At 39.8% G+C, this 144,179-nt stretch overlaps 1 protein-coding gene and 1 pseudogene across 2 annotated transcripts; both read right to left on the bottom strand.

The window, feature by feature from the left end:
- Positions 1-68,087: 68,087 nt before the first annotated feature.
- Positions 68,088-136,836, bottom strand: VAMP7 (vesicle associated membrane protein 7). 2 transcript variants are annotated; one of them, XM_012746956.2, is made up of 8 exons: positions 136,697-136,836; positions 129,615-129,769; positions 121,402-121,459; positions 118,643-118,780; positions 116,282-116,372; positions 99,827-99,894; positions 71,845-71,937; positions 68,088-69,967 (listed from the first exon to the last, which is right to left on the bottom strand). In XM_012746956.2, exons 2-8 carry the CDS (start codon positions 129,758-129,760, stop codon positions 69,899-69,901), a joined length of 663 nt encoding a protein of 220 aa, XP_012602410.2. In that variant the 5' UTR covers positions 129,761-129,769; positions 136,697-136,836; the 3' UTR covers positions 68,088-69,898. The 2 variants fall into 2 exon arrangements, with proteins under 2 accessions (XP_012602410.2, XP_012602411.2); XM_012746957.3 differs by lacking the exons at positions 121,402-121,459; positions 129,615-129,769; positions 136,697-136,836 and adding an exon at positions 119,660-119,980.
- Positions 133,277-133,502, bottom strand: LOC142866177 (uncharacterized; annotated as a pseudogene).
- Positions 136,837-144,179: the final 7,343 nt, after the last annotated feature.

Below are 144,179 nucleotides of genomic sequence, written 5' to 3'. Positions count from 1 at the left end.
TTGCTTGGGGTATTTTTGATAAAGGCCATTTTTACTGGAGGTAAGTGATATCTCATTGCAGTTTTGCTTCACATTTCCCGGATGATTAGAGATGTTGAGCATGTTTTCATATACATGTTGGCCAATATTCTGTCTTCTTTTGAAAAATTTCTGTTCATGTCCTTTTCCCATTATATGATAGGGTTATTTGATTTTTCCTTGCTGGTTTTCCTGAGTTCTAAATAGATTCTAGTTATCGGCCCTTTATCGGATCTGTAGTTTGCGAAAATTTTCTCCCATTCTGTGAGTTGTCTGTTTGCTCTCTTGACAGTTTTTTTGGATGTGCAGAAGCTTTTTAATTTGATCAGGTACAATTTATATATTTTTGTTGCTGCTGTGATTGCCTTTGGGGACTTCTTCATAAACTCTTTGCCCAGGCCAATGTCTAGGAGAGTGTTTCCAACTTTTTCCTCTAGAATTCTAATAGTTTCATCCCTTAGGCTTAAGTCTGTTATCCAGCGTGAGTTGATTTGTGTGAGAGATGAAAGGTGTGGATCCTGCATCAGCCTTCTATAAGTGGCTATCCATTTTTCCCAGCCCCATTTATTGAGTAAGGATTATTTTCCCCAGTGTATATTTTTGTCTGCTTTGTCAAAGATTAGATGGCTATATGAGGGTGGTTTTATATCTGGATTCTCTGCTCTGTTCCACTGGTCAATGTTCCTGTTCTTGTGCCAGTCACAAGATGTTTTAATGACTATAGCCTTGTAGTATAGTTTGAAGTCTGGTAAATTGACATGTCCTATTTTGATTTTATTGCCTAGGATTGATTTTGATATGTGGGGTCACCTCAGGTTCCATACAAACCCTAAAATTATGTTTTCTGTATCTGTGAAAAATGATGATGGTAATTTAATAGGGATTGCACTGACTCTGTAGGTCACTTTAGGTAGTGTAAACATTTTAACAATGTTGACTCTGCCAACCCATGAACATGGTATGTTCTTCCACCTGTTTACATCCTCTGCTATTTCCTTCTTCAGCATTTCATAGTTCTCCCTCTAGAGATCTTTTACCTCCTTAGTTAAATATATTCCTAGTAATTTATTTTCTTTATTGCTTTTTAAATGTAATTTAGTGTTTTATTTGGTTCTCCCTTTGACTCTTGTTGTCATATATGAATGCCTCTGATTTCTGTGTATTGATGTTGTATTATGAGACTTTACTAAATTCATTTATCAATTCAAGGAGTCTCTTGGTTGAATCCTTGGGGTTTTCTAGGTATGATATCATATCATCATCAAAGGAGTGAGAGTTTGATCTCTTTGGGCTCCATTTGGAGCCCCTTAATTCCTCTCTCTTGTCTAATTGCTACAGCTAGGAATTCCAGCACTACGTTGAATAAAAGTGGAGATAGTGGGCAACCTTGTTTGGTTACAGGTCTAAGTGGGAATGCTTTCATTTTTTTTTTTTCCATTCAGTATGATGTTGGCTGTGGGTTTGTAGTATATGGATTGTATCATTTTAGGTATGCTCCCTTTTTGCCTATTTTCTTAAGTGTTGTTATCATAAAAGGGTATTGAATTTTGTCAAATGCTTTTTCCGCATCTATTGAAAGGATCATATGGTCTTTGTTTTTGCTTCTCTTTGTATGGTGAATTACATTTATAGATTTGCATATGTTGAACCATCCCTGTATCCCTGGGATGAAGCCCACTTGGTTGTGATGGATTATTTTCTTGACAAGTACCTGAATTAAATTGGCTAGGATTTTGTTGAGAGTTTTTGCATCTATATTCATAAGGGATATTGATCTGTAGTATTATTTTTTTGTTGCATCCTTTCCTGGTTTTGGTATCAGGGTTATGTTGGCTTCATAAAATGTGTTGGGTTGGGTTCCATCCTTCTTGATGTTGTGGAATAATTTCCACTGGATATCATCAGTTCTTCTTTGTAGGTGTGGTAAAATTCGAGTGTGAGACCATCTCGCCAGGGACTTTTCTTTATAGGAAGGTTTTATTAATGTTTCAATTTCAACACTTGATATCGTTACATTCAGGAATTCTATTTCCTCCTGCTGAGCCTAGGAAGGCTGTGTGTTTCTAAAAATTTTTCCATTTTCTCCACATTTTCCAGTTTGTGTTCATAAAGGTTTCTGTAGTATTCATAGATGATATCTTGTATTTCTGTGGCATCAGTTGTAATTTATCCTTTTTTGCTCCTGATGAAGCTTATTAAAGATTTTTCTGTTCTGCTTTTCATTAGTCTAGCCTAAGGCATGTCAATTTTGTTTATTTTTTCAAAGAAGCAACTTTTTGTTTTATTAGTCTTCCGTATAGTGTTTTTGTTGTCAATTTCATTTAGTTCTGATATGATATTAAATATTTCACTTCTTCTGCTGGGTTTGGTGTCGGTCTGTTCTTCTTTTTCCAGGTCTTTGAGTTGATTCATTAGGTTTCCTATTTGTAATCTTCTCGACTTTTGGATATAGACATTTATGGAAATAAATTTTCCTCTCAGGACTGCTTTAACTGTGTCCCACAGATTTTGATAACTTTTGTCTCCTTTGTCATTTAGTTCAAAGAATCTTTTGATTTACATCTTGATATCCTCATTTATGAAGTAATCATACAGCAAAATGTTGTTTAGTTTCCACGACTTTGTGTAGAAGTGAGAGTTTCTGTAAGGGTCGATTTCTACTTTTATTACACTGTGATCTGAAAAGATACATGGTATAGTTTCTATTTTTTAAAAGTTTTTGAGACATGCTTTGTGTTCTAGTGTATAGTCAATCTTAGAGAATGTCCCACGAGCTGATGTGAAGAACATCTGTTCAGTGGTTTTTGGATACAATGTCCCGTAAATGTCAGTCAGGCCCATTTGTTGTAGAGTTCTGTTTAAGTCCATTATTTCTTCGTTAATTTTCTGTTTGTAGGATCTGTCCTTTGCTTTCAGTGGGTTGTTGAAGTCTCTGGCTATTATGGTGTTGTTTATCAATTTGTTTAGACCAAGTAGAGTTTATTTTATGAATCTGGGTGCATCAAAATTGGGTACATACATATTTAGAATTGTTATGTCTTCTTGTTGCACCGTACCCTTCACCATTGTATAGTGATCCTCTTTGTCTTTCATTACTTTTGCTGATTTAAAGACTAAGATATACAATCAAAACTGCCACAACCGCCTGGTGGGTGTGGAGGTCGGTGGGGAAGCAAGACATTCTCCTGTGGGTCTGATCACACTTCACTCACTGGCCAGGCAGGCACAGCCGTCCCACGCTCTATTCTCTATTGTTTTTCTTGCACTCTCCATATTTTGTGATCCCATCTCCCCTTCACCTTTCTTTCCCTGTTTTGTGTGTCCCACGCTGATTCTCTGCCAATTCACAATGCTGTCTTGTGGGGAAGTGATTCACTCATGTGTAGCAGACCAAGATCCATGCCTGTATCTCTGGGAGCAGGAATCCAGGAGGGCACCTTTACTCCACTACTTTTGTCTCTCAGATGTGTACTTTTAACAAAGTAATAGTACAATTACTCATAGTCATTCTTCAGTAATGGAAGAAGATTGGTTCTTGCACTACTTTCATCACCAACATCCCAGAATCCTCATGTCCTGTTGAGAGTCCTGTGCAACCTGTGAATTTGAAAAGTTTGTATACTTAGAATTCTTTGTATACTTAGAATTCTCATCCTCCAAATGCTACATTTTGGATACTTAGAATTCTCGTCCTCCAAATGCTACATTTTTGGATCCTTTTTAGGTTGTGGAATCAAAACCCTCCAATATAGAGAGATCCAAATGTATCTATTTTTTAAAATGTGTTGGCTAAAACAGGACCCACACCTTTCACCTCTCACAAAAACCAACTCACGCTGGATAACAGACTTAAACCTAAGATATGAAACTATTAGAACTCTAGAGGAAAAAGTTGGAAACACTCTCCTAGACATCGGCCTGGGCAAAGAGTTTATGAAGAAGTCCCCAAAGGCAATCACAGCAGCAACAAAAATAAATAAATGGGACATGATCAAACTACAAAGCTTCTGCACAGCCAAAGAAATAGTCATGAAAGTAAACAGACAGCCTACAGAATGGGAGAAAATTTTTGCATCCTATGCATCCGATAAGGGACTGATAACTAGAATATACTTAGAACTCACGAAAATTAGGAAGAAAAAAATCAAATAACCCCATTAAAAAGTGGGCAAAGGACTTGAACAGAAATTTTTCTAAAGAAGACAGAAGAATGGCCAACAAACATATGAAGAAATGCTCAACATCTCTAATCATCAGGGAAATGCAAATCAAAACCACAATGAGATATCACTTAACCCCAGTGAGAATGGCCTTTATCAAAAAATCTCCAAACAATAAATGCTGGCGTGGTTGCGGAGAGAGAGGAACACTCCTACACTGCTGGTGGGACTTCAAACTAGTTCAACCTCTGTGGAAAGCAATATGGAGATACCTTAAAGCGATCCAAGTGAATCTACCATTTGATCCAGCAATCCCATTGCTGGGCATCTACCCAAATGATCCAGTGACACTCTACAAAAAAGACACCTGCACTCGAATGTTTATAGCAGCACAATTCATAATTGCAAGGCTGTGGAAACAGCCCAAGTGCCCATCAATCAAAGAATGGATTAATAAAATGTGGTATATGTACACCATGGAGTACTATTCAGCTCTAAGAAACAACGGTGATATAGCACACCTTATATTTTCCTGGTTAGAGCTGGAACCCATACTACTAAGTGAAGTATCCCAAGAATGGAAAAACAAGCACCAGATATATTCTCCAGCAAACTGGTATTAACTGAGTAGCACCTAAGTAGACACATAGGTGCTACAGTAATAGGGTATTGGGCAGGTGGGAGGGGGGAGGGGGGCGGGTATATACATACATAGTGAGTGAGATGTGCACGATCTGGGGGATGGTCATGATGGAGACTCAGACTTTTGGGGGGAGGGGGGGAATGGGCATTTATTGAAACCTTAAAATCTGTACCCCCATAATATGCCAAAATAAAAAAAAAAAATGTGTATATAGCTGGAACCAAAGTGTTCAAATCTATGTAGTTTAAAGGTCAACTGTACAATACATTGAAGGTATTATACACCACAACCAAGACGCCTTTATCCAAGAAAATCAAGAATGGTTCAACATGCTAAAGTTATCTATGTAATATATCATATTAACAGAATGAAGGAAAAATATCACATCATCATATCAATTCTTAGAGAAGGAGCTTTAAACAAAATCCAACACCATTTTATTATCTAAAAATCTAAGAAGCTAGGAATAGAATGCAATTTTATCAACAAATTAAAGCGCATTTATGCAAAACACACAACAAACCGCATCTCAGTGGTGAGTACCGAGAGCTTTACTGCTAAGATAAGGAACAAGGCAAACACGCTCACTTTCACTTCTGCATTCAACATTATACTGCAGAACAAATCTGGAAGAATCACATTACATGATGTCAAATTATACTACAAGGCTAGAGTAACAAAAACGGCATAGTATTGGTATAAATGTAGAGACACAGACAAGAGAACAAAACAGAGAACATAGAAATAAATCCATCTACCTACCACCAACTGATTTTTTTTTGGTTTCTTTATTTTATTTTTTTATTGATACATAATAATTGTACATATTTATGTGGCACATGGTGATGTTTCAATACATATAATGTATAGTGGTCAGATCACGATAATCAGCATATCCATCATCTTAAACATTTATCATTTCTTTGTTCTGGGAACATTCAGTATCCTTCTTCTAGCTATTTGAAACTACACAACACATTATATAGTCTTATATAATGTAACTATATTCACCTATAGTCATCCTACAATGCTATAGAACACTAGAACTTATTCCTTCTATCTGGTTGTAAATTTTGTATCATTTAGTAAATCTTTCCCTATTCTCTCTTTCTCTCTACACTTCTCAGCCTCTAGTCTCTTCTGTTCTACTTTTAATTTTCATGAGATCAACTTTTCTTTAGTTTCCATACATGAGTGAGAACTTGCAGGGTTTAACTTTCTGTCCCTATTTCGCTTATATTGACTTCCAGTTCTATGCATGTTGCCACGAATGACAGGATTTCTTTCTTTTTATGGCCGAATGGTATTCCATTGTGTACATATGCCACATTTTTCTTTCTCCATTTGTTGCTAGACAATTGGGTTGATTCCATATATTTGCTATTTTGTGAATAGTGCTGGAATAAACATGGGGTACAGAATTCTCTTCAATACACTGATTTCGTTTCCTTTGGGTAAATGCCCATAGTGGGATTCCTGGATCATGTGGATGTTTTTTTCTTTTTTTTTTTTTTTGGCATATTATAGGGGTACAGATTTTAAGGTTTCAATAAATGCCCATTTCCCCCCTCCCCCCAAAAGTCTGAGTCTCCATCATGACCATCCCCCAGATGGTGCACATCTCACTCATTATGTATGTATATACCCGCCCCCCGCCCCCCTCCCGCCTGCCCAATACCCTATTACTGTAGCACCTATGTGTCCACTTAGGTGCTACTCAGTTAATACCAGTTTGCTGGAGAATATATATGGTGCTTGTTTTTCCATTCTTGGGATACTTCACTTAGAGGTATGGGTTCCAGCTCTAACCAGGAAAATATAAGAAGTGCTATAGCACCAATATTACTTAGAGCTGAATAGTACTCCATGGTATACATATACCACATTTTATTAATCCATTCTTGGATTGATGGGCACTTGGGCTGTTTCCACAGCCTTGCAATTATGAATTGTGCTGCTATAAACATTCGAGCGCAGGTGTCTTTTTTGTAGCGTGTCATTGGATCTTTTGGGTAGATGCCCAGCAATGGGATTGCTGGATCAAATGGTAGATTCACTTGGATCGCTTTAAGGTATCTCCATATTGCTTTCCACAGAGGTTGAACTAGTCTGCAGCCCCACCAGCAGTATAGGAGTGTTCCTCTCTCTACGCAACCACGCCAGCATTTATTGTTTGGAGATTTTTTGATAAAGGCCATTCCACTGGGGTTAAGTGATATCTCATTGTGGTTTTGATTTGCATTTCCCTGATGATTAGAGATGTTGAGCATTTCTTCATATGTTTGTTGGCCATTCTTCTGTCTTCTTTAGAAAAATTTCTGTTCAAGTCCTTTGCCCACTTTTTAGTGGGGTTATTTGATTTTTTTCTTCCTAATTTTCATGAGTTCTAAGTATATTCTAGTTATCAGTCCCTTATCGGATGCATAGGATGCAAAAATTTTCTCCCATTCTGTAGGTTGTCTGTTTACTTTCATGACTATTTCTTTGGCTGTGCAGAAGCTTTGTAGTTTGATCATGTCCCATTTTTTTATTTTTGTTGCTGCTGTGATTGCCTTTGGGGACTTCTTCATAAACTCTTTGCCCAGGCCAATGTCTAGGAGAGTGTTTCCAACTTTTTCCTCTAGAGTTCTAATAGTTTCATACCTTAGGTTTAAGTCTGTTATCCAGCGTGAGTTGGTTTTTGTGAGAGGTGAAAGGTGTGGGTCCTGTTTTAACCTTCTACAGGTGGCTATCCAGTTTTCCCAGTACCATTTATTGAAGAGGGATTCTTTTCCCCAGCGTATGTTTTTGTCTGCTTTGTCAAAGATGAGATGGCTATATGAGGATGGTTTTATATCAGGATTCTCACATCTGTTCCACTGGTCAATATTCCTGTTTTTGTGCCAATACCATATTGTTTTAATTACTACAGCTTTGTAGTATAGTTTGATATCTGGCATATTAATGCCTCCCATTATGTTTTTGTTGCCTAGAATTGCTCTTGATATTCGGGGTCTTCTTTCGTTCCATACGAAGTGTAAAATTATATTTTCTATATCTGTGAAGAATGCTGATGGGATTTTCATAGGTATTGCATTGAATCTGTAGATCAGTTTGGGTAGTATAGACATTTTGATGATATTGAGTCTGCCGATCCACGAGCATGGTATGGATTTCCATCTGTTTACATCCTCTGCTATTTCCTTCCTCAGTGTTTCATGGTTCTCCCTGTAGAGGACTTTTACCTCCTTGGTCAAGTATATTCCTAGGTACTTTAATTTCCTTGTTGCTATTGTGAAGGGAATTGAGTCTTTGATTTGGTTCTCAATTAGATTGTTGTTGGCGTATATGAATGCATTTGATTTCTTTGTATTGATTTTGTATCCTGAGACTTTACTAAATTCATTGATCAGTTCCAGGAGTTTCTTGGTTGAATCCTTGGGGTTTTCTAGATACAATATCATATCATCAGCAAACAGCGAAAGTTTGATCTCTTCTGCCCCTATTTGGATACCTTTGATTCCATTTTCCTGTCTGATTGCTATAGCCAAGTCTTCCAGCACTATGTTGAACAGAAGTGGAGATAGTGGGCAGCCTTGTCTGGTTCCAGTTCTAAGTGGGAATGATTTCAATCTTTCCCCATTCAGTATGATGTTGGCTATGGGTCTGTCATATATGGCTTGTATCATTTTTAGGTATGTCCCTTCTATGCCTATTTTCTTAAGTGTTCGTATCATGAAAGGGTGTTGAATTTTGCCAAAGCTTTTTCTGCATCTATTGAAAGAATCATGTGGTCTTTGTTTTTGCTTCTGTTTATGTGGTGAATTGCATTTATAGATTTACGTATGTTGAACCATCCCTGCATTCCTGGGATGAAGCCCACTCGGTCGTGGTGGATTATTTTTTTGATAAGTGTCTGGATTCGGTTAGCTAAGATTTTGTTGAAAATTTTTGCATCTATATTCATTAAGGATATTGTTCTGTAGTTTTCTTTTTTTGTTGCATCCTTTCCTGGTTTTGGTATCAGAGTAATATTCGCTTCATAAAACGTGTCGGGAGGTTTCCGTTCTTCTCGATGTTGTGGAATAGTTTCTGCAAGATAGGTACTAGTTCTTCTTTGTAAGTATGGTAAAATTCAGGTGTGAAGCCATCTGGACCGGGACTTTTCTTTTTAGGGAGATTTTTAATTGCTGTTTCTATTTCAGCTGTTGAGATTGGTCTGTTCAGGGAATCTATTTCTTCCTGGTTGAGCCTAGGGAGGCTGTGTGTTTCTAGAAAATTGTCCATTTCCTCCACATTTTCCAGTTTGTGTGCATAAAGATTTTTGTAGTATTCATAAATTGTATCTTGTATCTCTTTGCGATCAGTTGTGATATCTTCTTTTTTATTCCAGAGGGAGCTTATTAGAGATTTCTCTTAACTGCTTTTCGTTAGCTTAGCCAATATGTGTCAATTTTGTTTATTTTTTCAAAGAACCAACTTTTTGTTTTATTAATCTCCTGAATAGTTTCCCTGTTTTCAATTTCGTTTAGTTCTGATTTGATCTTGTTGATTTCACTTCTTCTGCTGGGTTTGGGGTTGTTCTGTTCTTCTTTTTCTTGCTCTTTGAGTCGTTTCATTAGAATGTCTATTTGTGATCTTCTTGTCTTTTGGTTATAGGCATTTATGGAGATAAACTTTCCTCTCAGAACTGCTTTAGCTGTGTCCCAGAGGAGTTGATAACTTGTCTCTCCATTGTCATTTTCATCATAGAACTTTTTTATTTCCGTCTTGATTTCTTCATTTACGAAGTAATCATTTAGTAGGAGGTTGTTTAATTTCCAGGTTTTTTTGTAGAAATGTGAGTTTCTGCTAGGGTTGATTTCTAGTTTTATTCCACTGTGATCTGAGAAGGTACATGGTATGATTTCTATTTTTTTAAATTTCTTGAGATTTTCTTTGTGTCCTAGAATATGGTCAATCTTAGAGAATGTCCCGTGAGCTGATGAGAAGAACGTATATTCAATGGATTTGGGGTAGAATGTTCTGTAGATGTCTGTCAGACCCAATTGTTCTAGAGTTTTGTTTAAGTCCATTATTTCTTTATTAATTTTCTGTTTGGAGGATCTGTCTCGTGCCGTCAGTGGGGTGTTGAAATCTCTGGCGATTATGGAGTTGCTATTAATCCATTTGCTTAGCTACAGTAAGGTTTCCTTTTTGAATCTGGGTGCACCTATGTTGGATGCATATATATTTAAAATTGTTATCTCTTCTTGTTGGACTGTGCCCTTCACCATTATATAATGACCCTCTTTGTCTTTTACTACTTTTGTTGGTTTAAAAACTGAATCGTCTGAAATTAGAACTGCCACACCAGCCTTCTTTTGGCTTCTATTTGCTTGGAATATTGATCTCCACCCTTTTATTTTTAGTCTATATGCATCCTTGCAGGTTAGTTGTGTTTCCTGCATACAGCATATATTTGTCCTGTATTTTCTTATCCATTCAGCCAGCCTATGTCTCTTGAGTGGAGAGTTTAAGCCATTCACATTTATTGAGAGAACTGATAGGTAAGGTGGATTACTGATTATTCTGTTGGGTTGGATGTTGTTGCTATGACTTCTGTCTTGAGCCATTGTAATATCTGGCCTTTAATATCTTTGAGTTTTGGTTGTTTTTATATTCGTGGGTTATTATTATGATGTTCTGTGCATAACGCTGTTTTAAGTACTTCTTGTAGGGCTGGTCTTGTCTTGGTGAATTCTCTGAGCCTTTGCTTGTGTGAGAATGATTTTATTCCTCCTTCATATATGAAACTTAGTTTTGCAGGGAATAATAGTCTAGGCTGGGCATTGTTTTGTTTCAAAAGAGTGAGAATGGGGCCCCAGTCTCTCCTTGCTTGTAAAGTCTCATTAGAGAAGTCTGATGTTATTCGAATTGGCTTTCCCTTGTATGTTACTTGCTTCTTTTGTCTTATAGCTCTTAGAAGGGCCTCTTTAGTTGATACTTTGGTTAGTCTGATGACTGCATGTCGTGACGTCTTCCTGTTTGCATTGAATCTCCCAGGGGTCCTCTGAGCTTCTTGAACTTGTATATCAAGATTTTGAGCAAGGCCTGGGAAATTTTCCTCTATTATATCTTCAAACAGCTTGTCCAACCCTTGAGTGTTGTCTTCTTCCCCTTCTTGTAACCCTATGACCCTCACATTAGGTTTCTTCACATAATCCCACAGCTCTTGTAGGCTTTGCTCTTTTCTCTTGTTTCTCTGCTCTATTTCTGTGACTGATTTATTTAATTGGTGGGTGTTATCTTCAAGCTTCTTTCTTCTGTTTCTTCTACCCTGTTCTTGAGACTTTCCACTGTATTTTGTAGTTCCTTGAATTGGATCTTCATTTCCAGGAGTTCGGTTACACTTTTCTTCATTGTGTCTATTTCTTTTCCCATATCCTGGAGACTTTTTGTGGTTTGTGTTGGTTATTGAGTTGTTGTTGCAGCTGGGTGAGTGTTCTTATGTTCCACATACGAAATTCCTCTTCTGTCATATTGGTTGCCTGATTTTGGTTGGTGTCCGTTTCTAGGGGGCTGGTGTTCCTCTTTGGGGGTGTGTTTTCCGTTTGGTTCTTCATATTTCCTGAGTTCTTTCGCTGATTTCTTCCCATGTCGATCAGTTGTTGTTTCTTTCCTTAGATTATTGTTTGGGTATTCACACACCTTGTTTAGTTTCTGAGGCATTAGGTGGTGTCTGTGGGTGAAATTGGATCACTCCCTGTATATTGAGTCAGTGGGTGCCGTGGAAAGGCTGTGCAAGATGCCGTCCCTGTCAGTAGGTGGCGTTGGCTTGGAGGAACAGGCTATGGTGTTGATTTTGTGTCCTGTTATCAGCTCTCATTGTGGGCGGAGCTGGGTTGGGTAAGCCTGCCCTCAGGCCGTTAGCAGGGGTCAAAGTTCTGATCTCTGCTTCCAGGGAAAGCTGTCAGGGTGGGGCTGGAATGGTCCTACTCAGCCAGAAAGTCTGTGTGTGGGGGAGGGGCTGTCTGAGACCCGCAGTCTGGAGCGGGCCTCGCTTCTTTCCACCCTCCCTAAATCCGCAGCTACTCCTGGGCCTCTGCCAGCAGGCCAGACCACAAGCCACCAGGCTTCCCCGGACTGTGATGCTGGCGGGGAGGTTCCCTGCACAGGAACGCCACCACGTTTGGGAGCACAGCCTCCTCTTGGGAGGAGGGTTGCCCTCTAGGACACAGATCCACCCCTGGAGGCACACACACCTCAGTAGGCTGTTCACCTATAACCCTTCTGTGCCCCGGGCAATGCTAGCCCTCGGTGCAGGGGATCTGGTCTGCAGGTCCGACCTCTGGGTCCCAGAATTCAAACTGTATCCCCACCAGGGAGAGGATTTCCGGTCCCAATTCACCCACAGGGAGCCCAAGCTGGGTCTATGTCTCTCAGCCTCTGAGTTGGCACCATTCTCCTGGGAACTAGGTGCCAGCAGCACCTGGGAGGGCGGGCGGGTAGGGAGCTCACAGTCTGAGTTCCCCTGAGTCAGGTGTAGGGTCCCAATCGGGAAGGTCTCGTTCCCTGGAGGTGCCTCTGGCTGGTGGCTGTATTGTCTCTCTGGGCAGCCGCGGGTAGGGTCGGCGGAGGGGAGGAGGAGGCAATATCGCGCCTGCCGCACGGCTCGGGTCTGTGCACACGGAGGTTCCCGGAGGAAGTTGGGAACCTGGTGCCACGTCTGCTATAGGCTCACCGATGGCATGTGGCGGCAGTCTCTGGGCTGGTGTCTGCAGGTCTCTCCACCCGCTGGGGAGCCCACCAGCAGTCCCGAATGCAAGGGAGGGGAAACAGCAAATCCACCTACCCTTCCCGCTGGTGTCCGGGCTGCTCCGGTGGTGTCAGCCTCCAGTTCTCCTCTGCAGCCTCCTCCCGTGGAGTCTCCCGGTGTCTCAGGTACCCCTCCTTCCAGCCCTTGTCCGTTGTATGCTCGTCTTCTTGCTTCTTTCCTCTAATTTCTGCTAGAATCTGTCTTTTCTGCAGAGACCTCTGTCTAGCGGTGTTATTCATCCGCCACCTTGCTCCGCTGTACCAACTGATTTTTGACAAGAAGACAACGTACACTGAGGAAAGGAAGCCCTATTCTATAAATATTGCTGGGAAATGCATAGCCACATGCAGAAGAATGAAAATGTATCCCTCTCTCACCATATACAAAAATCAATTCAAGACAAAGACTTAAATGAAAAGCATGAAACCATAAAAATTCTAGAAAAAAGTAGGAAAAATGTTTTAGACATCAGGCTAGACAAAGAATTTATGACTAAGACCCCGAAGACAAATACAGCAGCAACAAAAATAAATAAATGGGACTTAATTAGAAAATTTTTGCACAGCAAAGGAAATAATCAACAGAGTAAATGGACAACCTACAGATGGGAGAAAATATTCAAAACTATACATCTCAGAAAGGACTGATATCCAGAACCTACAAAGAACTCAAATTAGAAAGAAAGAAAGAAAAAAAAGAAAGAAAGAAAGAGAGAGAGAAAAAGAAGAAAGAAGAAAGAAGAAAGAAAGAAAGAAAGAAAGAAAGAAAGAAAGAAAGAAAGAAAGAAAGAAAGAAAGAAAGAAAGAAAGAAAGACCCTCATCAAAAAGTGGGCAGAAGACCAGAAGTTCTTGGAAAGAAGATAGACAAATGGCCAAAAAACATATGAAAAACTGCTGAACATCACTAATCATCAGGAAAATGCAAATTAAAACTACCATAAGATACCACCTTACCCCAATCAGAATAGCCATTATTAAAAAGTCAAAAAATATTAGATGCTGCCTCAGATGCACAGAGAAAGGAATGCTGATACACTGGTGGGACTGCAAATTAGTAGAACCTCTATGGAAAACAGCATGAAGAGTCCTCAAAGAAACAAATGTAGACCTACCATTCAATCCAGCAATATCACTCCTGGGTATCTACCCAAAGGAAATTAAGTCATTTTATTCTGCACTCAAATGTTTGTCACTGCACAATTCACAATTGCAAAGATGTGGAATTAACCTAAGTGCCCTTCAATTCATGAGAGGACAAAAATGTGTGTGTGTATAATATATTATATATATATATGTGTGTGTGTATATATATGTATGTATATATATATATATATATATATATATATATATATATATATATACACAATGAACTACTATTCAGCCATAAAAAGAAATGAAATATGAACCTAAGCAAGAGTGAGACTCAGTCTCTAAAAAGAAAAATAGAAAAATTATTCAGGCATGGTGGCATGCCCCTCTAGTACCAGCTACTCAGGAGACTGAGACAGCAGGATCACTTGAGCCAAGGAGTCTGAGGTTGCAATGAACTATGATCATACCACTGCCTTCTATCCGAGGAAACAGAGCAAGACCCTATCTCCAAAAAAAAAAAAAGGATTGAAGTAATGTCATTTGCATTTGCAGAAATGTACAGGGAACTGGACACCATTATCCTAAGTGAACTATCTCAGGAATGGGAAACCAAAAACCATATATTCTCACTAATAAGTTGGAGCTACTAGATGGATACACAGAGGCACAAAGCAATATAAAGGACATGAAAAACCTAGAAGTGGGGAGAGAGGGAAAGTTGTTGTAAGATAAAAACTTACCCACAATTAACACTATTCTGGTGATGGGCACACCCAAACCCCTGACTTCAGCATTATACAAGACATCCATGTAACAAAAACACTTGTACCGGCCGGGCGCGGTGGCTCAAGCCTGTAATCCTAGCACTCTGGGAGGCCGAGGCGGGCGGATTGCTCGAGGTCAGGAGTTCGAAACCGGCCTGAGCAAGAGCAAGACCCCGTCTCTACTGTAATAAATAGAAATAAATTAATTGGCCAACCAATATATATATATAAAATTAGCCGAGGGTGGTGGCGCATGCCTGTAGTCCCAGCTACTCGGGAGGCTGAGGCAGAAGGATTGCTTGAGCCCAGGAGTTTGAGGTTGCTGTGAGCTAGGCTGACGCCACGGCACTCACTCTAGCCTGTGCAACAAAGCGAGACTCTGTCTCAAAAAACAAAACAAAACAAAACAAAACAAAACAAAACAAAACACTTGTAACCCATTAATTAGTATTTTGAAATAAAAATATAACATTGTATTGAAAGATCTATGCAGCAAATTAGATAAGTACAGGAAATAAAAGAAATCCATATGTGAAAGGAAAGTAAAATTATTCAAAGATTCCAAATCACATAATCTTAAATATAGAAAATCCTAAGGAATTCAAAAAAATATTTGATCTAGCAAACAAATACAGTTAAGTCACAGAACACTATATCAATACAGATAGCTCTACGTTATTTCTGTACACTAGTAATTAACAACCTTGAAATAAAATTAAGAAAAGAATTACATTTGAATAACATCAACAACAACAATCCAGTTAAGAAAAAAGTTAACTAATGAGCAACCCTGTATGTGGAAAATTACAAAATATTACTGAAAAAAATTAAAGAAAATCTACATAAATGTAAAGACACTCCATGTACATAGACTTGGACTTAATATGATTGAAGATGGCTATACTACACAAAGTGATCACAAACTCAATGCAATTCCTACAAAAATCCCAAAAGGCCTTTGACATAAATAGGAGAACTGATCCTCACAGTCAAATGGAATTTCAAGAGAACACAAATAACCAAAACCTTCTTGAAAAGGAAAGACACATTTGGAGGTTCATACTTCCCAATTATAAATCATAAATTTTATGGCAAAGCAACAGCAATCAAAACAGGATGACACTGTCATGAAGGTACATATATAGATCAATGACATTGAACTGAGAGTCCAGAAATAAATCCATACCTTTATGGTCAATTGATTGTGGACAAGGGCTGAGGTCATTAAATTCAACAAGTGATATTATACAACTATCCACATGCACAGGAATGAAACCATACCCTTACATCACACCACACAGAAAAATTTAACTCAGAATGGTTAAAAAGCTTAAATGTAAGAGGTATAAATATGAACTCTAGGAGAAAACATGGAGATAAACCTTAATAACACTGGATTTAACAATGTTTTCTTAGAACTGATGCCATAAGCACAGCAAGTAAAGAAAAAATTTCCCCAAACTTAAAAACTGTTGGGAATCCCAACATGCCACCAAGAAAATAAGATGACAACCCAGAGGCGAGTTAATATCTGATGAAGGTGACTTATCCAGAATATATAACTAACTTTTAAGACTCAACAGCAAAATGACAAACAACACAAGTAGAAAATGGACAAACACCTTAAAATACACACTGCACATAAAAAGAAAAGCAAATGTCCACCAAGCACATGAGAAGATACTACATATTATTAGTTATTATGGAAAATAAAATTCCAACCACAATGACATACTCACTCACACACACTACAAAGGCTACTCTTAAAAAGAAAATTACAGACTAATATCCCTTATGAATATGCATGCAAACATTTTCAACAAAATCCTAGCTAACTTAACCCAGATGCTTATCAAGAAAATAATCCATCATGACCAAGTTGGATTCATCCCAGGGATGCAGGGATGGTTCAACATACGCAAATCTATAAATGTAATTCACCACACAAACAAAAGCAAAACAAAGACCATATGATACTTTCAATAGATGCAGAAAAAGCTTGTGAAAAAATTCAACATCCTTTCATGATAAGAACACTTAATAAAACAGGCATAGAAGGGACATATCTAAAAATGATACAAGCCACATATGACAGACCCATAACCAACATCATACTGAATGGGGAAAAATTGAAAGCATTCCCACTTAGAACTAAAACCAGGCAAGGTTGCCCACTATCTCCTCTTTTATTCAACATAGTGCTGGAAGTACTGGCCATAGCAATCAGACATGAAAGTGGAATAAAAGGTATCCAAAGTGGGGCAGAAGAGATCAAACTTTCACTGTTTGCTTATGGTATGATAATACATTTAGAAAATCCCAAGGATTCAACCAAGAGACTCCTGGAATTGATAAATGAATTTAGTAAAGTCTCAGGATACAAAATCAATACACAGAAATCAGAGGCATTCATATACGCCAACAACAATCAAATTGAGAACCAAATCAAAGACTCAATACCCTTCACAATAGCAACAAAGAAAATAAAGTACCTAGGAATATACTTAAAAAAGGAGGTAAAAGACCTCTATAGGGAGAACTATCAAATGCTGAAGAAGGAAATAGCAGAGGATGTAAACAGATGGAAATCTGTACCATGCTCATGGATCGGAAGATTCAACATTGTTAAAATGTCTGTACTACCCAAACTGATCTACAGATTCAATGCAATACCTATTAAAATCCCATCATCATTCTTCACAGATACAGAAAAAAATATTTCACACTTCATTTGGAACCAGAGAAGACCCCGCATATCAAAAGCAATTCTAGGCAATAAAAACAAAATGGGAGGCATCAATATGCCAAATTTCAAGCTATACTACAAAGCTGTGCTATTAAATGAATTTGGTATTGGCACAAATATAGGAATATTGACCAGTGGAACAGATCTGAGAACCCTGATATAAAATCATCCTCATATAGCCATCTAATCCACGACAAAGCAGACAAAAACATACACTGGGAAAAAGAATTCCTATTCAATAAATAGTGCTGAGAAAACTGGATAGCCACATGTAGAAGGCTGAAGCAGGATCCACACCTTTCGTCTCTTACAAAAATCAACTCACACTGGGTAACAGACTTAAACTTAACATATGAAACTACTAGAATTCTAGAGGAAAATTTTGGAAACACTCTTATAGACATTAGCCTAGGAAAAGAATTTATGAAAAAGATCCCAAAGGCAATCACAGCAGCAACAAAAATAAATAAATGTGACCTGATCAAACTAAGAAGCTTCTGCACAGCCAAAGAAACAGTCATGAAAGCAAACAGACAACTCACAGAATGGGAGAAAATTTTTGCATCCTACACATCTGATAAGGGGCTGATATCTAGAATCTACTTAGAACTCATGAAAATCAGCAAGAAAAAATCAAACAACCCTATCAAAAAGTGGGCAAAGTACATGAACAGAAACTTTTCTAAAGAAGACAGAATAATGGCTAACAAACATATAAAAAAATGCTCAACATCTCTAATCATCAGGCAAATGCAAATCAAACCACAATAGGATATCATTTATCTCCAGTAAGAATGGCCTTCAGCAAAAAGTCCCAAAACAATAGATGTTGGTGTGGATGTGGAGAGATAGGAACACTCCTACACTGCTGGTGGGACTGCAGACTAGTTCAACCTCTGTGGAAAGCAATTTGGAGATACCTTAAAGCGATACAAGTGGAACTACCATTTGATCCAGCAATCCCATTACTGGGCATCTACCCAAAAGATGAAATGACACTCTACAAAAAAGACACCTGCATTTGAATGTTTATGGCAGCACAATTCATAATTGCAAAGCTGTGGAAACAACCCAAGTGCCCATAACTTCATGAGTGGATTAACAAAATGTGCTATATGTATGCCATGGAGTACTATTCAGCTCTAAGAAACAATGGTGATATAGAACATCTTGCATTTTCCTGGATAGAGCTGAAACCCATAGTACTAAGTGATGGATCCCAAGAATGGAAAAACAAGCACCACATAAACTTACCAGAGAATTGGTATTAAATGATCAGCACCTAAGTGGACCCATAGGAATTACATTAAATGGGCATTGGGCAGGTGGGAGGTGGCTATATACGTACATAATGAATGAGATGTGCACCATCTGGGGGATGGTCATACTTGAAACTCAGACTTGTGGAGGGAGGCGGGCAAGGGCATTATTTGAAACCTTAAAATTTGTACCCCCATAACATGCTAAAATAAAAAAAAAATTAAAAATATGTATTGGCAAGGATGCAGAAAAACTGGACACCCTTAAACACTGCTTGTAGAAATATAAAATGGTACAGCTTGTGTGTTAAATAGTTTAATGTTTCCTCAAAAATTTACAAGTAGAATTAGCATGGTTCAACAATTCCTTTCCAAGGTATATACCCCAAAGATTAGAAAACAAGTGTTCAAACAAGGACTTGTACATGAATATTTATAGCAGCTCTGTTCACAGTAGCCAAAAGGTGCAAACAACCCAAATGTCCATCAACGGATGGGTAAGCAAAATTAGGCATATCATAACCTGATATATTATCTAGCCATAAAAAAGAAAGAGAAAAGTAAAATGGAGCAGCTGCTAAGGAAAACAATATGGCAGTGCCTCAAAACTTAAGCATGGAATTAATTTACGACACAGTGATTCAACTTCTGGGTATATACTTAAAAGAAATGAAAGTAGGGACTTGAACACCTATGTTCATGGCAGCACTATTCACGATGCCAAAAGGTGGAAGTAACACATGTGTCACCGACAGATGAGTAGATAAATAAAATGTGGTCCATCCATACAATGAACTATTCAGCCTTAAAAATGAGGAAATTCTGACATATCTAACAACATGGATGAACCTTGAGTCATTATGCTAAATGAAACAACCCAAGCACACAAGGACAAATACAGTATTCTCTACTTATGAGGTACCTAGAGTCATTTATAGGGTCTGTGGGGAGAGGAAATAGGAAGTTGGTGTTTAAGGAGTACAGAGCTTTACTTAGGGCAGATGAAAGAAATTCTATAGATGGACGGTGATGATGGTTACAGAACAATGGGCAAGTGGTTAAGGCCACTGAACTGTGTACCTAAAAATGGTTAAAATGGTGAATGCTGTATGTATTTAATCATACAGAAAAAAGGAATGAAGTACTGATGTATATTACAACATGGATGAATCTTGAAAATGTCCTAGGTGAAAGAAACCAGGAACAAAAGGCCACACATTTATATGAGTTCATTTATGTAAAATGTCCAGAGCAGGCAAATCCACAGAGATGAAAAGTAGATTAGTGGTTGCCAGGGGCTTGGAGGACAGGGGAAGGAAAGTAACTTTTTACTGGGTTCTGAGTTTCCTTTGGAGGTAAAAAAAAAAAAAAAAAGGATCTGGAACTATTAATAAATAGATGGTTGCACAACACTGCCAATGTATCACATTCCATTGAATTATATATTTACAAATGGTTAAAATGGTGACATTTTAAAAGGTGCTCTGAAATATTTATATACATTGTGATAATATGGACTAGGACTTTATCTCTTAACTATATCAATTGGTGATGTAAACAGAAGTGTTTAAACCTGAAATACCTTGCACTGGTGTGAACACATACACGCACACACACAGCTATAGAATACAGCAAGGTAATATGCGGTTCAGTAAATTCTTATGAAATTTCCATGATCAGCTCAGCCATTTGCCTTTCATTTGGTAGTGCGATTTGATTTTTCTTTACTAATTATGCCAAATATGAACTCTGTTTTTAGCTACTATTTCCTTGGTTTATACATAAATTGAAGGTGATTCTCACAGATGATATACCAAATAATATTTTTTTGTGTGTTTTGAAAAATCACATTAGGAACATTTCTACTGTTAGATATCACAAACTGTTGTTACTCAGCTGGAAAAGCCTTCAAAAATTTGCTCAAGGTGTCCACTGGGTGGATGGGTTGAGAGAACCTGAATAAAAATCCTGAGACACCAAAAGCCTGCTGTGTACCTGAAAGTGAGAACAGAGCACACTGCAGGCAGTTGGCATAGACTACATGGGAGAGGGCAACAGGCAGGAGCACTCAAGGTCTGGAGGCCATAGTCAGTCTTGTGGTCTTTTCCCAAGGCAGGGGGAAACCATTGACAAAGTTACAAATCAAGAGAGTGATATGAGATTTGTGTCTGTAAAGTGTTTTGCCATTATCAGGTTGAGATCTCCAGTGGGGGTGGGGATCTGTGCTGCTCCTGGTGGCCTGCACCAAGAGAGCACAACATAAACAGAGGGTGTTCCTACTGAGAATACAGGGTCTGCATCTGTTCCAGAGGAAACACTGGGCAGACCCACCTTGGAGTCATCTCTGCTCTTTAGATCTGCCAAGGCTGGGAAACTGAGGAACAGTCTCAGAAACAGTTCTTAAAAAAAGAAAACTGGAACTAAAGGGAAAAACACATTTTTCTCCCAGTTAAGGAAGGCAGTGCAGTGGGCCTAGTGGATTGGACTGTCAGGGAGAAACATGTAGTTCCTGATTTGGGGGCCAATGGTGGTCACCTGGGAGAGTGCTGCTGCTGTCAAACACATGGCAAAACACATGGGAGTACTTTGTGTGGAGTAGCAAATCTCACACAACAATCATGCTGGGGACTCTGAAATCAGGACAAAAAAGTACTTTGTGCTGTGATTGCACATTCCCTGGAAGTGTGAAATTACAGGAAGGAAACTACTTTTGTAAACAACCATGTCAATACCCTGTCAGCAAAGCAGAGACGACAACAAACTTCCCCACAGAAGCTGACCCACGTCCAATTCAGGACAGCAGTGCAACCAAGTGCCCAAGTAAGAGCTTGATGTAACATCAATGTGTAGAGACTACTGAATGGACATCACACCTGTGCTTGCCACATCCTCAGTGTGGGGGGACTCAGTGTGGTGTAAACTGTGGGTTTTGCATTTCTAACTTTACACAAGGAACCCCAGCTGGGTGTGTGAGGATCAGCTGTCCCTCAGCAGGTGGCTGCAGACAGGAAGGCAGTGTCCCCCAGGCTGGAGCAAGAAAAGTCACACTCACCATCTGGGCCTCAGGTCTATGGACAGGAAGGTCTCATTTGCTGGAACCTTACGTCTGTGGACAGGATGGCCTCAGTCAGTCTTGGGGCCTCAAGTCTGCAGACAGGAAGGTTGCATTCACCCTCCGGGCCTCAGGTCTGCAGACAAGAAGGTTTCACCCGCCATCTGTGCCTCAAGTCTGGGGACAGGAAGGACTCACTCCCTCTCAGGGCCTATGGTCTATGGACAGGAAGGTCTCACACGCTGTCTGGGCCTCAGGTCTGGGGACAGGAAGGCCTCACTCCCCCTCAGGGCCTATGGTCTATGGATAAGAAGGTCTCACACGCTGTGTGGGCCTCAGGTCTGGGGACAGGAAGGTCTCACCCACCACCTGTGCCTCAGGTCTATGGACAGGAAGGCGGTGCCCTCGGGGCTGGGACAGGAAGGTGGCACTCACCATCACCTCAGGTCTCGGGACAGAAAGGCCACACTGGCCATTGCCTCAGGTCTGTGGGCAGGAAGGTCACACTTGCTGTCATGTCCTAGGCTGTCCACAGGGAGGCAACACACAAGGGGCTACACTAACATGGCGACAGCATCCTCTCACACGTGGTGGAACGCCATGGGGCAGGACAGGCAGTCTGCCCCCTGCCAGCTGCCACGGGCACTGCAGCCCTGGGCGCTCACAGGGCAGTGGTGGCGTGTGCCCCCTCCTGGCTGTGCTGTGTAAACAGTTAAATTCGGACTTCAGCGTATTCAGAGCCAGGATATGGAAATTCAAACTGAGATGGGTGCACTGTCCTGTGTCTTTTAGAAAAATGGTGAGGGAAGGAAAAATTAAGTGGAAAGCATAGAGAATGAAATAAGTGTAGATATAAACTTTACAACTGACCTCAAAATTTATTCAAATCATCCTTAGAATTAAGTTGCAATGCAAAACTATAAAGATTCTAGGAAAAAACAAAGAAGAAAATTTATATGGCCTTGGATTTGGTGATGAGTTTTTAACACATGACAAAAATTCTGATACACAACAGAAAAGAAAACAATAACATGGCTGTTATAACATTAAAAATTTATACTCTGTGGAAGATTGAGCTCAGAAAATAAAAAGACAAGCCACAGAATGGTAAGAAATATTTGCAAAATACATATCAGAGGAACAATTCACATTCAAAATATAAAAAGAACTCTTAAAACTAAACAATAAGAAGACAAAAAAAAAACAATTAAAAATGGGTACAGATCTGAATAGACACCTCACCAAAGATACATAAATGGCAAATAATCATATAAAAAGATGCTCAACATCATATGTAATTAGGGAATAGCACATTACAACAATAATGAGATACCACAGCACAACTGATAGAATTACCAAACTCTAAAAAAAAAGGACAAACCATTTCCGGAGGAAAGACAGAAACTCTCATTCATTTGCCGGTAGACTGCATAATGGTACAGTCACTTTGGAAGACAGTGTACAAGACTAGAGAATATGCCACCCCAAGATATACCTATTTTTTTTTTGTTGTTATTGTTTTCGACAGGGTCTCCATCACCCAGGCTGGAGTGCAGTGGCATGATTGTAGCTCACTGCCACCTTGAACTCCCATGCTGGAACGATCCTCAGCCTCCCAAGTAGCTGGGACTACAGGCATGCACGACCACCACCAACAATTTATTTTGGTAGTATGGGTTCTCACTATATTGACTAGGCTAGTCTTCAACTCATGGCCTCAAAGGAGCCTCCCACCTTAGCCTTCCAAAATGTTGAGATTACAGGCATGAGCCACCATGCCCAGCCAAGCATAAGGATTATGTTTAGAAACTACAGAGACAGGAGAAGCTCTGAAAACAGGGTAGAAGTTACCCTTTTGTAAGGGAAATTTGCATCTATAAAGGAAACCTACCTCCATTTGTAAAGGCGTCTCCCCCATAGCAAGAAAGTAAGGATAACTAAATCATGAGAAATGCTTATTAATGCAGAAGGAACCACTGATATCTGGACAACAAACCTTACTCTTCTTTACCTTGCTTTTACTGGTTACATTCCCACTACTGACCCTTACAACACCCATTCTTTCTTTCTTGCAGGTGAAGATATATGTAACCTTGAACACAAAGCCACTGCTTGGAGATTTATTCATTTTTCCTGGGTATTTCCCATGCATATATAAAGAAAAAATTATTAAATTATACTTGTTAAAGCCTGGTAATGTAAACCAAAATAAAATCCTTAGCCCCATGACAACTGAATGAACTTCCTTTTAGCCAAGGAAACCTCAGAAAACCTTTAAAACTCAGTTCCAGGAATTTTGATACAATTGACCAGAATTAATTTTTTAACCACTTTGGTACCACGCTCACCAGCTGTGAAACCTTGCCCACAGCCGGCAATCATAGTCTGCAGAATAGTTTGTGCTGTTCATTGATGATGAATCCGTGTTGCTCTTGTGTGACGAGGAAAAATTTAAATCACTGAAAGCTTCTTTTACTTTATAAGCAGCTTTAATTGTAATGTAAATCAGAATAGGTTACATATACATATATGTTGTCATTATGTTATTTTTATTTATTTATTTTAATAATTTTTCCTTTTATTTCCTCATGTTATGGGGGTACAAATATTCTTAGGGTTACATATATTGCCCCTGCCACACCTCCTCCATCCCACCATGTCAGAGCTTCAAGCGTGTACAACCCCCAGGTGGTGTGCACTACACCCATTATGTAAGTATACACCCTTCCCATTCACCCCCCTCCCACCTGCCCACCTCCCGATAACAGGGTATTTTTTAGACATTTTGGTTGCATTGGATATCTTTGGCTCTCCCTAAAAATGGTTTGAGGTAATCCCTTCCCCCCCCCACAATGCTTGCCACATCCCTAAGATGTGGGTCTCCCCCACGAATCCCTGATGAACACTACCACTATTTGAGCACCATAGTTTTGATCAGTCAGTACCAATTTGATGGCGAGTAGATGTGGATCCCTTTTCCAGATCTTGTGTTGCCTCACTTTGTATAACGGGCTTAAGCTTAATCTAGGATAGCATAAATGGTGCTAGCTCACTGTCATTTATTAGAATTGAGTAATATTCCATTGTGAGCATATACCACATTTTAGTTATCCACTCATGAATTGACGGGCACTCGGGTTGTTTCCATGACCATGCAATAGTGAATTGTGCTGCCATAAACATTCGGGTGCAGATGGCTTTATAATAGAATGTCTTATGTTCATTTTGGTAGATGCCCAACAATGCTATTGCTGGGTCAAATGATATTTCTATTTCTAGCTGTTTGAGATATCTCCAAATTTTTTTCCATAAAGTTTACACTAATTTGCAGTCCTACCAGCAGTGTAAGAGTGTTCCTGTCTCTCCAAATCCTCGCCAGCATTTGTTGTTTTGGGATTTTTTGATACAGGCCATTCTCACTGGGGTTAGGTGGTATCTCATTGTGGGTTTGATTTGCATTTATCTGATGATTAGAGATGTTGAGCATTTTTAATATGTTTTCAGGCCATTATTCTGTATTCTTTGGAGAAGTTTCTGTTCATTTCCATTGCCCATTTCTTGATGGGGTTGTTTGAATTTTTTCTTGTTTATTCTTTTAAGTTCTAGATAGATTCTTGTTATTAGACCTTTATCAGAAGTGTAGAGAGCCAATAGTTTCTCCCACTCTGTGGGTTGTATATTTACCCTAATGATAGTTTCCTTGGCTGTGCAGAAACTTCTTAATTTGATCAGATCCCATTTGTTTATTTTTGATGCAGCAGTGATTGCCTTGGGGGTCTTCCTCAAAAATTCTTTGCCTAGATCAATATATCATAGGGTTTTCCCAACATCTTCTAGAATTCTTTAAGGTTTCATGCCTTAGGTTTAAGTCTGTCATCCATCTTAAATGAATTTTTGTGAGAGGTGAGAGGATGGGATCCTGATTCGCTCTTCTGCATGTTGCTAACCAGTTTACCCAGCACCATTTATTGAAGAGAGAATCTTTTCCCCATTGTACATTTTTGTCTGCTTTATCAAAGATTAAGTTACCATATACTCATGGTTTCATCTCTGATATCACAGATCTATTCTGGGTATTGATGCTTCTGTTCTTGTGCCAGTACCAGGCTGATTTGACTATTATTGCTTTATAGTACAGTTTGAAGTCAGGAAGACTGATGCCTCCTAGTTTGTTCTTTTTACTTAAGACTGCTTTGGACCCTGGGAGACTCCTCGGGAGGAGGCTGCGGAGGAGAACTGGAGGCTGAGACCACCGGAGCAGCCCGGAGACCAGCGGCAAGGGTAGGTGGATCTGCTTTTTCCCCTCCCCTGCATTCGGGACTGCTGGTGGGCTCCCCAGCGGGTGGAGAGACCTGCGGACATCAGCCCAGAGACTGCCGCCGCCTGCCAACGGTGAGCCTGTAGCAGACGTGGCACCAGGTTCCCAACTTCCTCCGGGCACCTCCGTGTGCACGGAGAGCCGCGCGGCAGGCGCCATATTGCCTCCTCCCCCCCTCCGCCGACCCTACCTGCGGCTGCCCAGAGAGACAATACAGCCACCAGCCGGAGGCACCTCCAGAGAACGGGACCTTCCCGTTTGGGACCCCGCCCGCCCTCCCAGGTGCTGCTGGCACCGTGTTCCCAGGAAAACGGTGCCGACTCAGAGGCTGAGAGACATAGACCCAGCTTGGGCTCCCTGTGGGTGAATTAGGACCGGAAATCCTCTCCCTGGTGGGAATACAGTTTGAACTCTGGGACCCAGAGGTCGGACCTGCAGACCAGATCCCCTGCACCGAGGGCTAGCATTGCCCGGGGCACAGAAGGGTTATACGTGAACAGCCTACTGAGGTCTGTGTGCCTCCAGGGGCGGATCGGCATCCTAGAGGGCAACCCGCCTCACAGGAGGAGGCCGGTCGCCCAACCCAGGTGGCGTTCCTGTGCAGGGAACCTCCCCGCCGGCATCACAGTCCGGGGAGGCCTGGTGGCTTGTGGTCTGGCCTGCTGGCAGAGGCCCAGGAGTAGCTGCGGAGTTGGGGAGGGTGGAAAGAAGAGAGGCCTGCTGCAGACTGTGGGTCTCAGACAGCCCCACCCCCACAACCAGACTTTCTGGCTGAGCGGGACCATTCCAGCCCCGCCCTGACAGCAGAGAACAGAACTTTGACCCCTGCTGACGGCCTGAGGGCAGGCTTACCCAACCCAGCTCCGCCCAGAACGAGAGCTGATAACAGGAATCAAAATCAACACCATAGCCTGTTCCTCCAAGCAAACGCCACCTACTGACAGGGACGGCATCTTGCACAGCCTTTCCACGGCACCCACTGACTCAATATACAGGGAGTGGTCCAATTTCACCCACAGGCACCACCTAACGCCTCAGAAACTAAACAAGGTGTGTGAATACCCAAACAATAACCTAAGGAAAGAAACAACAACTGATCGACATGGGAAGAAATCAGCGAAAGAACTCAAGAAATATGAAGAACCAAACGGAAAACACAACCCCAAAGAGGAGAACCAGCCCCCTAGAAACGGACACCGACCAAAATCAGGCAACCAATATGACAGAAGAGGAATTTCGTATGTGGAACATAAGAACACTCACCCAGCTGCAACAACAACTCAACAACCAACACCAAGAAACCACAAAAAGTCTCCAGGATATGAGAAAAGAAATAGACACATTGAAGAAAAGTGTAACCGAACTCCTGGAAATGAAGAATCAATTCAAGGAACTACAAAATACAGTGGAAAGTCTCAAGAACAGGGTAGATGAAGCAGAAGAAAGAATCTCAGAGCTTGAAGATAACACCCTCCAATTAAATAAATCAGTCACAGAAATAGAGCAGAGAAACAAGAGAAAAGAGCAAAGTCTACAAGAGCTGTGGGATTATGTGAAAAAACCTAACGTGAGGGTCATAGGTTTAGCCGAAGGGGAGGAAGACAACACTCAAGGGCTGGACAAGCTTTTTGAAGACATAATAGAGGAAATTTTCCCAGGCCTTGCTCAAAATCTCGATATACAAGTTCAAGAAGCCCAGAGGACCCCTGGGAGATTCAATGCAAACAGGAAGACGTCACGTCATGCAGTCATCAGACTGACCAAAGTATCAACTAAAGAGGCCCTTCTAAGAGCTGTAAGACAAAAGAAGCAAGTGACATACAAGGGAAAGCCAATTCGAATAACATCAGACTTCTCTAATGAGACTTTACAAGCAAGGAGAGACTGGGGCCCCATTCTCACTCTTTTGAAACAAAACAATGCCCAGCCTAGAATATTATTCCCTGCAAAACTAAGCTTCATATATGAAGGAGAAATAAAAACATTCTCAGACAAGCAAAGACTCAGAGAATTCACCAAGACAAGACCAGCCCTACAAGAAGTACTTAAAACAGCGTTATGCACGGAACATCATAATAATAATCCACGGATATAAAAACAACCAAAACCCAAAGATATTAAATGCCAGATATTACAAAGGCTCAAGACAGAAATCATAGCAACAACATCCAGCCCAACAGAATGATCAGTAATCTACCTTACCTATCAGTTCTCTCAATAAATGTGAATGGCTTAAACTCTCCACTCAAGAGACATAGGCTGGCTGAATGGATAAGAAAATACAGGCCAAGTATATGCTGTCTTCAGGAAACACACTTAACCTGCAAGGATGCACATACACTAAAAATAAAAGGGTGGAGATCAATATTCCAAGCAAATAGAAGCCAAAAGAAGGCTGGTGTGGCAGTTCTAATTTCAGACGATTTAGTTTTTAAACCAACAAAAGTAGTAAAAGACAAAGAGGGTCATTATATAATGGTGAAGGGCACAGTCCAACAAGAAGAGATAACAATTTTAAATATATATGCACCCAACTTAGGTGCACCCAGATTCATAAAGCAAACCTTACTGGAGCTAAGCAAATGGATTAATAGCAACTCCATAATCGCCGGGGATTTCAACACCCCACTGACGGCACGAGACAGATCCTCCAAACAGAAAATTAATAAAGAAATAATGGACTTAAACAAAACTCTAGAACAATTGGGTCTGACAGACATCTACAGAACATTCTACCCAAAATCCACTGAATATACGTTCTTCTCATCAGCTCACGGGACATTCTCTAAGATTGACCATATCCTAGGACACAAAGAAAATCTCAAGAAATTTAAAAAAATAGAAATCATACCATGTACCTTCTCAGATCACAGTGGAATAAAACTAGAAATCAACCCTAACAGAAACTCACATTTCTACACAAAAACGTGGAAATTAAACAACCTCCTACTAAATGATTACTTCGTAAATGAAGAAATCAAGACGGAAATAAAAAACTTCTATGAAGAAAACGACAATGGAGAGACAAGTTATCAACTCCTCTGGGACACAGCTAAAGCAGTTCTGAGAGGAAAGTTTATCTCCATAAATGCCTATAACCAAAAGGCAAGAAGATCACAAATAGACAATCTAATGAAACGACTCAAAGAGCTAGAAAAAGAAGAACAGACCAACCCCAAACCCAGCAGAAGAAGTGAAATCAACAAGATCAAATCAGAACTAAACGAAATTGAAAACAGGAAAGCTATTCAGGAGATTAATAAAACAAAAAGTTGGTTCTTTGAAAAAATAAACAAGATTGACACGCCGTTGGCTAAGCTAACGAAAAGCAGAAAAGAGAAATCTCTAATAAGCTCCATCAGGAATAAAAAAGGAGATATCACAACTGATCCCAAAGAGATACAAGATACAATTTATGAATACTACAAAAATCTTTATGCACACAAACTGGAAAATGTGGAGGAAATGGACAAATTTCTAGAAACACACAGCCTCCCTAGGCTCAACCAGGAAGAAATAGATTCCCTGAACAGACCAATCTCAACAGCTGAAATAGAAACAGCAATTAAAAAACTCCCTAAAAAGAAAAGTCCCGGTCCAGATGGCTTCACATCTGAATTTTACCATAATTACAAAGAAGAACTAGTACCTATCTTGCAGAAACTATTCCACAACATCGAGAAGAACGGAAACCTCCCCGACACCTTTTATGAAGCGAATATTACTCTGATACCAAAACCAGGAAAGGATGCAACAAAAAAAGAAAACTACAGACCAATATCCCTAATGAATATAGATGCAAAAATTTTCAACAAAATCTTAGCTAACCGAATCCAGACACTTATCAAAAAAATAATCCACCACGACCAAGTGGGCTTCATCCCAGGGATGCAGGGATGGTTCAACATACGTAAATCTATAAATGCAATTCACCACATAAACAGAAGCAAAAACAAAGACCACATGATCCTTTCAATAGATGCAGAAAAAGCTTTTGACAAAATTCAACATCCTTTCATGATACGAACACTTAAGAAAATAGGCATAGAAGGGACATACCTAAAAATGATACAAGCCATATATGACAGACCCATAGCCAACATCATACTGAATGGGGAAAGATTGAAATCATTCCCACTTAGAACTGGAACCAGACAAGGCTGCCCACTATCTCCACTTCTGTTCAACATAGTGCTGGAAGTCTTGGCTACAGCAATCAGACAGGAAAATGGAATCAAAGGTATCCAAATAGGGGCAGAAGAGATCAAACTTTCACTGTTTGCTGATGATATGATATTGTATCTAGAAAACCCCAAGGATTCAACCAAGAAACTCCTGGAACTGATCAATGAATTTAGTAAAGTCTCAGGATACAAAATTAATACACAGAAATCAGAGGCATTCATATACGCCAACAACAATCTAATTGAGAACCAAATCAAAGACTCAATTCCCTTCACAATAGCAACAAAGAAATTAAAGTACCTAGGAATATATTTAACCAAAGAGGTAAAAGACCTCTACAGGGAGAACTATGAAACACTGAGGAAGGAAATAGCAGAGGATGTAAACAGATGGAAATCCATACCATGCTCGTGGATCGGCAGACTCAATATCATCAAAATATCTATACTACCCAAACTGATCTACAGATTCAATGCAATACCTATTAAAATCCCATCAGCATTCTTCACAGATATAGAAAAAATAATTTTACGCTTCGTATGGAACCAAAGAAGACCCCGAATATCAAGAGCAATTCTAGGCAACAAAAACAAAATGGGAGGCATTAATATGCCAGATATCAAACTATACTACAAAGCTGTAGTAATTAAAACAATATGGTATTGGCACAAAAACAGGAATATTGACCAGTGGAACAGATGTGAGAATCCTGATATAAAACCATCCTCATATAGCCATCTCATCTTTGACAAAGCAGACAAAAACATACGCTGGGGAAAAGAATCCCTCTTCAATAAATGGTGCTGGGAAAACTGGATAGCCACCTGTAGAAGGCTAAAACAGGACCCACACCTTTCACCTCTCACAAAAACCAACTCACGCTGGATAACAGACTTAAACCTAAGATATGAAACTATTAGAACTCTAGAGGAAAAAGTTGGAAACACTCTCCTAGACATCGGCCTGGGCAAAGAGTTTATGAAGAAGTCCCCAAAGGCAATCACAGCAGCAACAAAAATAAATAAATGGGACATGATCAAACTACAAAGCTTCTGCACAGCCAAAGAAATAGTCATGAAAGTAAACAGACAACCTACAGAATGGGAGAAAATTTTTGCATCCTATGCATCCGATAAGGGACTGATAACTAGAATATACTTAGAACTCACGAAAATTAGGAAGAAAAAATCAAATAACCCCATTAAAAAGTGGGCAAAGGACTTGAACAGAAATTTTTCTAAAGAAGACAGAAGAATGGCCAACAAACATATGAAGAAATGCTCAACATCTCTAATCATCAGGGAAATCCAAATCAAAACCACAATGAGATATCACTTAACCCCAGTGAGAATGGCCTTTATCAAAAAATCTCCAAACAATAAATGCTGGCGTGGTTGCGGAGAGAGAGGAACACTCCTACACTGCTGGTGGGACTGCAAACTAGTTCAACCTCTGTGGAAAGCAATATGGAGATACCTTAAAGCGATACAAGTGAATCTACCGTTTGATCCAGCAATCCCATTGCTGGGCATCTACCCAAATGATCCAGTGACACTCTACAAAAAAGACACCTGCACTCGAATGTTTATAGCAGCACAATTCATAATTGCAAGGCTGTGGAAACAGCCCAAGTGCCCATCAATCAAAGAATGGATTAATAAAATGTGGTATATGTACACCATGGAGTACTATTCAGCTCTAAGAAACAATGGTGATATAGCACACCTTATATTTTCCTGGTTAGAGCTGGAACCCATACTACTAAGTGAAGTATCCCAAGAATGGAAAAACAAGCACCAGATATATTCTCCAGCAAACTGGTATTAACTGAGTAGCACCTAAGTGGACACTTAGGTGCTACAGTAATAGGGTATTGGGCAGGTGGGAGGGGGGAGGGGGGCGGGTATATACATACATAGTGAGTGAGATGTGCACCATCTGGGGGATGGTCATGATGGAGACTCAGACTTTTGGGGGGAGGGGGGAAATGGGCATTTATTGAAACCTTAAAATCTGTACCCCCATAATATACCAAAATAAAAAAAATAATTAAAAAAAAAAAAAAAAAAGACTGCTTTGGCTATACGTGGTTTTCTCTGGTTCCATACAAAGTGAAGAATTATTTTTTCTCTTTCTTTTAAGAATGCTGGTGGTATTTTGATGGGGATTTCATTGATTCTGTAGATCACCTTAGGTAATATTGACATTTTAACAATATTGATTCTACCAATCCACAAACAAGGCAGATTTTTCCATCTTTTTAAATCATGTGCAATTTCCTTTCTTTAGCGTTTCATAGTTCTCCTTGTATAAATCTTTCGTATCTCTCATTAAGTATACTCCTAGATATTTAATTTTCATAGGAGCTATAGTAATGCTATTGCGTTTTTGATGTGACTTTCCACTTGATGATTCTTGGCATATATTAATGCTTCTGATTTGTGTATATTGATTTTATAACTTGAAACTTTACCGAATTCATTTATCAAATCTAGGAGTCTCTTGGATGAATCCATGGGGTTTTCTAGGTATAATATCATACCATTGGTGAAGAGTGAGAGTTTGATCTCATCTGCCCCCACTTGGATGCCCTTAATAGCCTTCTCTTGCCTAATTGCTATGGATAGGACTTTGAGCACTATGTTGAATAGGAGAGGAGATAGTGGGCATCCTAGTCTAGTTCCAGTTCGAAGTGGGAATGATTTCAATTTTTCCCCATTTAAAATGATATTAGCAGTAGGTTTGTCATAGATGGATTTGATAAATTTAAGTTATGAGCCATCTATGCCTCTTTTCTTAAGAGTTTTAATCATAAAGCCATGTTGGACTTTGTCAAATGCGTTTTGTGCATGTATTGACAGAATTATATGGTCTTTGTTCTTTATTTTATTTATGAAGTGAATCGCATTTATAGAATTGCGTATGTTGAACCAGCCCTGCATACCTGGAATAAAGCCCACTTGGTCATGGTGAATTATTTTTTTAATGTGTTGCTGAATTCTATTTGCTAAAATTTTATTTAGGATTTTGCATCTCTATTCATAAGGGATATTGGCCTGTAATTTTCTTTTTTGTTGCATCCTTTCCTGGCTTTGGTATCAAGGTGATATTGGGTTTGTAGAATGAGTTAGGAAGGATAAAATCTTTCTCAATGGTGTGGAATAGTTTCTGTAGTATAGGTATCAGTTCATCTTTGTATGTTTTGTAGAACTCTGAAGTGTACCCATCTGGTCTGGGACTTGTCCGTTTGGGGAGGTTTTTAATTACTGCTTCAATTTCTGAGCTTGAGATTGGTCTGTTCAAGAATTTTGTTACCTCCTGGGTGAACTTATGGAGGTTGTATGAATCAAGAATTCTATAAATTTTATTTTCATTCTGTAGTTTTTGAACATATATATTTGTATAGTAGTCAAACATAATGTATTGTATTTCTGTGGAGTCTTTTGTAATCTCTCCTTTTTCATTTCTTATTGAGTTTATTAGAGTCCTTTCCCTTTGAGTTCTTGTGAACCTTTCCAGAGGGCCGTGAATTTTGTTGATCTTTTCGAAAAATCAGCTTCTGGTTTTGTTGATCTTCCATATAATTCTCTTGTTCTCCATATCATTTAGTTGAGCTTTGATCTTAGATATTTCTTTTCTTCTACTAGGATTGGAATTGTTTTGTTCTTTTTCCAATTCCTTGAGTCTATTCATTAGGTTGTCGGTATCTAATCTTTCTGTTTTTTGGATGTGAACATTTATTTCTATTAGTTTTCTTCACAGATATGCTTTTGCTGTATCTCACAGGTTTTGGTATGATGTGGCTCCATTGTCATTTTGTTCAAAGAAACACTTGATTTCCTTCTGAATTTCTTCCTTGACCTAATAGTTATTCAATAGTAGATTGTTTATTTTCCATGACTTAGTGATGCGGTGCAAAGTTCTGTAAGAATTGAACTCTAATTTTATACCACTATGGTCAGAGAATACACATGGTATTATTTTTATTTTCTTGAATTTTTGGAGATCTGCTTTGTGGCCTAGTATGTGATCAATTTGGGAGGATCCATGGGCTGCTGAGAAGAATATAATTTCAACTTTATTTGGGTAGAATGTTCTGTAGAGATCTGTCAGATCTTTTTGGTCAATAACTTTGTTTAGGTCCCTTGTTTATTTTCTTAATTTCTGTTTGGAGGATCTATCCAGTTCCTTTAGTGGTGTGTTGAAGCCCCCTGCTATTATGGTAGTATTGTTTAAAGTGGTATTTAGCTCAGACAAGATTTGCTTTATGTAATTTGGTACTCCTGCATTGGGTCCATAAATATTAAGAATTGTTAGATCTTCTTGCTGGATTTTCCCTTTCACCATTATAAAGTGGCCATCTTTATCCATTTTTACTTTTGCTACTTTAAAACTAATGTTTTCTGCAAGTAATATAGCTACCCCTGCTTTCTTTTGACCTCCATTTGCCTGGATGATAGTTTTCCATCCCTTGAACTTCAGCCAGGTGGCATCTTTATGGTTTAGATGTGTTTCCTGTAGACAGCAAATACTAGGCTTGTGGAATTTTATCCACTCTGCCAGCCTATGTCTCTTCAGAGGACAGTTTAAACGATTCACATTTATTGAGAGGATTGAAATTGGGGTAAGATTTTCATTCATATTGATGGGTGAAGTCCTGTTGCTTTGACTTAGAGATTGAGCCATCCTGAAGTTCGAGGTCTGGACTTCAATTCTTTGATGATTTTATTTTGAGGAGTGTCTATTGTCCTGTTTACTGTGGAAGGGAGGTCTGAGAATTTCCTCTAGGGCTGGTCTGGACTTTGCAAATTTCATCAATGATTACTTGTTTGAGAAGGATTTTATTTCACCCTCAATGATTAAACTTAATTTTGCTGGATAAAGAATTCTAGGTTGGGCTTTATTCTGTTTTAGAAGATTAAGGATAGGCACCCACTCCCTCCTGGCTTGTAAAGTTTCAGATGAGAAGTCTGCGGTTAGTCTGATAGGCTTTCCTTTATAGGTGATTTGTTGTTTTCACCTTGCTGTATGGAGGATTGCTTCTTTCACATTAACTTTGGTCAGCTTAATAACCACATGATGAGGCAATTGCCTATTCACGTTGAGTCTCCTGGCAGTTCTGTGCGCTTCTTGTATTTCAGTATCACAATTTCTAGTCAGGCTCGGCATATTTTCCTCCAGTATGCCATAAAATAAGTTTCCAACTCTTTTGAATGTTCCTCTTCCCCCTTCTGGAATTACGATCAATCTGAGATTCGACTTTTTTACAAAATCTCACACTTTCTCTAAGCTTTGGTCTTGTCTCTTGTTTCTGTGCTCCCTTTCTTCCTCTGATTTGTTTAGTGTGTAGGCATAATCTTCAAGCTCTGAGATTCTTTCCTCTGCATGATCTATCCTGTTTTTGAGGCTTTCCCCTGTATTATGGAGTTCCTTGAATGTTTCATTCATTGCCAGAATTTCTGCTTGGTTTCTCTGATTGCTTCGATGTCTTTGGAGAATTTTTCATTCATTTCCTGGATTGTTCTTTGGTTTTTCTATGTTGAGATTCTATTTTCTCTTCAATTCCATTGAGCTTTCTAACAATCCTTGTTCAGAATTCATCCTCTGTTAGTTTAATCATATCATGTAAATTGGTGTCAGTTGGTGGAGAATGAGTATTTTCTTTTGGAGGTGAATTTTCTCTTTGATCCTTCATGATTCCTGGTGTCTTTCGCTGGTTCTTCCTCATCTGGATACTTTGTTGAGGACCAGAGGTGCTGGGACTCGATTATGAGTTGTGTTCTGGGGTTCCAAAGGAATGATCCTTGGAGGACATGGGGAATATGTACTCTGGTCCTGTATCGTCTAAGAGGAGTTTGAGCCTGTTGGTTTGTTTTGACCTGATTTGTTCACCTTCTGTCTACAGAGTTTAGTGGCTTTGGGCCCCTTGTTTAGACACCCATGGGATCATTCACTCTAGTGAGATGGAGACTGGTTTCCACCACTCGGTTGAATTGGGAGGCACTGTATTAGGCTCTGTGTTTACTTTTTCTTTTGTTATCTGTGGTTTGTGAGAAGGAGTCGGTTATCCCTGTATCTCATAATCTTTGTATTGCGCTCTAAGCCTCCAAATAGGTTAGATGGGTATCTCAGTCTTAAACGAATGTCTTTGCACTCCCAAGGGTTCCTGGAGTCCTTAGGAATAGTAGCCTCCTTTCTAACTCTGCCTTGCTAATACAGGCTCTGCTCTCTGGGCACAGATCGTAAATGGGTGAATGCAGCAAGAAACCACCCAGTTTCAATCTTGGGAGACAGTCACCAAACAAAACATCGCTCTCCCCTTTCCGCCCCTTTATACTTAGCTTCCCAGGCCACTAGCCGGGTTAGGGCAGAGGGGAGGTCTGAGATCACTTCTAGGGCAGGCCTCCACAGCGTTACCAAGCTTGGGGTGGCAGTGTCGCACCCTGCCAGTGCTGACACAGAGGGTGCCCTGTTCGGCAGAAGACTGGGTTGGGTTTGGCAGGCTGGTTTCAAATGTCTGTTGCACTCCCTAGATCCCCCACTTGAGAGACCCTGTAGTTTATGTGTTGGGATCTGTCCTCTGTCTTCCCAGCGCCAGCCAAAGCCTCAACAGTATCCAGAGGTCAAGCCACCTTTAAGGTAGAGTAACCTTTCCTGGTCCTGGAAGTATCCTGAGGTGGAATGCCAGATTTGGCACTCATTTCCGTGTTCCAGAGAGGTGGCTGCTGGGTTCTGAACCTGTAGGTTCAGCACCTGCGCCTGCTTCAGCAGAGTGCTGGGAGTTTAAAAAGTAGCCTTCTTCAGAAGCCATATTATATCAGCCGTTTTGGGGTAGAGAGGATGCCTGAGCCCCCATTATACCTGGCCCTCCGTAGCATTTCCAAGCTATGGCATAGCAGCAGCGGTGCTGGGAAGCGGGTGCTGGGTTCGGACCCTCCTCCACCCACTACTGCTTCAGTGGAGCACTGGGAGTTCAAAAAGTTGCCTTATCCAGAAGTCCGATCAGTTCAGCCAGTTTAGGGTAGAGGGGATACCTGTAAAATGCTTCCAGCATGGCCCTCCGTAGTGTCTCCAAGCTACAGAGCAGCACAGTGGTGCTGGGAAGTGGCTTCTGAGTTCAGAACCTCCCCCACCCGCAACTGCTTTAGCGGAGCGCTGGGAGTCCAAAAGGTTGCCATCTCCAGAAGTCCGATCAGTTAAGCCAGTTTAGAGTATAGGGGATGCCTGAAAAACTCTTCCAGAGCCAGCCTCCACAGCGTTTCCAAGCTACGGAGCAGCACAGTGCTGCTGGGAAGCAGTTGTTGGGATTGGACCCTCCTCCACCCGCTACTGCTTTAGTGGAGCGCTAGGATTTCATAAAGTTGCCTGCTTCAGAAGCCCGGTCAGTTCAGCCGGTTTAGGGTAGAGGGGATGCCTGAAAAACCCTTACAGCACAGCCCCCTTCAGCGTTTCCATGCTATGGGGCAGCATGGTGGTGCTGGGAAGTGGCTGCTGTGTTCAGAACCTCCCCCACCCGCTGCTGCTTCAGCGGAGTGCTGGGAGTTCAAAACAGTGGCCTTTTCCAGAAGCCCAGTCAGTTCAGCCGGTTTAGGGTAGAGGGGATGCCTGAAAAATGCTTACAGCATGGCCCTCCACAGCGTTTCCAAGCCACGGGGTGGGGCAGCGGTGCTGGGAAGCGGCTGCTGTGTTTGGGCCCTTCTCCACCCGCTACTGCTGCAGCGAAGTGCCGTGGAGAATTCAAAATGCTTCCTGCTCCAGACTCCACTCCAAACTGCTCGTCTGCATGCGTTACCACCTCCCACCAACTTCAAGCACTTCCCCACCTGCATGGGTGTGGGACTTGGTGGGGGAGGGATCCTCTCCCTGTGCAGGGCAGAAGCAATGCCTCTTCTGGCCAGCCCGTGGAGTGGCACACTCGCAGACATGCTCACTCCCTATTGTATATTTCCTACTCCCCAGGTTATGTGGAAGATTTTTCAGTTCACCTTTGATTATTGTCTACGTTTTCCACATCCCACTGTCTCCCTGCAGTCTTACAAAGCTGATCCAGAGTAGGTGCAGATCACTGTCTGTGGTTGTCTGCCTTCTTCACTTTTGTCATTACATTATTTTTAAATGCTCACAATTTTATTTTGATAAATGAAAAATTAGAAAAGTCATATCACGGCTGTCAGCTAAAGTCACTGTGCATGTTCATCTGTGGCTATCGACTATAGTCGACGCTGGTACCGAAGTGGTTAAAAAGCAACCAGAGGGGGCGGAGCAAGATGGCGGACGAATAACACTGCCAGACAGAGCATCTCTGCAAAAAAGACAGATTCTAGCAGAAATTAGAGGAAAGAAGCAAGAAGAAGAGCATATAGCGGACAAGGGCCGGAAGGAACGGTACCTGAGACCCCGGGAGACTCCATGGGAAGAGGCTGCAGAGGAGAACTGGACGCTGAGACCACCAGAGCAGCCCGGAGACCAGCGGCAAGGGTAGGTGGATTTGCTGTTTCCCCTCCCCTGCATTTGGGACTGCTGGTGGGCTCCCCAGCGGGTGAAGAGACCTGCGGACACCAGCCCAGAGACCGCCGATGCCTGACAATGGTGAGCCTATAGCAGACGTGGCACCAGGTTCCCAACTTCCTCCGGGCACCTCCGTGTGCACAGACCCGAGACGTGCGGCAGGCGCCATATTGCCTCCTCCTCTCCTCCGCCGACCCTACCCGCGGCTGCCCAGAGAAACAATACAACCACCAGCCGGAGGCACCTCCAGGGAACAGGACCTTCCCGATTGGGACCCTACACCTGACTCCTGGGCACTAAGACTGTGAGCTCCCTACCCGCCTGCCCTCCCAGGTGCTGCTGGCACCTAGTTCCCAGGAAAACGGTCCCGACTCAGAGGATGAGAGACATAGACCCAGCTTGGGCTCCCTGTGGGTGAATTGGGACCGGAAATCCTCTCCCTGGTGGGGATACAGTTTGAACTCTGGGACCCAGAGGTCGGACCAGCAGACAAGATCCCCTGCACCGAGGGCTAGCATTGCCCGGGGCACAGAAGGGTTATAGGTGAACAGCCTACTGAGGTGTGTGTGCCTCCAGGGGCAGATCTGCATCCTAGAGGGCAACCCTCCTCCCAGGAGGAGGCCATGCGCCCAACCCAGGTGGCGTTCCTGTGCAGGGAACCTCCCCGCCGGCATCACAGTCCAGGGAGGCCTGGTGGCTTGTGGTCTGGCCTGCTGGCAGAGGCCGAGGAGTAGCTGCGGACTTGGGGAGGGTGGAAAGAAGTGAGGCCCGCTCCAGACTGCGGGTCTCAGACAGCCCCATCCCCACACACAGACTTTCTGGCTGAGCAGGACCATTCCAGCCCCACCCTGACAGCTTTCCCTGGAAGCAGAGAACAGAACTTTGACCCCTGCTAAAGCCTGAGGGCAGGCTTACCCAACCCAGCTCCGCCCAGAATGAGAGCTGATAACAAGATACAAAATCAACACCATAGCCTGCTCCTCCAAGCAAACGCCACCGACTGACAGGGACGGCATCTTGCACAGCCTTTCCACGGCACCCACTGACCCAATATACAGGGAGTGATCCAATTTCACCCACAGACACCACCTAAGGCCTCAGAAACTAAACAAGGTGTGTGAATACCCAAACAATAACCTAAGGAAAGAAACAACAACTGATCGACATGGGAAGAAATCAGCGAAATAACTCAGGAAATATGAAGAACCAAACGGAAAACACAACCCCAAAGAGGAGCACCAGCCCCCTAGAAACGGACACCAACCAAAATCAGGCAACCAATATGACAGAAGAGGAATTTTGTATGTGGAACATAAGAACACTCACCCAGCTGCAACAACAACTCAATAACCAACACCAAGAAACCACAAAAAGTCTCCAGGATATGGGAAAAGAAATAGACACGATGAATAAAAGTGTAACCGAACTCCTGGAAATGAAGAATCAATTTAAGGAACTACAAAATACAGTGGAAAGTCTCAAGAACAAGGTAGATCAAACAGAAGAAAGAATCTCAGAGCTTGAAGATAACACCCTCCAATTAAATAAATCAGTCACAGAAATAGAGCAGAGAAACAAGAGAAAAGAGCAAAGCCTACAAGAGCTGTGGGATTATGTGAAGAAACCTAATGTGAGGGTCATAGGGTTACAAGAAGGGGAAGAAGACAACACTCAAGGGTTGGACAAGCTGTTTGAAGATATAATAGAGGAAAATTTCCCAGGCCTTGCTCAAAATCTTGATATACAAGTTCAAGAAGATCAGAGGACCCCTGGGAGATTCAACGCAAACAGGAAGACATCACGACATGCAGTCATCAGACTAACCAAAGTATCAACTAAAGAGGCCCTTCTAAGAGCTGTAAGACAAAAGAAGCAAGTAACATACAAGGGAAAGCCAATTCGAATAACATCAGACTTCTCTAATGAGACTTTACAAGCAAGGAGAGACTGGGGCCCCATTCTCACTCTTTTGAAACAAAACAATGCCCAGCCTAGAATATTATTCCCTGCAAAACTAAGCTTCGTATATGAAGGAGAAATAAAAACATTCTCAGACAAGCAAAGGCTCAGAGAATTCACCAAGACAAGACCAGCCCTACAAGAAGTACTTAAAACAGCGTTATGCACGGAATATCATAATAATAACACATGAATATAAAAACAACCAAAACCCAAAGATATTAAAGGCCAGGGATTACATTGGCTCAAGACAGAAATCATAGCAACAACATCCAACCCAACAGAATGATCAGTAATCTACCTTACCTATCAGTTCTCTCAATAAATGTGAATGGCTTAAACTCTCCACTCAAGAGACATAGGCTGGCTGAATGGATAAGAAAATACAGGCCAAGTATATGCTGTCTTCAGGAAACACATCTAACATGCAAGGATGCATATAGACTAAAAATAAAAGGGTGGAGATCAATACTCCAAGCAAATAGAAGCCAAAAGAAGGCTGGTGTGGCAGTTCTAATTTCAGACGATTTAGTTTTTAAACCAACAAAAGTAGTAAAAGACAAAGAGGGTCATTATATAATGCTGAAGGGCACAGTCCAACAAGAAGAGATAACAATTTTAAATATATATGCACCCAACTTAGGTGCACCCAGATTCATAAAGCAAACCTTACTGGAGCTAAGCAAATGGATTAATAGCAACTCCATAATTGCCGGAGATTTCAACACCCCACTGACGGCACGAGACAGATCCTCCAAACAGAAAATTAATAAAGAAATAATGGACTTAAACAAAACTCTAGAACAATTGGGTCTGACAGACATCTACAGAACATTCTACCCAAAATCCACTGAATATACGTTCTTCTCATCAGCTCACGGGACATTCTCTAAGATTGACCATATCCTAGGACACAAAGAAAATCTCAAGAAATTTAAAAAAATAGAAATCATACCATGGACCTTCTCAGATCACAGTGGAATAAAACTAGAAATCAACCCTAGCAGAAACTCACATTTCTACACAAAAACGTGGAAATTAAACAACCTCCTACTAAATGATTACTTTGTAAATGAAGAAATCAAGACGGAAATAAAAAAGTTCTATGAAGAAAACGACAATGGAGAGACAAGTTATCAACTCCTCTGGGACGCAGATAAAGCAGTTCTGAGAGGAAAGTTTATCTCCATCAATGCCTATAACCAAAAGACACGAAGATCACAAATAGACAATCTAATGAAATGACTCAAAGAGCTAGAAAAAGAAAAGACCAACCCCAAACCCAGAGAAGAAGTGAAATCAACAAGATCAAATCAGAACTAAACGAAATTGAAAACAGGAAAGCTATTCAGGAGATTAATAAAACAAAAAGTTGGTTCTTTGAAAAAATAAACAAAATTGACACACCATTGGCTAAGCTAACGAAAAGCAGAAAAGAGAAATCTCTAATAAGCTCCATCAGGAATAAAAAAGGAGATATCACAACTGATCCCAAAGAGATACAAGATACAATTTATGAATACTACAAAAATCTTTATGCACACAAACTGGAAAATGTGGAGGAAATGGACAAATTTCTAGAAACACACAACTTCCCTAGGCTCAACCAGGAATTAATAGATTCCCTGAACAGACCAATCTCGACAGCTGAAATAGAAACAGCAATTAAAAATCTCCCTAAAAAGAAAAGTCCCGTTCCAGGTGGCTTCACACCTGAATTTTACCATACTTACAAAGAAGAACTAGTACCTATCTTGCAGAAACTTTTCCACAACATCAAGAAGAACGGAAACCTCCCCGACACCTTTTATGAAGCGAATATTACTCGGATACCAAAACCAGGAAATGATGCAACAGAAAAAGAAAACTACAGACCAATATCCCTAATGAATATATACACAAAAATTTTCAACAAAATCTTAGCTAACCGAATCCAGACACTTATCAAAAAAATAATCCACCACGACCAAGTGGGCTTCATCCCAGGGATGCAGGGATGGTTCAACATACGTAAATCTATAAATGCAATTCAGCACATAAACAGAAGCAAAAACAAAGACCACATGATTCTTTCAATAGATGCAGAAAAAGCTTTTGACAAAATTCAACACCCTTTCATGATACGAACACTTAAGAAAATAGGCATAGAAGGGACATACCTAAAAATGATACAAGCCATATATGACAGACCCATACCCAACATCATACTGAATGGGGAAAGATTGAAATCATTCCCACTTAGATCTGGAACCAGACAAGGCTGCCCACTATCTCCACTTTTGTTCAACATAGTACTGGAAGTCTTGGCTACAGCAATCAGACAGGAAAATGGAATCAAAGGTATCCAAATAGGGGCAGAAGAGATCAAACTTTCACTGTTTGCTGATGATATGATATTGTATCTGGAAAACCCCAACGATTCAAACAAGAAACTCCTGGAACTGATCAATGAATTTAGTAAAGTCTCAGGATACAAAATCAATACACAGAAATCAGAGGCATTCATATACGCCAACAACAATCTAATTGAGAACCAAATCAAAACTCAATTCCCTTCACAATAGCAACAAAGAAATTAAAGTACCTAGGAATATACTTAACCAAGGACGTAAAAGACCTCTACAGGGAGAACTATGAAACACTGAGGAAAGAAATAGCAGAGGATGTAAAAAGATGGAAATCCATAGCATGCTCGTGGATCGGCAGACTCAATATCATCAAAATGTCTATACTACCCAAACTGATCTACAGATTCAATGCAATACCTATTAAAATCCCATCAGCATTCTTCACAGATATAGAAAAAATAATTTTATGCTTCGTATGGAACCAAAGAAGACCCCGAATATCAAGAGAAATTCTAGGCAACAAAAACAAAATGGGAGGCATTAATATGCCAGATATCAAACTATACTACAAAGCTGTAGTAATTAAAACAATATGGTATTGCCACAAAAATAGGAATATTGACCAGTGGAACATATCTGAGAATCCTGATATTAAACCATCCTCATATAGCCATCTCATCTTTGACAAAGCAGACAAAAACATATGCTGGGGAAAAGAATCCCTCTTCAATAAATGGTACTGGGAAAACTGGATAGCCACCTGTAGAAGGTTAAAACAGGACCCACACCTTTCATCTCTCACAAAAACCAACTTACGCTGGATAACAGACTTAAACCTAAGATATGAAACTATTAGAACTCTAGAGGAAAAAGTTGGAAACACTCTCCTCGACATTGGCCTGGGCAAAGAGTTTATGAAGAATTCCCCAAAGGCAACCAGAGCAGCAACAAAAATAAATAAATGGGACATGATCAAACTAAAAAGCTTCTGCACAGCCAAAGAAATAGTCATGAAAGTAAACAGACAACCTACAGAATGGGAGAAAATTTTTGCATCCTATGCATCCGATAAGGGACTGATAACTAGAATATACTTAGAACTCACGAAAATTAGGAAGAAAAAAATCAAATAACCCCACTAAAAAGTGGGCAAAGGACTTGAACAGAAATTTTTCTAAAGAAGGTAGAAGAATGGCCAACAAACATATGAAGAAATGCTCAACATCTCTAATCATCAGGGAAATGCATATCAAAACCACAATGAGATATCACTTAACCCCAGTGAGAATGGCCTTTATCAAAAAATCTCCAAACAATAAATGCTGGCGTGGTTGCGGAGAGAGAGGAACACTCCTACACTGCTGGTGGGACTGCAAACTAGTTCAACCTCTGTGGAAAGCAATATGGAGATACCTTAAAGCGATACAAGTGAATCTACCATTTGATCCAGCAATCCCATTGCTGGGCATCTACCCAAATGATCCAGTGACACTCTACAAAAAAGACACCTGCACTCGAATGTTTATAGCAGCACAATTCATAATTGCAATGCTGTGTAAACAGCCCAAGTGCCCATCAATCCAAGAATGGATTAATAAAATGTGGTATATGTATACCATGGAGTACTATTCAGCTCTAAGAAATAATGGTGATATAGCACATCTTATATTTTCCTGGTTAGAGCTGGAACCCATACTACTAAGTGAAGTATCCCAAGAATGGAAAAACAAGCACCAGATATATTCTCCAGCAAACTGGTATTAACTGAGTAGCACCTAAGTGGACACATAGGTACTACAGTAATAGGGTATTGGCAGGTGAGAGGGGGGAGGTGGGCGGGTATATACATACATAATGAGTGAGATGTGCACCATCTGGGGGATGGTCATGATGGAGACTCAGACCTTTGGGGGGAGGGGGGAAATGGGCATTTATTGAAACCTTAAAATCTGTACCCCCATAATATGCCGAAATAAAAAATAAATAAACAAATTAAAAAAAGAAGCAACCAGTGTTCCTAAGACTAAAAACACAGATTCTTTGTCACAATAAGATACTAAATTATTAACAGGCCCCAACCCTTAATCCTAACCTGAACTCAAACCCAAACCCGAACTCAAATCTTAACCCTGACTATTGACTCCTGTCCCCTGACTTCTAACCTCTGACTACTGACTTCTAATGTCCCATCCCTAACTGTTGTCTAACTTAATTCTAACTGTACTACAAAGTTAAACCCATACCCAAATTTGAATTTTACTCTGATCTTATTTTCAAGTGTTTTGGAACCATAATTCACATTTTCACCTGATCCCCAATTCTTTTCCTTTTCCCCTATTTTTAACTTCTCCCTAATGTAACCCTGAATCAAACATTACTTTTTAACACTCTTTCTAACCCTTCATTGCCTTTCTTTCATAGTTTAACACTTTTTCCCACCCTCATCTTAATACCTCATCCCAAATAAAGTCTCAACTCCCTATATAGACATTACCTCATTCTCCCTGACTCTATCTCTAACTTCTCATCTCTAAACCTACCCCAGACTCTTCAGCCTCCTGAAACCTTGCCAAATCTCAACCCCAACCTAAGGAGGGTTTACCCTGCCTGATCCTGCCAAGTATTTGCCTGGATCTTCACCCCATTCTCTACATGAATCCACACTTGAATTGGAAACAGGACCCAACCACAACTTACAGAAGTTCCTATGTTCTTTTGAGCCCTCCTGGCAGTGTACCCTCCAGACCACATGGCACAGATGACACGCTGTTCTCACACCCTTGCACACAGCAACAGCAGCATGGGGGGGTTTGTTTTTTGAATGTTTTGCTAAATATTTAATCCAAGTATTTTGCTTCATACAAAATGTCACTGTAGAAACAATAGCAGAATTCAAAGTTTGGCTGAAAAATAGTACTCAGGCAGCAAACTAGTCAATCACACAATTTTTTTTAAAGTAAGTCCCAGTTGTGTTGCATGGTTGGGATGACTTTTTTAACACCGTTCTTAGATATAAAGTTTTGCAACAAAACTTTGATTAATATCATATATAATTAAAAATTAACAAATGAATACATTGTATCAAAAGTACAAAGATATACACAGACTCATATATATGTACATATTTTACATGCACACATAACTTGTTCAAACTGTAGCCACTGCTTGACTGGTTTCAGATGCATTTCAAATTTGGCAACTCACTATGAGATTTCAGGGGAAACATGAAACCTTGATAAAAGAAAGTACAGATACAAAACCCAAAGTCAGGAAAACAAGACATAATATCTCCTCTCTCTCTTCCATGTAATGTTTATCACTTGCAATGCCTAGAAGATTCCAGACAAGCTAGCTAGGCTGTGGGGGTCTAGAAAAGAAGATACTGGACCAAATATGGCCCAGGGAAATGACCGTGGTTCTGCACAGAATGGATACACTGGATGCCCAAGATCATATGTGCCAGAGGTGAGGGGAATGAGAGACATCACATCAGTATCAAGAGACATGTCCTTCTGCTTTGCAGCATGAGCACAGCCATCACATGCACAGTCCAAGATTCCTATTTAATTTTGTTCTATTGGAATAAAATACTTTATTACCTTTAAAGTTTCAGAGTTCTGTGCCTTCACATAAGGAAATTCAATAAAAAGGTTTGGTCACAATCATGCTGAAAGCCGAGACCAAGTGGTGCTCTTGTGTCTCTTATTTCTATTAAATGTGTGTCTATTGCTGCATAGCCCCCATGGGTCAATTAAATCCACTCACTGAACACACCACCACATATACCACATCTCCTGTGAGCACAGACACATGCACAAACACATCACACACAGTTTCTTTGAGAAGAATCATGGGGTAGAGGCCAAGAATCCAACAAAGAGATCAACAAATTTCAAAACATGGAGGACACACCATAATCAGCTTGTCTAAATGCTGTCTTTCTTCATAACACAGGGGGTCTCCCAGTGCTTGGTGCATATTGGACAGTGCTTGGTGCACATATGGTTTCCCCCTTTATAGAGTGGCCATGAGGTTAGATTTCATCTTGCTGCCTGCTGCAGTAACAGTGTTGGGCCCAACCTCAGCTGTGGAAGCTGAGTTTCTCCTCCATCAATTGCCTGCTCTGAGTTTCAGCCAGGTCTCCCTCCCGCCTGTCCTGCTGCCCCACATCCCACCCCCGAGTCCAGTGTTTCCCTCTTCCCTATAAGCCTGTCCCTCTCTTCAGGCTTATGTAAAAAGAGACTCATTTCACACACAACAGAGATTATGCTCTACTTGGTAGGCACCCATCCCTGAGAATCACATACATAACAATTGAAAACACCTCACGCAAGCACACAGTCCGCCGCTCTGAGCTTCTCCAGGAAATCTTCCCTTCAGGAGAGGGAGAAGCCAATGGTTGCTGTGTTTACAACCATAGTGTCCTGCTGCATCTTGTATCAGGTTCTCCACTGACATCAGCTTTCTGCCCAGTTTCTGTTTTAAAACATTTTCACAAAACCCACCCGTCGCAGTTCCCAAGGCCTCTCTCACATCACAATGCCCAGGAGCCTGGTGCATGAGGGCTTGGAGGTCAGGCACCTGGTTAAGAGCAGCAGGGGCCCAGATCATCTGCAGGGCCACCTGGACTGGACAAAGTCTATGCAGGAGCATCTCCTCACACAGGTCACAAAAACATATAATGAGAAGTTGACGTCTTTCTACAGGTTTGATTTTTTAGAGTTATGTTAATGTTTTCTTCCCATTTTTCTGATATTAGATTTTTTCTAAATAAGGATAGAAGAGACAAAACAATGAACAATGTTGTGATTAAAACCAAGACTGACAGCAGGAACACTTTCCAAATATGGTCCTTGTTGGGGTTGACAGTGTTTGGGCAAGGACAGAAGCATCTCAGTGTGCTTCTAGTGAACATTTGCCGTTCAAATATATAGAACAGCAAGAAAGTGTGTGTCTGTTGGTGCTCAACAGGACTATACAGGGCCCCAGCTAGGTTCTGAGGCCTTGCCCTGCTCACCATTGACTCCTCCCAGAAGAGTTGCCACAATTTGGGGCATGCTCTGCTCCCTAGACCACAAGTATGGACAAAGGGTGCCACTTCAAGATTGAGAGCTACTACAAAAGGGCCAAACACCTGTACTGGATGCTAGAGTCCAAGACACAGGATATAAACTTGCTGGGGAATTCTCAGCAACAATAGGAACTTAGAGTTAAAGATCTGAGGTATGGTGTAAGACACAGGATAGCAGCACATTAGGTGTAGAGAGAGCCATATCCTTTGAGAAAGGCTATTATAAATCCATCAAGTGCAAAAGAGGATGGTGAGAGGGTATAATCAGCACAGAGAGGAAAGGACAACCCACACTAGGGCTGTCATGCAGTGTGGAAATGACCTTAACCTTAAAGTTTAAAACCTAAACCTAACCCTAAACATAACCCTAACCCATAACAGTAACCCTAACCCTAAACTCTGACACCCAAACCTAACCTTAATCACAACTCTAACACTAAAATCAACTGTAACCACAAACGCTAACCCTAACCCTTAAATCTAACCCTAACCCCTAACCCTTAACCTCAACTCTAACCCTAATCCCAACCCTAACCCCGACCCCCTAACCCTAACCCTATCTACAACGACAACTCTAACCATAACTCCTAACCCTATCCCTAACTACAACCACAACTCTAACCATAACTCCTAACCCTAATCCTAAACCTAACCCTAACCCTCTTTCCAAGGGGACTCCACCCCCAAAAAACCTTAAAACTGAGTTCTCAGCCATGACAATATAGGAGGTGTAAAAGACAATTACACATGTGCATTTTCTTTTTGTAAATATTCATGACTCCTATAACTTACTAAATGTGTATATTTAGCTACCCCACTGAGTATAAAATTCTATTCCGTTTTATCTTTCCCTTGAAACATGTGGTCCTAGCTTGTGGCAGTAACAGTGTTTCTCAGTCAGAATGGCCACCGTAGATTGAGAACCTTTCACAAGAAATAAAGATCTTCTTTTTTCCAAAGTATAAACCTCATGTTTTGTTATTTTTAGTTAACAACTCTAATCTTACCCCTAAACCCTAAAATTAAGCCTCAATCAGAGCACATACACAGGCCAGGATATGAACTCTGATCCAAACATGAACCATATCTCAACTCCAATTCCACCCCTAACCCTTGCCATAAACCTCAATCTTTAACTCAGACCCAAATCCTGTACCCTAAACCCAAACCCAAACTCTGAATTCCAAACAGACCATGACTTGAACCTTGACTCTTACATCAACCTTAAATCCTTAACCAGAATTGAACACAAACTCAGTTTAAACCCGTAATTTAACTTGATCCAAAACCTAAACTTTAAACCCAAGCTCAAACCTGAAGTCAAACAGTAAAGCTGAACCAAAATCCTAGTCCAAACTCCTAAACTTTAAAACTGAATTTAAGTGAGGACTCAAACCCGTATGTAAACCCAAACCATACCAAGCCCAAACCAAAACCCAACTCCAATTACAACAGTAACTGTAACCCTAATCCTACCTTAATGTTTACCCCAGGGTAAACATTAACCCTGAACTCCAACCCAAACCCCAAACCCTTAACAGTTAACCACTTCGGTACGAGCGTCGACTACAGTCGATAGCCACAGATGAATGCGCACAGCCAAGCATGGAATTTAGCTGACAGCCATGATATGAAGGTGCACAAAAGCTTTTACTTTTACAGTTTTTATCTCTGCAGTTACAGTGTGTACGTTCAGCTAATAAGTTACTACGAATCTGTGACCTTTTAACAAGTCCTTAATAGGAGTTATTATAGTTATTTTCCTAAAGCTGCCTGTAAAGTAAAACAAGCTTTCAGTGCTTTAACCACTTTGGTACCAGCGTTGATTATAGTCAATAGCCACAGATGAACGCGCACAGCAACTTTAGCCGACAGCCATGATATGAAGGTGCACAGCTGAGCATCGACTTTAGCCGACAGCGTGATATGACTTTTCTAATTTTTCATTTATCAAAATAAAAGTGTGAACATTTAAAAATAACGTAATGAAAACATATATGTATATGTTGCCTATTCTGGTTTACATTACAAGTAAAGCTGCCTGTAAAGTAAAACAAGCTTTCAGTGCTTTAAAGCTTTCCTCACCACACAAGAGCAAAATGGATTCATCGTCAATGAACAGCACAAACTATACTGTGGACTATGAGTGCTGGCTGTGGGCAAGGTTTCATGGCCAGTGAGCACTGTACCAAAGTAGTTAAACTGACATATGAGCCTGTGCCTCTAGGTACGTGGCTCCTCTCTTGTGTTCATGGCTCCTACCTCTGAACCTGAGACTCCTTATCTGGGCCTGAATCTCAAGCCTCTGCTTATGGTCATGTGACTTAGCCTTCTGTTTCCTGGACTTCACCATCTGGGTCCAGGCCCTTTACTCTAGCTCCAGGGCTGTGCTGCCTGGGCACAGGCATTTTAGTATCTGCCTCTTGGCCAGCAGTGCCACTCTTTGGTCCCAAGTCACCTCTGCCCTCTAAACTCAGGATCCATCCTCAGCACTCTTAGCTCTACCATCCTCTGGGCTAATGGCTCTGCTCTCTGTCACTGTGTACTTGGCTCTCTGGTCTCTGAACTGGAATTCTAAACTTGAACCAGCACATTAACTGGAACCCCTACACACTGAAACTAGGCATGACCAAGAGTTCAAGATCAAGTCCAAACACAAACTCCAATCTAACCCAAACCTGAACTCCACACAAAGCTCAGAACACTATTCTTAAATGTGAACCAGAACTGTACTTGAATCCCTTACACCCTAAAAATAAGTCCTAGAACCACAACTGAAATCTCAACCTGACCACCAACCCAAACCCCAAATTCATTCCAACCCTAACCCTAAGCCAAACTAAAAACCAAACAGTGAACATGAGTCAGAACCTGACCCTAAACATTTGAACCCTAAAGCCGAGCCCAAGGAAGAGCCCAAGCCTGAACCATAATTCAAGTCCATACTCAGACTAATGCTGACCCCAACCCCAACCCAATGGCAACCCTAATCCAACCACAACAATAATACAAAACAGCCCTAACCCAACCAAAGTCCAAGTTCTAGTCAAAACCACCACCAGCTCCAACACCAATAGCAACCCAACCCAAGCCCTACCCTCGGCTATGTACAAACCTGAGCATGAACCCAAATGTTACACCAACATGAACATGGACAACAACCTGGACCAAAACAGCAACCTTAAACTTTAAAATCATACTTAACTCCCACCCAGTTCTCACATATAAACACTAAAGACAAACCCAAAGGACAATACATACCTGAACCCTAAACTACAAAACCTACTCAAACCCAAAGACAAACTCTGAAAAAAAAACCTGAACCTGAACTCTAACCCTAAAATTTAATCTTAACCCTAAACCTGAACTCTAAACCTGAACAATAACTGAAAACATTAAACCTTAAAACCAAGCCACACCCTGACCTCAACCTAGCCCCTCAAAGAAAACCACAACATGAATCCAAATCTTGAACTGGCACCTTTATCCTAAACCCAAATCCCACACATAACCTGAACACTAAACCTGACCACTAACTTCAATATGAAACTCAAACATTTAAACTAAGCCTGAGGAAATACCCAGGCTGAGGCATCATAACCCGATCCCATTTAAAACCCTGACCTGATCATTTACCTAGACCCTGATCCCAACACTAACCTTGACCTTAAGCCGTTACACAGTCCCAAACTCAAACTTAGGCTCAACAGCAGCCCAAGTACCATCCCCAGCCAGGTCACCAATCTAGTCTGAGCAGAGCACTAGTCCAAACTTGAGTCCATGTTGGAAAACCAAACTCTAACCTTAACAACACCTCAAGCCCAACTACAACCACAAATTAGAACCAACACTGTCCACAGGCCAAACACCTAAACTCAAACCTGAACTCAACTTGACCTCTGCATCCAAACCATATCCAAACCTGAACCTGTACTCTTACTCCAACTGTGCACTCAATACCTGACCCATGTGCCAAATCCCACATGGAGCTAAACAGAAGCCCTAACTTGAACTCATACCCAAACAGAAAACCCTAAAAATAAAGGAAAGCCAGAGTCTGAGCCCAAGCCCAAGTCCAAGCCAGAAACCCAATCTAAATCTAAACTCAAAACATGACTCAAACCCTTAACTAAACCCTAATACTAACTCTAATCTGCAACCAAACCCCAAACAAATCTGTTCCTAGACTCTGACATGGAATGAGACTGAGATTCTAGCCTAAAATTTAAAACCAAACCTGAGTAAAAGCTCAAGCACAAACATGAATTGAAATCCCAATCCATATCCAAACCAGAATGCTGTCCCCAGCCCAGACACCAACCTGGATGCTAATCCCACCACAACCACAATCCCAGCCTGACTCTAGGTCCAGACCTCATTCCAGACATAACACCAGTCTGGATTGAGCCTAAATCCTAGCCTTAGTTCAACCCCAACACTGGATACAAATACAGTCCCTCATTTCAACCCTGACCTAAACTCCAAACTAAACCCCAAACCCTACTGCCACAACTCCAATCATACCTATACTTGTACAACTCTAAATCCATACCCAACTCCAACACAGACTCTAAATGTAAACCCTAATCCTTAAACCCAAACCCTAAATTGTAAATCTGAACTCAAACCTGAACCCAAAACACTAAACTCCAAAACCAAGCCAGAGCCTGAACCTGAACCTGTAAATCCTAAATCCAAATCAGAACCTAAACTGGAATCTAACCCCAGCCTAATCCCAATGTCAGCCCTAGCCCCAGACCCAACCCCAAGCTAGTGTGAAACAGGTTCACTGTGCACTGGTTACCAACTTGTATGAGTAAAACCTACACACACACACACACACACACACACACACACACACACACACACAATTACATGAAGCAAGTTTAGTACCTACAGATAGACAGCAAGGGACAACAGAAAACTAGGATTTATTGTGATGAGTCCTAAGGCCCAAAAAAGCTGCCCAGGGTAGATGGAATCTCATCTACACATGCCCTACTTGCACTGCAGCTACAGGACCCTGGGAAACAGTCTTCCCTGAGATTTATATCCTGGGGGACCCAGGAACCGATGATCTAAAGCACTGTAGCACATCCTGTCCTGAGTGAGGGGCACTGAAACAGAGCCAGGGTGTTCTGGCCATCTCTTCCTTATCTCACTCAGGATGTTGCATTCCCAGCATATTCTAAAATTATTCTTGAGAACTACAAACGAGAAAGGAGAGGGAGCTGGAATGGTCCAAGGTCACCTGGAGAACTATCCTGCACCTAGCCTTATACCAAGGTAAGGATTCAAAGCAAAAACTCATATGAAGGAGAAATAAATACATTCTCAGATAAGCAAAGTCTCAGAGAATTCACCAAGACAAGAACAGCCATACAAGAAGTACTCAACACAGTGATACCCATGAAACACCATAATAAAAACTCACAAATATAAAAAAAATCAAAACCCAAAGATTAAAGGCCAGATAATACAATGGCTCAAGAGAGAAATCAAAGCAACAACAGCCAACCCAACAGAATGAACAGTAATCTACCTTACCTATCAATTCTCTCAATAAATGTGAACGACATAAACTCTCCACTCAAGAGACATAGGCTGGCTGAATGGATAAGAAAATACAGGCCAGGTATATGCTGTCTTCAGGAAACACATCTAACCTGCAAGGATGCATATAGACTAAAAGTAAAAGGGTAGAGATCAGTATTCCAAGCAAGTGGAAGCCAAAAGAAAGCTGGTGTGGCAGTTCTAATTTCAGACGATTTACTTTTTAAACCAACAAAAGTAGTGAAAGACAAAGAGGGTCATTATATAATGGTGAAGGGCACAGTTAAACAAGAAAAGATAACAATTTTAAACATATATGCACCCAACTTACGTGCCCCAGATTCACAAAGCAAACCTTACTGGATCTAAGCAAATGGATTAACAGAAACTCCATAATCACCAGAGATTTCAACACCCTACTGATAGCACAAGACAGATCCTCCAAACAGAAAATTAATAAAGAAATAATGGACTTAAACAAAACCCTGGAACAATTGGGTCTGACAGACATCTACAGGACATTCTACCCAAAATCCACTGAATATACGTTCTTCTAATCAGCTAACGGGAGATTCTCTAATATTGATCATATTCTAGGACACAAAGTAAATCTCAAGAAATTTAAAAAAATAGAAATCATACCATGTATCTTCTCATATCACAGTGGAATAAAAGTAGAAATCTACCCTAACAGAAACTCACATTTCTACACAAAAACACGGAAATTAAACAAACTCCTACTAAATGATTACTTCATACGTGAAGAAATCAAGATGGAAATAAAAAAATTCTATGAAGAAAATGACAATGGAGGGTGGAGAAAGATGGCGGATGAATAACACCGCCAGAGAGTGACTCTGAAGAAAATACAGATTCTAGCAGAAATTAGAAAAAATAAGCAAGAAGACGAGCATACAGCGGACGAGGGCCACAAGGAGGGGTACCTGAGACCCTGGGAGACTCAATGGGAGGAGGCTGCAGAGGAGAACTGGAGGCTGAGACCAATGGAGCAGCCCGGAGACAAGAGGCAAGTGTAGGTTGATTTGCTGTTTCCCCTCCCCTGTATTTGGGACTACTGGAGGGCTCCCCAGCGGGTGGAGAGACCTGGGGACACCAGCCCAGACACGGCTGCCGCCAGCCAGCAGTGAGCCTGTAGCAGACGTGGCACCAGGTTCCCAACTTCCTCCGGGCACCTCCGTGTGCACAGACCCGAGCCGTGCAGCAGGCACCATATGGCCTCCTCCTCCCCTCCGCCAACCCTACCCGCGGCTGCCCAGAGAGACAATACAGCCACCAGCCAGAGGCACCTCCAGGGAACAGGACCTTCCCTTTTGGGACCATACAGCTGACTAAGGGGAACTTAGACTGTGAGCTCCCTAACCGCCAGCTCTCCCAGGTGCTGCTGGCACCGTGTTCCCAGGAGAACGGTGCCAACTCAGAGGCTGAGAGACATAGACCCAGCTTGGGCTCCCTGTGGGTGAATTGGGACCGGAAATCCTCTCCCTGGTGGGGATACAATTTGAACTCTGGGACCCAGAGGTCGGACCTGCAGACCAGAACCCCTGCACTGAGGGATAGCATTGCCTGGGGCACAGAAGGGTTATACGTGAACAGCCTACTGAGGTGTGTGTGCCTCCAGGGGCAGATCGGCATCCTAGAGGGCAACTCTCCTCCCAGGAGGAGGCCGTGCGCCCAGCCCAGGTGGCGTTCCTGTGCAGGGAACCTCCCCGCCGGAATCACAGTCTGAGGAGGCCTGGTGGCGTGTGGTCTGGCCTGCTGGCAGAGGCCCAGGAGTAGCTGCAGAGTTGTGAAGGGTAGAAAGAAGCTAGGCCCGCTCCAGACTGCGGGTCTCAGACAGCCCCAACCCCACACCCAGACTTTCTGGCTGAGCAGGACCATTCCAGCCCCACCCTGACAGCTTTTCGTGGAGGCAGAGAACAGAACTTTGACCCCTGCTTACTGCCTGAGGGCAGGCTTACCCAACCCAGCTCCGCCCAGAACAAGAGCTGACAACAGGACACAAAATCAACAGCATAGCCTGTTCTGCCAATCAAAGGCCACCTACTGACAGGGACGGCATCTTGCACAGCCTTTCCACGGCACCCACTGACTCAATATACAGGGAGTGATCCAATCTCACCCACAGACACCACCTAACGCCTCAGAAACTAAACAAGGTGTGTGAATACCCAAACAATAACCTAAGGAAAGAAACAACAACTGATCGACATGGGAAGAAATCAGTGAAAGAACTCAGGAAATATGAAGAACCAAACGGAAAACACAACCTCAAAGAGGAGCACCAGCCCCCTAGAAACGGACACCAACCAAAATCAGGCAACCAATATGACAGAAGAGGAGTTTATGAAGAAGTCTCCAAAGGCAATCACAGCAGCAACAAAAATAAATAAATGGGACATGATCAAACTACAAAGCTTCTGCACAGCCAAAGAAAGAGTCATGAAAGTAAACAGACAACCTACAGAATGGGAGAAAATGTTTGCATCCTACGCATCTGATAAGGAGCTGATAACTAGTATATACTTAGAACTCACGAAATCAGGAAGAAAAAATCAAATAACCCCATTAAAAAGTGGGCAAAGGACTTGAACATAAACATTTCTAAAGAAGACAGAAGAATGGCCAACAAACATATGAAGAAATGCTCAACATCTCTAATCATCAGGGAAATGCAAATCAAAACCACAATGAGATATCACTTAACTCCAGTGAGAATGGCCTTTATCAAAAAATCTCCAAACAATAAATGCTGGCGTGGTTGCGGAGAGAGAGGAACACTCCTACACTGCTGGTGGGACTACAAACTAGTTCAACCTCTGTGGAAAGCAATATGGAGATACCTTAAAGCGATACAAGTGAATCTACCATTTGATCCAGCAATCCCATTGCTGGGCATCTACCCAAAAGATCCAATGACAATCTACAAAAAAGACACCTGAACACGAATGTTTATAGCAGCACAATTCATAATTGCAAGGCTGTGGAAACAGCCCAAGTGCCCATCAATCCAAGAATGGATTAATAAAATGTGGTATACATATACCATGGAGTACTATTCAGCTCTAAGAAACAATGGTGACATAGCACATCTTTTATTTTCCTGGTTAGAGCTGGAACCCATACTATTAAGTGAAGTTTCCCAAGAATGGAAAAACAAGCACCACATATACTCACCAGCAAATTGGTATTAACTGAACAGCACCTAAGTGGTCACATAGGTACTACAGTAATAGGTCATTGGGCAGGTTGGAGGGGGGAGGGTGAGGGGGGCGGGTATATACATATATTATGAGTGAGATGTGCACCATCTGGGGGATGGTCATGATGGAGACTCAGACTTGTGGCAGGAGGGGGGGAAATGGGCATTTATTGAATCCTTAAAATCTGTACCCCCATAATATGCCGAAATAAAATAAATAAACAAATAAAAGCTTAAAAAAAAAAAGAAAGTTAAGAGTATTCCTCTTATCACCTGGTGCCTTCTTTCCAGACCTTTACTTCCTGGTTTGTCACACATTTATGTAAGCTTGAATACTACATTAAACATCTTGTTTCTATATTACTGATCTTGGCTTTGTTTTCATCACCTAATTCAAACTGATACTCTGGTCAACCACAGCCACCACCCCATTTATTATTCTTGAGGAGATGGAGCTATGAGAAACAGACTTCTTTCTAATGTAGAACACTGTTTTAGTGTCTAGGGCTGCTATTATTGTTGTTACATTCATTTGCAGCCAGATATCCTGGGAAGCAACCCAATCTTTGTCTATCGCCAGCCCAGGAAAGGCAGGTACCAGCATGGTCAAACAAGGAGGAACCATTACCTAATGCAAGCAACGACCATTCTTTTCTTAACAAAACATCCGGATTATGACATTATTTGTCCTTGGGGCCAAGGGTTTGAAGAAAAATAGCTGGTGTCATTTGTTCCTTTGTTCATAACAAACAAATAAATAATCATCCCTTTTTTTTTCTCTGTGATTGTTTAGAGAATACATACTTCAGTTGAAACCTGGATGAGGCCCACGGAGAACTTAGGCTGCGTTTAAGCTACTCTATCTGTACAAAAACATACTCTACAATATCTGACTTTAGACATCTTAGGTTCAGAGGCCACAGTGACTATTCTGTTATGGCCAACTATCTTTTTTTATTTCAGCATATTGTGGGGGTACAGATTTTAAGGTTTCAATAAATGCCCATTTCCCCCCCTCCACATAAAACTGAGTCTCCAGCATGACCATCCCAGAGATGGTGCACATCTCACTCATTATATATGTATATACCCGCCCCCCTCCACCTTCCCACCTGGCCAATACCCTATTACTGTAGTACCTATGTGACCACTAAGGTGCTGTTCCGTTAATACTAATTTGCTGGTGAGTATATGTGGTGCTTGTTTTTCCATTCTTGGGAAACTTCACTTAATAGTTTGGGTTCCAGCTCTAACCAGGAAAATATAAGATGTGCTATGTCACCATTGTTTCTTAGAGCTGAATAGTACTCCATGGTACACATATACCACATTTTATTAATCCATTCTTGGATTGATGGGCACTTGGGCTGTTTCCACAGCCTTGCAATTATGAATTGTGCTGCTATAAACATTCGAGTTCAGGTGTCTTTTTTGTAGATTGTCATTGGATCTTTTGGGTAGATGCCCAGCAATGGGATTGCTGGATCAAATGGTAGATTCACTTGTATCGTTTTAAGGTATCTCCATATTGCTTTCCACAGAGGTTGAACTAGTTTGCAGTCCCACCAGCAGTGTAGAAGTGTTCCTCTCTCTCCGCATCCAAGCCAACATTTGTTATTTGGAGACTTTTTGATAAAGGCCATTCTCACTGGAGTTAAGTGATATCTCATTGTGGTTTTGATATGCATTTCCCTGATGATTAGAGATGTTGAGCATTTCTTCATATGTTTGTTGGCCATTCTTCTGTCTTCTTTAGAAAAGTTTATGTTCAAGTCCTTTGCCCACTTTTTAATAGGGTTATTTGATTTTTTCTTCCTGATTTTCGTGAGTTCTAAGTATATTCTAGTTATCAGTTCATTATCGGATGCATAGGATGCAAACATTTTCACCCATTCTGTAGGTTGTCTGTTTACTTTCGTGACTATTTCCTTGGCTGTGCAGAAGCTTTTTAGTTTGATCATGTCCCATTTATTTATTTTTGTTGCTGCTTTGATTGCCTTTGTGGACTTCTTCATAAACTCTTTACCTAGGCCGATGTCTAGGAGAGTGTTTCCAACTTTTTACTCTAGAATTCTAATAGTTTAATACCTTTGGTTTAAGTCTGTTATCCAGCATGAGTTGATTTTTGTGAGAGGTGAAAGGTGTGGGTCCTGTTTTAACCTTCTACAGGTGGCTATCTAGTTTTCCGAGCACCTTTTATTGAAAAGGGATTATTTTCCCCAGTGTATGTTGTTGTCTGCTTTGTCAAAGATTAGATGGCTATATGAGGATGGTTTTATATCAGGATTCTCCTATCTGTTCCACTGGTCAATATTACTATTTTTGTGCCAATACCATAGTGATTTAATTACTACAACTTTGTAGTATAGCTTGATATCTGGCATATAAATGCCTCCCATTTTGTTTCTGTTGCCTAGAATTGCTTTTGATATTCAGTGTTTTCTTTGGTTCCATCCGAAGCGTAAAATTATTTTTTCTATATCTGTGAAGAATGCTGATAGGACTTTAATAGGTATTGCTTTGAATCTGTAGATCAGTTTGGGTAGTATAGACATTTTGATGATGTTGAGTCTGCCGATCCACGAGCATGGTATGGATTTCCATCTGTTTACATCCTCTGCTATTTCCTTCCTCAGTGTTTCATAGTTCTCCCTGTAGAGGTCTTTTACCTCCTTGGTTAAGTATATACCCATGTATTTAATTTATTTGTTGCTAATGTGGAAGAACTTCAGTCTTTGATTTGGTTCTCGATTTGATTTTTGTTGGCGTATATGAATGCCTCTCATTTCTGTGTATTGATTTTGTATCCTGAGACTTTAATAAATTCATTGGTCAGTTCCAGGAGTTTCTTGGTCGAATCTTTGGGATTTTTTTTTTTTTTTGAGACAGAGTCTCGCTTTGTTGTCCAGGCTAGAGTGAGTGCCGTGGCGTCAGCCTAGCTCACAGCAACCTCAAACTCCTGGGCTCAAGCAATCCTGCTGCCTCAGCCTCCCAAGTAGCTGGGACTACAGGCATGTGCCACCATGCCCGGCTAATTTTTTATATATATATCAGTTGGCCAATTAATTTCTTTCTATTTATAGTAGAGACAGGGTCTTGCTCTTGCTCAGGCTGGTTTTGAACTCCTGACTTTGAGCAATCCGCCCGCCTCGGCCTCCCAAGAGCTAGGATTACAGGCGTGAGCCACCGCGCCCGGCAATCTTTGGGATTTTCTACATATCATATCATATAATAAGCAAACAGTGAAAGTTTGATCTCTTCTGCCCCTATTTGGATACCTTTGATTTCATTTTCCTGTCTGATTGCTGTAGCCAAGACTTCCAGCACTATATTGAAGACAAGTGGAGATAGTGGGCAGCCTTGTCTGGTTCCAGTTCTAAGTGGGAATGCGTTCAATTTTTCCCCATTCAGCATGATGTTGGCTATGGGTCTGTCATATACGGCTTGTTTCATTTTGTGGTATGTCTCTTCTATGCCTATTTTCTTAAGTGTTCGTATCTTGAAAGGGTGGTGAATTTTGTCAAAAGCTTTTTCTGCATCTATTGAAAGAATTATGTGGTCTTTGTTTTTGCTTCTCTTTATGTGGTGAATTGCATTTATAGATTTACGTATGTTGAACCATCCCTGCATCCGTGGAATGAAGCCCACTTGGTCGTGATGGATTATTTTTTTGATAAGCGTCTGGATTCGTTTAGCTATGATTTTTTTGAAAATTTTTGCATGTATATTCATTAGGCATATTGGTCTGTAGTTTTCTATTTTTGTTGCATCCTTTCCTGGTTTTGGTGTCAGAGTAATATTCGCTTCATAAAAGGTGAGGGGAGGTTTCCATTCTTCTCCATGTTGTGGAATATTTTCTGCAAGATAGGTGCTAGTTCTTCTTTGTAAGTGTGGTAAAATTTGGGTGTGAAACCATCTGGACTGGGACTTTTTTTTTAGGGAGATTTTTAATTGCTGTTTCTATTTCAGCTGTTGAGATTGGTCTGTTCAGGGAATCTATTTCTTCCTGGTTGAGCCTAGGGAGGCTGTGTGTTTCTAGAAATGTGTCCATTTCCTCCACATTTTCCAGTTTGTGTGCATAAAGATTTTTGTAGTATTCATAAATTATATCTTGTATCTCTTTGGGATCAGTTGTGATACCTCCTTTTTGGTTCCTGATGGAGCTTATTAGAGATTTCTCTTTTCTGCTTTTCATAAGGTTAGCCAATGGTGTGTCAATTTTGTTTATTTTTTCAAAGAACCAACTTTTTATTTAATTAATCTCCTGAATAGCTTCCCTGTTTTCCATTTCGTTTAGTTCTGATTTTATCTTTTTGATTTCACTTCTTCTGCTGGGTTCTGGGTTGGTCTGTTCTTCTTTTTCCAGCTCTTTGAGTCGTTTCATTAGAATGTCTATTTGTGATCTTTTTGTCTTTTGGTTATAGGCATTTATGGAGATAAACTTTCCTCTCAGAACTGCTTTAGCTGTGTCCTAGAGGATTTGATAACTTGTCTCTCCATTGTCGTTTTCTCCATAGAAGTTTATTATTTCCATCTTGATTTCTTCATTTATGAAGTAATCAATTAGTGGGAGGTTGTTTAATTTCCACGTTTTTGTGTAGAAATGTGAGTTTCTCTTAGGGTTGATTTCTACTTTTATTCCACTGTGATCTGAGAAGGTACATAGTATGATTTCTATTTTTTATATTACTTGAGATTTACTTTATGGCCTAGGATATGGTCAATCTTAGAGAATCTCCCGTGACTTGATCAGAAGAACGTATATTCAGTGGATTTTGGGTAGAATGTCCTCTAGATGTCAGTCAGGCCCAATTGTTCCAGGGTTTTGTTTATGTTCATTATTTCTTTATTAATTTTCTGTTTGGGGGATCTGTCTTTTGCCATCAGTGGGTTCTTGAACTCTGGTGATTATGGAGTTGCTATTAATCCATATGCTTAGATCCAGTAAGGTTTGCTGTATGAAACTGGGTGCACCTAAGTTGGGTGTATATATGTTGAAAATTGTTATCTCTTCTTGTTGAACTGTGCCCTTCACCATTATATAATGACTCTCTTTGTCTTTCACTACTTTTGTTGGTTTAAAAACTAAATCGTCTGAAATTAGAACTGCCACGCCAGCCTTCTTTTGGCTTCCACTTGCTTGGAATACTAATCTCCACCCTTTTACTTTTAGTCTATATGCATCCTTGCAGGTTAGATGTGTTTCCTGAAGACAGCATATAGTTGGCCTGTATTTTCTTATCCATTCAGCCAATCTATGTCTCTTGAGTGGAGAGTTTAAGCTGTTCACGTTTATTGAGAAAACTGATAGGTAATGTAGATTACTGTTCATTCTGTTGGGTTGGATGTTGTTGCTTTGATTTCTCTCTTGAGCCATAGCGATATCTGGCCTTTAATCTTTGAGTGTTGGTTTTTTTTTTTTTTTTTTTTATATTCGTGAGTTTCTATTACAGTGTTCCATGTGTAACACTGTTTTGAGTACTTCTTGTAGGGCTGGTCTTGTCTTGATGAATTCTCTGTGGCTTTGCTTGTCTGGGAATGTCTTTATTTCTCCTTCATATATGAAGCTTAGTTTTGCAGGGAATAAGATTCTAGGCTGGGCATTGTTTTGTTTCAGAAGAGTGAGAATGGGGCCCCAGTCTCTCTTTGCATGTAAAGTCTCATTAGAGAAGTCCGGTGTTATTCCTATTGGCTTTCCCTTGTAGGTTACTTGCTTCTTTCTTCCTACAGCTCTTATAAGGGCATCTTTAGTTGATATTTTTGTCAGTCTCATGACTGCATGACATGACGTCTTCCGGTTTGCATTGAATCTCCCAGTGGTCCTCTGAGCTTCTTGAACTTGTATATCGAGATTTTGAGCAAGGCCTGGGAAATTTTCTTCTATTATATCTTCAAATAGCTTGTCCAACCCTTGAGTGTTGTTTTCTTCCGCTTCTGGTAATCCTATGACCTTTACATTAGGCTTCTTCCCATAATCCCACATCTCTTGTAGTCTTTGGTCTTTTCTCTTATTTCTCTGCTCTATTTCTGTGACTGATTTATTTAATTGGAAGGTGTTATCTTCAATTTCTGAGATTCTTTCTTCTGTTTGATCTACCCTGTTCTTGAGACTTTCCACAGTATTTTGTAATTCCCTGAGTTGATTCTTCATCTCCAGGACTTTGGTTAAAGTTTTCTTCACTGTGTCGATCTGTTTAGTGAACCTTTGCTCCATATCCTGGAGGCCTTTTGTGGTTTCTTTGTGTTGGTTATTGAGTTGTTGTTGCAGGTCGGTGAGTGTTCTTATGATCCACATTTGAAATTCCTCTTCTGTCATTTTAGTTTCCAGGTTTTGGTTGTTGTCTCTTTCTAAGGGCCTGGTGCTCCTCTTTGGGGGTGTGTTTTCCGTTTGTTTCTTCATATTTCCGGAGTTCCTTCGCTGATTTCTTCCCATTTTGCTCCATTGTTGTTTCTTTCCTTTAGATTTTCGTTTGGGTATTCACACATCTTGTTTAGTTTCTGAGGCAGTAGGTGGATTTGCTGTCTGGCGGTAGCCGTCGCTGGGGTGGTGTCTGCCGGTCTCTTACCCGCTGGGGAGCCAGCAGTCCGAGATGTGGAGGGGAAACAGCCAGTTACCCTACCCTTCCTGCTGGTCTCTGGGCTGCTCTGGCTGCCTCCTGTCTTCTGTCTCCTTAATTACACAGGTGGAGATAGATGGAAGGAACGGGAGCAGTTCCTATCTCAACTCCACCCCCAAGGCGGGGCTAGAGACTTTGGAACCAAAGGCCCAGCCCTAAGTCACCAGAGTGTGAGGGTCTTAACGTCTCTCTGACTTGTATTCACCAAAAGCTGCTTCCTACTAGGCTCAGCCCTGCCCAGGCAAACTCCAGGGTCTGGACACCGAACGCAGAAGACCTGTGCAGATAGAGACTGGCCTGAAGCTGGCAGGCCCGTAGCCAATCCCACGGAACCCCCTCTTCTGTCCCTTTAATTGCACAGGTGGAGATAAGCGGTAATAATGGGAACAGTTCCTATCTCAGCTCTGCCCCCAAGGCGGGGACAGAGACTTTGGAGCCCAAGGCTCAGCCACAAGACACTGGAGCGTGATGGACATAAAGTCTCTCTGCCTTATAGCCACTAAGGGCAGTCTCCCACGAGGCTCAGCCCTGCCCAGGTGGGCTCCACTCTCTGGACACATAGCGCAGGAGACCTGTGCAGGGAGAGACTGACCGGAGGCAGGCAGGCAGTCAATGGAACCCACCTATCCCTGCCTTTTGTCTCTTTAATTACCCAGGTGGAGATAAGCGGCAGGAATGAGAACAGTTCCTATCTCATCTCCACCCCCAAGGCGGGGGCAGAGACTTTGGACCCGAAGGCTCAGCCACAAGACATGGGACGGTGGTAGACATAAAGTCTCTCTGCCTTATAGTCGCTAAGGGCAGCCTCCTTCGATGGTAGGCCCTGCCCAGGCGGGCTCTGCACTCTGGACACAGAGTGAGGGAGACCTGTGCAGTGAGAAATTGTCCTGAAGCCAGATCTACCAGGCCCCATGTTCTGTCTCTTTAATTCCACAGGTGGAGATAAGCGGCAGGGGAGCAGTTTCTATCTCGTCTCCACCCCCAAGGCGGGGATACAAACTTTTTAGCCAAAGGCCTAGCCCCAAATCCCCAGATGTGGGGGTTGTAAAATATCTCTGCCTTATAATCCCTGACGGCTTCCTCCTGCAAAGCCCAGCTCTGCCCAGGCGGGCTCCACACTCTGGGCACAGCACGCGGGAGACCTGTGCAGGGAGAGACTGACCAAAAGAAGGCAGGCTGGCAGGCAGTAAATGGGACCCACCTATCCCTGCCTTTTGTCTCTTTAATTACCCAGGTGGAGATAACCGGCAGGAATGAGAACAGTTTCTTTCTCAGCTCCGCCCCCAAGGCTGGGACAGAGACTTTGGAGCCCAGGGCGGGGCTCCGGGTCTCAGGAGAGTGTGGAACGCAATTTTTCTCTGCCTTAAATCTGCCAAAGGCAATTTCCCCTGTAGCACTGCCCCGTCCAGGCAAGGTCCACTCTCTGAGCACAGAGTCAGTGCCACTTGTGCAGCAAGTGACGGTTCAATATCAAATTGGTGGAGCAGTGGCGCGTACCAGCGCTTTCTCTGCACCTCCTCTCCAAACCCTGAGCCCAAGTCAGCGCTGGAATGGCGAGTCAGCGCCAGAATGCAGGGGTGGGAGCGGTGCCAGAGGTGCAGAGGGAGGGGGGTCCTAATGGATCGAGGAGTCTAACTTTGCGCACTCTGACCTCTCAGTGCTATCCCAAACCTCCTCTATATACAAAGTCAAAGCCTCCTTCTGTGTAAACTCCCCTTAACCTTGACCTGGGTGTGTTCTGCAGGGAGATGCCCGAGTGGGCTCTGGTTCCTGCTGCGCGGAGAACGGTTGCTGTGCGCAGACCCTCCCCCACCTTAAACTGCGGCAACTATGTGCTCTGGCGAACTCAGCGTGTTCCCTGCTCTAGTCTCTTCTCCACACGGCTTAGTCCCGCGCTGCCACTTCTCATCAACTTCAGGCACCTCACGGCCTATGTGAAAGTGGAGCTCAGTGTAGGAGGGGGTGTTTCCCTCTGAGCTTCTTGAACTTGTATGTCGAGATTTTGAGCAAGGCCTGGGAAATTTTCCTCTATTATGTCTTCAAACAGCTTGTCCAACCCTTGAGTGTTATCTTCTTCCCCTTCTGGTAACCCTGTGACCCTCACATTAGGTTTCTTCACATAATCCCTCATCTCTTGTAGGCTTTGCTCTTTTCTCTTGTTTCTCTGAACTATCTCTGTGATGGTTTTATTTAGTTGGAGGGTGTTATCTTGAAGCTCTGAGATTCTTTCTTCTGTTTGATCTACCTTGTTCTTGAGACTTTTCACTGTATTTTGTAATTCCCTGAATTGATTCTTCATTTCCAGGAGTTCGGTTAAACTTTTCTTCATTGTGTCTATTTCTTTAGTGAACTTTTCGTCTAGGTCCTGGAGGCTTTTGTGGTTTCTTTGTGTTGGTTATTGAGTTGTTGTTGCAGCTGGGTGAGTGTTCTTATGATCCACATACAAAATTCCTCTTCTGTCATTTTGGTTGCCTGATTTGGGTTGGTGTCCATTTCTAGGGGGCTGGTGCTCCTCTTTGGGGGTGTGTTTTCCGTTTGGTTCTTCATATTTCCTGAGTTCCTCCGCTGATTTCTTCCCATGTCCATCAGTTGTTGTTTCTTTCCTTTAGGTTTTTGTTTGGGTATTCATATGCCTTGTTTAGTTTCTGAGCCGTTAGGTGGTATCTGTGGGTGAGAGTCGACCACTTCCTGTATAATGAGTCAGTGGGTGCCGTGAAAAGGCTGTGCAGGATGCCGTCCTTGTCAGTAGGTGCTGCTTGCTTGGAGGAACAGGCTATGCTGTTGTTTTTGTGTCCTGTTATTAGCTCTTGTTCTGGGAGGAGATGGGTTGGATAAGCCTTCCCTCAGGCACCACAAATGCTGTTAGCAGGGGTCAAGGTTCTGTTCTCTGCTTCCAGGAAAAGCTGTCAGGATGGGGCTGGAATGGCCCCGCTCAACCAGAAAGTCTGCTTGTGGGGGTGGGGCTGTTTGAGACCCACAGTCTGGAGCGGGCCTCACTTCTTTCCATCCTCCCCAACTCTGCAGCTACTCCTTGACCTCTGCCGTCAGGCCAGACCACACGCCACCAGGCCTCCTCGGATTGTTATGCTGGTGGGGAGGTTCCCTGTGCAGAAATGCCACCTTGGCTGGGCGTATGGCCTCCTTTTGGGAGGAGGGTTGGCCTCTAGGACGCTGTTCTGCCCCTGAAGGCACACATACCTCAGTAGGCTTTTCACATATATCCCTTCGGTGCCCCGGGCAATGCTAGACCTTGGTGCACGGGATCTGGTCTGCAGGTCTGACCTCTGGGTCCCAGAGTTTAAATTGTATCCCCGCCAGGGAGAGGCGTTCCGGTCCCAATTCACCCACAGGGAGCCCAAGCTGGGTCTATGTGTCTCAGCCTCTGAGTCAGCACCGTTCTCCTGGGAACACCGTGCCAGCAGCACCTGGGAGGGCGGTCGGGTAGGGAGCTCACAGTCTGAGTTCCCCGGAGTCAGCTGTAGGGTCCCAAAAGGGAAGGTCTCGTTCCCTGGAGGTACCTCAGGCTGGTGGCTGTATTGTCTGTCTGGGCAGCTGCGGGTAGTGTCGGCGGAGAGGACAAGGAGGCAATATGGCGCCTGCCGCGAGGCTCGGGTCTGTGCACACGGAGGTTCCTGGAGGAAGTTGGGAGCCTGGTGTCGTGTCAGCTACAGGCTCACCGCTAGCTGGCGGTGGCCGTCTCTGGGCTGGTGTCCGCAGGTCTCTCCACCCACTGGGGATCCCACCAGCAGTCCCGAATGCAGGGGAGGGGAAAGGTGACTTTTCCACCTACCCTTCCCGCTGGTCTCTGGGCTGCTCCGGTGGTCTCAGCTTCCAGTTCTCCTCGGCAGCCTCCTCCCGTGGAGTCTTCCAGGGTCTCAGGTATCCCTCCTTCTAGCCCTCATCTGCTTTATGCTCGTCTCTTGCTTCTTTTTTCTAATTTCTGCTAGAATCTGTCTTTTCTGCAAAGACACTCTTTCTGGCGGTGTTTCTCGTCCGCAATCTTGATCCTCCCCTCCATGGCCAACTTTTTGTATATTTTATCTATGGCCCTCTTTTTCTTTTTTTCTGTTTAGATAAGTCTGTTTGCAATCATGAATTATTCTTTCCTACCCTGTTATCCCTTTCTTTGAAGCATCTCTTTCACAACTAGTCATTTAACTTTAAGTAGAAAGATTTTTCAGTATTGTGCTAAATTAGATGACAATCCCTGGGGTTCTTTTTTTGTTTTGACTATATCATGGGCTCAGGATGATACTTGTAGAGGCTATGTGATCATTTCAGGATCTTTCATTAGTTTCAGCATGATATATATATATATATATGGCATTTCATAATGTATCCAGGTGTCTCTCTGAATTTCTATTTCTCCCATACCTGAGATCGTCACAACATTTGTGTTCAAGAGCCTTATATAATGTTTGGTTGACGTAGAAAGAAGAGCTGTTTAAAATCATAACCATGTCTGAATTTTTGGTATCATGAAGTGGAGTGAAGTGGAGCAATGGTGGGATGATATCAAATGTTGAGTAGTTCAAGTAGGGCTGGTATATATGCTCTTTTGTCTTATATAGGTGCCTTTTCCTTTTCTTACAGCCCATATATTTTTTAAAGTTCTTTTTTGTCTTTTGGTTTTGAAGAAATTCTATACACTTGGGCCTATGCTATTGACTGTTACTAAAATGCTCCAGGTACCACTTAATATATTTTCAGCAAAAGTAAAATACTTTTGTTTTGTACACTGTGGTAAAATGTCATCAGAAGAAATTAGATCCCAAGAAGAACTTCTAAAACAAGCCATTCATTGAATTACTCTTACATTTTATTAATGTCTTCAGTTGTGCATCATTTAAAATGAGACGTGTGCTTTAAAAAGCATTCTTATACATATAGACCAAGGAACAGTTAAGTAATTGATCCCTAAAACATGCACATCAATTTTATACAGGTGTGTATAAGAAAGGGAAATAAGCTTTAAGTCTTTTTCTTTGGATTAAAAACATTTTGAAATTATTATTTAGGAATGCCAAATATTTTTCTGGAACAAATGTATTTCCCAATAGGAAATGCTGATGTAATTAAAATGAATTAGTGTTGATAAAGAAGACTGGAAAAACATTTGTCCTATATGCATGATCAAAAAGAAAAGAGTTAACAGTGGACCTAAGATACATGTCAAATAAATGAATCAGGTAGCATGAATTGAAAGATTTACATGGAATAACAGGTACTGTGAGCCAGATTAAGGGACACATATATTCAAGGCACATGACTAGGCTAAACAGGTGGCTAGGTTCTATAGAATAATCATTCTTTCATTGGGAAAGAGTAAAATGTATTATAATTTCCACTTAATGGCACTTATTGATAAATAAATACAATGAGAGCTAGGGCAGCAAATGTCTTCCTTTCAGATACACACCCAAAGTACATACTAGGCTGTATGCCAGAATGGCTGAAGTGGTATGATTACAGTCCAATTTTCTTACACTGCAGTTAAATAGATGTTAAACTATTTTGTATTGTTTCTATACAACATACTGTCTACTCTCTTTCAAGTTATACAAAAGAATTCTTCAAAACTAGGCATATTAAAGAATTTATTAAAGCCCAAAGAATGCTCAAACTATTGTTTAACAGAAGTCAAACCCAAACCCTTGATTTGACTGCTGTCTGTACTCAGTTTGGGCTTTTTCTGGAACAGAAAAATTTTCCCACATTACCTCTCTTTGTACAACTAAAATGCTAGCACATCCACTGTGCTTCCCTTCTTTTTCTTTAGTGAAGTCAGAGGAATTTGCCTCCCCAACCCTCCACTACCCCCAACAATTGTCCTAAATATCCACAGAAGAAAAAGGGATATATATAAAACCTCGACCTTCAACAATACTTAAACCATCATCTTCTCAAATCAAATATAATGGGGAAAAAGAATGTCAAGCTATCCACTGTATTGTGAACGATCAGCACACTGAACTTTATTCCAAAAAGCAAATACTAAGAGGAAAAGGATAATTCTGTGTGCTAATGGGCTAGCAAAATGTTCCCTATCTCACTGAAATAAGAATATTTCATACTTCACCTAAGTTTCAAGCAGCACCAACAATTTAATTTCCCAAATAAACAACTATTCTCCATTTCTGTTGGTTTCAAGCACCTAAAATTCTTCAATAAGGAAAGACATTAAGATGAGATGTTAGCAATACTATCTGTCTCTTGAATACTTTTGTGTGCACATACAAAATTCCCCCATAGTTTTAGCAGACAGCTGAAAAGACTGGTGGTTTCCACCTTGGCGATAGCTTTGTGCAATTAAAAACAAAAATGTTTCTCTAAATAGATGACACTAGTTAACAAACCAAAGAAACAAGCAAAAGCCCCTTTAAGGCTACTGCAGCAATGAGTGGTTCAATCTGACATTCACTGGAGTAAAATGGTTGACAGGACAAAGATAAATCTTGAAGCATAGAACAACATTTAAAAAAAAGAAAAAGTGAGAAGAGGGTTGAAGAGACTGGCAGACACTATCTGTCAGTACTGAAAGGCTTAAGTCACAGAGATCGCTTTTAACTCCTTGTTCTCTCATATCCTTGGTTAACGATAACTTTTTCTTATTTCTTCACGCAGCTTGGCCATGTAAATCCACCACAGAGAGGTGACACAATGATATAGATGAATACCTGGAGGGAGAAGGAAGGCAATTTTATTTTTCTTGGATCTATTATATGCTCCTAAATAATATATACAGGAAAGTAAAGCCCTATTAAGAAATACTCTAGTTACATTAGAGTAACAGTTCTGTAGTAATGTAACACAAAAATCAAGACTTTTCAAAGACTAAATGGAGTTAAAATGATCTTTTCAAGTATAACTCTTACCCATTTGAATTCCACTATGTTTTCTTTAGTGGGAGGGAAGGCAGTGGAGCTGCTGCTCTTTCCTAGTAACTAGGCAGACTCGAGGCTATATGAGCAACTCTTACTGACGTATTGCTAACAAGTTACAAACATTGCAAGTAACCATAATTCCCTTTAAATATGATTTTATTAACTATTAATATATTTTTAGATTTTGAATATGGATTTAAATTTTCCTTATTATGATAGGGATAATGAAAAAAGCACAAGTACAGACTATACATCTGTATTATTCATGACCAAGAATGCTGCTATGAACTGTTTGGTGGATAATGACATGATAATTATGATTACCAAACCAAAGAAATTCAGATGATGCAAGTAACACTGCAAAACTGCTGGTTCTGTTACAGATGTTTTAGCTTTTTAGTTGTAGTGTTGTAATTTTAAGTTATGATATTGTGAAAGTCTCTACTTGTTCACATTATTACATTCCAAAAAATAGATTTCTTATGAACATTAGGTTCACTGCATTAAATTGGTCATTTTATTTTGATTTAAATTACAACCTTTTGAGATCTTTAAGTGACTGATTTCATTACTCACATGCTTAGAAAAAAATGCATTTATGAATTCCATGCCCTCTCCTCTCCCACTCCAAAAATAAGGAAGGATTTTGCCTGACTTCCCTACAAATGTTGCTGGGGTGCAAGTGGGGATTACAGCAAATTATGGTTATTAATGAATCAGTTAAACTACTCACATCATATTCATACATACACACATATATATTCCACAAATGTAAAGTTTACCAACTTGACATAAAGTTAAACTATTTCCCATAGCTGAAATATAAAGATTTTCAAGCTGTATAGTATGTTAGGTGACAACACCTTTTGGTAAAGATTGATCTGCATGTAATAAGTAGTCAGTAAATATAATCTGAATTTAATAATAATTCAGCTGCATAAATCAAAATTCCCAAACAAACGAATAAGAAAGAAACTAAGCTCAGGAGCCTAAAATGTGCCTTGAGTGAAGATCTTGAGCAAGGAAACATTCAAGTCCATGGTAACTATAGAGTTTATAGATCTATGACTGTTATTCTCTGTGAAATAAATCCAGTTCTCTAAGGTGGAGGATCCTCAAGCAGAGGTTGAGGAAAAGTGAAGCAGAGTCAGTGGTATCTACTTTTGCAAGTGACTGGAGGATAGGGAGGAAGGACAGCTTTATGTATCCATGAACCAGGGTAAAGCATGCCCCCCACTCTCCTTTAGCAATAGTTCCCAAATGTTTGCTTCAGGACCTCTTTACACTGTTAAAAATCACTGAAGACTCCAAATAGCTCTTGTTTAGGGGGATTATAACTACTAACATTTGCCATATTAAAAATTTAAAAACACATAATTAACTTTCCAATAGTAATAAACCCATTACATTTAAACAGAAATATATTTATTAAAAATAACTATATTTCTATGAGGTCAGTTTTATATGTCTCCTTACATATACTAATTCTCAACAGGGAAGAGGGGTTTAATTACAGATCATATGTCATAGTTACTTCATAGGAAAGCCCGTGTTTCACCATTAAAAGGCATCTGTAGCTCATTTCACAGTGTTTCATTGAGAAATAATTCTAATACCTAATTTCTTAGAGATTGAAAAATAAAATCTACACTACAGATACAAAAACTTACAATTGATATGATGATGATGATAATAGTAAGCTTGAGATTCTTCATACACATGGCTCGGGCAAGATTTCTGCTGGTAGTTTTGAAGGTGACAGACTAGAAAAAGAGCATAAATTGTTTAATAACTGGAACTGACTACATGGGTGATTTTCAGTAATACTCTGCAAAAATTTTACTTTTATTAATTATATTTACAAAGTCCCAGTGTTTTTTACCCCCTCCCCTTCTTTATAAGTAGACTGACCATTCATACTCACTAGTTTCCAAAAGCAGAACTCTACCAGGCCTATAATAAGCAGTATGAGCCCACTAGCAAGGCTTATCTTTTTTTTCTTCTCCACTGTAGCAATGCACATGATGTTTGTTGGCTGCAAGCACATTTGCCTATTTTGCCCATTATGTAATAATTCTGGGGCTTTGAGCCATAAAACCATGTTTGATTTCTATAGGAAGGTTATGTATTTACTTGTGTGATAGCCAAAACCCATAGGACTTCATTCCTTTAGTTACCTGTTTTCATTTGCACCATCAATTTCTCAAGATCTACTAAACCATTCCCACCAGGACACACACAGTTTAAAACAAAAAGGTAAACAAACAAGCAAACAATCAAACTTGCTAATAACCTAGCAATTCCACTCTTGGTATATACACAACAGAGATCTATGCATAAGTTCACCAAAAGACATATAAAAATGTTTCTAATTGTACAACTTTTCATACCTCAAACTGGAAACTACCCAAATGCCTATCAACTATACGATAAATAAATTGTTGTAGAGACATACCATGGAATACTACATAGCAATGATAATTCACAAGCTACTACATTTAAAAAATTAACAATCTGAGCACACAACGGCCGCGGTTTAAGGTGGGGGAGGGTCCGCGCACAGTAACCGCTCTCCACACATCAGGAACCAGAGCCCTGCCGAACACTCCCAGGTCAAGGGTAAGGGGAGATTACACAGCAGGAGGCTTTGACTTTGGATTTGGAGGAGGTTTGGGATAGCACTGAGAGGTCAGAGTGCGCAAAGTTAGACTCCTTGATCCATTAGGACTCCCCTCCCTCCGCCCCTCGGGCACCACCGCTCTGCCCCTGCATTCCTGCGCTGACTCCGCATTCCAGCGCTGACTTGCACTCGGGGTTTGGAGAGGCGGCGCAGAGAAAGCGCTGGTACGCGCCTCTGCTCCACCATTTGATATTGGACCATCACTTGCTGCACAAGCGGCACTGACTCTGTGCTCAGAGAGTAGACCCTGCCTGGACGGGGAAGAGCTACAGGGGAGATTGCCCTTGGCGGATTTAAGGCAGAGAAAGGTTGCCTTCCACACTCTCCTGCGACCCGGAGCCCCACCCTGGGCTCCAAAGTCTCTGTCCCAGCCTTGGGGGCAGAGTTGAGATAGAAACTGTTCTCATTCCTGCTTATCTCCACCTGGGTAATTCAAGAGACAAAAGGCAGGGATAGGTGGGTCCCATTGACTGCCTGCCAGCTTTTGGTCAGTCTCACCCTGCACAGGTCTCCCGCGCACTGTGCCCAGAGTGTGGAGCGCTGGGCCTTGCAGGAGGCAGCCGTCAGTGGTTATAAGGCAGAGATATTTTACGGACCCCCAAATCCAGGGATTTGGGGCTAGGCCTTTGGCTCCAAAGTTTGTATCCCCGCCTTGGGGGTGGAGCTGAGATAGAAACTGCTCCCGTTCCTGCCGCTTATCTCCACCTGTGGAATTAAAGAGACAGAACAAGGGGCCTGGTGGGTCTGGCTTCAGGACAATCTCTCACTGCACAGGTATCCTGCGCTCTGTGTCCAGAGTGCAGAACCTGCCTGGCAGGAGACACCCACTAAGGAAGTTACCCTTAGCTGCTTTAAGGCAAAGCGTATTTACCTCTACCACCCTCCTGTTTCTTGTGGCTGAGCCTTGGTTCCAAAGTTTCTGGCCCCGCCTTGGGGGCAAAGCTGAGATAGGAACTGTTCCCATTCCTACCGCAATTAAAGAGACAGAAGACGGGGTTCCCTGGGTTTGGCTATGGGCCTGCCGGCTTCAGGCCAATCTCTGTCTGCACAGGTCTTCTGTGCTCGGTGTCCAGGCCCTGGAGTTTGCCTGGGCAGAGCCGAGCCTTGTAGGAAGCAGCCTTTGGCGAATACAAGACAGAGAGATGTTACAACCCACACACTCTGGTGACTTGGAGCTGGGCCTTCGGTTCCAAAGTCTCTAGCCCCACCTTGGGGGTGGAGCTGAGAGAGGAACTGCTCCGGTTCCTGCCATCTATTCCCACCTGTGTAATTAAGGAGACCAGCAGGAAGGGTAGGGTAATTAGCTGTTTCCCCTCCTCTACATCTCAGACTGCTGGATCCCCAGAGGGTTGAGAGACCTGCAGACACCACCCCAGCGAAGGCTGCTGACAGAGAGCAACTCCACATACTGGCTAAGAAACTAAACAAGACGTGTGAATACCCAAACGAAAACCTAAAGAAAAGAAACAACAATGGAGTAAAATGGGAAGAAATCAGCGAAGGAACTCCGGAAATATGAAGAAACAAACAAAAAACACACCACCAAAGAGGAGCACCAGCCCCTTAGAAACAGACAACAACCAAAACCTGGCAACTAAAATGACAGAAGAGGAATTTCGAATGTGGATCATAAGAAAACTCACTGACCTGCAACAACAACTCAATAACCAACACCAAGAAACCACAAAAAGCCTCCAGGAAATGGAAGAAAGGTTCAACAAAGAGATTGACACAGTGAAGCAAACTTTAACCGAAGTCCTGGAGATGAAGAATCAACTCAGGGAACTACAAAATACTGTGGGGTGTCTCAAGAAGAAAGAATCTCAGAGCTTGAAGATAACACCTTCCAATTAAATAAATCAGTCACAGAAATATAGCAGATAAACAAGAGAAAAGACCAAAGCCTACAAGAGCTGTGGGATTATGTCAAAAAACCTAACGTGAGGGTCATAGGGTTAGCCGAAGGGGAGGAAGACAACACTCAAGGGCTGGGCAAGCTTTTTGATGATATAATAGAGGAAAATTTCCCAGGCCTTGCTCAAAATCTCGATATACAAGTTCAAAAAGCCCAGAGGACCCCTGGGAGATTCAATGCAAACAGGAAGACGTCACGTCATGCAGTCATCAGACTGACCAAAGTATCAACTAAAGAGGCCCTTCTAAAAGCTGTAAGACAAAAGAAGCAAGAAACATATAAAGGAAAGCCAATTCAATTAACATCAGACTTCTCTAATGAGACTTTACAAGCAAGGAGAGACTGGGGCCCCATTCTCACTCTTCTGAAACAAAACAATGCCCAGCCTAGAATCCTATTCCCTGCAAAACTAAGCTTCATATATGAAGGAGAAATAAAGACATTCCAAGACAAGCAAAGCCTCAGAGAATTCACCAAGCCAAGACCAGCCCTACAAGAAGTTCTCAAAACAGTGTTACACATCGAACACCATAATAGAAACTCAGGAATAAAAAAAAAAAAACAAAAAACAAAACAACACCCAATGATTAAACACCAGATATCTCTATAGCTCAAGAGAGAATTCAAAGCAACAACATCCACCCAAGAGAATGAACAGTAATCTACCTTACCTATCAGTTCTCTCAATAAATGTGAATGGCTTAAACTTTCCACTCAAGAGACATAGGCTGGCTGAATGGATAAGAAAATACAGGCCAAGTCTATGCTATCTTAAGGAAACACATCTAACCTGCAAGGATGCATATAGACTAAAAGTAAAAGGGTGGAGATCAGTATTCCAGGCAAGTGGAAGCCAAAAGAAGGCTGGTGTGGCTGTTCTAATCTCAGACGATTTAGTTTTTAAACCAACAAAAGTAGTGACAGACAAAGAGGGTCATTACATAATGGTGAAGGCCACAGTTCAACAAGAAGAGATAACAATTTTAAATATATATGCACCCAACTTAGGTGCACCCAGTTTCATAAAGCAAACCTTACTGGATCTAAGCAAATGGATTAATAGCAACTCCATAATCACTGGATATTTCAACACCCCACTGACGGCTCAAGACAGATCCTCCAAACAGAAAATTAATAAAGAAATAATGGACTTAAACAAAACTCTAGAACAATTGGGTCTGACTGACATCTACAGGACATTCTACCACAAATCCACTGAATACACGTTCTTCTCATCAGCTCACGGGACATTCTCTAAGACTGACCATATCCTAAGACACAAAGAAAATCTCAAGAAATTTAAAAAAATAGAAATCATACCATGTATCTTCTCAGATGACAATGGAATAAGGGTAGAAATCAACCCTAATAGAAACTCACATTTCTACACAAAAACATGGAAATTAAACAACCTTCTACTAAATGATTACTTCATAAATGAAGGAATCAAGACGGAAATAAAAAAATTCTATGAAGAAAATGACAATGGAGAGACAAGTTATCAACTCTTCTGGGACATAGCTAAAGCTGTTTTGAGAGGAAAGTTTAACTCCATAAATGCCTATAACCAAAAGTCAAAAAGATCACAAATAGACAATCTAATGAAACGACTCAAAGAGCAGGAAAAAGAAGAACAGAACAGCCCCAAACCCAGCAGAAGGAGTGAAATCAACAAGATCAAATTAGAACTAAATGAAATTGAAAACAGGAAAGGTATTCAGGAGATTAACAAAACAAAAAGTTGGTTCTTTGAAAAAATAAACAAAATTGACACGCCACTGGCTAGGCTAACGGAAAGCAGAAAAGAGAAATCTCTAATAAGCTCCATCAGGAATAAAAAAGGAGATATCACAACCGATCCCAAAGAGATACAAGATATAATTTATAGGTACTACAAAGATATTTATTCACACAAACTGGAAAATGTGGAGGAAATGGACAAATTTCTAGAAACACACAGCCTCCCTAGGCTCAACCAGGAAGAAATAGATTCCCTGAACAGACCAATCTCAAGAGCTGAAATAGAAACAGCAATTAAAATTCTCCCTAAAAAGAAAAGTCCCGGTCCAGATGGCTTCACACCCGAATTTTACCACACTTACAAAGAAGAACTAATACCTATATTGCAGAAACTATTCCACAACATTGCGAAGAATGGAAACCTCCCTGACACCTTTTATGAAGCGAATATTACTCTGATACCAAAACCAGGAAAGGATGCAACAAAAAAAGAAAACTACAGAACAATATCCCTAATGAATATAGATGCAAAAATTTTCAACAAAATCTTAGCTAACCGAATCCAGACGCTTATCAAAAAAATAATCCATCATGACCAAGTGGGCTTCATCCCAGGAATGCAGGGATGGTTCAACATACGCAAATCTATAAATGCAATTCACCACATAAACAGAAGCAAAAACAAAGACCACATGATTCTCTCAATAGATGCAGAAAAAGCTTTTGACAAAATTCAACACCCGTTCATGATACGAACACTCAAGAAAATAGGTATAGAAGGGACATATCTAAAAATGATACAAGCCATTTATGACAGACCAATAGCCAACATCATACTGAATGGGGAAAAACTGAAAGCATTCCCACTTCGAACCGGAACCAGACAAGGCTGCCCACTATCTCCACTTCTATTCAACATAGTACTGGAAGTCCTGGCTACAGCAATCAGACAGGAAAGTGGAATTAAAGGTATCCAAATAGGGGCAGAAGAGATCAAACTTTCACTGTTTGCTGATGATATGATATTATATTTAGAAAACCCCAAAGATTCAACCAAGAAACTTCTGGAACTGATCAATGAATTTAGCAAAGTCTCAAATACAAAATCAATACACAGAAATCAGAGGCATTCGTATATGCCAACAACAATCAAATCGAGAACCAAATTAAAGACTCAATACCCTTCACAATAGCAACAAAGAAATTAAAGTACCTAGGAGTATACTTAACCAAGGAGGTAAAAGACCTCTATAGGGAGAACTATGAAACACTGAGGAAGGAAATAGCAGAGGATGTAAACAGATGGAAATCCATTCCATGCTCGTGGATCGGCAGACTCAACATCATTAAAATGTCTATATTACCCAAACTGATCTACAGATTCTATGCAATACCTATTAAAATCCCATCAGCATTCTTCACAGATATAGAAAAAATAATTTTACGCTTTGTATGGAACCAAAGAAGACCCCGAATATCAAGAGCAATTCTAGGCAACAAAAACAAATTGGGAGGGATTAATATGCCAGATATCAAACTATACTACAAAGCTGTAGTAATTAAAACTATCTGGTATTGGCACAAAAATAGGATTATTGACCAGTGGAACAGATGTGAGAATCCTGATATAAAACCATCCTCATATAGCCATCTAATCTTTGACAAAGCAGACAAAAACATACGCTGGGGAAAAGAATCCCTTTTCAATAAATGGTGCTGGGAAAACTGGATAGCCACCTGTAGAAGGCTAAAACAGGACCCACACCTTTCACCTCTCACAAAAATCAACTCACTCTGGATAACAGACTTAAATCTCAGTTGTGAAACCATTAGAATTCTAGAGGAAAATGTTGGAAAGACTCTCCTAGACATCGGCCTAGGCAAAGAGTTTATGAAGAAATCCCCAAAGGCAATCAAAGCAGCAACAAAAATAAATAAATGGGACATGATCAAACTACAAAGCTTCTGCACAGCCAAAGAAACAGTCATGAAAGTAAACAGACAACCTACAGAATGGGAGAAAATTTTTGCATCCTACGTATCCGATAAAGGGCTGATAACTAGAATATACTTAGAACTCACGAAAATCAGTAAGAAAAAAATCAAATAACCCTATTAAAAAGTGGGCAAAGGACTTGAACAGAAACTTTTCTAAAGAAGACAGAAGAATGGCCAACAAACATATGAAAAAATGCTCAACATCCCTAATCATCAGGGAAATGCAAATCAAAACTACAATGAGATATCACTTAACTCCAGTGAGAATGGCCTTTATCAAAAATCTCCAAATAACAAATGCTGGCGTGGATGTGGAGAGAGAGGAACACTCCTACACTGCTGGTCGGACTGAAAACTAGTTCAACCTCTGTGGAAAGCAATATGGAGATACCTTAAAGCGATACAAGTGAATCTACCATTTGATCCAGCAATCCCATTGCTGGGCATCTACCCAAATGATCCAATGACACTCTACAAAAAAGACACCTGCACTCGAATGTTCATAGCAGCACAATTCATAATTGCAAGGCTGTGGAAACAGCCCAAGTGCCCATCAATTCAAGAATGGATTAATAAAATGTGGTATATGTATACCATGGAGTACTATTCAGCTCTAAGAAACAATGGTGATATAGCACATCTTATATTTTCCTGGTTAGAGCTGGAACCCATATTACTAAGTGAAGTATCCCAAGAATGGAAAAACAAGCACCAGATATATTCTCCAGCAAACTGGTATTAACTGAGTAGCACCTAAGTGGACACATAGGTACTACAGTAATAGAGTATTGGGGAGGGGGGAAGGGGGGCGGGTATATACATACATAACGAGTGAGAGGCGCACCATCTGAGGGATGGTCATGCTGGAGACTCAGACTTGTGGGGGGAGGGGGGAAGGGCATTTATTGAAACTTTAAAATCTGTACCCCCACATAATATGCCGAAATAAAAAAAAAAAAAGAAATGAAAAAGGAGAGGTCACAGTAGACACCACAAAAATACAAAACTTTATTTATTTATTTATTTGATACAGAGTCTCACTCTGTTGCCCAGGCTAGAGTGCCGTGGCATCAGCCTAGCTCGCAGCGGCCTCGAACTCCTGGGCTCAAGCAATCCTCCTGCTGAGCTCAGCTTCCTGAGTAGCTAGGACTACGGGCGTGCGCCACCATGCCCGGCTAATTTTTTTTCTCTATATTTTTAGTTGGCCAATTAATTTCTTTCTATTTTTAGTGGAGACAGGGTCTCACTCTTGCTTCAGGCTGGTTTCGAACTCCTGACCTTGAGCAATCCGCCCATCTCAGCCTCCCAGAGTGCTAGGATTATAAGCATGAGCCACTGCGCCTGGCCAAAACATTATTTTTGACTATTATAAAAAACTATATGCCCCAAAACTACATAACAAAGAGGAAATGGACAAATTCCTGGAAACAGAAGTTGACTTTTAACTGTATCAGAAATGGAGTGACCCTGAGCACATCAGATGATGCCTAAGAATTTCACTGAGGTTATATTGACCTTGAGCCTTATGTGGGACAATGGCTTCTCTGCTCTGAGTGTATGTCCTGTTTGAGTGTCTAATAAATCTCACAGGAAAAAAAAAATTAACAATCTACTTGTCACATGTGAATTTCACAAACATTATTTTGAGCAATAGAAACTTGACATAAATAGAATACCTGCTATATTTTATTAATCTATGGGGAGAAGTCAGGACAGCCATTACCCTTGGAGGGGAGCAGTGAGTAGATAAGGTCAGAAGGGGGCTTCTGGGGTGCTGGTCATGCTCTAGTTCTTAATGTAAGTGTTGGTTCCACAGGTGTATTCCCTTTGTGGAAATACAAGCAGTATGCTTATGATTGATGTACTTTTCTATATGTATGTTATACTTCAACAAATTGTTTTTTAAAACTCTATTCTTTTAACAATACAATCATCTCCAACTACATTCTCCACAAAGTCTCTCCAGTGTGTAGCAGTTAGCAGGGGCACTAGCCCTTGGGCTTCACTTGATGCACAGAGCAAAGGATGGCACATGGAGGCACAGACCAAAAGGATTACATCTAGCCCTAAATATACACATTGAATATAATATATGCATTGACTAGGACATATGAAAAGAACTAGTAGTTAAAAGGGAGAAGAGAAAACCAACCAATCAGAGCAAATACTCCCTAATGGAACAAAGTTAATATAGGAAATAAGCGAGAATAACAGTAATAAAAATCTTCTAATAAGTATCCTCAGATATAAGATATCACTGCACTGATTTAAAACAAACTCATAATTTGGGTACATGAAAAAGGAAAAATTAGATAATATTTTTAAAATATATTTTAATAAAAAGATTGTCATAATTTTAAAAATTATAAATAGAATATAAATGACCAAAAGAAGCTGCTATGGGAACAACTCAAAAAATTATCTGAGAAAACAGAGCAAAATGTCTACGTTACAAATTATGAAAGAAGATGTAAGACACATGGAAAACTGATAAAGCAAATTCAGGATCTATTTATACAATAAGCAGATATTTAATAAGTGTTTACTATGTGCCTGGTACTGATTTAGGCACCTGTTAGCAGTTATAGAAGGAGAGGCTACAGACAAAAAAGAAGAATCAATAATCAAGGGACTAATAGATTAGAATATCCCCAAACTAAGAAAGACTTGGCTCTTCAGATTGAAAGCACCTACCCAGTATGTGGCAAGAATATTGAAAGTTAGCATATACTGCCTATCTCCTGGTAAGATTTCAGAACTACATGCTTTTATTTGTTTCTATTTTATTTTTTTCTGCTTTGAAGTATCATTGAAAAAAATTGTACATATTCAAGGTATACCATGTTTTGATATATGTATACATTGTGAAATGATCGCCCAATCAAGCTAAGTAACATATTAATCACCATATCTACTTTTTGTGCATGGTGGGAATGCTTAAAATCTACTCTCATAGCATATTTCAAACATCCAATACATTATTAACTATAGTCACCATGCTGTAGATTAGATATAAAGAACTTATTAACTTTAATAAGTCTGTACACTTTGACCAACATCTCTCCATTTTCCCAACACACTGGCCCCTGGCAACCACTTATCACCTCTCTGCTTTTATGTATTAACTTAAAAAAAATTCCATATATAAGTAAGATTATACAGTATTTCTTTTTCTGTGTCTGCCATATTTCACTTAGTATAATGTCCTCTAAGTTCATCTATGTTGTTGCAAATGGCAGAATCACCTTTTTTTTTAAGGCTGGATAATATTTCACTCTGTGGGTATGTGTGTGTAGATATCACAATTTCCTTGTCCATCGACACTTAGATTGTTTCCATATTTTGGCTATTATGAATAATGCTACAATGAATATGAAGCACAGATACCACTTCAAGGTACTGATTTCATTTTCTTTGGGTATAATAATACCCTTGAAGAGGGAGGGATTCCTGGATCACATGATAGTTTTATTTTTAATTTTTTGGAGTAACCTCCATACTGTTTTCCATAGTAGCTGTACCAATTTACATTCCCACCAACAGTATACAAGTGTTCCCTTTTCTTTACATCAACACTTGTTTTCTCTTGTCTTTTTGATAATAGCCATTGTAACAGATATGAGGTGGAATCTCAGTGTGCTTTTAATTTGCATTTCCCTGATGATTAGTGATGCTAAACACCTCTTCATGTATCTTTTGACCAACTATGTCTTCTTTGGAGAAATGTCTATTCAGATTCTTTTCCCATTTTTTAATTGGGCTGTTTTTTTGCTATTGAGTTGTATGAATTCGTTATATATTTTGGATATTAACCTCTTATCAGGTTTGCAAATATTTTATCCCAATCTGTAGGTTGCCTTTTCATTTTGTTGATTATTTCCTTTGCTGTGCAGAGCTTTTAAGTTTGATATACTGCCATTGTTTTTGCTTTTGTTGCCTAAGCTTTCAGTCACATCTGAAAAATCATTGTTTACAACAATGTCAAGGAGCTTTTTCCCTCTTTTCTTCTAAGAGTTTTATGGTTTCAGGTTTTATGTTTATGTCTTTAATTAATTTTGAGTTGATCCTGTATATGGTATAAGGTAAGGGTCCCATTTTATTCTTTTGCATGTGGATATCCAGGTGTCCCAACACCATTTATTAAAGAGATTATTCTTTCTCCATTGCATGTTCTTGCCATCCTTATGAAACAGTAGTTGACTATATATGCATGAGTTTATTTCTGAGCTCTCTATTCTTTTCCAATGGCCCATGTGTCCATTGTTATGCCAGTATGATACTGTTTTGATTACTATAGCTTTGTAATATAATTTGAAATCATGAAGTGTGATCCCTACAACTTTGCTCTTCTTTCTTAAGATCGCCTTGGCTATTCGGGCTCTATTGTGGCTCCATATGAACTTTAGAATTTCTTCTATTCTGTAAAAAATTCCATTAGAACTTTGATAGGGATTACATTGAATCTGTATATTGTTTTGGGTATAATAGTATGGACATTTTAACAATATTGATTCTTTTGATACATATGCATGGGATATTTTTCCATTTATGTCTTCTTTAATTTCTTTCATCAATGTTTTATATAGTTTTCAGTGTATAGATTATTTTACCTCCTTAAAAATATTCCTAAGTACTTTACTCTTTTTGATGCTCTCATAAATGGGATTGTTTTCATGATTTCTCTAATAGATCGTTATCTACATAGTAACAATGTGATTTAGCATGGTAACTAGTCACTCCAGAAAAATGAACAATGTGATTTAGGGGTCTTTGGGTCACACCTAGGAGAAGTGGATACAAATCAAACCAGAGGGTTGTCAGTCAATCTTGTCTATGTAATGAAACCCCAATAGAATCTCTGAACACCAGGGCTTGGGTAAGCTTCCCTACTGGGCAATACTCTGTGTATGTTGTTACATATTGATACCAAGAGAGTAACATGTCCTGACTCCATGGTAAGAGGACAACAGAAGCTCTACATTCGGTTCCTTTCCAAACTCCATTCCATGCACCTCTTCCCTTGGCTGATCTTTTGCCCGTAATAAACCGTAACTGTGAGTACAACAGTGTTCATGGAGTTCTGTGAATCCTTCTACTGAAGTATCAAACCTGAGGGTGGTTGTGAGAATCCCCAAACTTGTAGTTGGTATCAGAAGTGAGGGTAGCCTTAGGAACTGTGCTGTGTAAACTATATAGTTGTTCATGCTACAGCTCTATTGTAAGTGGATGGCCTGACTGAGATCCTGGTGCTGTGTCCCTTTATGTTGCCAATCAATCCAGCCTTGAGACCTCACTAAGCTTTTAATCCACAGTACTTCTTCCCTTTCCCTCCAATGTTGGAAGAGATTACTTGGGAATTAGCCTTCCCAGCAACATGGGACACACTTACATCTAAAATGTTGATCATTGATGCTTTGAGAAGAGAAAAATTTTGACCAAAAGGGGAAAATGAGAAAAGAAAACTAGCTCTGGGTATGCCCAAGGGAAATTTGTTCCTGCCTACCTGCCTCACCCATTACCTTCATGCTCCTGGAATTTGTGATTCAAAGAGCAATTAATAAATTGCTATTTTAATGTAAATTCCTGGTAAACAACTAAGAACTGTCTTTTTTCCTTTAAAAATCCTCTTGTAACTGCTGCTATTTGAAGTGTATATTCAGGGCAACATGAATCTATACTGCTGGGTTGTGATCCTCAAACCTGACTCAAATAATTTAACTCTCTACTTATGTTAAAAAATAAACTGTACAGTTGTTGAAATTCTCAGCTGCCTAAACTCTTTATGATTACTTATAAAATAAAAATCCCTGAAATGCAGAGAATTTCAAGAGAAATGACCATAATCTTAGACTTATATACCACATAAAATATTGTTCAAACATAGAGTGAAAGAAGAACATTTTCATTATTGAAGGGACTGAGGATGTATTACCACCCACAGAGTCTTATGAAGAATATTTGTGAGGATATACCAAAAACAAAATCACAATAAAATTTTACGCTTTGTATGGAACCAAAAAAGACCCCAAATATCAAGAGCAATTCTAGGCAACAGAAACAAAATGGGAGGTATTAATATGCCAAATATCAAACTATACTACAAAGCTGTAGTAATTAAAACAATCTGGTATTGGCACAAAAATAGGAATATTGACCAGTGGAACAGATCTGAGAATCCTGATATAAAACCATCCTCATATAGCCATCTAATCTTTGACAAAGCAGACAAAAACATACGCTTGGGAAAAGAATCCCTTTTCAATAAATGGTGCTGGGGAAACTGGATAGCCACTTGTAGAAGGCTAAAGCAGGACCCACACCTTTCACCTCTCACAAAAATCAACTCAAGATGGATAACAGACTTAAACCTAAGGTATGAAACTATTAGAATTCTAGAGGAAAATGTTGGAAACACTCTCCTAGACATCAGCCTAGGCAAAGAGTTTATGAAGAAATCCCCAAAGGCAATCACAGCAGCAACAAAAATAAATAAATGGGACATGATCAAACTACAAAGCTTCTGCACAGCCAAAGAAACAGTCATGAAAGTAAACAGACTATCTACAGAATGGGAGAAAATTTTTGCATCCTACATATCCGATAAAGGGCTGATAACTAGAATATACTTAGAACTCATGAAAATCAGTAAGAAAAAAATCAAATAACCCTATTAAAAAGTGGGCAAAGGACTTGAACAGAATCTTTTCTAAAGAAGACAGAAGAATGGCCAACAAACATATCAAAAAATGCTCATCATCTCTAATCATCAGGGAAATGCAAATCAAAACTACAATGAGATATCACTTAACTCCAGTGAGAATAGCCTTTATCAAAAATCTCCAAATAACAAATGCTGGGGTGGATGTGGAGAGAGAGGAACACTCCTACACTGCTGGTGGGACTGCAAACTAGTTCAACCTCTGTGGAAAGCAATATGGAGATAACTTAAAGCGATACAAGTGAATCTACCAGCAAACCATTGCTGGGCATCTACCGAAAAGATCCAATGACACTCTACAAAGAAGACACCTGCACTCGAATGTTTATAGCAGCACAATTCATAATTGCAAGGCTGTGAAAACAGCCCAAGTGCCCATCAATCCAAGAATGGATTAATGAAATGTGGTATATGTATACCATGGAGTACTATTCAGCTCTAAGAAACAATGGTGATATAGCACATCTTATATTTTTCTGGTTAGAGCTGGAACTCATATGACTAAGTGAAGTATTCCAAGAATGGAAAAACAAGCACCACATATATTCACCAGCAAACTGGTATTAACTGAGTAGCACCTAAGTGGACACATAGGTACTACAGTAATAGGGTATTGGGGAGGGGGGAGGGGAGAGGGGGGCGGGTATATACATACATAATGAGTGAAATGTGCACCATCTGAGGGATGGTCATGCTGGAAACTCAGACTTGTGGGGGGAGGGAGGGAAAGGGCATTTATTGAAACCTTCAAATCTGTACCCCCATAATATGCCGAAATTAAAAATAATAATAATAATAAAAAAGAATCCAAGAAAGAGGAAGACAATATGCATAAGAAAAAGTAGTGAGCAAAGAAACCAGTAAATCTAAATATAGTTGTGTGATTCAATAGATTGCGATTAAGATTCCTCCACAATCCTCAGGTCAATGTTTGAAAACTGACCAATCACCTGTTTAGAAATCAGTTCAGGTATAAGAACAATTGTTACACCTTTACCAAACCTTCCCTTGGGGGTAGGGGTAGGTGGAAAAAGAAACAAGACATAAAAGTCTCTGTGAGAATGACAAGGAAAATCTGAACGGCCTCTTCACTCCATATAGAGTTTCATTAGCAGCTTTATAGAGTCCTGGGGATCTGCAAGTCCCATATCTTTGTAGTGGGCAAATGACATCATAAAGGTTATAGGAGGAACTTAGATCGAGCTTTCATACACACAGAGGTGAAGGTGATGTGAACATAGAGGAAGAGACTATAGTGACACACTTATAAGCCAAGGAATATTGACAGCCTCCAGAAGCTGGAAGAGACAAGAAACAGATTCTATCCTACAGCTTCTGGAAGCAGTTCAGCTCTGCTGACACCTTAATTTCAGCCCAGTAAAACTGATTTTGGACTTCTGGCATCCAAAAGTAGAAGAGAATAAATTTTTGTTGTTTTAAGCTACCAAGTATGTGATAATTTGTTATAACAGCCACTGGAAGCTAATAACCATACATAAAAGGTTGAAAACCAAATATAAAAGAAGCTCTTAAAAATAGCCAGAAGAGGGTCAAGAATCTTTATCTTGAAGATAGGAAGATTAAGAGGGATAGCAATCTCCTCAAGAGAAAGCATGGAAGCCAAATGAAAATAAAATTGCATTTTTAAAGCACTAAAAAATAATCTAAAAAAATGTCAATGTAAAAAAACTATATCCAGAGAAAGCATCCTACAAAGAATGACAAAACAGATTTTCAGATAAACAAAAGCTTAGAAAATCTGGTGATCAGCAGATCAACAGTATAAAAATAATAAAAGAACTTCTTTAGTTTGAAGGAAAAACACCCTAAATGGAAACAGAACTACAGAAGGCAATGAAGAACAACAGAAAAAATTATAGGCATATCTCATTTTATTGTGCTTCACAGATATTGCTTTTTTGTACAAGTTGAAGGTTTGTGGCAACCATGCATCAAGCAAGTCTATCAGCACCATTTTTACAATAGCATGTGCTCACTTTGTGTGTCTGTATAACGTTTTAGTAAGTCTTGTAATATTTTAAACATTCTTGTTATATCTGTTATGGTGAACTGTGATCGGTGATCTTTGATGTTACTACTGTAATTTTTTGGTGCCATGAACCATGTCCATATTAAGATGGCGAAGTTAATTGATAAATGTTTTATGTGTTACAACTGCTCCACCAACCAGCCATTCCCCCTCCTGTTGGGCCTCTCCTAGTATTGAAATTAGGCCAACTAATAATCTTACAATGGCCTCTAAGTGTTCTCACTTTAAATCAAGAGATAGAAATAACTAAGCTTAGTGTGGAAGGCATTTTGAAAGCTAAGACAAGCCGAGAGCTAGGCTTCTTGCATCAAACAGCCAAGTTGTGAATGCAAAGGAAAAGTTCCTGAAGGACACTGAAAGTGCTAGTCTAGTGAACACATGAATGATAAGCAAGTGCATATCCAAAGAAACAGTCGTGAGAGCAAACAGACAACCTACAGAATGGGAGAACATTTTTGTAAGCTACATATCCAATAAGGGGCTGATAACTAGAATCTACTTAGAACTCATGAAAATCATCAATAAAAAATTCAAACAACCCTACCAAAAAGTAGGCAAAGGACATGAACAGAAACTTTTCAAAAGAAGACAGAATAATGGCCAACAAACATACAAAAAATGCTCAACATCTCTAATCATCAGGGAAATGCAAATCAAAACTGCAATGAGATTATCACTTATCTCCAGTAAGAATGGCCTTTAATCAAAAAGTCCCAAAACAATAAATGTTGGCATATATGTGGAGAGATAGGAACACAAATACACTGCTGGTGGGACTGAAACTAGTGCAACCTCTGTGGAAAGCAATATGGAGATATCTTAAAGCGATACAAGTAAATCTACCATTTGATCCAGCAATCCCACTATTGGGCATCTACCCAAAAGAACAAATGACACTCTACAAAAAAGACACCTGCACTCGAATGTTTATAGCAGCACAATTCATAATTGCAAAGCTGTGGAAACAACCCAAGTGCCCATCAATACATGAGTGGATTAATAAAATGTGGTATATGTATACCATGGAGTACTATTCAGCTCTAAGAAACAATGGTGATATAGCACCTCTTCTGTTTTCCTGGATAGAACTGGAATCCATTCTACTAAGTGAAGTATCCCAAGAATGGAAAAACAAGCACCACATGTACTCACCAGAAAATTGGTATTAACTGATCAGCACCTAAGTGGACATATAGGAATAACATTTATGGGGTGTCGGCCAGGTGGGCGGGAGGGGATGGGTATATACATACATAATGAGTGAGATGTGCACCATCTGGGGGATGGTCATGCTTGAAGCTCTGACTCGGGGGGGGGGAGGGAAGGGCAATATACGTAACCTTAACATTTGTACCCCCATAATATGCTGAAATAAAAAAAAAAAGAAAGAAAGTGAAACAGCCCCTTATTGCTGATATGAAGCAAATTTTAGTAGTCTGGATAGAAGATACATAATGAGTGAGATGTGCACCGTCTGGGGGACGTTCATGCTTGAAGCTCAGACTTTTGGAGGGAGGGGAGGCAAGGGCATTATTTGAAACCTTAAAATTTGTACCCCCATAATATGCTGAAATAATAATAAAAAAGATGAAACCAGCCACAACATTTCCTTAAAGCAAGGACTAATCCAAAGTAAGGCCCTAACTCTTCAATTCTATGAAGGCTGAGAGAGTTGAAGAAGCTCCAGAAGAATAGTTTGAAGCTAGCAAATGCTGGTTCATGGATTTAAGGAAAGAAGCCATCTCCATAACATAAACGTGCAAGGTGAAGCAGCAAATGCTGATATAGAAGCTGCCGCAAGTTATCCAGAAGTTCTAGCTAACATAATTGATGAGGGCAGCTACACTAAGCAACAGACTTTCAATATATTAAGTAATTAAATATAAAATGTACAATTTTGAATCAAAAGTTTACTTTATTATATCTGAAACAAGAAGCAGTATAATTAATCAAAGTATGTGCCTAAACTATCGACACAGTTTTGCCTTCTTAACAGTAGCTTGCTTAAACCAGCAGCAAAAAAGCCTGAAGATCGAGTGGCAATGAAATTGCCAAAGGCATTTTCCACAGCTTGTTGAGAATTAAATATCATTCCTTGTAAGAAGTGGTCCAAAGCCTGGAAGAAGTGGTAGTCAGTTGATGCACGCCCTGGTGAATACGGTGGATGACAGAAATCTTCCAAGTCCAGCTTCTGCAGTTTGAGCAGCACTGTTTTTTGAGACGTGGTCTTGCAAGAGGATTTTCCTGTCTATTGACCAATCTCAGCTGCTTAATTACAAGCATCCTCATCATTTCATCCAGTTAGTTGTAGTAGTTATCCGCTTTAACTGAATGACCAGGTTTCATGAAGCTAAGGGATAATACCAACATTGTACCACCAAACAGACACCATTAGCTTTTTTTTGATGAATATTTGGTTATGGACTGTGTTTTGGCACTTCATCTTTATCCAACCATTGTGCCCAATGCTTACAATTGTCAAAAATAATCCATTTTTCATCACATATAACAATAAGGTGAAGAAATGGTTCACCTTTATGTCGTGATAGCAAAGAAAGGCAAGCTTCGAGATGATTTCTTTTCTGACACTTGTTTAATTCACAGAGTACCCATCTATCCAGCTTCTTTACCTTGCCGATTTGTTTCAAATGGTCCAATATTGTTGGAATAATAATGTCAAACCTTGCTGCTAATTCAACAGTAGGTTGGGATGGATTTGCTGCCACTACAGCTTTCAGTTCATTATTATCCATCTTGGTCTCAGGTAACCCACATGGCTCATTTTCAAGATTAAACTCATCATAATAGAACTTCTCAAACCACTGACATACTATGTGTTCATTAGCCATATCCTTCCCAAACACTTAATTGATATTTTGAACTGTCTGCACTGCATTGGTTCACGACAGAACTCATATTCAAAAATAACATAAATTTTTTATTTATCCATGGGTTCACAAAAATTGCTCTAAAAAATGTGAAAGATAATCACAAGCCAAAATGTGTATTTGAAAGAATGAGGATGTATCTTCACAATGATAAAAACAACAACAACAAATCTCCCAAGAAGTGTCAAAGTGAAATGTCAGTGATATCAACTATCAAACTTAGTACTTAAGGAAATTGGACATTGCATACTTAATAATAGATGAGATAGTCTTCTTGCAGAAAAAGATAACATCTAGGACTCTCACAGCTAGAGAGAAGTCAATGCTTGGCTTCAAAGCTACAAAGGACATGCTGACTCTCTTGTTAGGGGCTAATGCAGCTCGTGACTTTAAGTTGAAGCCACTGCTAATTTGCCATTCCAAAAATCCTAGGGTCCTTAAGAAATACATTAAATCTATTCTGCCTGTGCTCTACAAATGGAATGACAAACCTGGAAGACTGCATGTTTGTTTACCGCACACTTTACTGAATATTTTAAGCCCACTTTTAAGACCTACTACTCAAAAAAAAAAAAAAAGAAATTCCTTTCAAAATATTATTGCTCATTGCTAATGCACATGGTTAACCAAGAGCCTGGACAGAGAAGTACAAGGATGTTAATGTTCTTTTCATGTCAGCTAACACAACATCCGTTCTGCAGCCGACGAATCAGGAATAATTTCATCTTTCAGTCTTATTATTTAAGGAATACATTTTGTAAGTCTATAGCTATCATAGTGATTCCTCTGATGGATCTAGGAAAAGTAAATCGATAACCTTCAGGAAAGGATTCACCATTCAGGATGACATTAAGAACATTCATTATTCATGAGAAGAAGTCAAAATATCAACATTAACAGGAGTTTGGAAGAGGTTGAGGGTTTGCAGGGTTATAACCCTCCTGGATGACTTACATGGGTTCAAGATTTTGTGGAAGAAGTAACTGCAGACCCAATCAAGATGGTGGACGAGAAACACCACCAGACAGAGTGTCTCTGCAGAAAAGAAAGATTCTAGGAGAAATTAGAAGAAAGAAGCAAGAAGACGAGCATGCATTGGACGAGGGTCAGAAGGAGGGGTACGTGAGACCATGGGAGACTCCAGGGGAGGAGGTTGCAGAGGAGAACTAGAAGCAGAGTCCTCCAGAGTAGCCTGGAGACCAGCGGCAACGGTAGATGGAGTAGTTAATTTCCCCTCCCTTGAATCTCGGACTCCTGGTGGGCTCCCCAGCGGTTGGAGAGACCTGCGGACACCAGCCCATGGACAGCCACTGCCAACAAGTGGTAAGCCTATAGCAGATGTAGCACCTGGCTCCCAACTCCATCAGGGCACCTCCATGTGCACAGACCCGAGCCGCACAGCAGGTGCCATACTGCCTCATTCTCCACTCCCCGATCCCTATCCTCGGCTGCTGAGAGAGACAATATAGCCACCAGCCAGAGGCACCTCCAGGGAACAGAACTTCCCCTTTTGGGTCCCTATAGCTGACTGAGGGGAACTCAGACGGTGAGCTCCCTACCCGACAGTCCTCCCAGGTGTTGCTGGCCTGGTGATCCCAGGAGAACAGGGCAGACCCTGAGGCTGAGAGACATAGACCCAGCTTGGGCTCCCCATGGGTGAATTTGGACTGGCACTCTTCCCTTGGTGGGGACAGAGACAGAACTCTGGGGCCCAGAGGTCAGACCTGCAGACCAGATGCCATGCACCCAGGTCTCGCATTGCCCGGGGCAAAGAAGGGATATACGTGAACAACTTACTAAGGTGTGTGTGCCTTCAGGGGCAGAGCAGCATCCTAGATGGCAACCCTCTTCCCAACGGTAAGCCATGTGCCCAGACCAGGCGGTGTTCGTGCTCAGGGAACCTCCTGGCCGGCATCACAGCCAGGGGAGACCCAGTGGCGTGAGGTCTGGCCTGCTGGCAGAGGCCCAGGAGTAGCCGCAGAGTTGGAGAGGGTGGAAAGAAGCGAGGCCCACTCCAGACTGCGGGTCTCAGACAGCCCCACCCCCACACGCAGACTTTCTGACTGAGCAGGGCCATTACAGCCTCTCCCTGACAGCTTTTCCCCAAAGCAGAGAACAGAACTTTGACCCCTGTTAACGGCATTTGTGGTGCCTGAGGGCAGGCTTACCCAAACCAGCTCCGCTCAGACTCACTCCCAGACCAGCCTTCACTAAGGGGGAGAAAAGGACACACCTGGATGTCTCAGGGCCCCACTGACCACGTGAGGCACTAGAGTGCCAGTCTAGAGGAAGAAGAACTGCTTATACGACACAAAAACAACAGCGTAGCCTGTTCGTCCAAGCGAGCACCACCTACTGACAGGGAGGACATTCTGTACACCATTTTCACAGAATCTACTGACACATCATACAAGGTGTGGTCGAATCTCACCCACAAACACCACCTACTGGCTCAGAGAATAAACAAGGTGTGTCAATACCCAAACTAAAACCTAAAGGAAAGAAGCAACAACTGATCGATATGGGAAGAAATCAGCAAAGGAACTCTGGAAACATGAAGAACCAAAGGAAACCACACCCCCAAAGAGGAACACCAGCCCCTTCGAAATAGACACCAACTAAAATCAGGCAATCAAAATGACAGAACAGGAATTTCGAAAGTGGATCATAAGAAAATTCAACGACCGGCAAGAACAACTGGATAAAAAACACACAAAAAGTGCAAAAAGACTCCAGAACCTGGAACAAAAATTCACTTAAGAAATTGATACAATGAAGAAAAGTTTAACCAAACTCCTGGAAATGAAGACTCAAGTAAGGGAACTACAAAATACAGTGGAAAGCCTAAAGAACAGGGTAGATCAAACAGAAGAAAGAATCTCAGAGATTGAAGATAACACCTTCCAATTAAATAAATCAGTCACAGAGATAGATCAGAGAAACAAGAGAAAAGAGCAAAGCCTACAAGAGATGTGGGATTATGTGAATAAGCCTAATGTGAGGGTCATAGGGTTACCAGAAGGGGAAGAAAACAACACTCAAGGGTTGGACAAGCTATTTGAAGATATAAAAGAGGAAAATTTCCCAGGCCTTGCTCAAAATCTCGATATACAAGTTCAAGAAGCTCAGAGGACCCCTGGGAGATTCAATGCAAACAGGAAGACATCACGACATGCAGTCATCAGACTGAACAAAATATCAAATAAAGAGGCCCTTCTAAGAGCTGTAAGATGAAAGAAGCAAGTAACATACAAAGGAAAGCCAATCCGAATAACGCCAGACTTTTCTACTGAGACTTTAAAAGCAAGGAGAAAATGGGGCACCATTATCACTCTTCTGTAACAGAACAATGCCCAGCCTAGAATCTTATACCCTGCAAAACTAAGTTCTGCATATGAAGGAGAAATCAAGACATTCTCAAATAAGCAAAGATTGAGGGAATTCACCAAGACAAGACCAGCCCTTCAAGAAGTAATCAAAACAGTGTTACTCACAGATCAGAACAATAAACACTCACGAATGTAAATCTATTTAAAGCTAAAGATCAAAGCCCAGATACCACAATGGTTCAAGAGAGAAAACAAAGCAACAAAGTTCAACCCAACATAATGAACAGAAATCTGCCCCACCTATCAGGTATCTCCATAAATGTCAATGGCTTGAACTCCCCACTCAAGAGACATAGGCTGGCTGAATGGATAAAAAAACAAAAGCCAAGTATCTGCTGCCTTCAGGAAATACATCTAACCTGCAAGGATGCATATAGACTAAAGGCAAAGGGGTGGAAAACAATATTTCAATCAAATGGAAACTAAAAGAAAGCTGGTGTGGCAGTGCTGATTAGAGATAACTTAGTTTTTAAATCAACAAAAGTAATAAAAGACAAAGAAAGTCACTATATAATGGTGAAGGGTACAGTTCAACAAGAAGACATAACAATTCTAAACATAAACGCACCCAAACTTGGTGTACCCAGATTCATAAAGCAAACTCTACTTGATCTATACAAATGGATAAACAACAACACCATTGTAGTTGGAGACTTTTAACAGCACACTGACAGCACAGGACAGATCCTACAAACAGAAAATCAACAAAGAAATAATGGACTTAAACAGAACTCTAGAATAAATGGGCCTGACTGACATTTACAGGAAATTCTACCCCAAAACCACTAAATATACATTCTTCTCATCAGCTAACCTCTAAGATTGACCATAACCTAGGACACAAAGCACGTATCAAGCAATTTAAAAAAATAGAAATTATACTGTGTTTCTTTTCAGACCACAATGGAAAAAATGTAGAAATCAATCCTAACAGGAGTTCTCATTTCTACACAAAGCCATGGAAACTAAACAACTTTCTGGTGAATGATCACTTCGTAAACGAGGAAATGAAGATGGAAATCAAAAGATTATTTGAACTAAATGACAAAGGTAACACAAGTTAGCAAAACCTGTGGGACACATCTAAAGCAGTCCTCAGAGGAAAGTTTATTTCCATAAATGCCTATATCCAAAGGTTGAAAAGATCACAAAGAGACAACCTAATGAATCATCTCAAAGAGCTGGAAAAAGAACAGACCAACCCCAAACCTAGCAGATGAAGTGAAATCATTAAGATCAAATCAGAACTAAATGAAATTGACAACAGGGAAACTATATGGAAGATTAATTAAACAAAAAGTTGATTCTTTGAAAAAATAAACAAAATTGACACACCATTGGCTAGAATAATGAAAAGCACAAAAGAAAAATCTCTAATAAGCTCCTTCAGGAACAATAAAGCAGAAATTACAACAGATGCCACGGAGATACAAGATATAATATATGAATACTACAAAAACTTCTATGCACACAAACTGGAAAATGTAGAGGAAATGGACAATTTCTTAGAAACACACAGCCTCCCTAGGCTCAACCAGGAAGAAATAGAATTCCTGAACAGACCAATATCAAGTACTAAAATTTAAACAGCAATAAAATACCTTCCTAAAAAGTCCTGGACCAGATGGTTTCACACCTGAATTTTACTACACCTACAAAGAAGAACTTGTGCCTATCCTGCAGAAATTATTCCACAACATCGAGAAGGATGGAACCACTCAAACACATTTTATGAAGCGAACTTAACCCTGAAACCAAAAGCAGGAAAGGATGCAAAAAAAAAAAAGAAAACTACAGATTAACATCCCTTATGAATATAGATGCAAAAATTCTCAACAAAATCCTAGCCAATCGAATCCAGGTGCTTGTCAAGGAAATAATTCATCACAACCAAGTGGGCTTCATCCTAGGGATGCAGGGATGGTTCAACATACACAAATCTATAAATGTAATTCACCATATAAACAGAAGCAAAAACAAAGACCATATGATCCTCTCAATAGACGCAGAGAAAGCATTTTACAAAATTCAACACCCTTTTATGATAAGAACACTCAACAAAATAGGGATAGACAGGGCTTACCTAAAAATGATACAAGCCATATATGACAAACCCACAGCCAATATCATACTGAATGGGGAAAAATTGAAAGCATTCCCACTTACAACTGGAATAAGACAAGGTTGCCCACTATCTCCACTTCTGTTCAACATAGTGCTAGAAGTCCTCGTTACAGCAATCAGACAAGAGAGTGGAATTAAGGGCGTCCAAATAGGAGCAGAAGAGATCAAACTCTCACTCTTTGCTGATGACATGATATTATACCTAGAAACCCCAAGGATTCAACCATGAGACTCCTTGATCTGATAAATGAATTTGGTAAAGTTTCATTGTGGTTTTGATTTGCATTTCTCTAATAATTAGAGATGCTGAGCATTTTTTATATGTTTGCTGGCCATTATTTTGTCTTCTTTTGAAAAGTTTCTGTTCATTACCTTTGCCCATTTATTAATGGAGTTGTTTGATTTTTTCTTGTTGATTTTTTTATGTTCTCGATAGATTATTGTTATCAGCCTTTATCGGATATGTAGACAGCAAATATTTCCTCCCATTCTTTGGGCTGTCTGTTTGCTTTAATGATAGTTTCCTTGGCTGTGCAAAAGCTTTTTAATTTGATCAGATCCCATTTGTTATTTCTGTTGTGGTGCTTGCTTTGGGGTTCTTCTTCAAAAATTCTTTTCCTAAGCTGATGTCTCAAAAGGGTCTTCCCAACATCATCTTCTAGAATTCTTGACGTTTCATGCCTTAGGTTTAAGGCTGCTATCCATCTTGAATTGAGTTTTGTGAGAGATGGGGATCCAGTTTCATTCATGTGCATGTAGCTTATCCAGTTTTCCCACCAACATTTATGGAAAAGAGATTCATTTCTGCAGGATGTATTTTTTTCTGCTTTGCCAAAGATTAGATTACCATATGTGGATGGTTTCATCTTTGGATTCTCAGACCTGTTCCAAAGGTCTATGTCTCTGTTCTTGTGCCAGTGCCATGCTGTTTTAGTTATTATAGCCTTGTAGTACAACTTGAATTATGGTAGACTGATACCTCCCAGCTTGTTCCTTTTACTTAAGATTGCTTTGGCTATATGAGGTCTTCCCTGGTTCCATAAAAAGTGTAGAATTATTTTTTCTAGATCTGTAAAGAATGATGATGGTATTTTGATAGGGATTGCATTAATTCTGTAGATCTCTTTAGATAGTATGGATTTTTTAATGATATTGATTCTACCAATCAATGAATATGGTAGATTTTTCCATCTGTTTTACATCTTCTACAATTTCTTTTCTTAGTGTTTTGTAGTTCTCCCTGTATATGTCTCTCACATCTTTTTATTTTAAAGAGATTTATTCTGAGCCAAATTTGAGGACCATGACCTGGGTCCACACCCAAGAATCCTTGAGCAAATGGACTCTAGTGAAAATCTTTTTTAAAAAAGAAGTGAAATAAAAGCATACAACAGCTGACAAAATTCATTTCCAGCAGAACTGTACTACAAGAAATGTTAAAAGAAATCCTATAGGCACAAAGTAAATGACACCAGATGGGAACTTGGATCTACACAAAAGAATAAAGAGCACCAAAATGGTAACTACGTGAGTAAACATAAAAGACTTTCCTTATTTAAACTTCTTTAAAATCAACTATTTAAACAAAAGCAATAACAATGTATTGTGAGGTTTATAATATATGCATAAATAAAAGTATGACAACAATAGCATAAAGGGCAGGAAGGAAAAATAGAAATATACTACTGTAAGGTTCTTGCACTATTCATGAAGTGGAATAATAATACCACTTGAAGGTAGACTGTAATAAGTTCAAAACCTATCCTGTAAACTCTAAAGTAATCAGAAAGTAACAAAACAAAGAGCTATAGCTAATAAACTGAGAAAGGAGGTACAGTGGAATAAGAAAAAGTACTGAATTCAATGGAAGGCAGAAAAAGAGGTAGAAGGGAACAAAGAATAGATGGAATGAATAGGAAACAAAAAGCAAGATGGTAGATTTTAAATATTCCCGCAAAGAAAACTCCAGGCCTCATCTGCTTCACTGGTAAATTCTTCTAAACATTTAAGGAATACAGAGCAATGACAGTAGCTAAACTCAGAGGATAGAAAGGTAACAATCCCCAACTTGTTTGGTGAAGCCAACATATCCCTGATATCAAAACCTAAAAAGAAATATAAATTACAGACCAAAATTCCTTTTGAACATAGATGCAAAATTCCACATCAATAGCAAATCCAACAAAGTGTTACATAAAAAGGATAATACACCACAACCTTGTAGGAATGCAAAATTGGTGTAACATCAAAAAATCAATGTAATTTACCATATTAACTGAATAAAGGAAAAAAAAAACCCAAATAATCATGTCTATATACGGAGAAAAGGCATTTGATAAAATCATAACTAACACTCTCAAATGAGGAATTGACGGGATGTTTTGGTTTTCTTCACGGTTCTATCCTTCCTCTAATTACCACTTTGATGTTTTGATGAAAAACACTATTTATAAACTGCTACAAAATCAGGGGCAATATATGTAACCCTAACAATATTTGTACCCCCATAATATGATAAAATAAAAGTAAAAAAAAAAGAAAAAAAATAAACATTTGTTGGATCAAAAAAAAAATCCAGTAGTAGTCTGTACATCCTCCTAAGACCTGCTATTAATAGATGTCCCTGTAAAATTCACAATAACAAGAAACATTTAACACATTGACTGCCACACTAGAATTTTTTTTTCCTTAAGGCACAGTGTTTTATTATGAAAATAGAATAAAAACTTTGAAAACAGAATAATCTTTTCTAATTTAATGAAAAATGTTATTTTTTTATTATTTTCAGTGCGTGAGTTATATCCAACTTGAAAAATAGTTCATGCGGCTCCCAAGGTGAAGAGATGTGAGTTACATACTTCATGCGCCCCTGGGCTCAAAACTAGCATGGGTTAAATACAACTCACAGGGCAGTTAATGGGTTAACTAGTTCTCATACTATGTATTAGATACTATGTTAGACTGTGTTACTGTGTTAGGCACTTTATATGCATTACTTGATTTACTTCTCAAAATGCTATGAAGTAGGTACATATCCATTTTACAGAAGATGATAACTGAGGAACAAAGAGGTTAAGTAACTTGCCTAAAGGTCACAAAACTAGGAAGTGGCAGAGGTGAAATTCAAATCCAGGCAGCTTGATTCTAGACCTCGTACTTTTTTTTTTTTTTTTTTGAGACAAAGTATCATTCTGTTGTCCGGGCTAGAGTGCTATGGCGTCAGTCTCGCTCAGAGCAACCTCAAGCTTCTGGGCTCTAGCAATACTTCTGCCTCAGCCTCCTGAGTAGCTGGGACTACTGGCATATGCCACCATGCCCTGCTGATTTTTTTTCTATATATTTTTAGTCGGCCAATTAATTTATTTTCTATTTTTAGTAGAGACGGGGTCTTGCCCTTGCTCAGGCTGGTTTCGATCTCCTGACCTTGAGTGATCCTCCCGCCTTGGCCTCCCAGAGTGCTAGGATTATAGGCGTGAGCCACTGCGCTCGGCCTAGAGCTCACAGTCTTAAACACTACAATATAGCTGCCAGTAACAATGAACATGACCAATCATTGATGTATTTCAAGGTATAAACTTCTATTCTGCATTTATAATTTGTGTAGACCCAAACTCTAACTGATCTCTGCTCTCCTTCTGTTCACCGTATATCTATCATCTTTCCTCAAAACCTTCATCTACTAACCACATGGAAAATGTGAAGACACGTAGAACTGTAGCATAAGTAGTTCACAGGGACACACTGTCTCCTTTAAGGCTTATTGGCCCTTCCGAATCCATGTCTCTTGCTTGATACAAGCAAAGATCAAGCTATCATTTTAAGTGAAAAAAATGAATCATCCAGTTTTCAGAATTCATACTGGGTTACAACTGGCTTGTAAATTGGTTTCATGTTTTACAAATTTGTACAGAGAACAGACTGGTACACACAGGCGATAGGCATCCATCCAAAGCTTTAGAAAATTGTTTCTCTATACTGATTATGTTTTTCAAATCAAAGCTACCTTAATGGCTATTAATGGATCATGGCTTTTTTCTATGCTTCATTGAATCACATAATAGAGATGAGAAAGGAAAAATAAAAACAAAACACATTCATCCATAGTTTCTCTACTTTACTTCTTGAAAAAATTATCATATTCCATACTTACTGAATCCACGAGATTTTCTGTTTTGTCTATCAATAATTCCAATCTTTCTCCCCGCTGAGCTACCAGATCTGAAAATATTGGAAAAACAGAAAAGATCAGATTTTATATTACATATCTGCTATTTTATCTTTTCTTAAATCTAAATCTGATTTTAATTATAGCTGGTATTCTTGATAGCTTATATGGACTACAGAAGTGCTTATGCCTTTAAGTAGTAACAGTTTTTAGTAGAGCTTATCAATTAAAGTAGGGATTGGCAGCTTTTTTTCTTTAAAAGGCCAGATATTAAATATTTTAGGCTTCATGGGCCACATGGTCTCTGTTGTAATTACTTAACTCTGTTTGACATAAACGATATGTAATGAATGGTGACAGCTGTGTTCTAATGAAACTTTAACTAGAAAGACAGCAGACCAGACTTAATCCAAGGGCCACGGTTTGCAAACCTCTGAATTAAGGGTATGATCTGAGAGTAAAAAAACATAGGACCCCTAAAATGAGTAAAAGACACTTGCAGAATTGCAGCTTGGAAAGCTCCTCAGACTCTCTCTCCAACAAAACCACCATGATTGCTGAAACTATAAAAACAAAACACAACAACCATTTTTTTTAAAAGTCTCTGGAAACTGTGCATGTCCTATCCTAAGGGCATACAGCAAATATAGAAACATTTATACAAGAAAATCAGGTAATTATCTATAAGAACTGTGAGAATCTATGGCATTTGAGTCATGACCTCTTCCCTCCCTCATCTCACTGAGATGAGAGCTCTACTCTTGGCAAGTACAGTCTGGGGGCTTCCTTTCCTCTCAGATCCCAGTCGAGGTCTATACTTTCTCTCCAGGAAGAGCAGGTCACTAGCATTTTTTATCCCACTCTGCCCCTAGCTCTGTATTGCAGAAGCTCTGTTCTAGGAAGCTATAGCTGATAGGTCTAGGGCTCCTTTCTTCCTCTTATCCCCCACTCATAGGACAGAAGCTCTACCTCAGGTGACAAACCAAGAAAACTGGGCCCTGACTGCCCTTGCCCTGACTTACTCATAGAGTAGAGTTTCCATGCTGGGAGAAGCAAGTCAAGAAGAACAAGGTTACCCCTCACTCCACTGGCAAAGCAAGGGTGTCACTCAAAGAGAAGCAGTTCACTGTCCTTGCCCATAGCTCCACAGCAGTGTCTCTGTTCCCAGGGGGAGAGATAGGCTTTAAGTACAGAGAGCTTTCTCTTGGGTAACAACTTTATTTGGAACAGAGTATGGAGAAATTGAAGCCTAAGGGTGCTATCAAAAACCATGGAGATTTTGAAGGTAAGCAAATAAGTCTGGTAGCTTCATAAGAACAACAAGCTAAACTGTAGGCCACCATAACCAAGGAAAGAGATAGCTAAGAATGGGTGTCCTGGGTCAGAGGAAGTCTCTAAGACTGCCCTTACAATGGAGCCTAAATCTAATTAGATGTGACTAGAGCAATTTATGTCTGGAGCACTATAAAAAGCAATAGAGCAAAAAGCCAGAAATTAGTGCAGACTAGTAGCTAGCTGAGATACCACAGGCAGACAAGCTAGAAGATAAACAGGAAAATAAAAAAAGAGACACTTAAAGACAGCTGTGTCATTCCAGAATGACTATGAGCATGCCCAAGGCTATTCCCTCTGAGGAGTGACATTAGAGGATATATAACGTTGGAGAAATAGATTTCAGTGAAAAATTCCAGCCCAGTCACTAAATAAATAAACAACACACCCAGGGGCATGGGACTCACTATCTAGAGTTGCTATAATACAGTATCTAAAATGTCCAATTTTCAACAAAAAATTGTAAGATATGAAAAGAAACAGGAAAGTGTGACCCAAAAACAGGAAAAAGAGTGGGGAATAGAAACTGACTTTGAGGGGTCCCAGCTATAAGACTTACCAAAAACTTCAAAGCAGTCATAATAAATATGTTCAGTGAACTAAAGGAAACCACCTTAAAGAAGTAAAGGAAGTTATGATGACAATGTCTCAGCAAACGGATCAATAAATGGATAGAAATTATATATAAAAAAAGAACCAAATGGAAACTCTGGAGCACAAAACCAGAAATGAAAAATTGACTGGAGGAGGCCAACAGCAGATTACAGCATGCAGAAGAAAGAATCAGCAAACTTGAAGACAAGTCAATTGAGAGTGTACATTCTGAAGAACAGGGAGAAAAAAAGGAATGAAGATAAATGACAGGGCCTCAGAGAAACATAGCACACCATAAGTGCACCAACACATGAATCTTAAAAAAGAACAAAGTTGGAAGATTAATATTTCCTGATTTAAAAACCTACTACAAAGCTACAGTGATCATGATAGTGTGGTACTAGCATAAAGATAAATGTAACAGAACTCAAAGTCTAGAAATAAAGTCATACATCTATGGATAACTAATTTTTGATAAGGGTACTAAGACCATTCAATGGAGAAAGAAAAGTCTTTTCAACAAATGGTTCTGGGACAACTGGATATACATATTCAAGAGAATTAAGTTAGATCTCTTCCTTATCCCGCATACAAACATTAACTTAAAATAGATCATAGGCCTAAAAGTAAGAGCTAAAACTATTAAACTCTTATAAAAGAACACAGGAGTAAATCTTCGCATTCTCAGCTTAGGCAATAGTTTCTTAGAAATGACATTCACAGAGGAGCCAAGATGGCCAGCAAGACACACACCTTGTTGGACCATCTGGGCAGAAGAGTAGATGGTTGGACTGAGGAGAGTGGAGAACAATTACTGCTCAGAAGTGAACCACAGGGACAGACACTAGTGGAGTCTGGGGACCCCACCAAGTGGTGCTATAAAGCTGAGAGACAGGTGGACAGAAAAGAAATCAGAGGCATGAACCAAATCCAGGGAAGCATGGAGCCCAATTAAAGGGTAAGGGGGCTCCCCTCCCCCACTGGATGCCTCAAGCCAGCACTGTCACACAGGGCTCTTATCCCACAGGGGAGTGCTATGAAGGACCAGAAAGCCAGCATCCCTGCATCTGGACGTCTCCTCCTCTGCACCTCCTCCATTATTCCTGGCATCCTAGAAAATAATTTTGGCTCAAACCAGCTTGAAGCTGTGGCCCCACCCTCCCCATAGCAACCCAGAAAGTGCTCTGTGCTGTGAAACTTATTACCCAGCAATGGGAGGTGGGGGATGGGTATTCCCAGCTGAACCCACCTCAGAGAGCATAGTCACCACAGCAGCAGCTGGGACAGATGGGGGTGAACTGGTGCCCACCACCCCTGACATGAGAGGGTGCAGGGAGACCACAGCTCCTCCGCCACTTTAGTGGCCACTAGAGTGCTCAGTGCTGAGAGTGCTGCTTTTCAGCTTCAAGGGCCCTTCCTTCCCATGCTGGTACTGGCAGAACAGCTACACTTTTCAATCTTCCTGCCCACAGGCATTTGATGCCTTCATCTACTGATGGCTCAGACAGGCCAGCTGAACCTGGTGCCTCCTGGTTGCAAAAGCAGGGTGGGGAGATGTAAAGGAAAGGTCACAGTTCCAGAATTGGGTGGCAAGAGAGAGACCTCATAGCCATATCCAACAGGAGGAGGACAGAGAAGCAGGAGGCTATGAGTGTACCCCATCTCCCACTCCCACTGGATAATTGCCATACTGGAGAAGGCTGTGGCATGGGGAATGAATTAGCATAGGCCCTGGTTCACATGAGAATTGAAGCAGCAGCCCCTCCCACCACTCACTTAAGTAGGAGTACAGCTTGATCCAAGGGACTCACGAGCCACCACTACTCCCCCAAGGGGAGTGTGCCCTACCAGGGCACACTCTGTGGATAGAAAGTCCTACCCCCTCTCATTGGGGTCTAGTGATGGAAAAGGGGTAAACAATTGGAGATCCCCCTACCTGCCAGCATCACACAGAGACACATGCCAGCAGGTCAGACACAGAATTGTGGGGTAGCCCGAGAGCTGGTATTGGGTGGGGAGGTAACTCATGTGGACCAATCAGAGGGGAAAGTGCTGTGGAGTTCCAGGCAACAAGTGGAGAGGGAGCACGTCACACCCCACAGAGAAACCATTAGTAGACAGGGATGGAAAAAGCCTGGCTAGGGGCCTCAGCAATCATATGATTAGGCCCCTCCTATCAGGAGCAGCTATCCAGAGATGGTCCTGAATTCCAAATCAGTGGCTCCCCCTAGCAGCTGGATAAGCAACCTGTGAGCTCCCTAGAGGCTCAGCAAAGCCCCTCACTCATTCTCTCACATCCCTGCTGTGCTCTATCTTGCTCTTCTCCCTACCTCAGGGGGAATAGGGTCCAAGAACTCTTGGGAGCTACAAGGTCCCTCCTAAACCGCTTGGCATTTGTGTACCCCACCTGGGGAAAAAGGCCTACCACGAGAACAAAAGATTTCCTCAGCAACTGGCTCCTCGATGCAAACTACAATCAGTGACAGTGGGAAAACCCCATAGCTAAACATAATGCCTTCCATCTCAAGCTATTAGGGAGTGGCAGATTCGTACACACGAGAATAATCCACCAGCTAAGAAATTAAGCTGGGGGACAAAACTCACCAGACTCCATTGGGAAGAGGTGAAGAAAACAGGTCAGAGTTACCCCAAGAGGTTCATCAAATCTACAAAACCACCCCAAAGGCAACTCAGGATCAGCATTCCTCTCCCTGGCACAGTCAGGGATCAATCTTTGGGGACTTGGAGACAGGGCCGTAAACAGCCCCTAGCACACCCAGCTCTCAACCAAGAAGCCAGATGAGAAGGAAGAAGTGAAACAACTCTGGAAATATGAAAAATCATAGCAAACAGACACCCCAAAAAGAAATCAATAGCTCCTGATCAATGGATATCAACCCAAACAAAATGGTTAAAATGACAGATGAAGAGTTCTGACTACAGATTAAAAGAAAGCTCATTGAAATACAAGAGAAAATAGAAATCCAACACAAAGAATCCACAAAAACAATGCAGGAAATGAATAAAAATCTCTCTAAAGAAATCAAAGTATCAAATGAAAACCAAACAGAAATTCTGAAAATGAAAAATGCATTCAAGGAGTTACAAAACACAGTTGGCAAGCCTTAAGAATAGGCTAGATCATGCAGAAAAAAAGAATCTCAGAGCTTGAACATAACACATATGAGCTGAACAAATCAGTCGAAGAGTGGAACACAGAAACAAGGAGCATGAACAAAGCACACCAGAAATGTAGAATTATGTAAAGAGGCCAAATAGAGAATCATATGCATCCCTGAAGGCAAAGAAGAAAATACACAAGGGTTGGAAAACATATTTGAGGCAACAACTGAGGAAAATTTCCCTGGCCTAGCTAGAAATCTAGATCTCCAGGTACAAAAAGGACACAGGACTCCTGGGGGATGGTGAAAAGGCAACCACCATGTCACATAGTCATTAGGCTGGTCAAAGTAAACACAAAAGAGGCACTCCTACCAGTAGTAAGGTGAAAGCAGCAGGTAACCTACAAAAGAAAACCTATCAGACTAACTACAGACTTTTCAACTGAAACCTTACAAGCCAGAAGGAACTGGGGACCCATCCTCAATCTTCTAAAACAGAATAATGGCCAGCCTAAAATTTGGTATCCTGCAAAACAAAGCTTCTTAAATGTGGGAGAAATAAGACTACCAGATAAGCAATCACTGAGGGAATTTGCAAAGACTAGACCTGCCCTACAGGAAATAGAGCTACATTATACACTGATCAGTCCAATAGACACCCACCAGTGTAAAATCACCCAAAAGCCAAAGTCCAGAGCCCAAATACCACAAAGGTTCAAGGGACAAAACAAAGCAATAAGGGTTTACCCATCAGGATGAAGAGAAATCCACGCCACATATAAATTCTCTCAATAAATGAACTCCCCACTAAAGAGACATAGGCTGGCTAAATAGATAAAAAAAATACAAACCAAGTATCTACTGTTCCCAGGAAATGCATCTAACCCACAAGGACTCATTCAGACTCAAAGTAAAGGGATGGGAAACAATATTCCATGCAAATGGAAACCAAAAGAAATCTGATGTAACTATTCTCATATCAGATAATATAGATGTTAAATCAACAAAAGTAAAGAAAGACAAAGGCAGTCACTATATGATGGTAAAGGGAACAATTCAACAAGAAGATTTAACAATCCTAAACATTTATGCACCCAACACAGGAGTGCCCAGATACATAAAGCACATCTTGCTTGATCTAAACAAAATAATAAACAGCAACTCCATAATAGCCAGAGACTTCAACACCCCACTGACAGAACTGGACTGATCTTCTGAACAGAAAATAAACAATGGAATTAAATAGGACTGAAGAACAAATAGGCCTAAAAGACATTCACAGAACATTCTACCTACCAAAACAGTAAATATACATTCTTATATTCAGCTCATAGAACTATCCCTAAAACTGATCACATTCTAGGCCACAAAACAGATCTCAACAAATTTAAAAAAAAATAGAAATTATGAAAAGACAGAAAAATGGTAGAGTACAGGTGACCTCCTGGGTCTCTGCTCCCAGAGAAAGAGGTGAAGAACTTGGTCTGCTACGCACAAGTGGATCACTCCCCCACGAGAATAGCATTATGAAACTGCAGAGAAATAGCGTGGGACATACAACACAGTGGGAAAAAAGGTGAATGAGAGATAGGATCATGAAGTCTGGAGAGTGCTAGATAAACAATAGAGAATAGACTGTTGGATGGGTGCGCCAGACTGGCCAGCAAGTGCAGTGGGATCTGACCCACGGGAGAACATCCTGCTTCCCCAGTGACCTCCACATCCATTCAGACAGGGACCTGCCTGCAGTTAGTGCAAAATCGCTGCAGAATCATGGGGCTCTGTGGAGAGGAGACAATAGCAGGAATCACCTTGAACTCCCCAGAGCTCTGTGCTAGAACTGCACTGGGCTGGGGAGGGACTGGTTTGAGCTACCCCTCGAGGGGTTAGGAGACAGTCATCTTCTCCCTGTTGGTCAGCAGGACCAGAACAACGGAGGCGAACACTGAAAAGGGGGATGTACCTTGGAAACCACTGTGGAGAATTAGGCTACCTCAGGGTGGGTCAGAAAGAGCAAGACATCCTGCTAGACAGGCTTGAGATTGTGGGAGGGCAACACACAAGAGACAACAGGCATCCTGTTGACTCAGCTCCCCAATCAGGCATCCAACAACTCCTGAACAGCTGCCCCCAGCACTAGCACTCTGCGGGTGGGTGGCTACCATTTTGGGGGTCCACAACCCATATGCTGTGGTACACTATGGTTTTGGACAGCTTCCTTCCCCCTGCCCAGGGATTCCCGTGACAGACTCAGCCCTTCCACGATCTATTATCAGCTAGCCAGACCAGTTTTGATGGGTGAATTTTGAGTGCTTCCCCAGTCGTGGGAGGCAACCACCTGTGAGATTCCCAGAGCTGGGCAGCTGGGCAGTCTCTGACATCACACGTCACCTAGTGCAGTGACTTTCACAACAAAAGTGTTAGCCTCCACCCCTGGAGGTAGGGAAAGGCAAAAAAAGCCACTTTCCCTGTGCAACTGGTGTGAATCTGTGTGGCCTTGGCACAGATCAATAGTTAACAGCCCAATGATTCAGCCTGTCAGACCAGCTTAGGTCATCCAGTAGGATCATAACTCTGGGGCCTGATCTCTGCCTCTAAGTGGCTGCCAACAGTGGGGCTCATAGTCAGGGAAGGAAAATCCCAGCCAGAGGCCACAGCATGTGCTACAAGTAACCCCTACCATTGGGAGCAGGCTCCCAAGCTTGGTGGAAGAACCCTGACTAACATATCAGTAGCCCCCCCCCCCCAGCAACAGATCAAGCAACCATAGAAACATACACATCCAGGCTGGAAGGCAGTAGCTGTGATCTGCCTTGCTCCTACTACCACTTTAAGGGGGAATAGGGTCCAATCCAAGTAACCCTTGGGTGTGGCAAGAGCCTTCCTAAAGATCAAGGCATTAGTATTCCTCACCCAGAGACCAGAAACCAACACAGAGGCATCAGATTACCTCTGGCTTCTCCACATAATCTACAACCAATGACAGAGAGGATAACCCCATAGCTCAACACAGTGCCATCCATCTTGATCTATTAGAAGGCAGTAGAGATATACACACAGGTGTGATTCACCGCATGAGAGCTTAAGCTGAGGAACCAAACTCACTAATCTCCACTGACAAGAGGTGAAGACAACAGGTCAGAGATAACCCAACTTGCCAAAATATCTCTAAGGCAATATGAGACCAGGGCGCCTCCTCCCACCACTGCTAAGGGGGCTTGAAGTTAAGGGCACAAACGAATCCTAACACTCCCAGTTCTCGATCAATTACTCTGATGAGAAAGAACCATAGAAAGAACACAAGGAATATGAAAGAGCAGAGAGAAAAGTCACCCCCAAAAGAAATCATAAGACCCTCAAAATGGGCTTTTAAATGAAATGATTAAATTGATGGAGGAAGAATTCTGAATATGGATTGTAAAGAAACTCAATGGAATTGAAGAGAACTTAGAAACCCAATACAAAGAAACCATGAGAACAATACAGGAAATGAATGAAAAATTCTCCAAAGAAATTGAAATATTATGAAAAAGCCAAACAAAAATTGTGGAAATTAAGGAGACATTCAAGGAACTTCAAAACACAGTGGAAAGCCTTAAAAATAGAATGGATCATGCAGAGGAGAGAATATCAGAACTTGAAGATAATGCCTATGTGCTAAGCAAATCAGATGAAGAAAAAGAAAAGAGAAACAAGAGAAAAGAGCAGAACATATAAGAAATGTTGGCTTATGTAAAGAAACCAAATACAAGAATTATAGGCATCCTGGAGAGAGAAAAGGAAAATACACAAGGGCTAGAAAATCTATCTCTTGGAATACTAGAGGAAAATATACCTGGCCTGGCCAGAAACCTACATATCCAGATACAAGCAGCACACAGAACTCCTGGGAGACTCTACATGAAGAGGTAAACACCACATCACATAATTATCAGATTGGCCAAAGTAGACACAAAAGTGGAAATCTATCTCACAGTAAGACAAAAACAAAAGATAAACTACCTAGGAAAACCTATAAGACTAACTGCAGACTTCTCAAATGAAACCCTACAAGCCAGAAGAGACTGGGGACTCATCCTCCATCTTTATAAACAGAACAATGGCCAACCTGGAATTCGTTGCCTGGCAAAACCAAGCTTCATCTATGAGGGAGAAATAAAGACTGCCCCAGACAAGCAATCACTGATGGAATTTGCGAAGACCAGACCTGCTGTGCAGGAAGTACTCAGAACTGCATTATACACTGAACAGCACGATAGATGCCCACCAAATTAAAAACACTCAAGATTTAAAGTCCAGAACCTGGATTCTACAATGGCTCAAGAAGTAAAACAAAACAATAAGAACTTGCCCAATAATATGAACAGAAATCTACCCCAAATATCAATCCTCTCAATAAATGTGAATGGCTTGAATTGTACTTTGAAAAGACATAGACTGGTTGAGTGGATAAAAAATTATAAGCTAAGTATCTGCTGTCTCCAGGAAACACATCTAACCCACAAAGACTCTTTCAGACTCAAGGTCAATGATTAAAAAACAAACTTTCAGGCAAATGGAAATGAGAGCTGGGGTAGCAATTCTGATTTCAGACAGCATAAAATTTAAAATAGCAAAAGTAAAGAAAGACAAAGATTTTAAAATAACAAAAGTAAAGAAAGACAAAGATGGTCACTGTATAATTGTGAAAGGAAAAATCCAACAAGGAGACTTAATAATTCTTAATATCTATGTACCCAACACAGGAGCACCCAGATATACAAAGCAAACCCTGTATGAACTAAATAGCATGATAAATAGTAATGCCATAGTAGCTGAGGATTTCAACACCCCACTTTCTGAAATGGACAGATCCTCCAAACAAAAAGTAAGCAAATAAATAATGGACTTAAACAGAGCTCTAGATCAAATGGGTCTAACAAAAACCTACATACAGAACATTCTACCTAAATAAAGCTGAATATACATTCTTCTCATGAGCTCCTAGAACTTCCTCCAAAATCTACATCCTAGGCCACAACAAATGTTAAAAAAATAGAAATTGTGCCATGTATCTTCATAGACCATAGTGGTATAAAACTGGAGATCAATTCAAACAGAAATGCACACTGCTCCACAAAGTCATAGAAATTAAACAATCTATTGCTGAATGACTGATGGGTGAAGGAAGAGATTCAGATGGAGATCAAAAAATTCAAAGAATTAAATGAAAATGTGTACACAAGCTATCAAAACCTGTGGGAATAGCAAAAGCATTCCTGAGAGGAAAACTAATACCATTAAATGCTCATATCCAAAAGACAGAAAGCTCAAAATCAATGAACTAATTAACTGTCTGAAGGAAAAGGCAAAGCAAACTAATTCTAAACCTAGCAGAAGAAAGGACATGAGTAAGATTAGAGCAGAACAAAATGAAACTGAGAACAAAAGGACTATACAGAAGATCAATATAATCAAAACCTGTTTTTTCAAAAGATAAACAAATTTGATAGCCCTCTTGCTAGATTGACAAGAACTAGAAAGGAAAGGACTTTAATAAACTCAGTCAGAAATGAAAAAGGAGAGGTCACTACAGACACCAAGGAAACACAAAACATTATCTTTGAATACTATAAAAATCTATATGCCCCAAAGCTACGAAATGTGGAGGAAATGGACAAAATATTGGAAATACACAACCTACTTAAGCTAAATCAGGAGGAAATAGAACTCCTGAACAGACCAATATCAAGTGCAGAAATAGGAGCAGCAATAAAAAAATCTTCAAAAAAAAAAGTCCCCAGACCAGATGGGTGTGATGCCCACCATCTGGGGAATGGACATGCTTGAAGCTCTGCTGGGGGTGGGGGGAGGCAACATATATAACCTAAACATTTGTACTCCCAAAATATGCTGAAATAAAAAAAAAGAAAAATATCTTCCAACAAAAAATTCCCAGACCAGGCAGTTTCACACCTGAATTTTACCAAACCTACAAAGAACAGTTCCTATACTGAAGAAATTCTTCCATAACATTGAGAAGGAAGGACTCCTCCACAACTCATCTTATGAAGCCAATATCACCTGATACCAAAGCCAGGAAAGGACACACACACACACACAAAATAAAACTAAACACCAATATCCCTTATGACTATAGATGCAAAAATTCTCAATCAGATTTTAGCAAACTGAATTCAACCGCACATCAAAAAAATAATTCACCATAACAAGTGGGCTTCATCCCAGAGATGGAAGGATAGTTCAACATATGCAAATCTATAAATGTGATTCACCACATAAATAGAAGCAAAACCAAAGACCATATGACCCTCTCAATTGACGCAGAAAAAGCATTTGAAAAATTCAGGACCCTTTTATAAGAACTCTTAACAAAATAGGCATACATAGAAGATACCTCAAAATTATTAGAGCCATATATGACAAACCCACAGCCAATATCATACTGAGCAGGGAAAAATTGAAAGCATTCCCACTTAAAACGGGAACCAGACAAGGTTGCCGTCTATCACCACTTCTAGTCAACATAGTGCTGGAAGTCCTAGTGAGTAATCAGACAAGAGAAGGAAGTCAAGGGCATCCAAATGGGGAAAGAACAAGTCAAACTATTGCTCTTTGCTGATGATATGATCTTTTATCTAGAAAATCCCAAAAATTCAACCAAGAGACTTCTCAAATTGATAAATGAATTCAGCAAAGTCTCAAGCTACAAAATCAATGCACACAAAGCTGTAGCTTACATATATGCCAATAACAGTCAAGCTGAGAATAAAATCAAAGACTCAATACCTTTCACAATAGCAACAAAGAAAATAAAATACCTAGGAGTGTATTTAACTAAGGAGGTATAAGCCTCTACAGAGGGAACTATGAAACACTGAGGAAAGAAACTGCAGAGAATGTTAACAGATGGAAAAGCATATCATGCTAATGGGTTGGCACAATCAACACTTAAAATGTCTATATTACCCAAAGTGCCATTGTTATTTTCTGCAGACCTTGATAGCTCTACACTTTGTATGGTACCAGAAAAGACTCCAAATAGCTGATGCAATCTTATGTAATAAGGACAAATGGGGAGGCATTACTTTACCAGACTTCAAGCTATACTACGAGGTTATAGTAACCAAAATAGCATGGTACTGGCACAAAAACAGAGACATATTAATAGATCTATGGATCAGAACAGAAAACCCAGATATGAATCCATCCTCATATTGTCATATGATCTTTGAAAAAGCAGATGAAAACACACACTGGGGAGAAGAATCCCTATTCAATAAATGGTGATGGGAAAATTGGATAGCCACACGTAGAAGACTGAAACAGGATCCGTACCTCTCATATTCACAAAAATTAATTCACAATGGATAACAGACTTAAAGCTAAGGCATGAAACTTTAAGAATTCTAGAAGAAAATATTGGAAAAACTCTTACAGATATTGACCTAGGCGAAGAATTTATGAAGAAGTCCCCAAAAGTAATCACAGCAACAACAAAAATAAATAAATAAATAAATGGGACCTGATCAAATTAAAAACCTTCTGCACAGCCAAGGACACAATGATTAGAGCAAACAGATAACCTACAAAATGGGAGAAAATATCTGCATGCTACACACTCAATAAAGGGCTGATAACCAGAATCTACAAAGAACTCAAGCAAATCAAGAAAAAAAAATCAATCAACCCCATTAAAAAGGGGGAAGAGAAACTCAAAGAGAAATTTTCAAAAGATAAACTAATGGCCAAGAAACACGTGAAAAAATGCTCACCGTCTCCAATCATCAAGGATATGCAAATCAAAACCACAATGAGATCACCTAACTCCAGCGAGAATGGCTTTTATCAAGAAGTCCCAAAACAACAGATGCTGGTGAGAATGTGGAGAGAAAGAAATACTTATACACTGTTGGTGGGACTGCAAAGTAGTACAAACTCTATGAAAATAGTATGGAGATACCTCAAAGAACAATAAGTAGAACTATCATTTGATCCAGCAATGCCACTACTAGGTATCTACCCAAAGGAAAAAAAAAGACAATCTATAAAAAAGCCACTTGCAATTGAATATTTATAGCAGCACAATTCTACAATCACAAACATGTGGAATCAACCCAAATGCCCATTAATATATGACTGGATTAATAAAATGTGGTATATGTATACCACAGAGCACTACTCAGCCACAAAAAAAATGGTGATCTAGTATCTTTTGTAACAACCTGGATGGAACTGGAGGCCATTCTTCAAACTGAAGTATCACAAGAATGGAAAAACAAACACCATATGCACTCAATACTAAATTGGAACTAATCAATCAACACTATGTGCACATATGGAAGTAAAACTCAAGGGAAATCAAGTAGGTAGGAGATGGGAGTGGAGTGGACAGTATGAGTAAATTCACACTTCATGGGTACAATGCACATTAACTGGGTAAAGTAGACACTTACACCTTTGACTCAAACTGTACAGAAGCAAATTATGTAACCAAAAGGTGTGTACTGTAAAATTCTTTTTTTTTTCTTTTTTTGTGAGACAGAGTCTCACTCTGTTGCCTGAGCCAGAGTGTGTGGCTTCAGCCTAGCTCAGAACCACCTCAAACTCCTGGACTCGAGCAATCCTACTGCCTCAGCCTCCTGAGTTGCTGGGACGACAGGCATGCACCACCATGCCCAGCTAATCTAATATATATATATTTGTGTGTGTGTGTGTGTGTATAGTTGTTCTGTATAGTTGTCCAGATAATTTCTTTCGATTTTTTTTCAATAGAGACAGGATCTCGCTCTTGCTCAGGCTGGTCTCGAACTCCTGAGCTCAAATGATCCACCTCCCTCAGCCTCCCAGAGTGCTAGGATTACAGGTGTGAGCCACCACATCCGGCCATACCCCTGTAAAATTCTTAAATTAAAAAAAAATGACATTCAAAGCACAAGAAACTAAAGAGAAAAATATATTGGCATTCATAAAAATTAAAAATTTTTGTATTTCAAAGGGTACCATCAAGAAAGTGAAAAAACAATCTACAGAATGGAATACTTGCAAATCATGTATCTGTTAAGGGTCTAGTATCCAGAATTTATAAAGCAGCATGCATTATATAAAAGGCCACGTGTTATATGGTTTCATTTACACAAAATATCCAGAATAGGCAAATTTAGAGAGAGAGAAAGGAGACTGACCATTGCTTAGGTCTCAGGGTTAAAGGGAAATGAGGAGTGACTACACGTAGGTACAGGGTTTCCTGTTGGGGGTGATGAAAATATTCTAAAATTCACTGCAGTAGTGGTTATACAATTGTGTGAATATAGTAAAAACCACTGATTATATAACTTAAATGGATGAATTTTGTGGTATGAATTATATTTTCATTAAGCTGTTAAAAATCAAAGGGAAATAGTTGGAAATGTTTTTGCTACATGTTAACTTTGCTGTTTCTGTTTTCTCTAAAAACAAATAAGTCACTTTAAAGGAGTCAATTAAAAAGTTGATTTTTCTAGGAACTTTATGCATCTGCAATAAATAATATTATAGAAGTTGGCTGCTTCTGTTTTCAGGCAAAATAAATACATTTGGTAAGAAAAAAAGAGTAAGAAGAAGTATTAGTAGTTTTATCAATAGATTCTCTAATTTCTATCTAGATGTATAAATAAAACTAAAATCAATCAAAGGAAGTCACTTTAAATAGCCAAGAGACATACATATCAAGAACTACAAAAATGTTTCTCCATTTTGATTATTAATCCCATTCCTGAGAATCTCAATAAGAAAAACATAATAGGCACAAAAACATAACAGTACTGTTACTGTAAGACAAACCTCTAAATCAGTGCTACTTAAAGAGTATTTGCAATTGGTTCAACCAAGTTTCTAAGCATACTGTTCAGTCCAACTGATAATATTTTCATAGCAAGAAGTTCTCAATGAAGGGAGCATAGCATTGATTTGCATTCCTCAGCAAGCTCCTTATCTGGTTGCAAAACAAGACTCTGAGTAACACTGGTCTAAAGAACTTATGTGCCCATGCTGTGAGCTAGGCTGTAGGTAACCTATGATATATTAATTCAATGAAATACTATATGAGCATAAAAAGGACTAATAATAGCTATCAATTATTCAGCTCTTACTATGTGCCAGGCACTGTAGAAAGCTTTTATATACATTACTTCTTTTAAACTGGTACGCTTAAGTTCTGTTATCATCTTCCTTTTGCAGATTAGAAAATAAAGCTCAGAGAGGTTAGAGGATTGCTGAAGGGCTAAAGAGCAGGTGGGAAGTGAAATCAAGACTCACATTCAGACACACAGAAATCCAAATCTTGATCACTTTATTACACTACCTCTACAAAACTGAATATAAATATGATTATAATTATGTATGTATACATGTATTAATAGATAAAAATTTAAAGGAAAGAAAATGGAAAAGAATCTTTGGGATGGTGAGATTAAATTTTTTAAAAAGTCTTCTCATGATTTGTAACTATTCTAAGAATAAATGTAAAAATAATTCAAATAGTAAACCTCAGATTATAAATAAATTGACATTTATGAAATTTAACAATTCCTTATAAAGCAATTATGTAACCATTTGCATTCAATTTTGTAAAGGTTATTACCCTCAGAAGATGCATTTAAAAGAGTGGTTGTCAAACTTGAGTATACATTAGAATCCTCTGGAGGGCTTGTGAAAACACAGATTGTTGGGTCCCACTCCCAGAGTTTCTGATTTAGCATGTCTACAGTGGGGCCTGAAAACTTGTACTTCTAACAGGTTCCCAGGTGATGCTGATGCTGCTAGTCCAGGGGCATCATGACAACCAGAGCTTGTAAAAACTAGCATCATCCTAAATCTAAATATCACTACATAAACCAATTAGAAATAAACTTACTGCAATTTTTTGGATTATTTTAATGTGCTAAATGGTTTTGATAAAATGAAAATAGGCCATTAGATGGAAATTATAACATAGTTTATTCCTTTGAAAGATACAACAGTTTTTTCTTCCAATCCTTTCTTTCAATCAAGAGCCATAAACTTTCTGAGGAAGTCAAATAGTTGTAAGTATCTACTGATAATATCAGTTATCTGGGTATATCCAGCCCAAACTGACCAAACTATTCTATACTGCTGAACTATCACAAGGTTTCTGGAACTTAGTCTTGCTAAGCAAACTAACAAATTTAGAATAAAGAATAGTCACAAATACTAAGAAGAAACCATTCATACAAGCAGACAGTATCATGGTTAAGCAACGTCCATATCTCAGCTGACAATTTCCAATAGTAAGAATAAGGAAGTGCTATTTCAGCCTCTCTACAATTTGACCTCCATCAAGTATCTGCTATCATTTTTGCCCACGTGCATGAAACTATGCCATGAAACATACCTATGTTTCTGACCATGATTCCTTTCAGTTCATCCACTTGGGCTTGAGTCTCCATCACTTTGTCTAGGCCCTTATTCTCAGAGTGATGCTTCTATAAGAAAACAAGTTTTAACTTATGGTACCCAGACATTATTTACAATAGGAAAACAAAAATAAGAAGAATGACAATTTATACTGGGGAATACTAAGTTATGTCTCTATTGATACAAAAGACATATGTCACTTTACTGGAAAAATGTTACCAGACTTAGGAAAAAATATGGGCAGCATAAAAATGCTTCCATAAGAACTATAACTATTATAGTTTAAAAATATCACCTATTTTATATAAAATAAAGCTAAATATATTATAATATATTAAATATACACCTGAGGTTCTTGGGGCAGAAGTTGGAGGATATATAATCTGTGCTCAAACAAAGAAGAAAGGGGAAAAAGAAGACTATAGTTGGGGCATGGGGGACAGAAAAGGGTTTTCCAAAATCATTCCACATTTCTTAAGTATGATGAGGTAGGCCTGGCCCAGTTTCTTTGCATCTGCTCTTATATCTTCTGGGATTACTGCATGCATCCTATTTTCATTGGCTTTTCATAGGATCTAGAATCTAAGATACTGATAATATATATTTTAAAGTTATTATCTGTAGCTAACAATTATGGAGGGCTTAATATACAATGCTCTAGTCACTTCACTGTACGAAGTACTTCAAGCAGGGGATATTGTTTAATCCACCCCCAAACTATATGATGAAGATGATATAATTATCTACATTTATAGAGGGAACTGGCATAGACCTGTTCAGAGGGTCATACATAGATCTGGAGCTAATGACAAACTGGCTAATTTGAAAGTTTTGCTGCCAGCTGACTCCATTTACTCTTGACTGTTTTGCATTGTTTTTTTTTTTTTTTTGGTACTGTTGTGTACAGTTTTACACAGATGAACATTTCCTAATGAATAGTATGAAACAAATCAATTGCCTGAATAATAAAGGTATATAAAATAACCAATTTAAAGGAAATTCATTCCCAGACGAATATGTGTGTGTGTGTGTGTGTGTGTGTGTGTGTGTGTGTGTGTGTGTGTGTGTGTGTATGAGCATAATACTCAAAAAGAGTATTAAAAATGCAGGAGAAGTGAGAAGTATTTAATTACAATACATCTTTATTTTCATTCATAACAAAATCACAGCTAGAGCTTGTCTTTGTACTGAAATAGTTTCACAGGTAAAAAGCATTTTAAAAGGTGTTCAACATCATTAGTCATCATGAAAATGTAGATTAAAACTACAATGAAATACCATTACACACCCACTAGAATGGATAAAGTTAAAAAGACAGACCACAACAAGTATTGGCAAGGATGCAGAAATACTAGAACTGCCGGTGAGAATGTAAAATGGTACAACCACTTTGGAAAAGAGGTGATGATTTTTTAAAAAATTACATATCACTTACCATATGGCCCAGCAATTCCATTCCTAGGTATTTACCAAAGAGAAATAAAAACATATGTCCACACAAAGACTTGCACATGGCGTTTCAGAGCAGCTCTATTCATGACAGCTGAAAACTGGAAGCAACTCAAATATCCACTAACAGGTGAAGAGATAAATTGTGTGGCACATGCATATACTACTACTCGGCAAAAAAGGAAACAAATTACTGATTTATACAACATGGATGGATATCAAAAGCCTTACAATGAGCAAAACAAGCAACACATAAAGAGTACATACTGTATGATTCCATTTATATAAAACTCTAGAAAAGACAAAACTAATTTATAGTGACAGAAAATGGATCAGTGGTTGCCTGGGACAGCGTATAGGGGAGAGGATATGACTAGAAAGGGACATGAGGGAATTTTTAGGGTGACAAAAATGCTTTCTGTCTTGACTACACTGATATTTCAGAGGTATACACATATGTACAACTTTACTGGGCTGGCAATTAGAGATTCATAGAGTTGAACAGACTTTCAAACAATTAATTTGAGTTGTTCAAAAATTAAATTTGCCTCATGGAAGGGTAGAAAGTTTATGTATATGTTAAAAGGCCATTTGACATGTTGAGTGAATTTACCATTAGATGGGTAGTTGAACTAGATGAACTAGATAATCTTTAATGTTCTTCCTAATCCTGAGATACTCTGACCACTATTAACAGAGAATATCACTGCTTTCTATTCTAAAATGGCCCCTTTACATTTTATTTTAATCAGGGAAGTTTTATCATGTTGGCATATAGTAACACAATCAGAAAAGTATATTTCAGGCTAGGGTCCCCTATATTTATCATGTTTTAAGGTAATAAAAAAGAAATATAAATCAAAATACTTTATCTTGAGAAAGATCTTACCAGCTGCGCAGCCAAGACACTTGAGAACTCACTATTCATGGCATATGGAAGTGCTGTCTGTGCTCTTGAACCATAAGTAGTCTGGAACCTCTTCTTTATCTCATTCATAAAATTAAATGCTCGGGAACGTTCAAAATCCTGGAAAGAGACCAAAACAGAGTTCACATTTAAAAAGTAAAGAAAGATGATGTGGATAATTAATAACAACAACAAACAGCTAATATTTACTGAGCAATGACTCTATGAGAAGAAACTAGCATTGATCTCATTTTAAAGATAAGGAAACAAAGGCTCTGAAAAGGTAACTAACTTGCCAAAGGTCCAACAAGTAGTAAATGAAAGAGCTGAAAGTCAAATCCAGATATGTCTGGCTAGATAATGGTACCTAGGTTATTCCTGCATATCTTTCATAGGATCTATTAGATGGCCCAGCACAAGAAGATGTTCAATAAATCCATAATAACAGCACAGTCTTTCACACACAAAGATAATGCTACTGACATAAACTGTGAATTGATATTTTCAAAAGTGGTGGTACATTTGAAAAGATCAAGTGACATACCCTTATCTAGTCTCAGCAAGTCAAAAAGTGTGTGTGTATGTGTGCTTATGTGTGTGTGTGTATCAAATTAGAAATATTAGGCTCAACTCTACCCTAGACTTCATGATATTTTTCAACTATTCTAAGGTCTTTCACATCAGTCATTTCAGATATAGCTGGATTTTTTTCCCTGATTTTACAAAATACTGTGAAGCTAGGAATAAAAATCATTATGATGATCACTATGGTTGATAGTCATTTCCATTTTACCCAAGATGTTCAGTCTAGGCCAAGGGTTCTTAAATTTTGGTCAATGATCCAAATTCAAATGAGTCTTGGATAGAAAAACAAATCACATCATTATTTGTACCAAACTTTTACTTAAATTTCAATTGTGAATATAGGTAGTACATTCACAACCTGAGTATTAAACAGTATTGTAACTCTGTCACCAAAAGAAGTCTTTTTTCATATACCATCACAATAGTAGATATCTTGAGCCGGGCGTGGTGGCTCACGCCTGTAATCCTAGCACTCTGGGAGGCCAAGGCGGGCGGATTGCTCGAGGTTGGGAGTTCGAAACCAGCCTGAGCGAGACCCCGTCTCTACTAAAAATAGAAAGAAATTAATTGACCAACTAATAATATATATACAAAAAATTAGCCGGGCATGGTGGTGCATGCCTGTAGTCCCAGCTACTTGGGAGGCTGAGGCAGGAGGATTGCTTGAGCCCAGGAGTTTGAGGTTGCTGTGAGCTAGGCTGACGCCATGGCACTCACTCTAGCCCGGGCGACAAAGTGAGACTCTGTCTCAAAAAAAAAAAAAAAAAAAAAATCTTGAAATACCATTTACACCATTTCAAAATTATTAGTTATTAGACCATGACTAGATTTTGTTAATGAGTTCATAAAGAAGCATATACATTATTATATCAACTTAGAAAATATTTTGAATACCATATTTTTTCAATATAATTGATTTTTTAGAATCATATATGTTTATTTTATACAGTTAACCCTTTGCACTCGGATGTCGAGTGTGATTCAACACGGTTAGCAAAAATTATAGAGATTAAAATTACTCTTTGAATGTATCAATAATTTGAAATATAAAAAAATCCAAATAAATAAGTTTGTATGAAAAGAAACTCCAGTTTTTATTCTACTGCCACACTTTGTAAAATCTGGGGTATTTAAAAAATTAAATCCCGAGTAGAATAAAGGAATTGAGAAAAAAGCAAGTGAGTGCAAAGGGTTAAAAACAATCTGGGAAGGGCCCATGAGTGACAAAGGGGTCTGTGACACAATAAAGATTAGGAACCCCAATCTATGGAAATCATGCCAATTCATGCTTCTTGTCAGTGATCAGTTTAGAAATAAGCATGTCACCAATAAGACATGAAAGGAAGACCACTTTGAAAGCAGGCAGAGGAGAGGGCATGCATCTGGGAAGTTTCCTCATTCCTACAATAAGAGAATCAAGAAGCCACAGTCCCTCTTCTGTGGACATGAATAAACAAGCATGTAGCTCCATGCAATCGTAATGGTAACCTGTCTGGGAAGAAGTCAACAATGAGGAAAGCAGAAGAGAAAAAGGCTTTTGATGATATCATTAAGTTATTGAGCATTTTGGGTCTAGAGCCTACAAATAACTCAAAAAACAATCCAACCAATGTAAACTACAGTTTTACATAGCTGATTATAATGTATTGTAATTTTAAAAGTTTTTCCAAAGTCCTTGCACATTAAAAATTTCCATTAACTATTGATTGGAGGAATGAAGTTATCTAATTTGACATCTCAGTTAAACATTTTTATTAATTTCAGCATATTATGGGGGTACAAATGTTAAGGCAACATATATTACCCTTGCCCCACCCCCTCAAGTCAGTGCTTTAAGTGTGACCAGTTAAACAATTTTTGAGAAGCTTTAATACCAAAGAATCATACTTATGAACACCAATTCTCACTACAATAGGATAAATGTAGAGTTGCTAGAGGTTAAGCTGAAACTCTACCAAAACAAAGCTAATTTTCACATACCCACGTATCAAGTTTTCTTGTCATGTGCTGTTCTCTAGGGCAAATACAAAATATAAAAAAAATTCCAGCTATAAAAAGTTTGTATTACCTTTACCCATCATAGGTATAGATAATTAGGAACTGACTATATTAACAATACACATAGTTAAACAGCAATATGTCTTCAAGTTACTTACATCATCAGTGATACAAAGATATACAATCCTGTCTTGGCAGATGTAATGAAACAAATAACTGTAGAATAAAAGATATAAAACTTACTGTGGTTATAAGCAACATCTCTTTTACTTCTATCTTCTATGTATAAGAAAGTTCAGTATTGCCAACATCACCATATTATTTACAGATACAGTCTGTTTTCTCTCTCCCCCTCCCCCATATACCTGTTTCTTTCAAGTCAAACTGATAGGAATAAGTAAGAAATTAAAAGGTCTCTACCCTAGCTACACAGCATAAGAGCATGTGTATCAATCATTAAAATGACAGCTCCAAAAGCATAATTGGATTCATAAGTCTTTAACAAGAGATGACATCTTAGGAGGGGTATGTAATTAAGATTAACCCCAATGGGCCATATAGTCTTCCTTGCTTTTTACCTAATATCTCAAAGCAAACACCTTTTCTATGAAATTCTCAACATTTGTTTGAGTATCTCCTTTGAGCTAGTTACTGTGCTGGATGCCAAGGATACAAAATAGAAAAACCATCAGTCCTTGTCTTCATAGGGATCATAGTGCAAAGAATTACAATGTAGCATGGCAAACAGGACAAGAAAGTTAAAGGCAGTGCATGGTGCTCTATAAACTACACTGTACATTATCTTAAGAATAATGAACAAGCATCAAAAGGTTTTAGCCTGGGAGACTGTGATCAGATTTGCACTTTGAAAAGGATACTTTGGTTAGAGTGTAGAGAACTGACTGAAAGGAAGTCCAGATGAGAAACTACTGTAATGCATCAGTTAAGAAATAATGAGGGGCCGGGCACCGTGGCTCACACCTGTAATCCTAGCACTCTGGGAGGCCGAGGAGGGTGGATCATTTGAGCTCAGGAGTTTGAGACAAGCCTGTGCAACAGTGAGACCCTGTCTCTACTAAAAAAAAAAAGAAAAAAAATGAAAAAATTAGCCTGACAACTAAAAATATATAGAAAAAAATTATCTGGGCAAGCTAGTGCATGCCTGTAGTCCCAGCTACTCAGGAGGCTGAGGCAGTAGGATTGCTTGAGCCCAGGAGTTTGAGGTTTCTGTGAGCTAGGCTGATGCCACAGCACTCTAGCTTGGGCAACAGAGTGAGACTCTGTCTCAAAAAAAGAAAGAAAGAATGAAGGAAATAAACTAAAGTCGTATGGGCAATGAAGAAGGGACAAAGAAGAGAGATAGGAGATACCATTTATAGAACTTGGTGACTGGCTACTGGGGAAGAGACAGAAGGATAACTAAATTTTGCCTCCCAGATTTCTACCTTGGACAAGTGGGTAGACAGCAGTAGCTATTGAATTAATGTCCACATAGAGGCCTGATATGAATTACAAGTATGGAAACTCACGTGAAATGTCTTCCTCTACTACTCTGAAACTGTTCACACCAATTCCACCCATGAATTCCATGCTGCCAAATCCAGTGGCTCTCTCTAAAATATTTAATAGTGTTGACCACTTCCTTCTTCTAAATTTTTTTCTCTTCACTAGATTTCTTGACACCAGGCTTGCCTGTTATTATGGAGTGAATTGTGGTCCTTTCAAAATTCATGTTAAACCCCTTACCTTCAGTGTGACTATATTTGGAGATGAGGCCTTTGGGAGGTAATCAGGGTTAGATCAGATCCTAAGTGTGGCCCTTATAATAGGATTAGTGGCTTTAAAGAAGAGGAAGAGAGAGAGAGAAAGCACTCTCTCTCCACAATGTGAGGAAACAGATAGAAGGTAGCCATCTGCCAGCCAGGAAGAGGGCCCTCACCAGGAACTGAACCTTGTCCAGCCTCCAGAACTGTGAGAAATAAATTCTGTTGTTTAAGCCACTCAGTCTATGATATTTTGTTACAGCAGTCTGAGCAGACTAATATACTGGCCTATATCATAATCTCTTTCCCTCTATGCTGATGTTTTCTAGCATCCTTAGCCCTCTACTTTTCTCACACTCACTTCCTGGAGGGCAGCATCTACTCTCATGTTTTGTTGTTGATGTTTGTTTTCAACTACCACAATTATACTGATGATTCCCAAATCTAGACCTGACTTATCTTTTGAGTTCCAGGCCTACACACTACTGTCTACTAGACATATTCAGCTGGACATACCACAGACAACTTAAACATGACATGTTCAAAATGGAAGTTATCATTTTCCCCATAAAATTTGTTTCTCCTAAACCAGACTGGGGAGTCACTTGGTACACAGGTCACAAAAGGTAACAAGGTATGATGCCTGCCATCAAGGTACCTACAGTCAGGGGACAGAGACAAACAATCAAGACTACAATTATAACCCAGTATGATAGGTATTACAATACCAATCAACACTAGATGCCATGTAGACACAGGTACCTCTGACTGAGGCACCTGGCCAAGTCTTGGAGTTAAGGAGTTTCTAGAAGAGGAAACATCTAAGCTCAGGAACATTAAGCCAGATTAAAAAAAAAAAAGTATATATACATATTTTCCAATAAAAGGTAGCAGCTATTGCAAAGGTTAGGAAGAGAGAAAGAACCTAACATTGAACTGCAAACAGCGAAGTATGGCTGGAGAACAAAATCAAGAACTAAAGTAGTAAGAGATCAGGCCAGAGAAGTAAAAAAGGCAGATCTTGAAGAATCTTCCAAGTCATGTTAAGGAAACTCATGCTGAGGGCATAGAGTACATGCTGAAGAAAGAGGCATGAACAGAAGTGCCCTTTAAGAGTGACAAAGTAAAAATTAAGAAAGTATTTCATTTGGAACCGATAAAGTGAGCAAATGTTTATAAGGTGGTCTATGAGGGGAATGACATTCCCAGAAGATACAAAAGCACAGAAAAGAATTTACTAAAGCTCAAAACACTATAGCTAGGTCAAGGAATGGCAAAGGGTCTTCTGGAAATAAGGATAGAAAAAGGTCAGGAATGTACAAAATTGTGAAGGGTGAGTTGGGATTTTATTCTAAAAGCAGTGGGTTTACAGGAAAGGATGCAACAAAAAAAGAAAACTACAGAACAATATCCCTAATGAATATAGATGCAAAAATATTCAACAAAATATTAGCTAACCGAATCCAGACACTTATCAAAAAAATAATCCATCACGACTAAGTGGGCTTCATCCCACGGATGCAGGGATGGTTCAACATACGTAAATCTATAAATGCAATTTACCACATAAACAGAAGCAAAAACAAAGACCACATGATTCTTTCAATAGATGCAGAAAAATCTTTTGACAAAATTCAACACCCTTTCATGATATGAACACTTAAGAAAATAGGCATAGAAGGAATATACCTAAAAATGATACAAGCCATATATGACAGACCCATAGCCAACATCATACTGAATAGGAAAAAAATGAAAGCATTCCCACTTAGAACTGGAACCAGAAAAGGCTGCCCACTATCTCCACTTCTGTTCAACACAGTGCTGGAAGTCCTGGCTACAGCAATCAGACAGGAAAGTGGAATCAAAGGTATCCAAATAGGGGCAGAAGAGATCAAACTTTCACTGTTTGCCGATGATATGATATTGTATCTAGAAAACCCCAACGATTCAACCAAGAAACTCCTGGAACTGATCAATGAATTTAGTAAAGTGTCAGGATACAAAATCAATACACAGAAATGAGAGGCATTCATATACGCCAACAACAATCTAATTGAGAACCAAATCAAAGACTCAATTCCCTTCACAATAGCAACAAAGAAATTAAAGTGCCTAGGAACATAATTAACCAAGGACGTAAAAGACCTCTACAGGGAGAACTATGAAACGCTGAGGAAGGAAATAGCAGAGGATGTAAACAGATGGAAATCCATACCATGCTTGTGGATTGGCAGACTCAACATCATTAAAATGTCTATACTACCCAAACTGATACAATGCAATAGCTATTAAAATCCCATCAGCATTCCTCACAGATATAGATAAAATAATTTTACGCTTCGTATGGAACCAAAGAAGACCCCGAATATTAAAAGTAATTCTATGCAACAAAAACAAAATGGGAGGCATTAATACGCCAGATATCAAACTATACTACAAAGCTGTAGTAATTAAATCAATATGGTATTGGCACAAAAACAGGAATATTGACCAGTGGAACAGATGTGAGAATCCTGACATAAAACCATCCTCATATAGCCATCTAACCTTTGACAAAGCAGACAAAAACATACGCTGGGGAAAAGAATCCCTTTTCAATAAATGGTGCTGGGGGAACTGGATAGCCACCTATAGAAGGCTAAAACAGGACCCACACCTTTCACCTCTCACAAAAAACAACTCACGCTGGATAACAGACTTAAACTTAAGGTATGAAACTATTAGAATTCTAGAGGAAAAAGTTGGAAACACTTTCCTAGACATCAGCCTAGGCAAAGAGTTTATGAGGCAATCACAGCAGCAACAAAAATAAATAAATGGGACATGTTCAAACTACAAAGCTTCTGCACAGCCAAAGAAATAGTCATGAAAGTAAACAGACAATCTACAGAATGGGAGAAAATTTTTGCATCCTACATATCCAATAAGGGACTGATAACTAGAATATACTTAGAACTCAGGAAAATCAGCAAGAAAAAATCAAATAACCCTATTAAAAAGTGGGCAAAGGACTTGAACAGAAACTTTTCTAAAGAAGACAGAAGAATGGCCAACAAACATATGAAAAAATGCTCAACATCTCTAATCATCAGGGAAATGCAAATCAAAACCACAATGAGATATCACTTAACTCCAGTGAGAATGGCCTTTATCAAAAAGTCTCCAAATAACAAATGTTGGCATGGATGCGGAGAGAGAGGAACACTCCTACACTGCTGGTGGGACTGCAAACTAGTTCAACCTCTGTGGAAAGCAATATGGAGATACCTTAAAACGATACAACTGAATCTACCGTTTGATCCAGCAATCCCATTGCTGGGCATCTACCCAAAAGATCCAATGACACTCTACAAAAAAGACACCTGCACTCGAATATTTATAGCAGCACAATTCTTAATTGCAAGGCTGTCGAAAAAGCCCAAGTGCCCATCAATCCAAGAATGGATTAATAAAATGTGGTATATGTATACCATGGAGTACTATTCAGCTCTAAGAAACAATGGTGATATAGCACATCTTATATTTTCCTGGTTAGAGCTGGAACCCATACTACTAACTGAAATATCCCAAGAATGGAAAAACAAGCACCACATATACTCACCAGCAAACTGGTATTAACTGAGCAGCACCTAAGTGAACACATAGGTACCACAGTAATAGGGTATTGGGCAGATAGGAGGGGGGAGGGGGGCGGGTATATACATACATAATAAATGAGATGTGCACCATATGGGGGATGGTCATGCTGGAGACTCAGACTTGTGGGGGGAGGGGGGGAATGGGCATTTATTGAAACCTTAAAATCTGTACCCCCGTAATATGCCGAAATAAAAAAAAAAGAAAAAATAATAATTATCTAAAAAATAAATAAATAAATAAATAAAAACAAAAAATAAAAGCAGTGGGTTTGGGGCAATAAAGATCATCATAGGAATTGAAATACACATTTAAGATGGAAGCAACCAGAAACAGGAAGACCAGTTAGTAGGAGGATTATCAATGAGAAATAATGAAAGCCTAAACTAACACTGTGACAGTGGGGATAGAGAAGAGGGAATAGACTGAAATACTTCTTGTAGGAAAATGGCAGAGATTTGGTAAAGAAGTCTAACATGATTCTGAAGTTTTAGGCTTAGCCAATTTGAGTGGCCAGTAATGCTATTAAAGAAAAAAAGAATAGCAAGAGGAAGAACAGATTTCAGGGGAAAAGTGCTTTAACATGCAATAAAATTGAATTTTTCTTTTGGTATACAGTAATAAGATTTTTTTTATTGGAATGATGGAAAATGATTATAAGGGAAAAAGAAAACCCAATGCAGACAGTTAAAAAAAAATCTCAATAATGGAATCTCACCACAGAGGATAGAAGGGAGGATTATATCAGGACACAGGTAGAGAGGCATGGCAGACAGATAACACCTTCTTCTACTGTAACCACATTTTAATTAGATTACATATTCTAGCCTCTCTTGTGGCTAGATATTGCTAAATGACTAAGTTCTGGTTCACAATATGTGAGTGAAGATATATGCCCTACTTCCTAGTCTTGCCTATGAAAGGATTGTAAGTGCTTTCCTTGGACATTTTCCAGGGAACTGGCTAGAAACACACAGATTATAAGCCTAAAACATTTTTGAAGAAACTATAATGCCATAATCACAAGAGGCTGGGATTATTTAACTCCTAAAGCAACCTCTGGGCCCCCAAATGTACACCAGCAGGAAGCAGACTATAAAACTTGTATAGTTCCCAAATATGACATATTCTCTAACACCCATTTTGGATGTGGCCAGAAAGGATAATGGACCAGGAAGAATCTTCTGAAGAACAAAACCAGGAGTCGGGGAAAAAAGATGAGAAAGTTCCTCCAAGAAGGCAGAACTACTAATCACTCCCCAGTCAGAACAGGGAGTCTTTGAAATTGCTGTGAGGCAGTTGTTTTATCATTGCTAGGAAGTGGTGAGTTCTACTTGTTTCTCATTCTTTCGTTTTTAAATGGGAGTTTGAAAAATGGGATCACTGTGATCCTGTTTTTATTTCACCATTGTCTATCAGGTTAGGCTGGAAGAACAGGAAAAAAAAAATATGACATGTCTTTTAGTGGGTCACAGGATCCACCCCTTGGCCTGATGGAAAGGACTGTGTTTCACCCAGACTCTGGACTTGGAGCTAAACACAGGAACTAGATAGGTCTTTGGAGCTACCTTCCTCAGGGAAGAGGTATATTCTATGGTTGGGAAGAAGAGTTTACCCAGATATTTGGATGGTCAGAAGAGTAGAATGAAAGACTGCAAGTGATCCCCTGATATCCTATAACTTCCTCCATAGTAACAGAGTTTTAGCCAATGACTACATAGCCAGACATGACATTTCCTGGCCTCCCTTCTAGCTAGGTTAGCTACATGACTACAATAAAACAATAAAATGCAAACAATAGAAACAATAAAATAGCAAACAATAAAATGTGAGCAGAAAGTTCTGAACAATAAAATGTCAGGCCACTTCTGGGCCTTGCCTTTAAAATTACTGGGCAAGCATTGGGATTTAACAAGAATTGAAGGAGCTTCCTTAGACAGAGTTGGAAGGCACTAATGGAGAATGGCAAAGCCCCCTTAAAACTCCAAACCATTCATCTCTGGACTATTTCATTTAAGTGAACACTATATTTCAGAGTCTCTCTCACAATAGCTTAGACTAGACCCTAAATTGTACAAGGGGTTAGCCCTAGAAAGAAATAAGAACTTTCTTCTGAGATAAGAACTAAAGAAATAAGGATAGCTTATATAACAAAAGATTTTTATGTATTGACAAGGAAGGTTGAGGCACTTTTTATCTGATTACTAAGATTTCCCACCTATGCTCTCTAATCAGCCACCAGAGTAATCTTTCTAAAGCAAAACCTGGCTGAAAATCTTAAATGTCTTCCCACTGCCCTCAGGGTAAAGTTCAATCTCTTAACATGGCCAATGAGACCCTATATGATTTTTTCTCTACCCATCTCTCTCGTTTTATCATCATCACCCTGGGCACCAGTCACAGAGAACAACCTGCAGTTCTCCAAATATACCCTATGATCTCATGCCACCATACTTATCTATTTGCTATTCCTTCTACCTGGAATGCCATCCCCCTACCCACTACCTCCCACCCTCTACTATAATTACCTATGGATTTGACTGTTTCCCTCATTAAACTATAACCTCTGTGAGGGCAAATACTGCATTTCTTGCTATATCCTCAGCACTTATCAAAGTGCCTGGCAATAGTTAAATGCTCAGTGAATATTTACTGAAAGAATGAACAAAGGAATATTATTTATGTTATCTGTATCATTTTACATATCCTTGAGCTCCAGAGCTAAGTCACTTTTACATTTAACATTTCTGTATCTTTCTTAAAGTAAAATCACTTCAATGACAGAAAATAATAGCAAGTTAAATTTACAAGTAATAAAACTAGACATTTTCAAACTTGATGAAGGTTACTGTTTTGTCAGTCTATTCAAATTATCTACCTAGAAGCTTGTTTTCTAGTTTTCTACTGTTCTAACTTTAATAATAGAAGTCACTTCTTTCAACCCATATCCCATGCAAAGTAGAACTTACTTGCCATGTGAGTACGTTAGTTTGTTATTTTCAGAAGGTATCTTAGCCAGAATCTGCTCTGTCACCTCTAGGAAGTTTCCTCCACACCAAGCATGCTTGGCAAGGATAGTGGTACCCCTGGCAACAACAGCAAAAAGAATGGCCATGGCTTCAATCTAACAAAAGAAAAAAAGACACAAATTTAGAATATTTCTTTGACATGATCTTCCAAAAGTAACTTACTATTATTTATCAACATCTACCTGCAGTATCAAACAAGGTCCTATAACATGGAACTTAACAGCACACTTAACAGGCTTAACAAGAAGGTCACAATCTTCTACAAGCTTACAACCTGAGCCATGCTGATATGCATACATATAAAGAGACACAGAAGATACATACACAGACACATACACACACACACCATTGATAAACATATTGCATTTCCAAATTGTACAGCACAAACTGATATCACCCTTTTGAAAAGCAATGACCATAAATAGCAAAGGGACATAAAGATGTCTTCATCCTTTAATGCCGCAATTCCATTCTGAAAATGTATCCTAGGGAAATAATTCAACAGAAAATTCTGGATTCACAAAGATAATTATTAACAATAATAATAGCCCATATTTATTGTTTACTATGTGTCAGATACCACTTTAAGTACTTTACAATTATTATCTCATTTAATCCTCACAACTCAATGAGATTATGCACTATTATACTTCAATTACAGATGCGGAAACTGAATCACAGATGACTTTAATTTGCCCAAAATTGCAGAGCTAGTAAGTGACAGATCTGTTATTTAAATCCAGGCAGTATGGTTCTAGAACCCACAATTTTATCCCTTTACTGTATACTGCCTCTTGTATTAAGGCATTATCCATAATAGAAACAAAGTGAAAATAACCCAAACCTTCCAAAAAAGAGGAATGTTTTTAAAAATTATGGTAAGATCCTTCATACATAAAACATTACTAAAACAATCTGAGTTTAAGATTAGTTTCCTTATGTTTGGTTATGAATACATGCTCCTCCCCCACAGCAGCCCAGTTTATCTTATTTAATGACATAAACTTATACAAAGAGATTAACAAATTCCTTACTAGTCTTAATTAACTGTTAAACCTAATGTTATGTGTTAACATGTTCAGTTTCACTCAACAGACCAGTGGTTCTCAAACTGTAGTGAGAATATGAATCATCGTAGGTGGAAGAATAAGAGTCATTTTCTAAAAATGCAAATTCTTGGCATCATTTCCTGAAAATTCTGATTCTGTAGACCTGAGGCGGGGTCCTGGAATCTGTATTTAAAATAAACCTGCCTGGGTGCAGGTGATTCACATAGTCATAGTTTGTGAAACATGGTACCAGACTATAAAGTGCCTGAGGTCAGGAAATTTGCTGATCCTTTATTGGAATCCCAGCACTGAAGGACAGCACACAGAACAGGTGTTCATCTACCTCTTGAGCTGAATGTCTCTCAGAATCTCTTCTTCATTCTCTCTAAATGAAGTTGTTCCCAGGGTCATGTGCTCAGCCATCTTCTTTCCAGAATTCTTACACATATGTAGGAAGTTACAGTTTCCAAATCACTGTCTCATACTTTAACTCCTTTGATCCTAAAGCCTCCCTTGACCATGTATCATACTGTTCTATTTCATAAAATCATTGCCTAAACACTAGCTCTGCTTCTGTACCTCCTTTTAACTCTTCAACTTACTACAATCTGGTTTTTGCCCTTAACACTCCACAAAACCAGGCTTCCTAAGATCACCCAACAGCCTCTACATTGCAAAATACACTGGTCACTTCTCCATTATTACCTTACTCGACCTCTCAGGAATAGTGAACACCACTGGCCAACCCTCCTTGAAGCACTCCTATGTCTCTAGCTGCTCTTTCTGTCCTCTTGCTGATTCAATTCCTCTTCTACCTGACCTCTAACTGCTGATTTTTCTTAGGGATTGATTCTGTGCCCTCTCATTACCAGATGAGCTCATCTAGACCTGACATTGTAAACATGATTATTTGCTGAAGATATACTGCACACAGAAAAACAGAATAGTGCCAAAGGTAAACCCAAAGCACAACCAACAGTTGAGGAAAGGTAGATAAATAAAGACCTACAAAGAAGACTGAGGAGGACCAACTAGGAAAGTGAGGAAAGCCAGAGAAGCCAAAGAGAAAGAAAGCTTCATGAAGGACAAGTGTCAGCTCCTAGCTGTATTTACTCATGCAGAGACCGAAGATTGTAAAACAGTCAATGAAGTTTTATAACAAGGAAGGAGGTCATTGCTTAGGGTGAAAAGGATATGGTGGAGAGGAACAAAAATACAAAGAGAAACAGAGATGAGAAATCATATGATCCCCGAGACAGACAGATGAAAAAATAGCAGCCTAAGTCCCTGAGCAACTTCAAGAAAACTGAGCTTGGCAAAATTAACGCAAAAAGATCAAGTGTTTTAGTGGACCATAAGTTCTTTATGAACTAACAAGAGATATTGCTTAAAATGCTTACATAATCTTAAATTATATTAAGAAATAGGGTGTCTTGATCTCTTTAAGTACTATTACCATTATACTCTATGTTTGTTAGAATACATGTGGAATAAGGAATTTAGTTCTGTGTATAATAGATATTTTAAGATTGGACAGAAGGAAGACAGTATGGGTGAGAGACACAGAGACTGCGTCACCTGAAGAATGGCTGGAGGAACTAGAAATATTTAATGTGAAAGAGAAGACTTAAAAGGTACATGACAGTTTTCAAATTTATATAAAGTACAATCTCCCGGAACAGGAAGCACATTATTCAGACTGTAACTAGGAGCACTGGCTGTAAGTTATAGGGAAGCAGTGTTTTATTCAACAAAAGCAGTCTCCAAGTAAAAAATGGCTGTTAAACACTGGGTACATGGTAACAGAAACTTTACTCTCCTTCCAGATGTCACTAATAGGAATTCCTTCCTCTCTCCTATACTGCTAAAAATTCTACCTATAATCAAGTCTCACCTGCCCCCATTGTAATTCTCTTGCAAAAGAATCTGTAATGTCTTGATGAATATTGGGATAAAAGAAACAACTGTGGCACAGAGAACACTGCATCTGAAGTCAGAAAACCTGGCTCTGCTAATTATTTGCAGTAAGTGAATGCCAGTTTATAAGCCATAAAGTGCTATGTAAATATTCAGGAAGAAAAAGAATGAAAAGATAAGCCAGAGAGAGAAAGAAAAAAAGATAATTCAATATAAAAGCCCTGTTTCAACACTGTTCCTCCTTATTCTCCTATTCACTCATTAATTGGTCCCAGAGCCATCATCCCAATTCTACTTCATTCCTACTAAGAATTATGCATTTGTTTTCTGTGGCTGCCATAGTAAAGTACCCAAAACTAAGTGGCTTAAAACAACAGAACTGTACCGTCTCACAGTTCTGAAGACCAGAAGTCCAAGGTGCGAGCAGAGCCCTGCTCCCTCTGAAACCCATAGGAGAGAATTCTTCCTTGTCACTTTCTAGCTTCTGGCAGTTTGCTGACAATCCATGGCATTCTTTGGCTTGGAGCTGCAGCACTTTAATCTTTGTCTTTGAAGCCACGTGGCATTCTCTATATCTATATCTTTACATAGCGTTCTCTCTGTGTCTCTTTTCTTCTTATAAGGACACTAAGTCACAGTGGGTCAAGGGGCCACTCTACTCCAGTATGACCTTATTTTAAATTATACCTCAATTACATTTGCAAACACCCTATTTCTAAATAAGGTTCCATTGACGGGTGCCAGGGATTAGGTGTTCAACACAGCTCTTTGGAGGAAACAATTCAACGCACAACAGCCCCCCATTTTAAACTGGTAAGAACAGATACTACACTTGACCTTAGCCAAAAGGCTGAGAAGTGATGCAAACCTCCATTTTAGATACTCACTGTTCTTTCCAAATCAATCCTACTCTTCCCTTTCCATATACTCACATCACCCCAACTTGCCTCCCTCTCCTCTCCAAAACCTCTATCCCATCTGTTTCCTCACTCATATTAGAAACATGACATTAGAGCTATGGGCCAGAAGGGTAACTTACAACAGCTTGGCCTTAGAAAAGCCTGTTTCTAACTGTGTTAAAGTTCTAAGGAAAGGATATTTTTGTTCCAGTTACTGGGATTCCAAAAAAATATATGCTATAGGGCAATCCAAATGAGAATTCTGGATGCATTTTTAATAGATGAATTATTATAAAGATGCTACTCGTTGGCATAACAATCTAAATTGTCATGGATAGCATTATTTATAGAGAAAAATGCACCCAGAGTTTCAAACAATAAGCTTACAAAGGAACTTTTGGAACATGTCCATTTGTGAGTAAGGGATTGCCTGTGTAAAAAATTTGGTAATAAACTAGAACTGCAATGATAAAATGCTCCTCCTCAGTGGAAGCATCTTCAAGTAGACGTTGAAGACAGTTTCAGAAAACTGAATAGGGGGAAAGGCCAAGTCAGTTTCTCACATTCAAGTCCAAGCGTTCTGAGAAATTTTTTAATTCTGTATTTTTGATAACACTAAAAATGTATAAGAATACTCTGGATCATCTGTATGTATATCTTGTAAATGGGCAACGGCACACAATCCCGTGTTGCACTTGCATTCATGTCTATGAAGGCACAGGTGTCAAGAAATCCCCTAAAATGACTGTGATTATTTTTTAATAACTTAGCAGCATGTCTGGCTAATATTATGTTGGCACATCCTAAAAACATAATGACAGTCATGACTCAAGCACTCTTGTACTCCTGTTGTGTTCTGAATGAGTTAGAAAGACAAAAATATGTCTTTTGCAATAATGATTTACAATTTAATGATATCTGGATAGAATAAAACTTTAAGAATTGAGACTGTCATCTGACATTCTAAAAATGACAATGCGGTAAAATAACATTAACACATAATCTCAGGCTAAGGAGAAAATATTCAAAAATGTTTGTACCAAGTGGAAACCAAATGATACCATAATATGCTGTATGAAAAAAGGTTATATAAATGTTCAAAGAAAGAAATAGAAGAATTAATTCATCACATAGCACATGGTTACAGTCAATGCAAACTCAAAAGAAAGCATTCTGTATCATTATTTATACTATTGCAAGGAGATGTATTATGTTAATTCTTGTAAGCATTCAATAGCAGAATGTTTCATAGAAAATACACAGTGGAAATTAAATTTTTTCCACCCTTGCATCATGAGCATACTATTAAATTAATTGGTCCATTAAATTAAAGGGAGGTATACAAGGTGCTCAGGAAAGACATGGAGACTAATTTTAGAAGGGACTTATGGAACAAGAGAAGGCAAAGAGTCAAAACGAGCTAAGAAAGGTCAATAAACTAGCCTGATGAGATGGAATAGTCCACATCTGGTAAATGAGAAGATTGAGGGATAAGGCTTATGGCCTTACATAAAGGTGGCCTTGTATAAATTAAGTCACTTGAATTTGATCAAATAGTCTATTTCAGTTCAACACATATGTACTATATGATAGTCAAAGTGGTAGACACTGGAGGTATAAAGCTGAGGAAGAAGGGACTTCTCTACTCAAGGGAGTCATAGTACAATGGGGAAATCACATAAAAACAAATAAATGCAATAAAGTGTAATGAGTGAATAAGAATGTCCATAATAGTTCAGGGGATTTCTTAAAGTTTTGTGATTATCTCAAGTTGGATAAAGAAAAGAAAGAAATGCACATGTCAGCCTATGCATTATGAACCTCCTCAGTATACTATTAGGATTATTTCTCTTTGGAAGACAGAATAACATCCTCACTATTTCCCCAGTGCTCAGCACAGTGCCTGGCATGATAGTCCCTCAAATATTTGTTGAATAAACAAGTGCACACTGAGCATATTTTGGTTTTAAATATACTACAAATGGTAGATAACTTTATATTCAGTAGGACATAAGAAGAACATTTTCACTAACTTTTTTCTAAGTAAGATAAAACAGTTGAGCTGATAGTAATCCAATCTCCAACTCTTCTGTCTGGGTCTTAGAAGGAAATAAGCCAACGATAGATAAACCACAAATTCTGATGCAATAAACTTGAAGGAGACAGAAGAACAATGAATAAACACTGCTATGACAGGGGAAAAGAAGAGGTGTTTATGAAAAGTCGGGTCACAGATCAAGATTATTCTTGTTGGTATTACAAATATTTTTTTCTGGACAATGCTCTGAGACCCAGCCCAACTCCTTTGACTTTTTCAGAATTGGATTCTACCCTGACAAGTCAACCACCTGTTTTATTTTGCAGTAACCAAGATATAACATCATCTTGATTATTCCTGTTTGCCTCCCTAAACACAAGTATTCAAAGGGAAAGAATGTTCCAAACATGACAGTATCGTCTGGGATCAAGGGTGTGAGAATGGAGGTACAGGTAGTTGAGAGCAATTAATAAGACAGAATGAAAAGAACTTGATAATTGTTTGTGGGAGTTTGGGGAAAGGGAGATGTAAAGCATTTACCAAAGAGTCTCGTATATATTTGGAGTTTGATAATCATTGGCTATTAATAAAAATAACAGTAACATACAGTTTTGAAGCTGAGGAAACAGGTCTGGGCGAAGATATAGCTCCTACCCGAACTGAGGAAGAGGATGTCAATACTGGGCGGTGGTGACAGGGCAAGTAGGGTGCTAGGAACCCACGAAGGAGCATAAAGCAGGTGGTGAAACAGAAAGTTACGTCATTGAACAACGATGCAGAGAGTTTTTGGGGAGACTCAGTTGATCTCAAGAGATTCAAACGCTACAGAAGGTCTTGCAGAATACAAACTGAGGGAAAGTTAACATTTTTTTTTCCCTCCTGTAATGACAACTTAAGTGACGCACTCTGACACTCTTTAACTCCAGGCCTTTTCAGCAGCATAAAATGCACTTCGCCGAAACTAGAGCTGCTGGACAATTCGAACTGTAGACAGCAGTGAAGCCCAAGTCACCCTTGCACTGACTCCTTGCTCCACCCCAGCACCTTCCCATCTACACCTCCGCCCTCCCTCCGCCATTGTCTCCCCGCCTTCCGCAGAGTACATCCCACTTCATTTACCTGTCCGGGCACCCTCTGAGGGCGCGCGGGTTCGGGACCAAGGGTCGCAGGTAAGCGCCAGGTCGCTGACTGCCCACTCCCAAACGAGGAAGGGACTGGACGCGTCTGACTTCCGGGTCAAGCGCCCCGCCTACGCGTGGCCTCCTGGGAGTGTGTGCGCTCCTCCAATAAGAGCAGGCGGTGGGGCGGGGCCTGCTACGTTCCCAGCGCCCCCTACTCCCCGCTCTTCTCCGGAGTCGTACTGCATTCCGGGAGTGGTAGTTCTGACTGGAGTATCGGCGTGTAACACGTTGGGTCAAGAACTCTCGCCTTAACCTCAAATGCTACGTGCAAAGGATCCAGAAAAACAAGAGGAAACAGGGCTGCCAAAAGAATCTCTCAGCATTGAGCCGGCAGCATAAATCAAAACCAGGTTTGCCCCGCCATCTCCTCTGCTTAGTCTCAGCCTGTATCGTCATTGCCTGTTACTTCACAGACATATTAGAATTCATCTGACAGGAACTCCCGCTACTTTCGCCATGGAATTTTCTAACTTTCTTGTACCCCTCACCAATCCTTTCTCCCATTATTTTGCAACAATAATAATAATAATAATAAACAATTACTTTCCAGTCTACCCCGCCCCTTTACATCCCTATTCCTTCTTGCCGACTCAGCATCTAAACCTTCTGTCCCATGACGACTCAATGGCTCTTGGCTGACTCGCTTTTTATAATCAGCATTTAAAGACTGTCAAAATTCTTCTCATCTAAAACATTCTAAAATCACCTTTCTCAACCCCAGACCCTGAGCCCCCTTACCACTCACAGGATTAAGCTAGTGGTCTTTCTCCCACCTCTCCTTTCCAGCCAAAATTCTCCGCAGTGTTGCTGAAACTGATACTTTTATGCGGTTACCACACATTGACTCTGTAGGGCTTTACATTGATTATTCCCTCATTTTTGAAACCTTTTATTCTCTTAGCTCTTTCCAACATGCTACACCCTCCTGGTTCCCTTCTCACCTCTGTGGCAGCTTTTCATTTTCTTTTGAAATGTTTTTGTTCCCTAGGGTTCTCTTTTTTTTTTTTTCCTGCCTCACTACTTGAATTAGAACTTCTCATCTCATCTTCTGCACTTGGATTGGGATTTACACCAGTGGCTCCCCTGATTCTCAGACCTTCAGTCTCAGACTAAATTATATCCTAGGATCTCCAGCTTGCAAATGACAGACCGTGGGACTTCTCAGCCTCCATAATCATCCAAGCCAATTCCTCCTATCCTCATAATCTCTCTCTCTCTCTCTCTCTCTCTCTCTCTCTCTCTCTCTCTCTCTCTCTCTCTCTCTCTCTCTCTCTCTCTCTTTCTCTCTCTCTCTTTCTCTCTCTCTGTCTCTCTCTGTTTCTGTCTCTCTCTCTCTCTCTCTCTCTCTCTTTCTCTCTCTCTTCACACACACATAAATTTCCCATTGCTTCTGTTTCTCTGGAGAATTCTGACTAATGGAGGGGCATTGATTCATCCATCCATCCCTTCAACAAATATGTATTAAGTGCCTGCTATGATCCAGGACCTTCTCAGATGTTGGACATATAGCAGCAAACAGGACAGAAAATGTCCTTGACTTCATGTCTTTGTACATGCTGCCTCCCCTCTTACCATTTCATCACGCTACAGAAGAATGGAATCCTTGTCTTTGTAATCCATGATTTTAGGTAGTCTGAGTTTATGGAGCAAAGGTTTTACTTGCCATTTCAGTTCCTACATCTACTGACCCTAGAATTATAGAACTTACAGTTTAGATGACTTGATTCAACTGTAAATATGTGAAATCTGCTTAGCTGTTTAATCTTGACAAAGACTAAAAAACTAAGAAGAGATGGAGCCTTGATTACAAACCAGCTCTCCTATACTACGTGCTCCAGAAATGTCTGTTGGGCTAAATAAAAAAGATACACTTGTCACACAGAGCTCTAGTCATATCTGAGACCCTGGTTTTATGTTCTGCTTAACAGGATTGGATCCTGATATGTTATTTTATGGCTTACAAAGAAATCCAGTGACTCTGTTGCTTTGCAATAAAAATCATTCACATTATTGCTCATTGATCAGTCTATCACTGATCACCAGTGCTGTTTATACTTTTTTTTTCTTCTAGGTGTTTGGACTTGGGCAACTTTTCTTCCTGTTCTTCTGTGCTCAAAAAAGACCTATATCAAGGATTCCTGTTCTCATTTGACATTCATGATGAGCAGAGGAAGCCAACACATTAACAATATCTACAATAATTGACATTTGAGTATGGGACAGTTTCTCTTTGCACTGAGTCATGATGTATCCTCCTCTGTTCATCTGAGCCATCGGTGGTTCCAATACTAGCTTTTAGAAAGCAGTTGTGAATTACTTCCAAGGTGTCTGTGTCCCACACAGTAGTAAAATTTCTCATTACATCATGAAAATGCCATTTCTTTATATCTGTGATAGGAACAATGCTTCTCATAATGTACCAAGCACTTCAAGCATCCAACTTTTGATTATTTGTTATATCTCAGTCTAGTGGCTGCAGGTAGCTATGGTGCTGGCAGGCAGAAAAAAAATTATAAAGGCCACAGCCTTGTTTTAATTTAAATCTTCAGTAACTGTATGCACCTATCCTTAATAGAGTGTTCACATTCTGGGAAAACATTTTTTCTCTCCTTTTTGAAGGAGCCAGTCTCCAAACAACCTGCCAGATAGTGCATTTTTGTTAATTTCATATACACACAGTCAAGTTGTGTATCTAAAGAGATTTTTTTTAAATTTTGTATGAGTGACTTTAATTTCTTGTTTCTCTCAGCACTCTAGCAAAGGAAGACTGATGACCCATCTCTCTTTACATATTTGTTTTGCTCCAGGGAAATATTCTGTCAGAGCATGCTTCTGACTTGGTTGCAGATTATAGAGGTGCATTAGATGTGCCCCATGGGTACATCTAATTCAGATTGTCTCCCCCATTTTCAAGAAGATCTTCAGCAGAGTCATTGTAGATGCTTTACCTTTTAGGTAAAGTGACATGATATTGTGACAATGCTCATTGTCCCCAGCCATGGAGACTTGACCTCAACTCCCATCTGGAGAGCAATTTCATTTCATTAGCCTTTTCTAAAAACCAGTGAGCCTCCAGATATAAAAATACCTACTCTGATTTGGCAAAATTATTTAAGTGTCTTATTTGCTAAGTTAGCATGTTTACCTCCACTCATTAAGTTATCAATTTCACATCCCTTGGATGCTTTTTATCTTTTCCTAATTTTTAAGAGACATATAGAATATTCACAAGGAAATACCAAATTCTGAGACCATTTTACTGTTTGATTTTTATTCCTTATCCACTAACTTCTAGCTCTAGAGAAATTGGTAGCTCACAATATTTTCTCTTTAAAGCTACAACTAATACTTTGCATGGAGTGTAACAGAAAAGGCCTGCTTCACAGAAAACAAACATTCTAAAAAGGAAAAAAAAAAAAAAAAAAAACTAAGGGCAAGCTCGGGGCTTGGTGCAGAAGGTAGAAGTGCAGCACCGAGGAGGTAATTCATTCCCTTAAGTTTCAAAATTTCTCAAAATAGCAGAGGTGATGTCAACTTTAACAGGAAAGGCTAATTGTAATTATCTTAATAACCAAATCAAAGAATAAGGGATACTAATGACTTTGAGGTAGATGCTGCTGCTATCAGATATTGAGTGATTAGGTTTAAAACATAAAAATGATGAAATTGAGGGAAAGCACTGTTGTGACATTATCCTTCCTTCAAATTCTGATGGAAAATTAAGAATACTTCCAGTTCAAAGTTTTAAGCATAAAGTCCAGGTATGTCCCATCTGTTGGCTCTCTTCTTTAATTTGATATAAAGAATCCAAGGAAAGAGCCACACTCTAACAGAATTGCAAAGCACAAAACTGGTGTCCCCATGAAAAAGGATTGCCATTAGATTTCTTTCCACCTTGGCTCATTTCCAGTTGTTCAGGATTTTGGCTAAAAAGCATTTAACATTGAACAAATTATTTGTTGGTGGAAGAGGGGGCTGGAACTGTTTCTCTGTACATATACTCATCTTTGTCACCAATCACTTTGTTTATTTTTACCAATCACTTTTATAATGAGAAAACAGCTGGGACACATTGCCAAATCTTCCCTACTCTCCAACTCTTTCTTGATGAGAATTAAGAAGCCCATGTAGGTTATCCCTACATGTGCAGGGACCTCTGAGTCATCCGCATATAGCAAGTCCATAATTTCAAATCTTCGGCCGCTGTGGTTCCCTGTAAGGAAAGAACAAAACCTTCAGGTAGCACACATGTAAAGGTAATATATTTTAGAGTGTTTGAAAGCTGTCAGTACCTATGTAACAAACAAGATGAGGGGATGTGTTTTGTTTTCTTTTGTTTTAATATGTCCATCTTAGCCCCTACTAGAAAGTAATTGAAGAGTGTTTGGGGAACTCTATTAAAAAAAAAAAAAGAAAAGAAAAGTGATCGGGCCAGATGCCGTGGCTCACACTTGTAATGCTAGCGTTAACTAGCACTCTGGGAGGCTGAGGCAGAAGGATCACTTGAGCTCAGGAGTTTGAGACCAGCCTGATCAAGAGCATGTCTCTACTAAAAATAGAAAAAATTATCCGGGCATCATGATGCATGCCTGCAGTCCCAGCCACTCAGGCGGCTGAGGCAGGAGGATGGCTTGAGCCCAACAGTTGGAGGTTGCTGTGAGCTAGGCTGAGGCCACGGAACTCCAGCCCAGGCAACAGAGCAGGACTCTGTCTCAAAAAAAAAAAAAAAAAAAAGTGGCTGGAATTCATTCACACACATCCCTCAGTTCACAGGATCACTAGGATACACTTTTGCTTAGTTCTGCATTCACGATAAGTACATCTTCACACAGCTATGCAGATCATTAATTTTATTGAGAGATGAAAATACATTTTGGAAGAACACAGTAAATTTTGAAGTATAATGGAAAGTCATATACAAAATAAAGAGGGCTGTAAAATAGATGTATTACATCTATTTTACATGGTACGACCATGATTGGTATGAGAGGTTTTTGGATTTTTAAGAAAAATATAAAAATATTAAGTGGGGTACAAATATTTTTGTTACATGGATACCTTTTGTAATGCTTAAGTTGGAGCTTTTAGTGTGCCCATCACCCGAATAGTGTTCACTATACCCAATAGGTAGATTTTTACCCCTCCCCCTCCCTCCAGAGATAGTTTAATAACAAGGTATGCAGAGGAAGGAAGGAAAACAAATTAACATTTTTATTTATTGAACATTATGTGTTGAGTTTCTTCTATGTCTAGGGTACCAATACAACAGTGCACAAAACTAAGTTCCTGCCCTCTGGGAGACTGTACTTCGCATTAGTTGAGTATCTGTGGTGTCAGGCAAGCTTTCTTACAATCCGTCTTACATTCTGTTTTTTGTTTTTGTTTCTTGAGACAGGGTCTTACTCTGTCCCCTAGGCTGGAGTGCAGTGATCATAGCTCACTGCAGCCTAGCACAGCCTTGCACTGTGCTCAAACGATCCTCCCACCTCAGCCTCCAGAGTAGCTGAGACTACAGATGCATGCCACCCATGTCCAGCTGACTGGCTGCCTGGCTGGCTGATTGATTGATTTTAATTAATTAATTAATTGCTATCTCTCCTTCCTTCCTTCCTTCCTTCCTTCCTTCCTTCCTTCCTTCCTTCCTTCCTTCCTTCCTTCCTTCCTTCCTTCCTTCTTTCTTCTTTCCTTTTTTTCTTTCTTGAGACAGAGGTCTCGCTATTTTGCTCAGGCTGGTCTTGAATTCCTGGGCTCAAGTGATACTCCTGCAACAGCCACCCAAAGTGCTGGGATTACAGGCATGAGTCACTGTGCTTGGCCTGTTGTTTTTGTTTTGTTTTGTTTTGTTTTGTTTTTAATACACATGGTCTTGGTCAATATTCCAACAACCCTAAATAGTATCATCTTGAGGTCCATTTCTTGAAATTTCAGCAACAACTCGAATTTTAAAAACCATCCACAGACATCTCCATAATATAGATGTATGTAAGGACATATTGAACAATGGTAAGAAAATTTATGTTTGAAGATGTTAAGAAGCTTAATAGCAGAGATGAAATTAAATTCTAAAATGTCTATTTTGGCTTAAAATTACCCTTTATACAATGTAGCTTGCTATGGCCAAACCCAAGGTGACTTCACAACTGAACTACACCTTAAGGCTATAGTCCCCCACCCCCAGGGCCATGGACCAGAACTGGTATGTGGCCTGTTGGGAACCAGACCACACAACAGGAGGTGAGTGGTGGGTGAGTGAGCAAAGCTTCACCTGTATTTATAGGTGCTCCCCATTGCTTGAATCACTGCATAAGCTCGGTATAACCAAGTGTATTAGTCTTAAGGAATTCATTTAGTTTTCATTTACCAGGAGATAAATTAAAGGAAAGCAACAAAGGAACCTAAAGCATGCCAAATGGTAGTGGCACTGGAATTGCAAAAGACTCTATGCTCTCCCAAACATCCACGTGTCATAAATATGGAGCCATGCATTCAGGAGACCTGTCCAATGTTTGCTTCATACTCGCAAATACAGCCGGGTCCCCTAATGCCTTCTCCTAAGTCCACATCATGAGAAGATTTATGATAGCAGCAGGTCAAGGTGAGGTCTTGTTACAAAAACTTTCTTCTTTGGGAAATGTATGATGAAATAGAATTATAATTTGGCTGTACTATTTATTTTCTTATTTCAGAATATTACAGGTGTATAAACATTTTGGTTACATAAATTGCTTTTGTACCATTTGAGTCAAAGTTCTGTGTGCCCATGCCCTAGATAGTGTGCATTGTACCTGTTAGGTGTGAATTTACCCATCCCCTCCTCCTCCCTCCCACCTGTTTGATTTCTGATTAATACTATTTACATATGTGCACATAAGTGTTGCTTGATTAGTTTGAATATGATGGTATGTGTGGTGTTTGCTTTTCCATTCTTGTAATAATTCACTTAGAAGAATGGTCTCCAGTTCTGTCCAGGTTAATACATGAGGTATTAGTTCACCACTTCTTTTATGGCTGAGTAGTACTCCATAGTACATATATACCACCATTTTGTTAATCCACTCACGTATTGATGGGCACTTGGGTTGTATCCACATCTTTGCAATTTCAAACTGTGCTGCTATAAACATTTGAGTTCAGGTATCTATTTTGTAGAATGTCTTTTTTTTTTACTTTGCATAAACACTAAGTAGTGGGAATGTTGGATCGATGATAGTTCTACTTTTAGTTCTTTTAGGTATCTCCATATTATTTTCCATAGAGGTTGTACTAGTTTGCTGTCCCACCAATAGTGTATGAGTGTTCCTATCGCTCTGTGTCCATGCTAGCATTTGTTGTTTTGGGACTTTTTGATAAAAGCCATTCTCGTTGGAGTTAAGTGATAGCTCATTGTAGTTTTGAGTTTCATTTCCCTGGTGATTACCCAT

The sequence above is a fragment of the Microcebus murinus genome, unplaced genomic scaffold (assembly GCF_040939455.1).
Source record: "Microcebus murinus isolate Inina unplaced genomic scaffold, M.murinus_Inina_mat1.0 scaf001_hap2_Mmur4.0, whole genome shotgun sequence".
NCBI classification, from domain to species: Eukaryota; Metazoa; Chordata; class Mammalia; order Primates; family Cheirogaleidae; genus Microcebus; species Microcebus murinus.
Note: the sequence above shows the minus strand (reverse complement) of the source record. Positions and strands in the feature narration are given on the sequence as shown.

Coding starts and splice junctions, on each gene's coding strand:
- VAMP7 (XM_012746956.2), bottom strand. CDS start 129,760: ATGGCCATTCTTTTTGCTGTTGTTGCCAGGGGTACCACTATCCTTGCC. Junction 116,373..118,642: donor GTGTCTTGGCTGCGCAGCTG/GTAAGATCTTTC, acceptor GTTTTCTTATAG/AAGCATCACTCTGAGAATAA. Junction 99,895..116,281: donor AATCATGGTCAGAAACATAG/GTATGTTTCATG, acceptor CAATATTTTCAG/ATCTGGTAGCTCAGCGGGGA.